This window comes from Athene noctua, chromosome 1, assembly GCF_965140245.1.
Source record: "Athene noctua chromosome 1, bAthNoc1.hap1.1, whole genome shotgun sequence".
Taxonomy (NCBI): Eukaryota; Metazoa; Chordata; class Aves; order Strigiformes; family Strigidae; genus Athene; species Athene noctua.
Window position 1 is genome coordinate 159,305,189 of NC_134037.1, and position 143,561 is coordinate 159,448,749.

Sequence of the window (143,561 nt, forward strand, 5' to 3'; positions counted from 1 at the left end):
TTTTCTGTTTTCCTTGGGTTTCTCTTTTTTTTTCTTTTCTTTTTTTTTTTCTTTTTTTTTTTTTTTAAGCTCTGTTCTAAGAAAAGGAAGGCAGGGGATTTACTAAAGGCAAGGCAAGTCGGTTAGTTATGAGTCACCTTCATGACTTATAAAGGGTCTCCAGTTGTTTGGAGCAGGCTTTCTTCACCTAACTTGTGCTGCAGGGATATCAGGCAATCAGCCAGACCAACAGACCTCTGTGGCAACTGCTTCTGCCTCAGTTGCTTTTTTCATTTTTTGTTTGCCTTATTTCTCTCTCTCTCTCTCTCTCTTACTCTCCCTCTCTCTATTTAGAAGAAAAAAAAAAAAAACACAGCCCAAGCTCAGTGATCATGGTTAACCGTGAGATGGAACAAAGGAAGTCTGTGGCCTTCTTGCTGCATTGGTTTTGCTTGCATCTCTGTGTAAAGAAACTGCCTCATAGCAGGTAGGTTTTTCAGTTTGGTTCTTTGGCTTTTTTGTTTATTTTTGCGTGTGCTCTATTTTTTTAAATGAGAAGCTTGTATGTTACAGGAGATGGGATCAGGCCAAGGGAAGGGGCCGTAGGGCAGGTTTTAGAAGCCTCAAGAGTCAGAGAGGCTAAACTTCAAACATTTGCACATGCAGAAATACTCAGGTAGGCATCCCTGTGGAAATATGCTTTCAGCCATCCAGAATCACACACGGACTATCAGTCTCAAGTGAATACAAACCCAGTCCCCTTGCTGCCTCTGCACTGACTTCAGTAGGTGACCTCATATAACTGATGGGACAGCACACATGAGAAATTTGTCTGTAGACAACTAAGAGGACATAGGGGATGCATGCTGCTTTTTAGCTCCTGCATCCCTCCTTTTTTTCATTTGAGATTAATAGTTTAGAAGATCATGCAGTATGGAATATAATTTCTACAGTGTTTCAGTTATCTATCTGAAAAAGGTTTAAATCTGCAGTTCTCCTCTTGCTTACAGCTTGCCAGAGACATTTTGAGGTGGAGAAAAGTAACAGCACAGACTAGTCTGACTTACTTAATTTTGGCCATACAAGTAGTTTTGGGACAAGTTCTAGTCCTCATTTCATTAATAAGCAACAGAGAAATGCCTTCTTTAAAGTATACCCATTAGACTTGCATCATTTAGTTATGGTTTCTTTTAATTCATTTTAAAATGAAGATGCTTAAAATGCCCATGTGAAAACTTCACATAACTTCCTTGAAATGCATACCCTCACTGACAAAACAGGAGCTCCATGCTCAATATTAATACCTGTCTGGTGAAAACTCTAAGGTTTCGTTTGCTCTGAACTCAAATTTTGCAGCCAATATCTAAGATTAATAATTTATTTTATTAGCTTTTTTAATTTACAAAGAAATAAGCAAAATAGCTGGAATATAGTATTCAAGAAAAAAATCCAGCTACTTGATCCACGAAGTGAAATATAGGCACATTTTATTTTAGAGGGAAGATTTCAGCAGAGAAAAGCCTCTTTTATCCTCATACACATCTTTGGAGCTCTTCTAGTATCTTAAGTAAGAGACTTGAATTCAATATTTTTGTAAGTGTTTTAAAAAGAATAGTTTTGCTTTCTGAGAAATTAGAGGACAATAGAAGACTTAAAATCCTCCTGAAAAATGTGAACAGGGTACCTGAAAATGGATGTCTGGTGTACTGTTTATGTGTAACGACCTTTTGTAGATGATTAAAAGCATTATAGAATGTGCTAACTGTATTAACCCTAATTCCTTTTCAGTCAAAATTAGATTTCTGCTATTCAAGGGTAAAAACATCTCTGGAACTGGTACATTTCATTTTGGTCTTATTTTTTAGAAAAAGGATTTTTTCATGACTGCAAAAGACAGATTGAAAAGCTACTCTCATATACTATACCAAATTTTAGTTTTGACAAATAAAAGGAAACAGGCATCTCCAGAGGGTAATTTGCAACATTCTGGGAAAGGTATAAAATAGGTGAAGCATGTTACTCTTTGGCCAGTGCCCACTTCTCTGTCTCTCTGGTGAATCTTAAGGGAGTATATGCAGATAGACAGCATAAACTAAAGACCTAACATTTCTATAGATGCAGCTGGGTGATGTGAGTCCCAGCTCATGTCCCCTGCAAAGCTATTCACACAACTGGCTTGTTGGCACATCTCTTTCAAGACCCCAAAGCCCTTTGAATTTTTTCCCCCCCAGAATCAGGTAATGTGATGTTAGGCTTGTGAGCTTTGTCTTGATTGTATGCAGGTAAATGGAAATAAAAGATTGGGGCTCAGTAAGTTTGTTTCAAAGCCTGTTGCGGTCAGTGTGGGTCTCTAACTTCAAAGCATCAGTCTTTGGGTCCATCACAGTCCAATTCTTCCAACATGATTGTGAGTGTACATACTCATGTGCCTAAGCACTGCAGATTTCTGGCCTTGGTGAACAGCCTTTTCTCCCTTGCACCCTCCTACTGAAAAGGGGTTTTGTAACAGAGGTGATTGTACAGCCTTAAGCACCTTCAGATGAGGTTCCCCAAATGGCAAAGTTCTACTTTTTTTTTTTTTTTTTTTTTTTTTTTTTCTGTTTGGAGAACACCTTTTATCTTTTCTAAATTGTTTACCAAATTTTTGCAGAGTCAGAAATACTTTCCTAACATGCATGTGGTTTTCATAAAAATATTATACTGGGAAGTATATCGAAGCTGGCATGTCCTCTTGTTACCAATCCAAAGACAAAAGGTTGAGTTTTACTCCAAATTTATAACAAAGGATCCCCTCTAGTTGACCAATAGGTAAATAAGAATTTGGTCAGTTGGACTGGAGAGGCAAAACTGGCTAATAATCACATAACTAGACGAACATGCTGGACACTTCTAGTCCATCAGTGGAGCAGCGTAAGTCCAGTCAGACCTCTGAGGTACCATACAATGATGTACAAATGCACAGGTGGGGAAATGAGCACTTGCCACATTTAAACAAAATAGTCTGAACCGTACTTGAGGTACTCCTTCCGAAGGAAACTGAATATAGACTATGATATGGATGAGGTGATTAACCATTGATATTTAATTGACCAAAGTAAATCCTAGGTTAGGGAACAATGAGCTACCTACACTAAAGCAGACTTTTTAAGTGTATCAATCACTCATAGATTATTTTTTTTAAATATATGAAATACAAAAATAGCTATGAGTATGATGCCCATTCTCACACATTTTGGAAGACAGATTGCAAAATAAAATTACTGTTGTCTGTAAAATTACTAGTCAATATTTCTTTTTCCATAATGCTGTAGGTCTCAATAAGGTCTCAATCAGTTGCATTAATATTGCAACAGAAATTAAGATAATCATTTTCACAACATACTGAGGTAATTACAAAGAGATTAAACATATGTGCATATGCGTATACAAGAGCAGAGAAAATCTTGTCCATGTTTACTAATTTTACTTGGTTTTATTGTTTATAGTTCAAACTAGGTCATCCAGCCTCTCACTTTATTCCAACTGCCTCATAGGCTCTTTAGAAAGCACTAGTAGATTTCTTGAAGCTGTCACAACAGAAGTTAACCTTTAGGAGGTATCTGAAACAGGAGAAAGGAACTGTGGAGAAAAAATGTTTGTCTGAAGGAAGGTGGTCTGTAAAACTGTATGAGGAGAAGTAGAATAGAATACTTCAGTTGGAAGGGAGCAAAAATGATCATGTAGTCCAACTGCCTGACGAATTCAGGGCTGACCAAAAGTTACAGGATGTTATTAAGGGCATTGTCCAAATGCCTCTTAAACACTGACAGGCTTGGGGCATTGAACACCTCTCCAGGAAGCCTGTTCCAAGTAGATGAAGTACTGTAAAAAACACGGTTGGTGGAATAGATCACTTCTGTATAATTATGACAGAAAAGACAATGGTAAGAATTGAATGTGAATAGAGAATAACTGAAGCAGAGATGACACTGGAGCAAAAAATATTTGTTGCAGTTTGTATGTCTTAAGTTAAATGTTGCTACTAAGAAATCCAGAAGGACATCTCAGAGGAATAGGTAAAGTCTATATGATTAAATGAAGGCTGAAAATATGGAGACAGGTCTGTGGCCACAGAGGCAGGAGAACAGAGAAAGAATGGTCACAAAAAGGCAAGGTGAGACAACGTTTTCATGTATGTTTGACTGTCAAACAGAGATAAAATGATCAAAGAGTAGAACATCTAGCCTTAAGAGATCAATTCTGATATGGACAGCTTCTGTGAAAGCAATAGTAATGAAAGCAGATATGAAGTTTGAAAACTGAATTAAACACACACCTGTCTGAGGTCACTACAGCAGATAAATGAAGAGAAAAGCAGATGAGTGAATGGGACCTGATGACCAGAGATCAACAGATAAGACAGGAAGAATAAATGTGTTATTCTGACATTAGTGACTGAAGGAAGAGAGTGCTGGAAAGAGGAAGAAGGAAACCACACCAGATCTTATGAGCTTTCTCTTTTTTAACATTGCAAGGGAAATAATAGGGGATTTTATTTTATTATATGTAAGCATGAGTAGATGGTCATAATTTCCACTGATGGCAAGGCCACATTTTTAGAGCTGTGTTTGAAGACAGGCAGCAATATATGGTTTTGTTCATGTAATGGAAATCTGACAGCTGTACAAAAGGCTGTTACAAAGGTTCAGCAAGAGGAAACACATGTCATTTCTCATCACTTCCTGATAAAGCATGATTCTTTTTTTTTTGCCTTTAGCACATAGAAGCAAACCAGTTTGCAGCACTGGAGATACTATGTAGCTTTTAAATCCAAAATGAAAATGCTAGGGTGCCAGCCTAGGCAAAACTATTCCATTACATAAATTCAAGATCATGAGAGTAGAAGAGCACCAGACAAAGGCTTGTCTGTGGTTATAGCTACCAGCTTACCCACTTCAGCTTAGAAGGGCTGGTTCTGGAGTAAAGCTGCGAGAGAAAATGCTGCCTCAAGTCTCTTGTTCCCCTCACTGCTCAACAGTAATGCTGGAAGTACACATGGGAAAGCACAGCACTCATTCATCTTCTTTAGAGAAACAATTATTAGATCTATTCAAGTGATCAGTTTCAAAAACATCCCTTCTCCAAGAATGAATGCAGGAGAAGGCAGACTGGAGAGGAAGGTGCCATCAACCACAAACGACTGCTGCAAACCACAGATAAAAATATTCTCTATTTCAGCAAAAATCATAGGAATCTCTGGCAAACCCTAAAAATATGTGAAAGAATTACAGTTTGGAAAGCACGGTGTAAATAACAGCAACCTGGAATACATCTAAGAGAATGGAAATTTACAAACATGTTCTACAAACACTCTTGGGGCAACAGACTTGGAGGTGACAGAAGCTTCTTGTAGCAAGTATCTTGTTCTACAGCCTTGTATGATCCTTATCCAAAGCTTAATGAGCCAAATTTAGTGTTTCCATAAAAGGAACAGATGTTTTGCATCATAAAGATGTATGCCCACTGGGTGACAGCAAGTGAATAAGGAGTCAGAGACTTAGAGACATTAGAAGTACAATAATTGAATCAGAGAATAATTTAGGTTGGAAGGGATCTCTGAAGGTCATCAAATCCAAATCTCTGCTCAAAGCAGGTTCAATCCACAATAAATTCAGATAAGACAATAGTCTTTTATTGACAGAATTAATTGGTTTGCTTTCTTCCTTAAAAAAAAAAAAAAATACCTTTACTTGCATCTCTCATCCTCCTCCCCTGACCTGCACCCCTCACCCTCCACACACATACCACATATGCATGCACAACAATTAGTACTGATGTATAGGTTTAGAAACTGTTCACTTCATTGCCCACAAATGCAAATGTTACACCACAGGTCTCAATGTCTGGCTTCAGTAGGAGTTTAACCTGAACACTCAACAGAGCTCTGAATCATCACTTTAAATTGAGGTTTGGAAATTTCTAAACCACTTTTTTTCTGCCTACCAAAATTTTATATTCATCCTGGAATTTTTGTTTGCCACTTACATATCACAACCATATACATGACTGGTTTCATTTAGAGTGGCACAAAGTGAAAGGTAATTTCCCTAAAATCTCTAAATTAGATCACAGTCTTACTATGACATTTCAACTTCCTCTTAAAACATGTGTTAGTAAGAGTAGGGAAGTTATAAAAGTACATAAGTTTCTTTAAATTTACATACAAAAAAAGATCTCCAAAATCACGTCTTATATATAATGTCTCATTTCCCATACTGTTTTTCTTGATACTTTTTTTCTTAAACAACAGTAAATGGGTTTTTTGAAAGTGGTTACTGGGAGACCAAACAGAAAGCAAACAAGATTCAGCCATTTCAGAACTCTGTCCAGGAGCCAATACTTTATTTTAGAAGAATGGAGAAAGGAAAATGTATTTCAATCAAGACATAGTTAGCAGAGAACTAACTGGGAATTACTTAGGCCTTTTTACACCTCCTTGGAATGACTGTCTCAACTATTCCATCTTTATTGCTGATGTAAGTAACTGAAAATTGTAAAAAAACTTAGATAATTGGATATATAATGAAGATTCTCTAACCTTTCTTCTACTGAGTGCATTTCTGCTTCATTATGCAATTTCTTTGCAGATTTTTGAAATATATTGTAGAATTACTGATTTCTAAAACTGTGTTTTTCATGTTAGTTTTCAGGAGAGAGGTCATAACAGGCTGAAAGGAGTAAAAAAAAAAAAAAAAAGAAAAATGTTCAACTTTGCTCAAAAAAATTCAGCACTTACTAATTTTATGGTCAAATAAATGACTGGTTAGTATTAAGAAGCGATTAACAAACAATGTACTGTTCAACACAAACAATTATAATCATTAATCTCATTCTAGCCTACTGGAACAAGGGTGTAGGAGCCCTGCAGACCAGCAACTAAATCTGTCCAACAGGTTTTCTCTCTGCTAAGCGCTCAGTTATTCCAGAATCCAAAGGAATATTTGTTGCTTAATCACAAGCACCACATACTGATGAAACTGATTATTTCTTAGCTCTGTTTCTTACATGCTGTTAAATAGTCAGCTCTCCTGATAGGCATTTTGTCCTATTTAAGTAAAATAAACACAAGTCATTTTTGCTTTTGTTTACAAATGTTTGGGTTCTTAACATTTTGAGGAACTTGACTGATATTACAAGTCTTCATTAACTGATACCTAAAGGGATACAAAATTAAGCAAGATCATGCTACAATCTATATTCCTTCTGCTCAATGCAAGTAAAGCAGCACAAAAAAAAATGCAATAAGCAGAATGATGGAAGTCCTTCAGACATGAAGAATAGTGAATGTATGCTTTCTCTTATGAAAGTATCTAAAACAACTGCAGGTTTGACTGTTTTTAAATGTACAGCAGATGGTTCTTGTGTATTTAACTAACTACAATCCTTTTTCTTCTGATGTCTGTCTTTTCTCTGACATAATTTTTTATATACTTTTTTTTTTTTTTTTTTTAGGTATATCAAGGGGAAAACCCAGTGGTTTCAGTTCTTTATGTCTCATACTCCAGTCTCTGGAGTTCTTCTGTAGGCTGTATGTTGTTAATGCTAATCGTGATAGGGGTTTTTACCTCTGACTGACTCCTACATATTAGCATTAACACTGTATCATGCCTCTTACCAGAATTCACATGGAACAAGCTACTGCTGTGGGAGGAGAACAGAACAGAAATTGTGAAACAGTGATGTGCTGGGAAAATCTCCGTTCTATGTGTAAAAAGACTAGTTGTTCTGCATACAGGCACACTTGCTAGAATGTTTGCTAGGTTTAGAGTCACTGGAAAAATCAAGAAAAAAAACAGCTTTGTGTATCAGTAAGTCCTTACTAGGATGTAGAACATGTAATATTTTGAGCGCAACAACTTTTTTTTTTTTTTAATTATTATTGTTTTTCAGCTCTTCTGGCTTTACTTCCCACACAAATATTTCATTTCTTCATTTTATTTAGGAAAGAAAAATGATGAATTAAACTTTTGGCATGTGCGACTGTGCATTTTATTCATTTCTATATAATTTTATGTAAGAGAAAAACTGACAGAAAATGTTTCTCTGAAATTTTGTTGTCAGCTCATTAAGACAAATGGGTCAATGTGTCATTAGGAGAAAATAAAAATATATTTATTTTACTTAAGATTACCAGTGCATTCAAAACTTTTCAGATAAGTCTCAGAAAATTCCAGAGAAATAGGGAAGTATTGTCAGATTCATTTTATGGAAGGTCAAAATAGATATTGAATACTCACAGTCACAAAACTGAGTGACAAATCCAGACTTTAAAACTCTCTATCTTATGCTCTAATTAAATCTGCTTAATGAATAGTTTAGTTATGAAACATTAATTTGATGGGGGAGCAGAAGAGGAAACAGAAAACCTCAATGTACTCACCATTAATTGGAGAAATAAGGTTCATATTTGTACTATATAAATATGTATACCCTTTTCTGTTCGCAGTGTTTTGACTGTGAACTCCCACCCAGCATGAAGTATGATTACATAGCACCTCAAGACCGCAGACACTTATGAATCAATGGTCTCACATATAAAACAGTCTCACGTATGAACAGTCTCACTGAATGTAATTTTCCCACTCAGATAGAACTGCTGCAGGGTGTGTATGTTTTACAAATTAGGCTGTAAGTTCAGTGGCTCCCCTGGGAGATGCATACAGCCAGGGGCCACTACCACCAAGAAGCGAAAGCCAGCTTCATCCCTTCCAAAGTCAGAGCTATAGCTCTGAGAGGAGATTCTCAATGTGGTAAAGCACATTTCGTTCAAGAAAAGCTTATTCCTATTCATTTTGCAGGAAAAATAGCTTTGAAAGTGGGTAGGAAACTGTGGTGAAAGAGAGGAGGAAAGTCAATAGAAATTCTCATTTCTTGTAACTAGGGTGAAACAGTGACTTCCTTGCTTCAACCCACCTTTCCACTCCCCATCCTGGACTTCCCTTTTCTATCCTATGTAGACACATGCTAATAGAAGGTATATTAAGGGAGAAACAGGTTTTGCTATTCACCATTCTGATTCATAGTAATGCTTTAAAAATCAAATGTATGTTCCCTTTCATTTTCTCTCTTTAAAAAAATGCAAGTTGATTAACCTGAAAACTTAAGAAATAGAAAGCAAATATAAATATGGCCATTAGACCATTTATGTGTATTTTTTCTGCATAGCTGATTCCCCAGGAAAGCAGGCGTACTAGGTTGCAGATATGATATTAGCAGATATTTTTAAAATAGGTTTTATTTTTACTCTGAAAAAATGTTAATGCTGTCCATGACTGGGGTTAAATCTCGTGAAAGACCACAGCATGATAGCATTACCATTTTCAGATGGTTGATGTTCTTCAAGAAATATCCACTGCCAACTCTTCATATCAAAGGCCTCTGTGATACTGAGTTCCTGCGTCTGGATTCCCTAAAAAACTAATAAAATAAATGTAGCTGCACTAGCAAGTTCACTGGCTTCAAATATAACAAAGTATTGAGATAAGCGGAGTGGTATAGCATTAGATTAAGTTACCAAACAGCAATAAGAGATTACTTCTTGCCAGAGGTTAAAGTAGAAAGGGAAGTTCATTGTGGCTGCTGTCATAAAAGGACTTGATGTCTAACTGATGATCGAGCGTTTTCATCACTTGCATGTGTTCAATTTCCCAGGGAAGAGTTTCACTTCCTTGGTAAAAAAACCCAACTCTCTCTTGACATTTAATTCCTCCTGTTATGAAAGAAGTCAAACTACATCATAACTGACTTTCTATCTCCAAAATCCATGATAACATGAATTACAGAATATTACTCTGGAAAAAAATATCTGTTGGTCAGATAACATGTACACAAAACTGGAACTGACTCAGCTCAACCTTCCTACTGCCACCTCTTAGGATCAAGAAACCATGTAGCTTTAACCTTAGTACACAGTTTCCTTTTGGACAAAATCAATAAACAAACAAGGGCAGGCTCAAGAGTCTTAAACTCAGAGCAAAAATTCTGCAATTTGGAAAAGTTTCAACTCTCTTTCAAACAAGAGGTAGAAGGAGGAACAACTTGAATGTGAGAAGCCATGGAGCTACTACTGAGATGTGCAACAAGGAAGAAGGCTTCAGCTCCTGCCTTTTCCCCTGTCATCATAGAATGGTTTGGTCGAACAGGGCCTTAAAGCTCATCTCGTTCCAACCCTCATGCCATAAGCAGGGACACCTTCCACTAGACCAGGCTGCTCAAAGCCCCATCCAACCTGGCCGTGAACACTGCCAGAGTTGGGGTATTCACAACTTCTCTGAACAACCTGCTCCAGTGTCTCACCACCTTCATCATAAAAAAAAAAAAAAAAAAAAAAAAAACCACCCCAAATCACCTTGCCCTTCCCTTCCTCCATCATCTATACCTTGCAGTACAGCATCTTCCTAGATTCTTATCTTTAGCTGTCTCTGCATTTCTTTCATTGAATGGATACAGTAAAAACTGCTTCTTTACACTGAAGAGCAATTTAATAAAGAGGATAAATGGTCAAGGAGGGGACTTGGTTTAATTCTGCAGTCTCTTTTGTCCACCTGCCCTCCCCTAATCCCTGTAGTTTCTGGGATCTCTAGCATTCAGTATGGAGAAATAATTCTACTTTCTTCTGTCTTTTTGAAGTGACCTACAGTGGTCTCTTTTGGCTTCCGATGAAGAAGATCGGGCCAGGCCCCACGGTAGGCAGGACAGTGCACACACATCTAGAATCACACCCAGACAAAGCTTTGCCATACCCATGGCTTTAAGTTTGGTATACAGCTATAGTTCCAGGTGTATGTCAGAGCACAGCTCCAAATAGACAGCCAAGCTAGTACCACCCTGCAGTTCAGCAATCCTTCAGCCAAAAAGAGAAAGGAAGCATTACTCTAGCTAGCTGCTGTAACATTCTTCTAGGTAGACAATTTCAGCATTTTATATGCCAACAACTAATGATAAAATACAGAAATGACCCTGAGCTCAGGGACCTGATCTTCCTGTTGCTGTGGCTGCTGTAAGCATTGTTTCCATTTGTTCTCATGCTCATCCAGGAAATCTTCAGGACTTTTTTCTAGTAGTGGCATCACTTCATACAGATTGGGTGGGAAATACTCAAAGTACCTTATGATCCATCCCTCCCAAAAAATCCCACAGATGTCTCTCCCTGCAAGCGTAACTCTGAATCCCTCTCTGGCAGAACAGGGAATTGAATCTACAAATCCTATTTCAAAAAGTGCTGTAACCACCATATCGGTGGTAAGAAGTGGACTCTGTGTTCTATAACCCAGCTCTCTCTTAACTGCTACTGTCCTCTGCAAGAATCCTGTTGCTTTTCAACAACATCCCCCAGCCCCATCACTCCCAAAGGAAGACCTGACTTCTGGAGCCCACGTAAACCAAGATGTGAGCTAGAACCAAGTGCTGCAGAAGTTTGAACTTCCATCTTTTTACACAAAGACCTCTGCAGATGCGAAGGGAAGTTGAATCTCATGTAAACTTCAGCTGGCAGCCCTCAACAGCATTTTGAATAACATAGTTCTGCACCTGCACGAGTCCCTTCCATGGGGATTCACCCGTGTCCCCACAGCTCCTGTCCCAGCAGTAAGGCAGCACATCTCCTCTTGTGGCCGCTGCTCCCACCTACTCGCGGCAGCTCTGGGAGCTCCCCAGGCCCTGTGGCAAACTCCCCTGCCCATCCCACACCTGCTTGGCTTAGACCCAGTAAAGGTCAGGAAAGGGAAATTCCCTCTCCAGACTTTTTAGCCCAGCTATACACCTTTCAGTTTCTCACACTGTAAAACACAGGTTCCCTCCCCCTCAGAAAAAAACCCAGAAAAGCTCTGAAACATGGAAGTCCAGCTAAGGTTAAAAAATTTCCTAAGGGGAAGCAGCATTCTCACCTTCCTCTGCAGGTAGGGGAATCTGGGAGGAATTCTCAACTGGATTCCCAAAATACAGAGCAGACATCAAGAGACTCTGTGGGTGGGTGATGTAACTGGCTTAAGATTCAAAACACACCACCTAAATCAAACCCCACTGGCATAATTTCACTATGGTCTTGAGTTAATCAGAGACAGCAGGCACCTCCAAAAAAGAACACAAACAAAAACCCCAGCAAATTTTGTGTTCCTCAAGACAGGAACCAACGCCTGCTCCTTCAGTAGCACCAGAGCAACAGATTCAAAGCCAAAGTATACACTGGAAGGTTAGGTTTAAAAGAAACACAAATATTTGAAGTTCAGTGCAAAGATCATTTATAGTCTTAAGAAAACATAGAATGTGTGTGTACTCTTAAGATAAACCTTGAACCGAGAATCTTATTTAAAACAATAAGCATCTGATACCATTATTAAAAGTCCTCTGCAACATTAATCATGAGGAAAAAAACCCAGTTTTTAAAGTACTCTGAGAAGGCATGGACTATAAAGATGTGTTGTATTAGACAGGAAACTAAATTAGAGGTCATAGACTGTCAGCATACTGACAGACTTCGAACATCACTGTATGCCAGTAAATCTCAATAGCTAAAGATTGCACCAAGCACAGAAATGCGTAGGAACAAACATATTTTAACACATACCTTAAGTAGATTTCTGCAGTTTCACCAAAACCTACTTTTACCATTTGCATGTCATCTTCTGTGCTCCAAAATATTCATCATTTATTTATTGTTTACTTGGATTAAGTTAGGTAAGAATTCCTTACCTAAATGTACTTTACTGATTTGCTACCCTGCTCTTACAAAACCATAGTAGCAGTTATTAGAAAGCAAGTGACACAGTGAATGGTAAAAAACAGTAACTGGGATAAAATTCAGATAAAATATATGCACTTCAAATATTAATGAAAATCTCTTCTGGCATAATGAGAACAGCTCCAATAAACTAGGAATGAAAATACAAAACATCAGAAAAAATCATCTAACAAAACCCCTTGTGAAATTTAATCGAATTCACCATATTTAAGTATCAAAGCATGAAAATGCTTAATAAATCTTATTACACTGGGGATGAAAGTAATAGACTACACTCCTGGTACTATTCTGGAAAACAATCTTTAACTGCACTTGTACAGCAGAAGATACTTAAACTGAAAGAACTTCTCTGCTTTTACATTCTGCTACTTTTGTATTAGTAAAGCAATGGCGATTACACAGTTGTATACTGAATGCAGTCTTTTGAACCAGAAACACACAGAGTATCCAATTTCAATTCTGACAGGAAATCAAAATTAGTAAAATAATATTTTTTAATCTTTTAAGGACTTCTGAAAGGGCATCTTTTTCCTTTTTTCTTTTTTTTTCCAGGTACTATTTGTCTCAACTTTCTATTGCAGTAGGCAAAGCACTCAGTGGAATTTTATCAGGAAGTTCCAGCAAGAAACACACACATCGGGTCAGAAATTAGAAGGGAGTAATTCCTTCACAAAAGACCAAACAAGGGGTCTTGAAATTATATCACGATAAAGAGGATGGCCTTTTCAGCTGCCAGTTCAACTACAGTCTGTATGCCATGCTGCATTTAATCACAGAGGACAACACAGGGACACATACAATTGCTGTCAAGATAAGGACAACTTGCAAGATGAGTTAGCGCAAATAAAACAAAGGGGAGAAAGTAATGTTTTAAGTGAAATTTTTTAAGTGGACTGAAATGACTGATAATGGCTTGAAATCTATCTGTGATTTAAGTCCACAGAATTCAAATTAATTACCAAAGACATTTCTAGATGAAGCAAAGTCATGTAAAAATACACATTTTATTATGTACATTTAGAGGTTAAAGTTAAATTGATACAGTTTTTCCTTCTTCAGTTCCATCTTTTGCCTCATGACATTCTGCTGCTGCTTCCAAGTATTTTTCTTCAGTGACCTGCAGAAATGTATCCATTTTGTTATGTTTTTTAAAATTATTTCATTCTCCTTGACCCTGGAAATCCTCCTCTCATACTGTCACTGCAACAAGAAAGGATAGCCTACAAAGACAATTATTGTCTCCAAAATGAAACAACCTGAATGACAAGCATCTTCTAACTGTTTTTAGAGAAAAGTATCATGGGCTCTGAGCACATCCTTGGCTAACAAGTTTCAGTAGACATACAGCACGCTTTCTCTCTCTTGCCACACAAATAGTAAAGTATTTGATCCAAAGGCTCCAAAACATTTGTTTTTTAATTCTTACAAATATTTCTTATGTTAAAGCATGTCTTGATAGCGAGTCTCTGGTTATATACAGCTTACATTATTTTATAGTTCCATCTATCTTAAAAACTTGCCTTTTGCATTTACTCAGTCATTGTAAAGCTTGTCTTGGATAAAAAAGTACATTTCAACTTTGAAACACTAGTTGTTGAACAGAAAAATGTTTGCAAGAAACTTATTGTCCATGTAGGTTTTAAACAGGCAAAAAATACACAAACTACTGCATTTATGCAGTTTTGTGACATAGCATCACTTTTACCTCCAGTAACTTTCACCTAGGTTCACTCAGTGGTATTAGATTTTATCACTGCATTTACTTATAGAAATATGTTTGCATGTGTTCTCTCAAACCTGTGGCAGAAAACCTATTACCTAAAATCTAAGTAAGTGTAAATACATTATTCCAATTTTACTTTTCTTATTTCACGTTCATGATTAAAACAGGAAAAAAAAATTTAAATTTTACATGCATGTGATACCAATATTAATTCTAGAGATTAATTTGAAAAATACCAATATATTTTAAAGATAAAATTAACAACAGCTTAGAGAGATTACTACAAAAAGCATGTGGGATTCTCAGAAGCAGACAGCTTCAGAGCCACAGATAGGAAGTCTGATATAATTTGCTCCAGGGTTGTTTTTTTTAATAGCACAAATTCTATCAGTTGAATAGTGGGGGGGGGGGGGGGTTTTAAACTGTACAGTGCATTTTAATAACTAGACTTCAGAAACAGTACTAGCATACCCTCTGCTACACAGCAGTTAGATTTCCTGTGCATCCAATTTTTAACCTGTGAACATTTCCATTCCTAAAGATAAGTTCCTGAATACATTACCTATATCATTCAAATTCTACTCGATCACAGCATATCTTTATATTTGGTAAGCTCTACTTCGCCACTGAAACTTACCAGCCTTTTTGATCTTTCCAGCAGTTTTTGCCACACGATGTGGTAAGCCTGCATTAAATATCATTAAATTATGTTAGTGGAGGTAAAAAAAGAAAATCTTATCATAGAAGAGAATCTGACAAATGTATAGAAATGGTGGCACAAAACCATAACAATCCCTAATTTAGATGTTACAGTTTATAATTTCAGTGTCCAATTAGCCCATATGTGGGACTTGAATAAATGCTAATCACACCCATCCAATGTGTGGAATCATTGAGGGGGTAATGAGTAAAAACAGGAATTAAAATCTTATGAGGAGGAAGGGAACACAGAGATGAAGTGAGGAACCCAGTGCTCACTTGTCTCTTGAAAACTTCCCCAACTGAGAGAACAGCACACGTGCTAAACCACAGATTAAAATCATGTAAGTCAACAGGAATGGGAAGAAAGACTCCTGCCTCTACCTATAGTCGTGCAAAGCCTTTGTTTAATAAAAAAAAAAAAAAAGTCCTAGCACTAACGAGTCTTAAGTTTTACTTTGGTGTCCTAAAAGACTTCAAAATGGCATCCTTTATCTTGAGAATAAATTCAAAGTTCTGCTCTTTCCTGAATCTGAATAAACACTGTCATCAGCCTCTATTTCAGAAGATTAGGATGCACAACTAAGGCAAGCTGAATGAAATATCCATGCAGAAATTGAATAACTGAAACAACACTTTCAGTACTGAAAAATAACATTAAGCGCCCTCTGATGCAAACTCTTCTAGATGACTTCACATCCACAATAGTTCCAGTAAAACCCCAAACATCCAACATAGTCATCACCATGGGCCTTCCCCTTCTGCTACTGTTCCAACCTCTGAATTACATTTGGCTACTAGCACAGCATATAATAAAGGTCTGAAAGTAAGACAGATGTCCTAACTTAAAGAAGGAAAACCTGTACATGATGGATTAGTTACCTTCAGATGCACTGGCAGGGACACACCTTGGAACCTCCTTATCAATTCAGATTGGTTAGTCTGAAGATTATGGGCTGCCGTTATCTCATACTGGAAACAGAAACTTGTTCTTGGAATATGAGGGCCTTCACTAACATCTACAAAGTCACCAAACCTGATGGGAGAAAAAAACCCCTATGTCAAATATATTTAGAGAGAATTCCAAGCCTATTTGTTTTTATTTTTGATTAGCAAATTCCTATCCCCAGAACAGATGGAAGAAAATCCACACAAATCCCAAACCAAATCTAAACAAATCCCCAGTTCAACATTTCTAGGTCTCCTGAAGCAAAAGTATAAGTCACACAATTTCCTAAAATTAACCTATGAAATTTAAACCTTAAGTCTAGACAGAGGATCCTAGATTTAACAAATCTTTGAAGACATCTTGGCTTTAAAAGTGGGATAACTGTCGTTCACCAGATTTCTCTCCAAGAGCATGTATTTTCCACAGTACAGTGTTTACAACCTGCACAGGTAATTCCCTTTCAGGTCTGGGAAAACTGCAAATCAATTAAGAAAAGTGAGAGAAAAAAAAAATAAATGTACAGCAAAAGAATACTTGGAACAAATGTCTCCCAGAAATCAATAGGTAAGTCCATTTTCCCTCTTACTGAGCAAATTGGAGAGTGGGAGGAAGGAGAGAACAGACACAGCATTGTTTTAAAATTCCAAGAACCATCACTGGCAAAGCCATCTGTTCCTTTAGAGAGATGTGGATTCCAAAAATCAAATGCAGCAAAATTTAGACATCTAGAAAACTGAATATCCTACACCAGCCTAAGCTAGTCTGAAATTCTTCTCTATGACTGAGATACAGCACAAGCTTCCTGCTTCCAGCCTAAGAACTTTTATATCTTGCACCGTATCCCAGGAGCCATTCTCATCTCCACCACTACAAGGCAGCAGCTTGCCAGTTAGGAAGATCTTGACAACTCTGGAAAAAAAAAAAATCACTATGCAATGCTAACTCCTGTTTTCAGACAAGTATTTGGTTTGTATTTTGTTTAACCTGTCAAACTCTAGAGAATTATTTAGATTTTATGTAAAAGCATTTAAAGCAGTAAGCCTTCTCTGGCACTTACCACCTTTAACATAGCAAGAAATAGAAATGTAGTGAGATCCACCAAGTGCTAAGTATCACAAAACAATGGTTGTATTAAAAAAAAAAAAACCCAAACACAAAAACAAAACCAACATCTTAAGACAGACTACATACAGCAATGAATACAAGTGATTTTTAAATTGAAAACTATCACAAGTAACTTACTCCACACCTATGGAAAGTACTTGCAATATAATCAAATCTTTCAGTGAATCATTACAGAATGAGAGTTCAATTTTGCTCACCTATGTAATGTTACAATTCCTTCTGCATTCTGAGAAGCTTTTCGTTCTATCATCTCCATTTTGTACCTGAACAAGACAAAAAAAGGTTAAAAAAATCCTCACCTTTAACACCTAGTTCTTGTAAGAATACTTAAGAGATAGATTTAAGGAGCATTCTTAAAAATCATGATCATATTTATGTGAGCTTTGAAACAGGTTTGAATTCTTAATTTTATATGACATGTTTCATAAAGCTTGTCATACAGACCTGTTAGTCTAACGACAGTTCCCAGAAAAATTATGGAGAAGATTATACTGAATACTATAGAAATGCATTCAAAAAACAATGCAATCATCGGGCACAGTCAACACGTGTTTGCAAAGGGAAAGACCTGCTTAACTAATTCCATATTTTTCTAAAAGGTCACCTGCCCAGCTGATGAAGGGAAGGAGGTGAATGTAGTTTTTTGGGACTTTAGTAAGGCTTTTGATACTGTCCCTCATGGCACCTTTCTGGACAAGTTGTCCAGTTGTGGGATAAGTAGGTTTGTGGTGCACTGGGTGAAGAACTGGCAGAAGGACAGAGCAAAAAAACTTGTAGTGAATGGGGCTACATCTGGCTGGCAGCCAGTCACCAGTGGTGTTCCTCAGGGCCCAATTCTAGGGCCAGTTCTGTTCAATACATTTATCCGTGATCTGGATGCAGGAGTTGAATGTACAATTAGCAAGTTTGCTGATGATACCAAACTGGGAAGTGTTGTTGACTTGTAGGACAAGAGGCCTTGCAGAGGAACCTAGACAGATTGGAGCACTGAACAATCATCAACAGCATGAAATTTAACAAGTTCAAATGCCAATTCTGCACCTGTGAGGGATTAACGCTGGGCACACGTATAAACTGGGAGAGGAGTGGCTGGATAACAGCCCTGCAGAAAGGGATCTGGGAGGGCTGGTCAACAGCAGGGCTCAGGACAAGTTAGTAGCATGTGCCCTGACAGCCCAAAGGGCAAACCAATCCTGGGGTCCATCAAACACTGTAAAACTATCCAGTCAGGAGAGGTGATTATCCCACTGTATTCAGCACTGGTGCAGCCTTGCTTTGAGTGCTGTGTGCAGTTCTGGGCTCCACACTTTAAGAAGGATGTGAAGGTCCTTGAATGTGTCCAGAGGAGGGCAGCAAAGCTGGTGAAAGGGCTGGAAGCCATGTCCTGCGAGGAGCAGCTGAGGACTTTGGGCTTGTCTACTGTGGAGAAAAGGAAGCTGAGGAGTGACCTCCTTGCTCTCTCCAGCTTCCTGAGGAGGGGAAGGGGACAGGGAGGTGCTGAGCTCTCCTCCCTGGGATCCAGTGACAGGATGTGTGGGAATGGTTCAAAGCTGCACCAGGGGAAGTTCAGACTGACATTGTGAAGCATTCCTTTACAAAGAGGGTGGTCAAACACTGAAACAGGCTTCCTGGAGAGGTGGTTGATGCCCCAAGCCTGTCAGTGTTTAAGAGGCATTTAGACAATGCCCTTAATAACACGCCTTAATTTTTGGTCAGCCCTGTTGTATTAGATGATCATTGTAGTTCCTTTGCTACTAAAATAGTCTGTTCTATTCTACGTATATGTTATAGGAGGGCCGTGCTCCCTCAACAGAAAAATAAAATTAACCTACTACTTCAAATAAAGAGTTTTTCAAGTCACATGTAAGACTATAAGATGCTATCAGACCACCTAAACTGATTTTATGCCATCTGTGGCCCTCAACAGCTGGCCATCTGCAAGACAGCCAAGTGTTCTCTGCTCTTTCTACACACACACACACTCACACACAAATATACACATACAATGTCTAAAGCTAATATCAAAAGTCAGCTCCCACCTACTGTCAGTGCTTGCCAGCCAACATAGCAAAGAGATGTCTGTCTGTATGTCACATTAATATCATCATTATTAAGCTAAAAAACTAACTATTTTTGCAACTTTAGTTTTAACATAATTTCATTTTGGTTCACAAAATGATAAATGATTTATCATTTTCCCCCACCTCTCTCCAACTACTAAAAAGCTATGGATCAGAGAACTTTTTTCCCAAAACATTAAGTGTTTTTTCACTGAAGAAGGCTGGAGTGTTTTGAACAAGTTCTTTCATAGCAAAGCCACAGTATTTTATCCATTTTCCCTCTGCAGAGCTAAAAACCTGTGTATCATCAAATCTTCCTTTGAAGATACCATGATACGAAAAATCTACATTCCTTTGAACACCACAGCTTTTCAGCAAAGGCTGAGAGTAACTAGCACTCCAAATCTAACCACCAGAACTTCAATTTAAAAGCAGTGAAATCTTAGAGCTCACTAATAAACAAAGAAGTCTACAGTCTTTCATTTGCCACAAAACTACATCCTGTAAAGTGTTAGCCTCTGGAGAGAACATTAAAAATAAATTAAGGTAGTGTGACAAAGAGAATGGAGGCAGACTCATTCAAAGTAGCAGGAGAACTATCTTCTTACCTCATCTGTCACATCTTATTTTAGATTTACAAAACCAATCAGAGATTTAAATAAATTCCTAATTGCCTTTCTATAAGAAAGGCAAATTTAGGCACTTACCTGTTATGCTGAAACATTTCATGTGCTACTTTTGCTTCAACATGCAGTGTTTCAAATGGCAGGTCTTTATGAATTAGCTTTGTGGCATCCCTTGTAAGGGAACGGAAGCTGTCCTAAAAAACAGTTGATACATACAAAACTGTCACCACTGCTTCACAGCTGTAGTGAATAGACAAAGCATAGGAAACACTAAATATTAGCTAAAACAACAAGGATTATCTACTATAAACCTGAAATATAAGAATATTCCTGTAGGACTGTAACTCTTGCTATGTATCAGCAAGAGATTGCTACAGATCATCGCTGTTTAAATGGACTGATGCACTGCCCAGTCAAATCAACAGGCATTTTTCCCACCAGAAACAATACATTACTTGGAGTTAAACTTCTCAGATTTTCCCTACATGATATACATACATAGTAGCAAGATTGTGTATCTTGTTTCCCAAAATCATGACTCCACTTACACATGGCCTCTATTGTGACGGAATCAAAGGGCAAAAAAGTACTGAATAATTAATAAATAGAAATTGATCACCTTGGTCCAGAAACCAAAGCTCTGTATACTCAGATTTACTGATAAGTAAGAAATTTTTATTAATAAAAACTTATAATGTCACATAGAAAATATTTCCTACTAAGTTACTTCAACCACAAGATCATATGGAAGAAAAAACCTGCATTGTACCAATACCGCTTTGTTAGCTGTACACACCTCTGCTGATATTTGGGCATGAGAACAAGAATAGGTACCAGATGATTAAAACAATTGTAATCAGACCAGCTACGAAATGAGGTTTTAGGTTATTAGATTTACTGAAGAGAATGAAATACAAGCAAGCTATTAAGGAGAGCTTCAGCTCAATGTGCCCACAGTTCTTTTGCCACAATAAACTGATTATGCTATAAACCACGAGGTGAAAATCTGCGTATTACACACATTTTTATTTTCAGAGGGCTCTACTTACACAAAAACTGTGGTTTCATCCACATTACCAGGCAAGAGCAGGTGAGCAGGAGCAGATCTGTATAGTAACAAAGACGGTACCAAGGTGCCAATGGCCACGTCAACTGTCTTTAATTGTATTTCAGACTAGAACTTACTCTAGTCCCACAGACCTAAAACGTGTAAGCATCTGGAGGACAGCTCAAGGTTTAATTGCATCTGAAAGGAAACCAGTCTGTGTGCTCTGAGAGCACTCTGCAGTGATAGCCAGTATGTGGCAAATGCAGAGATTAGTTTCCAAAGACATCTCCTAACCTAAACAAACACTACTGTAGATATACCCAACAAAAAGAAAAAAAAACACACCGCCCCCTCTCCCCCATTAAGAAAGAACCACTGGACAAGGATACAAGCTCTACAACTTTCCAGGCAAGAAGTTATTGTGCTTACGTTTGTTGGTTTCCAGTCATTCAGTCTATTGTCCAAAATTACATCATAACAAAAAGCTCCAGAGATCACTGCAATTCCAATTCCAAAGAGAAGAATATTGACGTTTGTAACAAAATATGTATTTCATTGTCATACTATGTTCTTATATAAAAATGAATGAGAAAAATTATCTCAAGAAATCCATAATATAAATTTTCAGCTGTGATTATACAAATGACAGATCTAACCCGAATCATTTTCATTTAATATCAATGAATAAGAAAGTAATTTGAAATGAGTTTTAGTGTCAGTATAATACAACCCCATTAAGGAGAAAAAAAAAGTAGTGCTTCTGAACACTGCATCTAACATTGAAAGAAAAACACTCTGAAAACATTTCACATTTTTCCTGTGTATGCACAGTACACTAAAAGTAAACTTGCACTATTAAGCTGTAAAGAGGAATTTATTGCATAGAGAAATCAGACAATCTTAGAGCTGAGGTAGAATGTTTATCCATGACACAAGCATGGCACAAATTCATTATAAAGACAACACAAATTTCTGTGATAGTCATCAGAACACTCTGTGTGTATATTTATTCAGTTATTGTCATCTTAGAAAACAAGCTTATGAACCCAGTAAGCTCACACTATTTCTATACATACAGTATAATGATATAGCTCAATATATGCAAGAATACTCCAAATCCTGGTGAAACTGAAATATCCACTCTACACTTACCAATCGAGACAAATGCTGGAACTGCTAAAAAGTGAATCAACTGTAGGAGGATTCCACATGACTGGCAATCAACTTTCTTGTATATCAAATGCATAATCACGGATGCTTTGTTATTTAAATAACCTCCCCTCATGCATTTTCTCACTTTTGGAAATCTTTGATCAGGTCACAGCTGAGCAAAAGTTGTTACTAACCCTGTTTGTACTTCAATAATCTTCCACCTTAATGCATACATCATGATTTTTAGTAACTCAAGTGCTCACAAGGTTATACAGTTACTACAGGAATTTCACAGAAACACATCACGTCTTCTAAATACCTTCACTCATGTAACTTCACAATAAAAAGGTTATGTCCAGGAATTACTAACTTAACCTATGAAATCCTAAGTGGTCTGAAAAGCAGTTGCCACACAGACCAATCTTCTGTGCTTTGATAACAAAATTGTTTTCAGTGTGATTACTATAAATTAAAGACTACAACAACAGCACATAATACACATATCAATGCTAAGCACCTTCATTCACTGGAAAAGGAGCCTCTGGTTTTTTGGTAACACTAGTAGACACTCACTTAAGAAGCAGGAAAAGACAAGACAATCAATATAAAACACTTATATCACCTGGCACTTCTGGAGATTTAATCAGATTGACTGAGTACTCATCTTTGAATGCCCGCTTTAACACACACGCCATGATCATGGCACAGGAACGCCAATAGGCCTGTAAAGAGAATTTCAAAACATAAATGTATTACCCATAGCAGATGAACATCAGCGATTTATTCCAAGAGAATACCAACATCCAACTGAGTGACGCACAAACCTAGCTGTCAACCCAAGCATTACTTTCTTTAGTATTTAATCTTCTATTTGGAGATGTTTCTCCATATAAAATCAATTTTTAAAAAAAATCAAAACTGCACTTGAAATGCAAGCCAAATGTTTCCCTGGAGATATTTAAATCTTAAATCATAGAATAATATAACAATATCAGTTGAAAGGGATGCCCACACATCACCTAGCCCACACCCTGATCCAGCTAATGATAATCATGGTGTGCCAACCAACTATTAAAAATATCTGAACTTTCACGACCACAAAGTTCAAGAAAGCAGATGGACACAGAACTGCAAAGGGCAAACATAATCAAGTGGTCATAATCAGGGTCACCTACAATAGGACAAGATACAGATTTACCTTGTTTACTTCCTCTGGATCTTCATCTTTGAAAGTAAGGAACTGAATTTCACATGATTTGGTCAAGGGTTTGTACATATCCCAGACTTCACCATCCACAAGAGCTAGAACAGATTTCTTGCAATGCCACTCACTTAAGTCTAAAGAAAGTAAAACAAGTAGTACACAGTTATTAACCATATTCCTCAGAGTCAGCAGTTTAGACCCCTACATTTGTAACAGCAAACTGCAAGTTTCACTTTTGTAAATGACTTGGAAGGATGAGCTATTAACAGACTCCAATCAGCTCAGTTTCTGCTGATGTATTTTAGTACAAATGTATTTTAAACTTACTAAACGCAAATATTCTGAATGCACATCTGTGGCATTGGTCACTAAAATGTCAATAACACTAACATTTCAAATTGAGATAACAACTACTTCAACTGGCAGCACGATTTTCATTATTGGTGGCACAACGTTAGTTTAAGAGTCCATTCACTTACGCATGGCACAATTGTACGGAGTAGACAAGGCTTTGTTCATTATAAACACGGTGCCGGGGTGAGATTTCCCAGTGTATTTTACTTCAATTTTCTCAATTCGTGGATAAAGAGACAACTGCCTCTCTTTCTCTCTGTTGAAGAGTTCATTACGCATCAGAATCAGTTCATCTGATGTCAGCCGAGAAACTGTTGGTGTGGAGAAGAACCCTGGTAAAAGGAAAGATCTAAAATAAGCAATAAGTTTTCAAAGCCTCTTTATAAGAGGTTGGTTTCTAAAGAAAATGAGACATGCCACTGCACTGCTAATCCCTGTGCCCGCCTCAATACGCTTACGGTGAGCGAGCACTTCAGCGGCTCTTACAGCCCGTCCGTTCTTGGTCCCTGCAACGCCTGCAGGGAGTCACAACCGAGAACTCCGCACCAGCGGAAGCTTAGGGACGTGCTCTGCTGCAGAGGCCCTTCCCTCAGACAGGCCAACCGCCCCCGACACACCGCGGCCCGGCCCGGCCCGGCCCGGCCCTGCGCGGGGTACGGGGTCGACAGGGCCTCCCGCCCACGGCAGCCGCGCCCACAGCGGCCTCCTCAGCCCGGCGGGCCGGGCACCCGGGCCGAGCCGGGCCAGGCCGGGCCGCCCCGCACGGCACGGCACGGCACGGCACGGCACGGCACGGCACGGCTGCCCCAGGCCGGGCCCCTCGGAGCACCGGCGCAAGACGAGCCCGAAGCCGTCCCGGCGCACACCCAGCGCCCCGCCACGCCCGCGCCCGGCCCGCCGCCACTCACGGCGCCCCTCCCGCGGGCAGCGGGCAGCCCAGCGCGCCGCCATGCTCCGGCCGAGTCCCTCCTTCCCCCGGCTCCGCCGGAAACAGCGGCGGCGGCAGCGCGGTTCCGCCCGGCGCTCGGCCCGCGGCCGCCGGGCCGCGCCGGGGCGGGTCAGGACCGGGGCCGGGGCTCGAGGCGGATCGGGGGGTCGGTCCCTGTTCCCACCCCGCGGCCGTTCGCGCTCTCTCCCGAGGCCCCGTGAGTTCTGTATTAGTTCCCGAACGCTGAGGGCGGGGTGCGTGGCCCCCTCCCTCCCTTTGCCGCTGCAGTGCTACCCTGGGCGGTAGTGTCATCCCCGACACCGGCGTCTTCTGGGTGGCCCTACGGTGTATGTGCAGCCGCCTGGCAGAGAAGATCACAAACACGCAGTACGGGGGCTACAGCATTCACATTAACGGCCGGGAGGCTGTTGGAGAAGCGTCTGTGGTGCCCGGCTCCCTGCTATGGGCCGCAGCACGCACAGGCTGCCAAGTCTCCCGGGAACTCCAGCTCCACACCGCCTGCTCCCCTTCGCCATCCCTGCCCCGCTCCACTGGGCTTGCACGGCGAGGTTTTGGTAGTGAGGGAGTGTCGCTGTAGAGACGGACAAAGCGACACACAACACACTCACATGGGTGAACAAGCGGCTGGGTTTTTTTATTACTAAAAGCGTGCAGTTTTATATCTTTCAAGTGTCAGAGTGTTACAGTATAATTGGTCAAAAAGTTGGTTTTAACATTCTCATTGGATAACCTGCTTGCTTCATCCTGCTGTGTACTTATCAGCCCCTTGAAAGTTACTTGCTTTAAGCAAAGCTTCCCTATCTCAAGGGTACACTGCAACCTTGTCCAGGTCAAACTCTTCTTCAGTCAGGTTATCAGCAGACCAGCTGCCTTCCCCGACAATTCCCACTTTTTTTATTTGTGCTAAAAATATTGCATGAACAGTTTTTTGCAGGGCCCTTTGCAAGAAACTGACAAAGCAAGGCAACATCAATAACACAACCACAGCTATCAAAATAATTAGTCCCACAGTCTTGACCAAAGATATTAACCATCCACAGAGTCTGCAGCCTTTGAACATTGTTGTTAACCAAATCTAGATTATCATGCACCCATAAATGTTCTACTCCTTCTTTTAGCTGCTGTATGCTTTTATGGATTGACTTGGAGTGATCCGATAAATGCATACAACACATTCCTTCAAAATCTTTGCACCCATGTCCTTGTGCTAAAAGCAAAAAAAAATTATGGCAGCTCTATTCTACAAAGTAGCATGTCTAACACTATCTACATCATGTCTAACACTATCTACCCACTAAGTGCCAGTGATGTAGCCCTGTCCTGTCTACTCAGCCAACACCCCAAATCAGACAATTTCTTTAGCGCAGCTGAGCAGCGACTCCTGGTGCAAAAAAGGAGGATGCGATAATTTGACCTGGATTCCAAAATGTTACTTTGTCATCACAGTTCTCAGCAAATTGATGTGTATTCCTTATATGTCACAATTTTTTGTGTATCATTGTAATACTAGGTGTTAGCAAAGTAAGATGACCAAGGCTACATGGGCCGCCATTAAGCGTTGATGGCAGTCCTCCCCCGGCTCTATCCCCACATATCAAGAATATTCCAGGGGGTAGAGCAATGGGAACACCAAATGACTGAGATACGTTCGGATTGGTATAGGCACACCAAGCCGTTGCATTGCGATGAATCGGTAAAGTGGCATTTACATTCTGTCCTTTACGTTTTGTACTACTTTTTGGTACTACTATAATTAAAAAACAGGCAGGCATCCATGATTACTGATCCTAGTAGTTCCAGTTCTTGTGTTTCCTGTACCACTTGAGGGAAGTGAGCATACACCAAATCCCAATTGTCCATACAGCTTTTTGGAGAGCTGCAGAGATCCACGTTGCACAGTGGGTTCTGCATTGTGTCTACTGGCAATCCCACCAAGCACGTGGAGAATGGGTTTTCAGGGCTCACAGTAGAGAGACACAAAGTTTCCTGATGTGTCATGTTTGCCAGAGTTACCCAAACATTCTGCTTGGGTTGTGGAATTACCCATTCTTCACCCAGATGTAGGTTCCAGCACAGGCCGAACACACTGAGCAGGAACCCAGCGAGGGCCGGCATCTGCAGAGACACAAGCATAACCCCTGACCCAGGTTAATAATTCACACGGTCCACTCCATTGGCCAGTAACCAATGTACTTTGACACCCTTTTGCAAATCCTGTTTGGAAAAAAGAGAGGAAAAAATGTTGAAAAAGAGGAGGTAGAGAAGAATTATCCCCATAATGGAGAAAGTTAAGAACATAAACTGTTTTATCTAAACGAGCCTGGGGTGGTTCCCCAATCATTCCCCCTTTTTGTTTTTAAAGCTGTCACTTCAATGTGCCATGCACACGTTCAACAATTGCTTGCCCTGTTGGGGAATGGGGAATACCCGTAATATGAGCAACACCCCACAAATTGAAAGATGTTATAACTTTCTTCGAAACATATGATGGGCCATTGTCTGTTTTGATATGGTGCGGCACCCCAAGCATAGAAAAGGCCTTCTGCAAACGTCGAACTACATCTTTTCTTGTTACCCCATTATATGCTGTTGCTACCAAGGCATGAGAATAAGTATCAATAGAAACATGAACATATTTCTGTCAGTGAAATTCATCTATATGAGGAGCATCAGTTGGCCAAATTTGTAGAGCCTGCATACCTCTAGAGTTGGTACCGAAATACACCGGAGTGTGAGTTCCTTGACAATCAGGACAGTCAGCTACTATAGGGCAAGCTTCAGTATGATACAGACCAAACTGCTGTCGTAAAGCTTGAAAGCCTTGATGAAAAAATTGATGCGATAATACGGCTTGTTGCTTCATGTTAGGAATAGGACCCAGAGCCATAGCGGAAACAAGAGCATCTGCTCTAGCATTGCCTTCCATGTAAAACCCTGGTAAAGTAGTATGACTATGGACATGTGTGACAAAATAAGGTTATTCCAGAGTTCCAAAAGCACATCAAATAATAATTGATTGTCTGACTGAGTCAGGACTACTTTATCCTATCAAGTAACCAAGTTGGCTACATATGCTGAATCAGTTACAATATTCACAGGAGAAGTAAAAATAGAGGAGGCAACAGCCATGGCACATAGCTCCACTACCTGTGGGGAACCTTTTTGATGTACTACCTTGTTTTTCCAATCATGGTTTTCATACCTTACTACTGCTGCCTTACCTGGTTTTCCAGAGCCATCTGTAAAAACAGTGAGGCCTGTCACAGGTTCTGGTTGGCTTACATTTTTCTGACCAAATGGTACTTCCTGAGCAAATTTCAGTAGTGGGTGTGATGGCAGGTGATATGATATCTGTTCTTGAAAACCTGCCATGGCTGCCTGCATTGTAATTATTTGCCAGGGACCATTCAAAATACCAGTTTTGCACAGGTAAAACAACCGTAGCCAGATCACACCCTGTTAGTTCTAAACATCACTTTCTCGCTTCTATGATTATGTCAGAAATAAGCTCAAACAGTCCAGGAGCAGTTTTTTGTGGCTGGAATGACAGAAACATCCATTCTAGAATAGGTAATGGGTCATCCCATTCAGGGTTCCATTGTACTAGAGCACCAACTGGTACAGTTTTGTCGATTAGTACAAAGAACTGTACTACCTGAGACAGATCTATTTGAGAGACAAATTTCTCAGGTACAGATTGTTCTACCATATGAATTACACTTAATGCTTCCTTGTTTAGTATTCAGGATTCTGCTGGATCATTAGAATGTTTTAGTAACTGCAGTAATGGTTGCAACTGAGCCAATACTCTGTCCAAGATAGGGCCTTATCCAAATTAAGGATCCCATCGGTTCCTGTACATCATTGAGAGTTTTAATTTCAAGGTTGAATTTCACAGGTTGGGGCATAACCTGCTCGCTTGTAACTGTCATTCCCAGATATTTCCATAGTTACACCTTTTTTACCTTTTCAGGAGCAACAACCAATCCACATTGTTGTAACAACTGTCTGGCTAAATGCTCCATGCTGTTCAACTGCTCCTTGCTGTCTGCTGCTAACAGGATGTCATCCATATAATGGTACCAATAGCTAGCAGGGAACTTTTCTCTCACAGGTGACAAAGCCTGCGCTACAAACCATCGACAAATTGTTGGCGAATTTTTCATGCCTTGTGGCAAAACTTTCCAATGGTACCTTTTCAAAGGCTCTGCATGATTTAGAGAAGGCACAGAGAATGCAAATTAGTCTTTATCTTGGGATGTCAATGGGATAGTAAAGAAGCAGTCCTTCAAATCCATCACAATGATTTCCCAATCCATAGGAATCATGGCAGGTGAGGGTAGGCCCAGTTGTAGGGTTCCCATTGTGGTCATAACAGCATTTATTTCCATAGGTCATGCAAAAAACACCATTTTCCTAATTTCTTTTTCATTACAAACACTGGAGTATTCCATGGGCTGTGAGAAGGCTCGGTATGTCGAGCAGCTAGCTGTTCCATCACCAACTCCTGCAGGGCCTTTAATTTCTCTGTAGGCAAGGGCCACTGATCTACCCACACAGGGTCACTTGTTAGCCAGGTTAATGCAAGTGTGGGTTGCTCTATGACCTGCAGCACAGTGGCCCCTGTCAAAAATCCACAGTAATCTTCACTCCCCATTGTGACAAACAGTCCCTCCCCCATAGGTTTAGGGGGGCTGTCGTCACATCGGGCTTGACGGTCGCCTGTTGACCCTCAGGACTGGTGATCAGAACAGGCGTAGCTGCTACCCCTCCTTGTGTTGACCCTCCCAGTCCTACCACTCCCATTCCCGTGTTTGCAATTGGCCAGGTGGGTGGCCACGAGTACTGAGATATAATAGTGAACGTCAGCTCCCGTGTCCAAAGACCCGTAAGTTTTACTGCTGTCGGCGAGTGCCCTCTGCTGGATAGTGTACAGGCCATCTGCGGTCTTGGTGATGAGACAGTCTGTGACCAGGAGACCTGCGGGGGTCCTGTGGAGCCAAATCCTCCGTCATGTCGCTCCTGACGTTCTGTTTTGGGAACACAGCTCAAAAATGGTATAAGTTGAGCAATTCGAGTTCCTTTGGGAATGGTTACAGGTGGATAGGGAGTAGAAATCATAGCACAAATTTGCCCGGTATAATCAGCATCGATAATTCCCACGTGCACAATCAATCCATTTAAAGTACTGCTAGACCTCCCGATCAATAAGGCACTCAACCCTCGCCCTATAGGTCCTTTTGCATCTAACGGTATTTTAACGATGTCTGTCGTTGAAATGGTTACTGTGTCGGCAGTGGATACAGCCATGCCTGCTGATCCAGTGGCAGAAGGGTAGGTGACCTGGGTAGCTCTCAGGAAGGGGGTGCTGGAGGGAATTTGTGCCTTCGTGCGCCCTCTCGCGCTCTTCTTGCCGTTTCCCTGAAGAGATTGTCCGCTGACATGAAATTTGGACCGACAGTGTTTGGCAAAGTGCCCTGGTTTTCCACAGCAGCTGGAGGTTACTCCTGCGGAATTGCTGGCAGTGTTTCTTGGATTTTTTTTGTTTGGCAGGGCAATTTGCTTTAACCTGTCCCTCCTGCTCACATCCAAAGCCCTTGGGAGAAGATTTAGCCTTCATGGCCTTAGCTAGTACAGCCACTTTATGCTCCACAGTGCCAACTTTAGAGCAGGCAGCAACCATATCAGGTACAGAGGGATCTCCAGGCATAGCTTCAATAATTTTTTGGCAGTCTTCATTAGCATTATCTTTTGCCAATTGCTTACACAATATCTGCCGCAGTCCATCATCGTCTACTTGTTTTTCTAAAGTGGCAGAAATTTTTTCAACAAACTGCAAAAACGGTTCTCTGGGTCCCTGCTGGATAGCAACATATTTCTGCTTTGGGGCCGCTAACTCCATGGTTCTTTTTAAGGCATTAATTCCTATTTGTTGGGATTGTTCTAAAATAAGGGGGTGCCATGTCACCTGTAATAGAGGATTACTAAACAGTCCCTCTCCTAGTAAAGCATCTTCACCAATGCCAAGCCGTGGATGGCTCTGTGGCAGTCCCCTGTTATTATTTGCAGTGACTCGAGCCATTTGCCTCCAGGTAGACTGAAAGACCACAAGCTGTATAGGCTGAAATAACACTTGTGCAAGATGAGTAATATCATAAGGACATAACAAGTTGGTACTGATGATTCTAATTAACTGCATAACTTCAGGGGGGTTAATACCAAACTTTGCTGATTTTGTTTGTAAATCTTGCACCAACTTCCACAAGATGGGGCTGTGTTCGTCCTGTTCGTTAGTGCCAGCCACTGCCTTATAAACAGGAACTGCTCCTGGGGCACTGGTACCATTGTAAGTTTGCAGACGACATGGGGCGAGTTTTTCAACTAGATCCCAGTTTCCTACTTCGGCCGCTTGCTTTCTAACCTGCGCCCAGAACCGACTGGGATGACGAGGCTTAACAGTCACAGTAGCAGGGGGCAAAGTCCACGGGAGGGTGGATTTGCTGACACAGTCAGGGTCTCCGATCTGTAACGTTCTAATTGCATTTTTTACTGAGCCCGCTCCTCCCTCCTCCTCTTCATCCTCATCACTACTGTCCCCCAGGGAAGGCAAAGGGATCTGAGAGGGATTCACTGCTGATTCTATTTCTGTCTCTTCCTCTGTGAGGGGTGCAGTAAGTTCTATAAGGTTAGAGCTTTGTTTCATCGTCTGTAACTGCTGACTAGGCGTTTGATGTTGACTAGGTGGAGGTGGAGGAGGTGCTCGTGAATGACATTTCACAGACCCTGTAGAGGGTTTTTTGCACACTACAGAGGACAGAGCTGAACAGTCTTTAACTTGAGCAGACTGCCTCGAGCTTTCGTCCTTATCATTTGCCAAAGGAACATGCATATGAGTGACGGAAGAGGAGTGAGGTAACTGGAACTCCTCTTTTCCCACAGAGGGGGCACTGGGTACAGTAGGTTTGCCTTTATTAGCAAATTCTTCTAGCTGCTGAGCAGGGGTTTTATAATCGAACCGATAGGAATAGTCTTTTGGTGACTTCCAGGTGTTCACAACTTTAATCTGATCAGCAGGTGATGGGTAACTAGAGGATTTGTTTAGTTTCTTATTTAGATCTTTAGATGAAGTATTAGACAAATTAGACTCCGCAGGGAGCTGTAACGCTCCCATTTTCTCTGTTACAGTTTCCATGTCATGGTGTTTATCAGAGCATTTTTTCTTTGTCTCAGCAGTTGCTGCCTCTAGTTCCCTTTCCTTACTGTCCGGCTCTGCTTTCCATTCTTTTAAAGTCTCACTCAGCAGCGACCAAGTAGTAGCCAATTCTGATGCATCTTTTGACCCTTTAGAAATTGCATCCCATAATTTTTGCCCTACTTCTTGCCACGCTGTTACACTAAACGCTGTGGCAGCTGTTACTTCAAATCCTTGCATTTTACTCCAAATGAGCATTTGCCTTAGCCGGTATTCACTAGTCTTAACACCTTTACAGCTAAGTAATGCTTTCCATATGGACAGTATTGTTTCCTCTTCTTTCGTTAAATGCTGTCCCATGGCTATGGTCGCGATCCCGGTGGCTCACCTTAATAGGTGTCAAAGTTCAGGTCCAGACCAAGCAGATTTCCACTGCTCTCAGCTTCACGGGGCTCCGTCCCGCTGCAGCCGTCCTGCAGCCCACCTTTGCTAAATCGCAAATCCCGAATCACACCCTTGTCAAATCGCCATCTCGTCCTTGTTCCATGTCGTTGTTGCTCGTCAGGGTCACCAGATGTCGCTGTAGAGACGGACAAAGCGACACACACACCCCCACATGGGTGAACAAGCGGCTGGGTTTTTTATTGCTAAAAGCGTGCAGTTTTATATATTTCAGGTGCCAGAGTGTCACAATATAATTGGTCAAAAAGTTGTTTTTAACATTCTCATTGGATAACCTTTATCAGTTTCCTCCCTGCTTTCTTCATCCTGCTTTGTAGTCAGCAGCTCCTTGAAAGTTATTTGCTTTAAGCATAGCTTCCTTATCTCAAGGGTACACCAGAATCTCGTCAAGGTCAAACTCTTCTTCAATCAGGTTGTTGGCAGACAAGCTGCCTTCCCCGACAAATCCTTTTTGATGCTGCATACTTTATTATCTCTTTCTGTTCTAAATTGCTACTTTCTAATCTCTAAATCTTCTTTTGTATGAGTATTTGAAACTTTTTATTCAGCTTAATCATCAGAAAAATTGTGGTAGAATATCTGGTCCCTCCTTCCACTTGTTTAGTGTCGGTATGGAAGGACAATGCAGATAAAAAGTCACCTGGGACTTGTAACACACTGAAGACTACAGGAGGAGCATGGTTGTAGCCCTCTGTTTTTTGGTAATCCTCACAGAGTGACAGTGCAAAGATTTACCCCCTTACTGGAAATCAAGAGATATGCAAAGCTGCTGGAAATTTCACTCAGTGTTCAGATGACATCGCTACAGCCCCTGGACAAAAGCAGGAAAGAGAAACAACATTCGCATAGATTTGGGTTTAATTTAAAAATTCAGACTTCAAGCTTACTTTTGATTCATGGTGGCGCAACTGTCTCACAACTGCTGTATAATTTCTCTGTTTACTACAGTATATTTACTTGAGGCTTCTGTGAGAGAGTAAAAACCCCTGGGTCCACTCAAACCCCATGAACTGAGCCAAGTGCCAGCTGGGGGTTACTCTCAGCTGCCAAACACGGCCCAGTCAGCAGCCTGGGGGGAACGTACAGGCCTGCTGCAATCCCCCAGCTATAGATCTCTCAGTGCCGAAAGACTTCCAGCTGAGAAGAACTCTGAGAAAGGTTTGGCTGAAATCCAGTGGCTTAAAAGCAGCATGTCACAACACCAAGCATGTCTGTGGTACGGAGAAGAGATGGGTAACAAAACTTTACAAAAATAATTACAACGTATCAGTCTTCATAAAGCCCTTTGACTTTCAGGAAAACTGTGGATGTTATTTTATCATGGGTAGAAAATGAGAGGTTGTTCCATGAGGCAACAGGAAACCCATAATTGCTTCTACACCATAATATGTGACTCAACAGTAATGCATAAGTGACAACCCATGACAGTTCATCACCCTCATGGTCCCAAAGCCAGCTCTGAGCTCACTTACAGATTGCTTCAAAAGCAAAACTAGCACAAAAATTCCTGGTCCTCCCTTTTCCATTCTTGGTTGTTTCTCACCACTTACCCTCTAGGTTCACAACTGTAGCAGCACTGTACTAGGTGCTGAGCACAAAATCACTGAAGTGATACAAATTGCAGGATCAGTATTGCTGAAAGATTATGTTTTATTCACATTATTTCAGTGAGTTGGCTTATAGTACAGCTTTGTATACTTGTTTCTGTGCACAAGTGAAGTGGTAGCAGCAATCCATGGCCAGAGGCAGCAGTTGCCTTGGAAGACAACACAGTGTGTAACTACATCCTAAGAGCCGTATTCTTCATCTCTTTAGCCACAGCCATGCAAAAGAGCAGGACCAGGAGGCTCTGGCTATTCTGACATGAATCATCAGTGAATACTAATGAATACAGATTTCAAAAAAAAAAAAAATAAAATTAAGCTGCTTACCACTGTGTTGGAATGGCAATGTCTCTCAACACATACTGTGAGAAAGAGTTTTGCACTCTCTGGTATTGGATGATGATTTCCAATGGACAACCTGTGCAATGCTGAAGGTTAAATACCATCTGGATTAAGTCTTTCCTCTCTGAGGCATGCCTTGGAGCAACTAACAAGTCAGCAACTCAGCCCATCTGCAGATCATTAGTGGTACTGTGACAAAGGAAACACGTGAGCAAGGAAGCAGGGTAGTGTGCAGAGTTCACAGGCAGGTGTAGATGTCTAGGGAACAAGTTGAGTTCTGGAGCGCACCTGAAAAGCCTCAGACCACCAACGTTTTTAGCAAGGCTTGGCTATGAACCTTCTGTGCAGTTCTCTGATAACCTAAGGGTCAGGTGCAGCAACAGAGGAGAGACGCTGAACTTTCATGAAGAATGCAAAAAAATTGATTAATCCTTCTGTTTTGAAACGGTATATGTTGTGGTTTGAATCACTACACTCCCTGATAAAGAGTCCCTCCCTATCTTTCCTGTAGCCCCCTTTAAGTACTGGAAGTTCATTTTTGGGCCCCTCACTACAAAAAGGACATTAAATTACTTGAGCATGTCCAAAGAAGGGCAACATAGCTGGTGCAGTGTCTGGAGGGCAGGTCTTGCGGGGAGCGGCTTGAGGGAACTGGGGTGTTTATTCTGGAGAAGAGGAGGCTGAGGGGAGACCTCATCGCCCTCTACAGCTACCTGAAAGGAGGTTGCAGAGAGATGGAGATGAGTCTCTCTAACAAAGTATCAAGTGATAGGACAAGAGGTAATGGCCTCCAGTTGCGCCAGAGAAGGTTTAGACTACATATTAGGAAGCATTTCCTTACAGAATGGGTTGTGAGGGATTGGAATGGGCTGCCCCAAGGAAGTGGTGGAGTCCCCATCCCTGGAGGTGTTGAAGGGTAGAGTAGACATAGCGCTGAGGGATATGGTGTAGTTGGGAACTGTCAGTGTTAGGTTAATGGTTGAATTAGATGATCTTTGAGGTCTTTTCCAACCTTGATGATTCTGTGATTCATGCCACCATGGAGTAGCAAAGCATTTTAAACACTGTGGTAAAATAATTCTGACTCTACCACCACCAGCATTGTGGCTAATGCATTGCTGACTGTTACTTAGGTTGAATCAGGAAGCATCCTACAATGCCATCCAATTTGGTGATATTTTTAGAAATGTACTTTTGATTCTACTGAGCTGTCTACTCAGTGGCAGTAATCTCACAAATTCAGTTGAAAATAAAATTGCATTAATACTGTACTTTGCAAGTCAAAGATAAAATTATACAAGACATCACAGAAAATTGAGCTGGGGGATTCACAGAAAAAAGCCACTGAGAACAAGTAATTTCTATTACTGTTATCTTGTTCTACTCTCACATTTTGTAACTTTCCTGGTTCAAATGTGGCTGACACGTTAGATATGAGATACTTTAACAGTCTAATAGAGATATAGTGTTCTATCACAGCACTCCAGCCCCTTTCATTATAGAAAGGCAACTAATCTATGGCATATTCTGTCTTTAAACAGCCATCAACAACAAGTTGGTGAAAAAAAAAAAAAAAAAGAATATCTGAATTTAATTTTTTTGCTTCTTTTCTCAAAACTATACTTGCTCACAGTTTTCAGATTCAAAGTACTAAACAAACAGATAACTTACCAGCTAAATCAGATTTATTTCCCCGGACAGGAGTTAAAACAATTACCATGAAGCAACAAAACAAAACAACAAGAGGCCACAAAAGCAGAAAGGAGACAAGGCCTACTGTAACTAGGGACTGGATAGCCATTAAAGCAATACTCCAGAACATTACAAAAACTAGGTGTCATGCTATTAAAAATTGCAAAAGAAAAAAATTATCCTTTAAATTGTAGATATCAGCCTCTCCACACACTTACACATGGTGATAACTCTTCATGCAAAGAGCAAGGTGACAGATTCAATGTACTCCAGGCTGGCAGTATGGACACAATAAAAAATACATAGCACATCAATCAATGAGTTTCAGAAAAAAGATTTGCAACACAGAACATGAAATATGTATTCTGGGGATTAAACTAGTTAATTAAATGGAATCTGGTTTAGCAGTTTTACAAAACAGATTTCTATCCATTTCTCCCATTGTCATGCCCAGAATCACACCAGAACAGTAACTCTACAGCTTTGTGCTCCCATCTTCAGCACTTACTAGGATATACATATGTGACAACAATTCAGTGCGCTTGGAAAAAACATGTGTACAGAGATTTAACCCACAGGCTATGGCACCAAGTCCCAAATGGCATCTCTGACCATCTCAAACATAACATTTCTCTTTTTAGAAATATGAAGAAATATGTTTCTTCTTCTTTAAATACGGAAAAATATTCAAAGATGCCTTCTTGATCAAAACCTAAAAAATGTAAATTCCAATAACAATCAGCCCTCCAACTCTCCACATAAATAAATATATGGGCATACTTACGCACAGGAGTGCTTTTTTCCTATGTCTTCTACTTTCTCCCTCGGATGCTTCAGATTCTAAATCCTCTCCCCTGCTCCTCTCAACTAGGCAGTTATCAGCAACCTTGCTGGGTTACCTGCTGTTGTAGGTCAGCTAAGAGACACTAATAAGTTTAACAAAAAATTAACTTAGGAAAGCACAGCAAGAAAAGGGAAAAGTAGTGCAGAACTGTAATCTTTGATGCTTTCACTGACATTTCACTCTGCAAACGGGACGAGCTACTCACAGATCATCACACATCCATACTACCTGCTTATCAACAGAATAAAAAAAATGTACTTTCTTACATCAAACTAGGGTTACACTACTTGATCTACTTAAATTCAACAAGTAAACTTGAGATATATCAGTTCTATGCCTGAATGGGATATACTAGGGAAGCATTGCCTTTCATTAAACTTTTTTTTTTTTTAATAGTGGTGCAAGAATGAACATTCATTAGCTCTCCCATGACTGTCTTCTAATTTGGTATGTGTAAGCCATGACAGATGAGTGAATTAACGTCTTACTCTTCTATGTGCTAATTAAACAGCCAGTTCTCTTCTTGTAGCGCACTGCTTTTCCCACTATCCTACACATGATTTTGAGAAGAGGACTCGTAATTATCTTCCTCTCTTACCTATCTGTAATTTATGTCGCAACACCTTTGTAACCAAATTTAGCAGTTCCAATTTGATTTTTTTATTATTATTATTATACCTCAAAGTTATTATAGGAATCAGCATGAAAGGGACAGAAAAAGAAATCTGGGGCGATTTGGTTTTGTTCCCCCTGCAAAATAAAACCTAATTGGAGTGGAGAAATTACCAAAATGAATATTTTCTTAATATAGGTTAATTTATCTGTATTCATTTTTATCATCCTATAGCTAAGAAAAATGAAACATTCCCAAACTGAAGAGCCAGAGTTTCAGCTTATAGTGTTTCACAGAATTTTAGAAAATCCTTTTTCAAAACTGTTTTTTCACAGAGCTCTTTAACAGAGTGATGGTACCATAATAAAGAAGTAAACTTGTATTGTTAGAACAGATTATCATCAGCACTCCACATTTGCAATAAAAAGTTTCATTAAAAGGAGAAAGAATTCCACTGCAATTTAAGAATGTATATTTATCTAAAAGATCATCTCATTAAATGGTGGTAATCTTTGGTTTATGAATTACTGAGATCATTAAGAAGCATCCAAGTCTTGAAATCGTGTTGCATTCCACACAGTTCTTAAAGGCCTTCCTATTCCAAGAACTTGACTAGAATAGTTACTACAAGACAGCTATTCTTGACCAGCATTCTGTGTGCAGATGTTAATTATAGACTATTTTTATTATTCTAAAAAGGAGTCTCTATAGAAAGCTCTCCAAGAATAACTGTTAAACTGAGCATCTCAAACAAATTCTTCCCCGTTGGGCTCTGTGTGCTCTTTAATGAAAATATTTTTACTACATTTAACTTAAAAAGATTAAAAATAAGGATAGCAGTCTTGTGCACTTCTAACGAAGTACTTAACAGTATTTTTAAGAACACCATTGTTCAGCAAAGTACATACAGAATAAGTATATGTATTAAATGAACTATATGCATTACAATCACTTTTCCAGTAATTCTGTAAATGCATTCAGAATGCCCACATTTAATTGCTGTTTTCTGGAGTTGTATAAAGCAAGCAGAGAAACTGTGATCTAGTTGTTGCTGAAATAAAAGAGGGGAATAAAAGAAACTGTGAAAACACCATGAAACCATACCAGAAAAAGTCAGAGAAATGTTGGGGAGGCAACCCTGTACACTGGATATTTGCTCCACTCACAAAAGAAGCAAAACAGTGAACAGGAAAAAAAAAGGAACTTTATTCTGACCTCATGCTTATCTAAACCCTATGCATTTAAGTGGATTTGCTGTGGTGTAAGAGTCATGTTAATGAAATCCAAATTAAACCCTATATGTAAGTCTATGTATTGGGGCAATTAGAACCAAATGTTTACTGTACTGGAAAGGCTCTGTACAAGCCCATCTCATCGACTAATGGGATACCTTTGCCTTGCAATTAAGTTCTTCATTCCCCTCATTGATTCATTGTCATTACATCAGCTTTAGTAGTCACCCCACGAGCTAACCCTTAATTTAATTCCATAGTGCTGTTTCTTAACGTTCTCCACCTCTGTACCTTTTCCACCAGGCTCCTCCTATATATTTAAATTTTATATCAACACAGTGTTTCTGTCACCATGTGGCTTTAAATAGTAAAGCAGTCCTACTGAAATCAGTGAAACTTTGTGTATGCTTAAAGTTATGATGTGCTGGGCCACATGAAATAAAGAACTTCCCTGTTGCCTAGGCAGTAGCTTTGATTTTATTAAAAGCATCTGTCACCATTATACTGTAAGATATACTGGACATATATATATGTGTATATATTTTGCAGAAATATTTCTTGCATTCTATATACATTTTTGCATGTGAAAAATAAGCTAGGAAGATTCTGATATGAAGAGCATCATGGCATCCTACTTCTTTGGTCTCCATTAAAACAGCTGCTAGAGATTTTATTTATAAATAATCTTTCCTCATTTTGCTCCAGTCTAACACAGTATTGCCAACATTGCTGTTCCGATTATCAAAGAAATGCTTATGATACTTTTTCTTGTTATAGAACCGTATTACATCTGCGGCAATGTATTTTTAAGATGTCATTAGAAACTACTCAGGCGCACTATTAACTGTCACGATGAGTAATTTTCCTCGATTCAAAAATTTAAAGGGCCATTACACCTCCTGTATATTTCATCAAGAATGTCCCAGGCTGCTGTAAACTTCTAATAAGAAAGGCCCCGAAGGTGACGGCGCGGTCCATCCTCGGCGGGTTAACGTGCCCGACGGCGGGTGGCATTGGCCCAGCCCGGCCGCACAGGCACAGGGGTCACGGGGACTTTGTCCAAAGCCTGAAGCTTAAAAAAAACCCCTCGCCCCATCGGCACATCGCGCTCCCTTCATCCGGAACAGCTCAACTGGTGTTTCGTGATTTCACCCTGTTACGCCAGCTCCCACCCCGGCCTGACTTCGGGAAAGGCACCAGCAGGGACCCTCCGGTCTTCTCTGAGAAGCTGGAGCCTCTTGCCTTGACAAGTTTATTCCGTTGCGACAAACGTCCTTGAGCTGACGAAAATCTCGGAGTTTCAAAACGAGTAAATGCATGGGAGGGAAGAGCCGCTGGCTACGACACGGTGCAGCCCCGGGTTGCGCGGGGGCATCGCGCTGGCGGGGCCGGCGGCGAGCGGCGCCGCTGCCCGCCCCGGGCCGCCCCCGAGCAGCCCCCGGCAGGGCGGGCGGCGGGCCAGGGCGCAGCCCCGCAGCCGGCCGCAGCTCCCAGAGCCAGCGCGGGGCGGGGCGGCGCCTCCTCGGACGCGTTAGAAGTTCTGGGGCGGCTCCGCCGGCGCGGAGGCAGAGCCCAGCGGGCGCGGGTGTTGCGCCCCGGCCGCCGCCGCACCTGCCCCCAGCTGCCTCCCGGGGCGCCCCGGCCCGCCAGGCCCCGCCCCGCTCCCCCGGGCCGGCCGAGGCGAGGCTGGGCCGGGCCGCCCCTCACGCCCCGCCGGCGTCGCCCGGCGGTTATTAACCGCTGCCGCCGGTGGGGAGCGGCCGTTGCCGCGAAGATGGCGAGCCGCAGCCTCCGCCTGCTGCTCCTCGGTTCCTTGGGGGTCCTGAGCTGTAAGTGGCCGCGTCCCTTCCCCGCGGAGCCGGCGTGGGGGCCGTCGCGTCCCGCTGCCTCCGGCGGCGCCCCCGGGGGCACGGTCCCCCCGAAGCCCGCGTGTGCTGGGGAGGGCGGGGGGCTCGGGCCCTGCCCCGCCGAGGGCCGCCCCGCGGCGGCGCTGCCCGCCCCGTCCCGGGGAGCCTGCGGGCAGGGCGAGGGTGAGGGCGTTGGCGGCGGGGTGGTGCCCGCCCGCCCTCAGTCCCTCGGCCCCGGGGCCGGAGGAGCCGAGTCCCGGAGGCAGCAGCGGAGGAAAAGCGGGGGCTCCCTCCGCGGGCGGCGGGGGGTGCGCGCTCCCTGTGCCCGCGCGTCTCTCGCTGCCACGCAGATGTAACCTGTCTGAGCCGGGCCCCTTTCAGCGCAAGGCGGTGGCTCTCTGCAGTGATGCAAACTTTAGGATGCGGGCTCTGTAGTTCGCTGTTCCTGCGGGCCTTTGCGAGAGGAATGAGCGAGTGACGGGAGCGTGTTTTCTGTTGCCAGCACTTGGATGCTGCAGCTCCACAACCGACTCTGTTTCTAATATCTTTGTGGCCCGATTGTCTAACTCCTTCAAAGCAAAAGGGGGGATGTTAAAATGCGTTGGCAAAACCTGCCCCACCCAGAAAGCACATAGAAATAAGAAAAAGATTGTGGGGCCATATACCTGTGAAGAAGCAGTGAATTTAATATACAGTGTTAACAGTGCCAGTCGTGTGATAAGGCTGTCGCTTTCTGATCGTGTCTTGCTGTGCTCCTGCTGTATGCTTCTTGTGTCTCGCTGGTATTTTAGGGAAAGAGGCCGTATGTGTTTTGAAGAGAATTATGTAGCACAGTCTTGCAAGGAAGTGCCCACCTGGGACCTGCCTGAGATGGGGTCTCAGTCCCTTGTGGATGTGGTACATGCATGGTGCTGATGTGGGTATGTTTTGTACTTTACTTCTCATTCCTCCTCACCTGACTGAAACTTGTCTGTGTGGAAACTCCTTTTTTGTAGAGGAGAGACTTGGGAGTGATGCATGTCTGTTAGGTCTTTGGTTTGGTGGCAGTTTTCTTTTCCTCTCTGTTTCTATCAGACCTTATGGAAATTTTGCATTGTTGGATGAGCAGCTAGTGCAGGCTTTCCTTTTCATACAGGAAATAATCATAAAAATTATTTTCTTTAATATTTTTTTCTTGATTTGCTGTTATTGGCATGGGTATATCTGAGCAGATGAGGCTGCTGTGGTTTTCTTGGTGACAGGTTTCAGTGTGTTCAGGCTGCTCAGCCTTCTGGTTTAGTTGTGTCTGTTGGCAGTGCTGGCTTTGAACAGTGAGGAAATGATAGAGGGTGGTTTGGAAGCAGTACAGTGGATCAAAGTCTGGTGTATACGTTGTTGTCAGACTTGTGTTTTGGGGTTTTTTTTCCTCTTCCTGTCCCAGTTACCAAGAAATGCCAGGTGGGGAGAAAGTTTACTAGCATGCTGCTGATAAATTGTGGCATGAAGAAGGTGAGTGTCGGTGGGCGTGCAAATGCTGATTGTTTGTGTGGGCCAGAGGAAATCCAGGCAGAAATCCAGGCAATCAGGAGTCTGCTGCTGTTCCTGTGGCTGGAGTATGCTCACATGAACAATGAGGCTGAGTAATACTGGCATCCATGTCAGGCGTACGGGCTGAGCGGTCTCTTATGTGGGACCCATATGCTCTGGAGACAGTGGGGAATGGGCAGAAACTACTGAGGAAAAGAAGTAGTGGTTGATAACTGAAGTGCTTGAGCATTATATTGTGGGACAGGTATAGAGAACTTGCTTGGTAGCTCAGCTGCAGAAATTAAAAGCTGTATAAGTTTGTCACAGGATGTCAGTATAGCCAAGAGCAGTGCTGAGGTAGATGAGATTTGGATTGCTTTTCAGTGAGAACCTACTAAGAAATATTAATGACCTGTAGAAGTAGTGATTAGTCTGAGTTAAATCTTCTTTTGCCTTAAAGGAGTAAGGGAGTTGGAGGTCTTCAGTCATATCCCCTGTCAGCATGAGCTTCTGAAACTGGTGTTCTCTGGAAAGTTTTAAGAGGTAGATGATGTACAGAGATGATTCTTATTAATCGTAATGGCTACTCTGGATGAGATAGTACATTCTGCTGAACTGGCTTTTTTTGTGAAACTTATAGATGTAGTTTTTTCTTTCATTAATGTGCATTTGAAATCAAACTTAAGCTGGTGATGCTGGAAGCAAATCCAGTACGTGTCTGTGTGAGGACAATTCAGAGGCAATAAATAATAGTAGTCTTATATAAACATTTGATGGAGTTTAATGGGGTAGCTTGAGCAATAAATAAGGTGAGGGCTTGTTTGTCTGTTTGTTTTTGGCTTTAAAACAAATAGTCCTTAGTGCTCAGGAATCTTTCATCTAGATAGAGAGGTTCTAGACAAAAAAACCCTTTTGTCTTCCTCCCCAACCCCAACAAGAAACCATAAAGCATGACTGCATTGACTGTAGGAATCAACAGTGGAAGTCTTTAAACTATGCTTTCCTGATTACATGTGATGTACAACTGGTGTACTCAAAGTTCAGAATATTGTCAACCTGCAGTCTTCTGTTGAGCTCTGTTTGCATTAACTTGGTAAGGGCTTTCTCTGATTTCTAAATCAGAGTCAGTTGAGATGGGATTTCTTAAATTTGTAGGACTGCATACTTTTCTAGTACTGTCTGTACAACATAACACTATAAACCAGACTACCTATTTTTTGGAGAGGGGTGGGGGAAAGAGACAGCAAAGTAAGGTTCCTTCTCTTGCTGTTGAGAAGTATTTCTTTGCTGTAGACTGCTAGTGATCTACAAATCTGCACTGACCCTTAGACACCATAACATAGGCTGTGAGATGAGAGTAAGCTTCTTAATTTTCATTTGCTTGTTTTATTTAACTACAGAAGAGCAATGCTTGTTTCTAATGGTCTGTCGAACTTTTTTCATTTATGACTGTGGTGACACTGTGCAAGATACCTGAATGCTTCTAAAATGGATAAAATTTGAGGATTTGGTTGGAAAACCTTTCTGTCTTTAAAAGGGAGACATGCTTCCCTCTAGCTTATGTTAGAACCTTTGCAACTTCACCCTCTTGGCTGGATCCTCAGGGTGCAGAAGAAACTTTGTCTCTGAGTTACTGGCATGTCTCTCAGAAATCATGGTCTTTGCTGCATTTGAGCAAGTCATGCTATTTCCCTTAAACCTTGCCATGCCCCTTGGAAGGGGTGCTCTGAGGCCTCTGCCAGAAGCAGTGCTGTTCTGTGGTAAGGGCTTTGTCTCTTTCCTCTCTCTCCCCAGCAGAGAGAGAGCTGGTCCTTGGCTGGCCCTGCAGTATCCTTAGTTAAAGTTACTGGCCCCACAGCCTGCTGTTGGATGTGCAAAAGAAAAAATGAGGGTGACTGCCTTGCCTCATTGCATACAAGAGGCAGGAAATGTACCTGGAAATGTCACCTCAAGACAATCTCAATTCCTCTTGTTTTCTCGTGTTTAAGGTAGGTGTATGCAAGTGAAAGACTTGGGTTTGCTGTTGCTTGGCCTTTGAGGTTCTGTTTTCTTAACTTTAATATTGCAACAATTCTTTGTTAATGTTGTAGGACATGTATTTCTGGTAATTGTGAATACTGTAGGGCATCTGGCATTAATAATGAGAGCTAAAATTACCACTGTGATTAGCAGATCTAATTGAGCTTGGATGAGGTCTTCTCATTGGCTATTTAACTGAATTACACGAAGATATTTTTGTGATTGTTTCCTGTATTATCCCTATATTTCCTGCTTCCAAAACAGTCTGCTGTAACACAGTAGCTGCCAGGTTCTGCTGCAGAAGCTGGCTGATGACATCATAAATGATTAGGTAAGAACTTGCAAGTAGTTGAACTTTAACTTCACCTTTTCTCTTCAGGTGACTGACTTAACAAAACGTGTGGGATCATCTTTCGTGACCTTGTCTGCATCCACTGACTAACCCCGAATGTTATTGGGGGTGTGTGCTGACTTGTTTTTTAAGAAATGAGCTAAAAATGCTAGAGAAGGCTTTTACCCTTCCTCAAAAAATGCCCCAAGTGCTTTAGCTTCTTAAGTGCTGGTGGTCATGAGAGAAGTCCTCTTAACTATGAGAGAATCTTCTTGTACAACTGGTTATAAAAAAAGAATATCCATTTTTCTCATAATTTCACATCAGTAAATAATAGTGATATTTCTTCACTGAAGATGGACATTGACATGCGTGTGAATCTTCTGCAGTAGCAGTAAGCAAGCTTCCCTTGGTGTGTGTGGGGTGCGTGTGTAGGTTTGGGTGTCAGTGCTTTTGGAGGGGCAGGAACAACTATTAATTTAGATCTGAAATTCTGATTTAAAAGGTCACATATGGTGTGATCTACTTAGAGTCCATCAACACTCAAAATGTCATCTTTCTGCTGGAGCACTTCTGAAGACGGTCTGTCATTAGTTCCCCGCAGCTGGCAATCCCTTTTAGGAATACTTTCTTCAAAATAAGGTGTAGTGTCATACTTTTTCTTAGCAATGCTAGAGGTGACTCCAGTGTAAATGCTTATGTAAAGCAAGATTACTAAGAGATGTTCACACAGTCAGAAATGTCCACATTGCAATATAAATATCTTGTATATCAAAACAATTGAAGCACAAGGTAGACGTTTGTATTTGTCATTGAAGACTATTTGCCAGGGCCATATGGAATGGCTAAATTAAGGTTCCCTTGAAGTTATGCAAGGGTATTAAACAACAAAAAAAATTGCTTAAAATTGTGTCCCTGTGAATGTATACAATAAACTATCTTACTACTGTTTTATTCTTGTTTGGCTGTTTTATTTTTTTCCCTCCACTGTGGAACTTTGTGGCACTGTTGCATATATGTGGAAAATAGGTGGTTTATAAGTTCTTACTTTCTAGTTTAGTGGCTAATTTACAATGGGGTAATCATTTTAATGGAAATGTTATGTGGAAGCTGAAAGGCGATTCATTTACCAGTAATTAATTCTAGTCTGGTTAGCTCACCTTCGTGCCCCTCCGAATTTTGTAAAGCTAGCTTTGTTACAGTTTTACTTTCTGGCATGTCTTTTCCCATCCTGAGTACTTTTCAAAGAACTACCAGTTTTAACAAAACATTTCTGCAGAAAAGCCTGTCACATCTCCCACAAAGCGTTGTACGTGATTATGCTGTAATTCTGCTGCAGGAAGCTTAAAGCAAATATTATGGTGTCTTGTAGTCAAGACAAATTATTTGTTTTCTTCATCTAAACACCTTTTTTTTGGGGAAAATGAAAATGTATTTCAAAGAATGAGACAGCAAACAAGGCTGGAGGAGCATGTGGATGATTGCCAGTGCTTGTGCTCACCTGTATTTCCAAAGCCACTTTTTTTCTGGAAGGCTCTGAGTTGTCACCTCTATGCTCACAGTATATCATTGAGCACTCAAGCGCTTATATAAAATTTCTTAAATGAGACAGAAGGTGAACTTGGCAAGCTGAACATCTGGTCCTGTTCAGTTGTCGGTTTCTAACATATGCTGGGAGGTGAAGGAGCTTTTGGAGAACAAAGAAGGGGAAAATAGCAGTTTCTGAACAACAGCAAGTAATACAACAGCAGTAGTTGTTGAAGCACTAGTAAGTCTGTAACCCCTCTGGTTAGTAGGACCTAAAGCAGGCATCCACTTTCTCCTCAAAGATTATTTGTAGGGGATGATAGAAAAAATCTAGTAATAAGCCTTTTTGAATGCTTGCTTTTAACAATTCAAAACTTAGCAGTTTTCAGTAAGAGATGGGAAGATCAAACCTACATTGAAATAATTACAGTTTGATTCTGGATGTTTAAAATAGTAAGAAATGGTCAGACTTGAACTGGAAAGAACAGACCCTATAGGTAGCAGTTTCAATGGGTATATTTACATTGCTTTTGTTTGGATTACCTTCTTAAGGGTTGACCATGCTCTCCAGCCTGTCCAAACCACTGGATCAGACTCAAAGGGAAACAAAACATTGTCTGGATGAAAGGTGATGTATTATAGGGTTATTTTGGTACCAGATAATGTTAACAATAGGGACTATATTTGCTGTTCACAATCTGTTAGCATAGTACTTGGACATAATATTGGAACATGCATTCTTGAGAAGTTACTTTTGCTCAAATTAATAAAGAAACCAAAATGGTTATATATTGTATGTCATACTGCAGAAAGTGCCCGGTATGAATTGGGAGAAATTCTTGGGGGTGGTATGCTAAGGACTTGTGACTAGAGCTGGGTTAGAGTTGAAGTGTTTGTACTTGCCATACTTGTAAACATATGAGGAAACAATATGCAGACAACCAGACTTAGATAGCAGTTTACTTCTTGAATGTATAGACAGTACTTATCTCCAGGAGGCCCTGGTTCATAACTGAAGCCTTCTAGCAGCTGTAGTAGCAAAAAAAAGGAGTAAAAGTGTATCATCTGGAATATCTGTAGAATTCATAGGTGTCTTTAGGTGCATGTTATGGCTAGCTTTTTGTGCTCCAGTAATAAATATTTCTGTTTCTATAAAATGGTCTTAAAAAGTAAATATCGGTTCTTTGCCCTTTGACTATTGGGCCACCTGAACTGATTTTCTACCCCTTCTCCAGTCTTTAAGCTAGTCATCCACAAAGATGAGAAATTCTCTCTTAAACTCCTGGCTTGTTGTTTGTAGCCCTTGTTTTATGTATCCTTGTGCCAGAAGGACTGGGATTTCAAAGAGCGTGACATGACTTTGATGCAGCTTTGACACTGTTCAGACTGGTGGTGGTGATCACTTTGGACAAGGGCATTCAAGCAAGCTGTCCCATGTATTTAATAACAAAGGGCTATACCTCTGTGTTTGGGGAGGCTGCTTCCCTGGCTAAGTACAGAAAAACCTGAGGGCACAGGAACTGGGGATGAGGAGTGTGGGCTTTGGTGTACCAAGACCTGTGGAGAGCTGCTGGCTGGCAGCCCCTGCAACTCTGTCTTGAAGTGTGGCTCTGTGGTATTGGCTGGGGTGATCTGAGCTACAGAGCTCTGCTGGGTCCAATTGGCTGTTGTTAAGGTGTTGAGCTGGCTTGAGAGCCTGAACAATTTTAAAATGCAAATTGGGAGAAAGTTGGGCCCAGCTGAGTTTAGCTGACCCATGCTATATGAAAGGTGTGTGCATTAACTCTTAAGTTGTGCAAGTTAATTCTAAACAGAAATACATGCTTTCTATAATAAATGTAAGGTGCATGAAGATGCTTTAAATGTTGCTGCTGCATTAAACAAATTTTAACGTGATGTCTTGCTAATTAAGATGTATGTCAAGATTTGGAAAAGTGTAAATTTTAGTAACTTCTAACAGATTATATATTAATATATAACAGTATATATTTAATTGCTTGAAACTGGGAAGATTATAACTAATCAGTAACTTATACTGTACATAAACAACTCAAGCTTGTTTCAGATGTTTGCAACTCCTAACTGTAGGAATAATTAAATAGGGGATTATTACTGAAGTGGTGTCTGCCTTTGATGTTCTACTACTGGTATTTGCTTAGCAGTGTTCATAAACAAAAATACATGATAAATGTTGCTGCGTTGGGTTTTTTTGTTGTGTGGGGTTGGTTTGTTGGGGTTTTTTGTGACTCTGTCCATTCCCCCCTGCTTTTCTTTAAAGAACAGGTTTCTGGTTTCTCCTTGGAAAGAGGGAAAGGGATTTTTTTTTTTCCTCCTCTACTGTCCACATAAAGTCCAATTTAAAGATCATTGACAGCAACATTTAGATGTTGGAATAGTTTGTACAGAAATGGTCTTTATCCTCTGAGAAGACTTAGTAGCTTTCCATTTAAATGTCAGTAAATATTTTAATGTGGAAGGTAAGTGTTTTATTCTTGTCAGTATTTGAGTCTTCTTTGTATCTTGCAATGAATGAGGCTGTTCCCTTCTGTTCTCCAACATAATGGTCCTCCCTGGTGTAATGTGATACACTGACACACAAGAATGTAATAATCATTTGAGAGGCTCCTGAAAGGAAAATCAATATTTCAACATTGGAATAGAGAAGTACAGCATCTGAAAATGTAGAAGAGGAAGGGTTGGGACAGCTAGGCAGCAGTAAGAGCTTATAAGATTTTTAAGATGATGCTGTTGTAGTATTGGAGTGACTAGTAAAGCAAACAATTTCAGACACTCCAAATTTACTGGTAACATCAAGGTTGGTGCCTGGGAGAGGAGGTGGAGAGAAGGAAGCAGATGCATCCATAGTGGAAGTATGCTTAGACATCAAGAAGCGACCCTTTGGGATGCATTCTTGCCATACAGTCCAAGAGGCTTTCACATAATTCCATTTGTAAGTTAATTGCTTTATTTTTTTTTCCTTTTTTAAATAAAACCTATGTCCTGGACATCAACTAGTGCTGTATCGTTAACCAAGTGATACAGAAGTCTTCAGAAATGTTTTAGACATGAAAAGTAAATGTGATTCTTCTTTCTACATGTTCAGTTTAAGTGTTGTTTAAATGATGGCTATGGGGTACTTTCAGAAGTTAATGTACTTACAGCACTTGTCTGAGCCTTTCAATAATATTCTAGGGGATAAAAGTTGTCCAGGGAAGCTGTTTATCAACAGGAAATCAGCACCATATGTAGAGAGACTTAACTAAAAAATTCAGCTCTGCTTTCCCCCTGTCACTGCATACTCTATTTCTTATTTCATTTATCTTCCAGTTGTATATCTAGCTAAGTCCTCAAGACTGTAACAATCCACACAGAGTTGCTCTTCACTTTCTAGCTGCGTTCCAATTCTTAGCCACCTCTTTTACAGAGAAGGGAGGGAAAACAGTGCTACCAGTTACCAAAGAGTGTGATGCCTTTTCTAACATAAATAGCTGTTGGGAGAATGCACTGATTTTTGAGAGAAGGAAGTGATGTCTCTCTAAGTATTTAAACTTATTTGAAGTTTATTCAAAGCTTTTGAAAGCTATGTAAACAGAAGTGGCCATCCCCCTCCTCTTTCTCTTATATGTACTGACTTTCAGGTGCAGAACATCTTTCCTGAGTTAAAGCAAACTTAATGTCTTCTACAGAATGTCAAAGCTGTGCAGAAGTTTTTTCTCTTCCCTTTTTACGATAGTCTTCAGCCTAACAAAGTTACAGGAAACACATTTTCTTATGAAAATCATAGAATAATCTAGGTTGGAAAAAACCTTGAAGATCATTAGTCCAACCATTAACCTAACACTGTTCTCAAAAATGCCATAGAACTTTAAGGCAGATATTTGTCTTCTAGTAAAATAATAGAACTGAAAAGAATAGAATATCTGTATGACAAAATCTACTAAACACAAAAGATTGTTTTACACTTCACTTGGGAAAGCTGAGAATAAGTCAGTATTTAGGATCAGCCTAGCATTTGATAAACTTTGAACACAACTGGCTTTAACTTCATCTGATTGGGGGCAGGGGGGGGGGGCAGGGCAGGGCGGCAAAGTTGTACTTGTATCTTATTGGCATCTTTAACAATTGATTGTATACATCAGTGTATGTTCCCCCTGCCCCCAAAGCAAAAGCGCAGCTTTGGAGTTAGAACAGGGTGGGCAAGGAACAGAGCTGCTGTGTATTACTGAAGCAATGCTGTACCTGTGGGCTCCAGCAGAAGTTAGATGTTACAAGCAGTTAACAAAATATTGGGATGAAGTAAGGAGGAATTTGCCCTTCTTTCGAAGGTGAATTAGCTCACATTGCATGAATACAAAGAGAAGGAGAAGGACAAATTATAACTAGAGAGAAAATCAGTTGAACTAAGAGTGTAGCTTGTGTGTCCAATATGTACATAAAGAAGTTGACTGGAGTAATAGTATCCTTATTTACAGGCATACTATTTAAAATATATGTCCAATATATCTATAAGTCCAATATAGATATGTTAGTAGCTTAAACACTTTCAGTTTTGGGGTGGGACTAATCACATGAAAACTAGAGAAATTTACTGCATCATGTTGCTGTTAAGGCTGCAGTCCTGCACCTATATGCTGCATTTGAACCCCTTATAACTTTATGGACCCATGCTGAAATCTTGTACTGAAAATACAGTATGAAATCTGATTATTTTAGATTGTTAGCTGTGGTGACTAAAGGGTAGACAGTCCATTTTCTTCAGCTGCCTCTGCCTTTGGATGGCAATAGTGTGCTTGGTGGACAGATGGCATCCAAGGAAGCTCCTGTGGCTAGATGTGGCAAAGGCCTTACTTAAGAAATTAGACTGTTTAAATAGAAGATATGTGTAGACTTGGCTATGAAGAGTTGTGCATCTCTAAGGTCTGAAGTGGATAATCTTTCACAGGAAAGAGTAATTAATTTTTTTCTCATAAGGAACCTGTTCCTTATCTGCCCTAAAACAATACCTTGCACTCATAAACATAAACAATAAAAATTTATGGGTTTATTTTACAAATGTGCTTTCAGCAGAACTGTTGAACTTTTACTTAGTTGGTGATAAGTTCCTCTTCTAGAAGAGAAAATCTGGTAGCAATTTACAATTCAACAAGCCGTATTGTTGTCTTTCTTGATTTCTTAACCACTCGTAGCTCTGCTGATGCCTGCTCTGTACCATCCAGGCTCATTACAGGCAGGTCAGCCCTGCAACAACAGGGGATGCCTGTTCTTTGGTCACCTTTCTCAAAAAGAGATCCTTAAACTGAAATTAGTTGACCTGAGTTAAAGGAGCACTAGCACCTTCAAAGTGGTATTTAGTCTTATTTCTAAAAGAAACTTCAGTTTAAGCCATAATAGTGTCACACAAGTTTCTAGAGTATCAGTATCTCATGAGCAGTTGGTTACAGACAGAATACTGGCAGAAGTAGGCAAAGGAGATGGCAGAACAGTAGTTTAAAGCAGTGTATATGCCTATCTGGGAGTCGTGGTTTCATGAAATGTGTTGATCTAGCTACTCTAACAAGTATTCTAGAAATTTAACATGTTTGGTTTGATGATACTGTATCTTGTGTGCTGCGGAGTATTCCAGATATAGACATGCTAACCACCAGACTTTTAACCACAAAGTTGTCCTTGAGACGGTAGTGTGACCCAGGGGGCCAAATCCTTAATCAGATATCGTTTATTCTAAACAAAACAAAAAATATTAAAAATCTAATGTCTTTTAAAAAAAAAAATTCCCAGCTATACATGTTCCTGGTACTATTTCTGACTCTGAACTGTGACTAGTTTGGCTATTTAATTCTGACAAGATTATTTGTCTTCCATACAAATCACTTTCTCCTGGATTTTTTTTTTCGTTGCAGTTTTACAGCATTATAGAATTGTTGATGTAATTTTTCTTTCATTTTTGTAGGTGTGGAACAGCTGGTCCTTTCTTAGTTTAAGTATCTGCAGACGAGATCAGCAAATCGTATTACATGAAACAGCAAAGCAGTTCAGTTGTGAATGTTAGCTCACATACTGAGCTATCCCATCTGAGGCAAAGCAGCAGTTTCATTAGTGAACTTCACTGAAATATTCTGAGGGTGTGGCTCCTAACACATCTCTTCTGTTGCAAAGCTGTAATGAGCACCAAGTTAACATTTATTCTTGATTTAAAAATAAATACAGAAAGCACAGATTTACTCTATTATGTTTATTCCTGTGTAACTTTCCAGTGTTGTTCCTCTGGCTTCTAATCTGAATACCCATATCTTGTTTTTCTTGTGTAGCTTTTAATGTGCTGAAGACTGTTGTGGTTTTGTTTTGCTTTTTTTACCCTCTTCATCCCTTTTAAGGAAAACTTGGCAGCTATTATACTGTGACCTATTGTTCCTAGCTCTACCTTCCGGAGGATTTCTTCTAGTCACCCTTCTCCTTTAAGGGTGCAAAATATCTTCTGTTTTTTCTAGCTCTTCTCCTTACATATCAGCCTTAATTGAATTGAAGGAGTGGCTTCAGTCTTCTTAAAATGTGGTGGAAGATACTACTTCTAAAATTTGATATTTAAAGAACTAAATTATCTATTAAAGGCCTGTAGAACTAAGGCTAAAGATATGCATTTGTACTGTAAACTACAATATTGATTGAATGTAATAGTCATCAAACATGACCATTGGAAGCTCTGGCAGGAGGAGACTATTGAGCAAACTTGGCAGTGTAAGAAATCATGTGTGAGTGGAAATAGATGTGCTAATTTGGCAATTGCATTTGGATTATTAGGAAGGGTCCACCATATTCTTTTGGCCAGGAGAGAAGTGGTCATGTTCCCAGCTCATATTAACAAAGAATCTGGTCTGTAGTCTGGAGAAACAAAGTTTAAAAGCTAAGTTCAGTGCTGTTTATCACTAATAGGATGCAGTCCTAAAATCCATGGCTCGAGTAAAATTTGCTGAAGTGAAAACACCACTATCCCCAGCTGTTGGAAACATCTCCTCAGAAAGGCCAAATTCAAAAAGCATTGCACAAGGCTCTTGCTGAGTATTTGTATTTGAAGAACATCCTAGGGTTTTTGGAAAGACTCTGACTCAGGTTTTTTTAATAATGTGCTAGCTAGAATGAAGTCATGGTATGTTCCGAAGTCATGAAAAATTGAATGAGAGAAGGCATCTGTAAAACCCTCTTTAAAATCTCACCACAAGGTGTTATTCTTGCATCTGTTGCATTTTGGTATAGAAGTATATTCTAGGTCACTAGCTGCTTCAGGGAGAGCAACTTTTTTTTTTAATGAATGTTTTTCAGATGTATCATCCCCTTCGGCGGGGGACATAAGGTGACAATGCTGACTTGGCTTTGATTATTACACATTGCTTAAAATGAGACATTTGGGCATAGTCGGTGAAATTAGCTATCCTTCGGATCTGTTTGCATTGCACCATTATGGTTAGTTAGCTAACCTTTAGAAGCCAGAGCTTAATATGTACTCATTGTACTTGTCCTCTGCAGTGAAAGCACTATGTAGAAATGCTTAGAAGACCTACTGGGAGAAAAACCTCTATAAACTTGAGAAAGGACTGAGGATGCACAGGAAATTTGATTCCAGTTTACATGAGTAAGACTGACTATGGGAAGAGATGTTTCTTCACTATAACAATGTATTTACTTACAGCAATTTAAAATTGTAGTGTCTTGATGTTCTTCCTAGCATCTGGAAACATGATCCTGCAGAGAGGGAGCTTGTATGACTTCACTGGTTCTGAATGAGCAGGGACTCCTGTCTCATGTAATGTCTACTGGAATTGTAACTAATGGTGGTTGGCACAGTTGGAAAGTAAACTAAGTTTGTGTTCAGGAGTTTTTAGATAAGTAATGTCTGTATTTGTAGGTGTATAAATGATGCAACTTCCTGAAAATATTTATCCTTTTCAAATGGCTTGGCGATTCTGGCAGAAGTCACTTAAAAGTTGTAGATTTCAGAGATCTTTTTCTCGAGATTTTATCTCAAATTATGGCTGAGAATGGTTGTGTGGGTCTTGGAGAGGGGTTGTTTATTTCTTCCAGTTTCCCAACTTTGCTGTGTTTCAGGGCAGATTTTACAGTTGATGTAGATTAGTCTAGTACTATTGACTTCAGAGGAACATGACAGTTTACCCTGGGTACCTAGCCTTGTTTTGTAAATTTAATAATAATTCTGCAACAGTTTCTCCAGGTATTTGCACAAGCAAGTGTTTTGCTGGTAATCCGACTGGAGATGTGTTTCTTCACATCACTGCAGTAGTGTGTGATATGAGGTGGGTGGGACAGCAGTGGCAGGGGGTTTCTACTCCTGTGGGCTGTTCTCATGGTCTTTTCAAGGACGATGGTACTAGACACAAGTCATCAGCATCTTGACGCATCGTAAGCAAAAGATGAAGCAGCTATAGGCTTGTTCTGCAGTTACAAGCTGTCTTTGAGCCGCTGCTGAGTTGCCATGGAAACCAGTGTTGAGCAGGACTGGGAGAGGGCTGGAAAATAGGCTTTTTTGTGAGAGCCCGACTAGTTTAAAACCCCATCCCCCGTTTTCAGAAGCTCCCTCTGAATTGCCATGGAGACAAAAATAGTAGTGGAGTTTTGAATCTTGTAAAAGTGCGAGCTATAAATATTTATTTGGTTAATAGCATATGCTTTCTGGATTGTCATTCTGTTGGAATAAACTCTATGCTAGATTGAACCTTTGCAAGCTGTGAATTCAAATCGTTCCTCTCTTCTGTGTGAGCAGAAAAAGAGGTTAAAAAAAAACTTCGAAGGGAATTGAATGTTACATTTTTATTAGTAATTATATAAAAATTAATTGGAAATTTTTTTCCTGGAATTTCTCACACCATCTCATGCAGTGATCTTTCAGTGTTGTGACTGCTGAAAGCACTTAGAAGGCTGTTCAGTTTATCCAGAGTTGTTGTGCATTGGTGTTCAGTTTCTTCAGAAAGGCTGACCTAAATAATCTCTTCCTTTCTTGTCCCGTGCCACTTAATTTTTATTTCCTACTTTCTCCTCTACAAGCACTCCAGTTTTGTGTTTCCAAAGCCAACTGTCCTTGGGGCTCTGCTCTGAAATGAATCATCAACAAGATCTTAAACTCTTACGACTGTTACTGATAACTTTAGATAACTTGCTCTGAAACTTCAGTCTCTTACTACTTCCAGGATTTTTTTTTTGCTTAACTTGAAAGTTGACAGTAAAAGCACCATCAGCTGGTGTGCTAGCCTTCCAGATTGAACTAAACAGCGCACACAGAGTGGAGGCTTAACTCATTCTTAGGTTGTCATTGTAAATGAAGTCCTCTTTGCTAATCTGCTCTGTAGTTGAGGCATTTAACATAACAATTTATTTCCCCTGTGAGACTAAGAGCTCCTCAGATCATCCAATACCAGCTTTTAGTACAGGTAGAAATCCTACTATTAGTCACTTTCTGGCAAAGCTTCTCTTCCCCTGTTTAAATAACTCCTGGCTGGATGAAAATGCAGTTCTGAATTCTGTTCCTCATATGATTTCCTTTACAAAGGCAGAGTTACTGAAGCCGCTTAAAACCTACTTTCTGTAACAGATGAGTGTGAAGGATTGTTTTCATTTTTATGCTACAGCTAAATAAAAGCACTTTTTGTATTAGGTTCTAGACCTCTGGATATGTAATAAGTAGTAAATCCATACAACGTTGCTGTTTGCTTTCCAACTGTTTTCAAATTCCTAGCCACCTTTTCTTAGGGGGGGGGGAAGGGAGGGAGAATGGTGCTACAGAGGTTTTGCCCAGTTGCCAAAGGGTGCAGTGGCTTCGAAACTGACCTACTATCTGGATGCTGGCCTTGTTATCAGCTTCAAATGTATAGTTCTGCTCAGGAGAGCAAATGGAGCGGGGGATTGCTCCATTGTGCATGGCTCTGTGCCTGGGCTGGAAGAAGGGGAAAAATGCCTTTGGGTTTTGGGGAAATTCTTTTGGTTCTGCTGAGGGTGGGGGGAAGGTCAGTTTTTGTGTGTTACTCAGCTGTAGAGATGGAATTCTAATTTTGTAATAGCTGCTCTTCCAAAAGAGAAGCCAAACCAAATACTGGATTTAGCTGTTTTCTTCCCCCTGCCCCCGCTGCTGCCCCTTCTGTTCCCTTGTTTCAAAAACCTAGTCCATTTTTCCGTGAATAAAAAATTTGTCAGGAGAGAGCTTGTATAAAACACGGAGAGGGAAAGCTAGCTGATATCTATGCGCACAAATTGCGGTTCATTACAAAGCTTTTAATGAGATTTTTATTAAATCCCTTATGGAAAAGGCACAGCTTACAACATAGAAATTAAGGTCTGTTACTCTGCCAGTGAGCTTTTTTTCCCCTGCATCCCTCAACTCTTTGAACCTGATGAGTATCTAAAAGCCTGCTGCTTATGCTGTATCTCTGTCATTCCCAAGAGTCAGGACCAAGATACTGCAGCTCTTGTACTGTCTAAGGATTGCAAATAACTAGCTGTATCTTTGTCCTGATGCTTGAAATACTACCAGCACAGATACACTAGGACAATTTTTTTGTAGTGTAAGGAAACCAGAACTGCATCTGCTTGTATCAAGGAATAGTTTTCCTTATAGTTGTAAGGACTGAAGACTTAACTTCTTTGTTAAAAGCTGTTTCTTCAAGCTGCTAGAAAAACTTTTCTCATCTGCCACTGATGCAGAGATAGCACATGTGTATATAGTGTAGAATCCCTACATTTTTTCCTTGATGAAAAACATCTGCAAGGTCTGTGTCCTAATTAACCAGTAAGTGTTGAAAACCTTGCCATGTATTTCACAGCATGTTAAACTACTCTCAAGAGCTGTATGCCTTACCACCAGGTCTCAGAGTTGTAGCAGCTCTGGGGTCTGAATGACTAAAACTTGCTGTGTTTAAGTCTAGCAGTTCCCAAAACACAACAGAAGCACTGCTGACAGCTATCACATAAGTGAAGGGGTGGCTGAGAAGCTCTTTAAAATCCTTTTGTGTTTTAGACCCCTTTAGCTGGTCTGCCAGAAAATGTGCCTTCTCTCTTAGATTACCATCCTTTATGCAGTCACACCATGCCTATTAAAAGACAAACTTGCTCTCCACATATGGGCTTATTATTCCCACCCTGCAGGCCCCCTGTTCAGACTACTCCCTTATTTGTTTTCTGTGGCTGAAGATATGCAGGCTTGGTTTTTTGTGATTCAGATAAACTCTGCCCAAAGTAAATCCTGTTCTATTATTATTCTTTAAGACTCAGGATAACTGAAGTTGAGCTTCTTTCTCCTTTTTTCTTTTCCCCATGACGTAGGATAATTTCTTTTAGCACTTGTTCAAAGTTTGAGGTGTTAATGCCATGTTTATGTTATGTTTATTTAAGCTGGGTTTACTCCAGTTATTTCAGGCTACTTTTTGGTACCTAAACTTCAGAGTTCAGTTAAGAACTCTGACCAACACAGGAGACTCCTGCAGAGGCTAGAAATACTCCCAATCTCTCTCCAGCAAGTTTGATAGAGGTTAGCATTCACCAAGAACTGGTGGAAGACAAAGGTTGTTTAAACACTGACTGACTGAGCAATGTGGCTGGGACGAGTGATGGGTCTGAGCACTGGCTGGTGGCTGTTAATTGACAGAGTTAACGTAGTGGCCTGCCAGTGCCACCATGAGCAGGGTTGATAGCCTTTTGGTTGTAGCAACTGTCTCTTAGACTGCAAAGAAGAATGGGAGTTAGGCGTTTGGGGTTTTTTTTTCAGGTAATTCACAACTAATTCTGTCCAAAGGTGGATAGCTTCTCCTCCCCCTCCCCCATTTATGGACTATGTAATCTATGGACTACTTAAGAAAAAATGGCAACAGTAGAACCAAACCAGACATGAGTGTTTAAATGATGTGACAGTGGCAAAATTCTAGGTATCGTTTGAGTACATCATGGTAGGTAGCTACATAGCTGAGAAGTCTGCATCAGCATCTAAGCATGTCGCTGATGGTTTATCCTAAGGTGGTCACGTGTCTGAAGGATGCTAACACCAAACAGATGTCTGGTTTCCTATTCAGGGATTTCAGTAAGACAGTTGGCTTCATTATTGCTTTATTCTTGGGACACTGGGCTTCCTAAACTTACTGTATCCTCTCACATCCTTTGTTAAGCTTTGCTCTAGACCACCTGCTATTTAGAACTTGGCAAAACAAATACCACAAGACTGCTTTTTCTCTTGTACTTATAACTTTGTTTTGATTGTGTTCTCATGTAGCTTCCTCCAGGCACACTGTTTCCTTTGATTTGGTTTGACTAATATGCTCTTCCTTAATGATTCCTCCAGCTAGTAGTATCAGTTTACAGCTGCATGACTGATTATCAAATGGAAAGTATGTATTTTTGGGCTTTACTTCTAAACAAGTCAGCTTACTGACACATACAAGTTTTGTTTCAGTCTGTATAAAATTGTTTGATGAACAAGAAGTTTACTGGTACAGTAATGTCATCTTTTTCACTATTGCTTTTTATATGGTGAATTAAAATCCAAAGATTAAATCTTGGATTCTAAATAATTGGTGGAGGCATTTCTATAAGGACATTTAAAGGAATAGATGCTTTACCTCTAAAGAGCTCTCCTGTTTTTCTGCTTGTTCGGAATATATAATGGTTTTAATTCGGTTACCTATCTCTGTTACCACATTAAGTTACCATTCGGTCTGCACTGCTTTTTGAAGAGGGTCATGTATACGTGTGGTTTGTGTGTGTGAGGAGAAGGGCTGTGTTTATGTTGAACTTATTTTTTTCTGACGTATTTTGTACTTAACGCATAATAGGATCTTCATGTATTCTATAAATCCCTTGATACAAGGACAAATATGGAGACTTTGTGCAATTGCAAGCTCCCAATAAAACATAAGTAATTTCCTGATAACTTCCATAATAAGAAGTACGTACCATGATCCTGCCTCAGAAGTCATATGATAAGAAAATAAGATACAATAAGGAAACCTGTTTTCTTATTCTGACTTCTAGCTTATGAATACCTAGACCGTGACAGTGAGCTGTGACATCTGTGTTAAAGAGAAGGAGAGATCCATGGCTCTATGAAACAGTGTAATGTAATAAAGTGGCGAACTGCATGTATTTGAGCTGGTTTGTGTCCAGACAGAGAAGGTTGATGTGCCAATAACTTATAAATGGCTTTACCCACACACCAGAGACCTAGAAATGCTTCCTAAGTGTTAGCAAGTATTAGTTGCTGTCAGAACCTCAACAAAATGTTCCTCCCCGTCCTGAACACATGAAGATGTTATTTCAATAAGAAAGATTTTTAAATGGCATATAGGATGCGTGTCAGGGTGTTTATTGTTCTAGAAACAACATTGTTTCATGAAAGTCAAAAGCTGATTTTTCTCTCCACAAATCTAAGTAGGGCTTAATGGGTTAAAAGGAAAATTACTTAATGATTTCAGGCTTTATTCTAAATGAAGCTTGGACAAAAACAAGGAGATGGACTCTGTGGACATGCAAGAACAGTTACTCTGGGAGGTGCTGGAGAAGCAGTTGCCTCCTCTGGTTTCAGCAGGGGGTGTGGGGGGTCATTTGGGGGGTTTTATTTCTTTTTTTAAAGTCCAACAGGAAAGTTTCCTTGCTTGATGAGGTGGAAAAAATTTCCAAGCACTATTTGTAATGCAAATATTTTTTGCTATTTCAGTATTCTAAGGTCTACATAAATGGCATTGCTGGAATTGTTGTCATCTTATTTTTGTATTAAAAACTTCTACTTGTAACTATTTTGGGGTAACACAAAGGTGATGATAAAATTAAAACATATTAAGGACAGGATAGTTAAACACAAATTTGGATCTTTTAGTGATGTGCACATATTAAAATACACTATGTTGCCAAGTGTGAAGCTGTATTCTCTTAGTATGTCCAACACTTCTTATTTCTATCTCCTTCCCCCTTTCCAAATTTGAGAGATCTAGAAACCAGCAGCTCTGAAGAGTAATACAGGGGTACGGGGTGCAGGTTCCGGGGTCTGCCGCGGGGCGGGTGTGCGGGGAGGCCGGGGCTGCCCCGTGCCGGACACAGCCGGTTCCAGCCGGCTCCGACCGACCCACCGCAGGGCGCAGCTGAGCCCCGCACACACGATGGCGGCGCCTCGGGGAAAGCCTGGGCAAGGAACCGCAAAACGCTGCCCGACGGTGAGGGGTGAGGCGAGAAGGGTGAGAAACAGCCCTGAGAGCACCGAGGGCAGAGGAGGAGCAGCCCCTGGAGAAACCACAATGGAGCAGGTATTGCCCTGCAGCCCGTGGAGGACCATGCTGGAGCAGATACCCACGCTGCAGCCTGTGGAGAATCCCACAGCAGAGCAAGGGGATATGCTTTGAAGGAAGCTGAAGTGCGTGGAGGATCCGTGCTGGAGGAGGCTCCTGGCAGAAACTGCAGTCCACGGAGAGGAGCCCACGCAGGAACAGGGGAAAAGTGTGTGGAGGAAGGAGCGGCAGAGAGGAGTTGTTATGGGCTGACCACAGCCATCATTCCCCAAAACCTTACTCTGTTTTAAATTTGCAGTAAATTAATTTTGTCCAAGTTGAGTCTCTTTTGCCTGTGATGGTAATTGCTACGTGATCTCCCTGTCTTCCTCTTGACCCGTGGGCTTTTTAATTTTATTTTCTCCCCTATCATGTCGAAGCAGGAAAGTGAGAGAGTGGCTGGGTGGGTGTCTGGCAGCTGGCCCAGGGCAACCCGCCACAACAGGATACAGTGAATGAGTAACAGCTTTTGCTACAGTGCTGGGACTCAAATATCTACTCTGTTGCATCATGACTCGGAGGCAATGATTATAGATACCGCTAGAACCTCAATCAGTACTTTTAAAGGATGCTGAGGGAAAGGGCTGTAGGAACACTTTGGGTGGAGAATTCCCTCTGTGTCAGACTTGAACAATAAGAAATTATCTTTAATTGAGAAAACCATGATAGTGTATGGGACCAGCACTCTTAATATCTTCATTAATGGACATAGTGAGATTGAGTGCACCCTCAGAAAGTTTGCAGATGACACCAAGCTGTCATGCCCAGGGGATGGGATGCCATCCAGAGGGACCTGGACAAGCTCTAGAAGTGGGCCTATAGGAACTTCATGAGGTTCAACAAGGGCAAGTGCAAGGTCTTGCACCTAGGCTGGAGCAGCCTCCAGTGTCAATACAGGCTGGGGGATGAAGGGCTTGAGAGCAGCCCTGCAGAGAAGGACTTGGCAGTACTGGCGGATGAAAAGCTGGGCATGGGTCAACAGTGTGCTCTTGCAGCCCAGAAAGACAACTGTGTCCTAGGCTGCATCAAAAGCAATGTGGCCAGCAGGTTGAGAGAGGTGATTTTTTTTTTTTTTTTTTTTTTTTTTTTTTTTCCCCCCCCCCTCTATTCTGCTCTTGTGAGACTCCACCTGGAGCACTGTGTGGAACTCTGGACTCCTTAGCACAGGAAAGACATGGACCTGTTGAGGAGGGTCCAGAGGAAGGCCACAAAGATGGTCTGAGAGATGGAACACCTTTCTTATGAGAAAAGGCTGAGAGCTGGGGTTGTTCAGCCTGGAGAAGAGAGGGCTCTGGGGAGACCTTACTGCAGCCCTTCAGTGCTTAAAGGGGGCTTATAAGAAAGACAGGAACAAACTTTTTAGTAGGGCTTGTTGTGATAGGATAGGGGGTAATGCTTGTAAACTAAGAGACTGGAACAAGTTGCCCAGAGAGGTGGTGGATGCCCCATCCCTGGAAACATTCAAGGTCAGGCTGGATGGGGCTCTGAGCAACCTGATCTAGTTGAAGATGTGTGTGCTTATTGCAGGGAGGAGTGGAATATATGACCTTTAAATGACCCTTCCAACTCACCATTCTATGATTCAGTGATGGTACCTTCATACAAAGAAAACAACATGCTCACTGAGAGCTGCGAGAACCCATAGCTGAAAGACCAAATGGACTCACTCAAGTGAGAAACGAGGCACATGCTTCAGGAGAAGTAATCAACTGTCAAAACAGTAACAGGCAAAAGATTATTGATCTGTTCTGTTTTGATTAAGACTGGATACCCATTTGCCAGGTTGTATGCAACTGTTTCCCTGGGCAGGGGAAATGGAAATTAATTATTTGGGGATGAACAAAGGAGGTGTGTGTTCATGAGAGGTAAATAGCAAGATTAGACTAAAAGGAGTAAAGCAAGACTAGTTTCTATCAGTCAGAACATTATGCTCTTAAACAAGCCATGTTTCTCAAGAATGTTGATGGGGACAAGGGCTCAATTCTTATTCATACCCTCTGTAGCAATTGTTCAGTTGTCTGATGCGGGTGGAGGAAATGGACTGTGCTGCATTAGGAATGTCCATGCTCTCTTCAAAACTGGTCCAAAACCCAAGGGAACTTGAGATGCTTTTGGAAAAAAATGTTAATGTAAACCTGTGTACAGAACTGTATTTAGCTGTTCTTAAGTACTTGGTAGACTTGTAGTCTGCCATGGAGTATATGAAGAATAACTGTGACTGACTCTTGGGCCTTGCAGGAATGCTTCTGAATCGTGAGGGAGCAAGGTGGAGTCCTTTCTTGGGAGGAGGGCAGTTCTTAAGGGAGGATGTGTAGTAAGGTGCAGTGAGGGAGGAGGTTGCTGGGTAGGGGTTTATGTAGGAGTAGTAGTTATTTCACTTGTTCTCTCTGGCATTTTTATATTCCTGATACAAGAGATATACAAGAATATATGGGTTTTTTTCCCCCTGATATAAAACTATAGAAATGTTGACTAATGTTTTCCATACCATTTCAACAAGAATTTGAGGTAACTCTTCATTACCGCACACATATTTTTATGCAGTAGAAACTGTATATGTATATATATAACTATATATATATTCTTCAGTAAACATGCCTGCCTTGTAACAGGAATACAATGAAAAATACACTTACGGATTAATACAAGTCTCCCCAGTTAGAAATAGACTGAGACATTACCCCAGTATAAAACAATGTCTACTGTTTATATAGAACTTCTCACATGTAAATATTATCATGCTACTGTAGAAGAGAAATATCACTGTTTTTTACAGGTGCCAGGGCCTGGAGAGGAAAAGATTAATTGTTCAAGGCCACCTACATGGCCAGCCCTGATCTAGGTCTTAGTCCTGTGCTGTGTCTAGTAGACAATATCTAATCTGTCCAGTGTAAGGAGGTCTCAAAAATACTGCTTGTAGCTGTTGAAGCACATATGAAATTGTCAGTGTTTATTGCTGAATTGTCTTTTTTTTTTTTTTTTTTCTGTTCCCTTGCAGATCCTAACGTGTCTGGAATTTCCATTGAAACGGATAACAAAAATGTAAAAGCAGAGGAGTTTAAGGGTACAGTATGGGCACTGCTGTGATTATTTTCAATATATACACAATGCATGAAAGCTATGTATACAGAAGTTGTGCAGCTGCTAAGATTGTCTTCCTCTTTCCTGAGGGGTCCTGATGCTACTTTTTCCATTGACTCTTTGTGTAATCTTGGTTTTGTCCCCATTTTCTCTTAGTTGATGTGGGATTGGACTAGATGCTCTGCAGATGTCCTTTTCAGCCTCATCTATTCTGTGATTGTCTGACTTGTTTGTCAGTACTGGTAGCTCGCTGTCTAACTTCTGCCTGGTTTCCTTCCACCAAAAATGATGATAACTGATAGAAAGGAGAAGCATTAACTATCTGACAAGACAGACAAGTGAGGAACTAGAGAGAGAACAACTGTAAGTCAGCTAATTGTCAGTAACTATAATTTAATGGCTTTTTTTTTAATTGTCAGCAACTATAATGGCTATTTATGTATTTATATATGTATGTTGTATGTAAAATGACAATTGGCTTCCAGTAATGTGCTAGAGAAGTTAAGGAGGCAGGGGGGAAACCCTGATGTTTGCTGGATAGATGAGAAAAGGATCCTAGTAGTGTGCATGTGAGGTTTGTGGGTTATGTGAGGTATTTTTTGTTTGGTTTTTGCATTTGGTTGGAATGGAGACAGATGGGAATTTAGGAAGTGAAAGAATAACTTGAGCTTTAGGCTTTATTCATCTGTTTGAGGTAATACTAAAATATTTTAGAGGTTTCTAAAACTGCTGGCTGGGCTCCTGTCAAGTATTCTTGTCACTTTTGGGGAAGAAAAACTTAATACATTTAGAGCTCAGGACAGGAAAGAAGAGAGATAAACTATTCAGGTAATATTAAAGCTTGATTAGGTTCTATCTTTTTATGATATGTGGCTTGCATTTTGTTCTTTTGTTATTTGTATGATAGAGATCAGTTTAGCATGGTTCAGATGCTCAGTTCTTTTTGTGTAGCAACACCAAGGGAGCAGCAGAGGCTGATATATGTAGCTATTCAACTGAATGCAGCTGTCTGAAATACTTTTTTCTTTTCTCCTCCAACTCTTGTTACTGTAGAGGAAGGTGGTTAGTCACTGGAACAGGCTCCCCAGGAATGTGGTCACGGCACCAAGCCTGTCGGAGTTCAGGGAGTGTCTGGATGATGCTCTTAGTCATATGGTTTAGGTTTAGATAGTCCTGCAAGGAGCAGAGTTGGATTTGATGATACTTATGGGTCCCTTCCAACTTCAGATATTCTATGATTCATTCTATAACCAAATAATAGCCTCCAGACCAGATGAAAGAAATCCAAATTAAACATTGTCAAGACCTCTCCAAGATCCCGGAAGGTTCTTTCAGGACTGGCAGAGCCTGTGTTGATGCACAGCATCCTGTGGGCCTACCTTAATGCAAGTCAAGTAGACCTGTTCTGGAAAATATCTCTCGCTGACTCCATTAGTATGAGAAGAAGTGTGAGGGGGACTATAACTAAGGAGGGGTTTATTATGTTTTCTCTGTTCTGCATGTGCTCCCTTTCTCTGGATAATATTAGTGGGAGGGCATCAATGCTAGCTTTTCCTGAAATGAAAAAAAGTAGCATGCAAGAAAGAGGCAGCTCATTCAAGATGGAGGTGACTTATTCAGCTGAGAACGCTTCAGCTGAGCCGTCCCTGTGAACTAGTAGAGACCAGCTCATGAGACCAGCCAACTGTCACAAGGTCAGTAGCAAAAGCAAGCTGAGCTTGAATGATGGTTTTTCTTTGTTAGAAGGATACAAAAACAAAATGGAAAGGAAACTTAAGCAAATCTTAAGATTCAGGAAGCCTCCACCCATACACTCAACCTGAAGTCAGGAACCTCAGGCTTCCTGAGTGTACAGCATGTTTTTTGAAGCAGCCAGTGTGTGTGTAACATGTTTCTGGCAAAGAATGCCCTCCTGCTGCAATTTTTCTATCAAGTCTGGACATTTTTATTCCCTGTGAGAGATCACCAAGGCTACAAGTCTGGCTCCTTGGAAACTTTCGGTTTCTCTACAGAACAGACCTGGGAAGTCAGACTCCAAAGTATGAGGGAGTAGATCTGTCAGTAGCTCTTAATTGCCCTCCAGCCTTGTTTGCTGAGATTGGAAACGAGAGTGCCACTTAATGCAGATGGACTCTATGTTTGAGCAGTGGATGTTTGTCTGCTGAAAGCTAGAGTCATTGCCAAAACTATAAAGACTTTTGATCCTTGATACTCTAGTTTATATTGCAAAACAAGGAGTCTAAAGGTGGCAAGACCAATATTGTATTTGTTTCTTTTACAGAAGTTTCTGGGAGATACTAAATTTTACTTTATTAATAGATTTGGAGCCAGTCAGATGTGTGGTTTGATTCTTGCCTCTGATGTTGTTTCCCAACAATTCTTATTATTACCTTGATTTAAGAGTTATTTACCAGGGAGAAAAATACATATATTTCAGCATGCTGTTCCACAGAAAATGGAAGTGCAGAGACACTGAGTTTGTGTCAGTAGTTCATCTATACAGTTTGTCATGTCTTCTCTCCCTCTTTAGTTCCCCCATAATAACTATAGGCTTGACATAGACCAGAATTACTATGATGCAACTACATGGTAGTGATGACATATGCTGATGCCCAGCTGTGAGGGAAGAAAAAAATAACAGTTGAGCTGTTCCTCATTAGGAGCACTAATTTTGATTTGTTTCCTACCCAGTTATGGGTATATATATAGCAATAATAAGTAACTTGAAAACTCAGCCTCTCTGTGAAATTTGGTTGGTGATGCCTACTATACATAAGTCAGGGAAACTTGAGTGGACAGACAAAAAGATGAACAACTGTATGAACCTTCTTTTCTTGAACTCAAGAAAAATAAGATGTAACTGCCAAGGGATGTTGGGAACAGCCTCTGCCCCCAGCAGCTCTGGGGGTTCCTCCCAATACATCTGGAGGCCTTGGGGGTCTTTGTCCCAGGCCACTGGACACAGCTGCTGCTTTTCCATTTGCAGGTTCAACCAGTAGCGAGGTTGCGTGTGTGTCTTAGGGATGCATGCGTGTGTGCACGCACCCACACATACACACACTTGTGACACTGGCACTGCCAGCTACACAGACCGCCACAGACAAGGCACTGCCTTCAACAGCCCCCACACAGACCACTGCCTGGGTGAAGTGCTAAGGCTTGGACAACAGGCCCAGGCCAGACCTATAGATGAATCCTGTATATTTTATAACTGAAAACCATTGTGCTAGTAGGTATTGTACTAAGTTATAACAACCCACTTATGCTGATGTAAAAAGTGCTAAAGCATTGAAATACCGAAGCCTGAACAACAGGCCCCAAGCCGAAGCTGCGAACTTAGTGTGTAATCATTAACAAAGTGTGTAAGCTCGCTAGTGAAAGATGCAGCCTAGAATATAATCAGTAGTGAGGGTGAAATGCTGAGAGAATGTGTCCAGCTTCCCTTGTTTAGCCTCGTTCAAGGCTGAGAACCCAGGTATTTGGCCTTGTTAGAAACTCCCTTGGTCTCACCCCCCAAGCCCTGGCCAGGCTTTGGGTGGAATCCAACAGGAGAATGAAACCAGAAATTTTCCACTCAAAACAAAGGTGCCAGCTATTCTGGCTTGCCAATCTCTGGTATATAAGGCTGGACCCACTCACAGCGACTTTGGAAGCCTCACATATGGGTGGATGCACTTGCCAGGACAGGCTCTGCAAACCCTCGCTGTAACCGGGGCTCCCCAGCCACTGCGGGTCTGGGTGATGGTAACATATGAAAGTGGTGATGGATCTTTCCTAATCACTTTTCTCTCTCTCTCATGTAGTAATGATTTGATGCATTACCCTGTATTTTCCTGTTTGTTGCTTTAGGTGCACTATTCTGCCTTTTCGTACTGCATATCTTCTGTATTACTCTGTTACATTATTTGGTTATCACCAGTAAAATACACCTACTCTTTTCACTGTGGTGTCTGAGTTTAATCGGTATCCTTAATCAGAAAAACACTGGGCTCATATAAAGCATTATAAGTACAGACAGCTGAGCCTCCTTCCTCCTCTCTGGCTGGTGGAGATTGAAGTTCAGTGGTGAAAGCCCTCACAGAACACTCTCTAGATTCGCAAACACATACATGTTCTTGCATCCCCTATGTACCAGCACAGTCCCTCTGTCCATCTGCTACCCCTGCCCTACTCATCAGCTTGCCCAGCTTGAGGTTTGCTTGTAAATTACACACTGACCTCTAGGCACACCAGGTCCAGAGAAGACACTGTGCACACGCCACACACACTCTCTGCCACAAGCCCAGGGGTGTCAACACCCCCAGTATGAACCCAGTTGCTGGCCCTAAATTTACTCAAGCCACTGCTCTCTGCCCTGGTAGCTTGCATTCCAGGCACGTGTGCTTTGAGACTCACCAACACACACTCCCAACATCTGTGGCCCCTCCAGCTACTGATGCAGAGACCCTCACTTGCTCCAGTTGCCCCCACCACAGTCCCATCAGTTTGTTTGGAGATTGACAGTCTTCGTCACCATTTCTGTTAGTCCCTGTTTGTCATGCTTGTGTCTGTTTCTGTTTGTTGCTGCCCCCTTTACTTGTTATCACTTTTGCATTGAAAAGGTCCTTGATTGGGAAACCTTAATGAAGCAGACTCACTTTCCATACCCTTACAATAACCAATGTGAAATTGTAACTAAATACATGTTACTTACGAGAATGTTTAACCACCCTACTGGTATGTTTTCCATCTGCATTGTTATAAATTTAAACAGTTAAACTACTGATACTGAATTCAAAATGGTAACTCACAAAATACTGTTGATAACAGGGTCAGAGTCTTTTTTTAATGGTGGTATGCTCACTGACGAAAATATTTAAACCTAAAATGAGGGTAGTAATACAGAATCTCTGCCCACCCAACATTGAAAGATCTAGTCCCCAACATCTGAAGTTTGATCCGAAGACCACTGAAGCATGGGAAAATTACTAGTTTCTGTTTCCCCATTGTGTTTGAGTAAATCTGGAGAAGGTCTGATGGCATCACACTGAGAAGTAGATCTGGCCCTTGCTGACTGCTCAAGTTCTTTTGCAGGGGGAACATTAATTTCATGGAGCCTGGATGCGCACCAAACATAATGCTAATGTCTCTAATTTTCCCTTTTGTGGTTTTTTTTTTTTTTTTTCAACCCTTCTAGAGGCTATTCTTAGTTGCAAGCACAAATTTTCAAAAGCGATGAGCTTAAGAATAGAATGGAAGAAAATCCAGTCTCAAGGAGTCTCATTTGTCTACTACAATGGTGACTTTACAGGTACAGTACTACAGACTTGCACTGATAGTTTAACATGTCATTCTCTAGCAGAGGTATCGACTCTTTCTTGTGAAATAACATTAGGAAAATGACTGAAGGACAATGCTTTTGACTCTGCATACTGAACAGCTGTCCTTTTGAGGAAAAGAATTCTTCCCCATGAGGAAGAAAAAAGTATTAATAAAATAATCAATAATTAGCTATATTTTTAATTAAGTATAATATAATAAAACTCAAGACTAAGAAAATGGCACTGCACATTCCTTGACATTTTTCAAAAATGAATTTACATGCAGATATAAACTCCCCAAAACGACTTCAAGCTCTGCCCTTCTATCCTACAAAGAGGTTTCTGAATCTTCCTGTAGAGCTGGAGGCTTAGATATGAATAATGCAGCAATTTTTGTATGCATAAAATATAAACTCAGCTGTATATTTTAAATTATTCGTATTCTTTTCAGAAGTGGAATATCTCTTTGTTTGTTCTGAAAAGGACTTACTTTAGCTTTATGTGTATGGGTCTTTGGTTTTTATTTACACAATAAATGAAGGTTCAGGAGTCAAATAAAAGTGCAGCAATTTTTTTAGTTTGTAGAGCTTGCAAGTTGTGCTTGTGTTGTTGATGAACTTGGTTTTATTTGCATATATTTAATTTAGAGAAACACTGGAACTCATGGTTCTGTGTGTGCATGTAGCTTTAATTTCATAACAAGCTGTAGAATAAAAACCCCCTCATTGTAAGAAGTCTGATGGCCATACCTTTGCTAAATGCATCAAGTTTTTCTTGCCAAGTTAAAATGTCAAATACTTTGCTGTGGTCTTGCTCACAATTCTTTCTGTAAGGTGATTAAGTTATTGATTGACATCCCTCTAGTGGAAAATTATGTCTTTTTTGTCACCTGACTACTGCTATACATGTTTTTTGAAATATCTGAAGAAAAAAAGCATTCCATTTTCCAGCTAGAAATGTATGACAGATGTAGGTTTTTCAAACTGAGTTTTTTTAAAACTAAATGGACAAGTTGTGGAAGGTTCTTACTGTCTTGGGAGGAGGTTACATTTTGCTCCTTGGTGGTAGATAACTAATGCTGAACAAATGAGCAGTACTTCATACATTGTACGTGATTTCAGAACAAGCCAATGAGATGTAAACATTAGCTGTAAGCAAATAGCAGAAACCTCTCTGTCTGTTCTTCCTTAAAGGTGATCTTCGAGGCCGAGCAGAGATGCTGAATACAGGAATCCGTATTAGAAATGTGACCAGAAAGGATTCTGGGACCTACCGCTGTGAAATCAGTGCAAAGAGTGAAGAAGGGCAACGCCTCGGAGAGGCTACTATTACTCTCACAGTACTGGGTACAAACTTTATTACTTGGACTTCTGTAAAGAAACTGAATGGTGGCAAGGGGTGTTGAAAGTAGGGTTGTCCATATGGTGTGTGACTGATGGGTTTTGGGGTCTTCTTTGGGGTAGGTTTATAAACATATGTGCACATATACTTTCTACAACATAATTTACAACAGAGCTTCTCAAAATGCACACGTATTAGAAAGGTTTTGTTGATATAAATGTGGATTTCAGTTCTCAAAACTTATCAAATACACTGATTTATGTAACGGTGAAACTTCCATTTCTACTAAAAATGAAGTCACTCAGTGTCCAAGAATCTGGATAAGCTGATCATGGTGTTTGGCACTGGAAAGTCAGCATCTGTCAACACTCATCAAATATTCCTAAGCAGCAGTTCATTCCAATATGTTACAGTCTCCTCCTGATTTGTTTGTTGGTTGTTTTTTTTTTTTTTAAGGAGAAACTGCTGCAGTGTCTGTGCAGTGCCAGCCAGCAAGCTAGCAATCTGTGCACTTTATTTACATGAGAGGGTGTTGGCTTGGGGGGTGCTTGGTCTTTGTGGGGTTTTGTTTGTTTTCTTTCCCAACTGGGGAGAGGAGGGAAAAGTGAATACTGAGTACATTCTCCTTACATTGTTCTTTCCTAGTCAATAAATAGTAGAGGCTGGTAGTTTTCTTCTTTTTTCCATATAGGAATAAAATACTTGCTTTTGTAGTTTCTAGATTGTTTTTTTCTATACAAAAATAATCTTTTAAAAATAGAAATAAAGGCTCAAAGTTCTTCATAAAGGATGCTAAATTCATGAACTTCTGATTAGCTCAAACAGTGAGATAACCTCATTTTTTACTTTTCTTCTACTCCCTCAACAGCTTTCCTCTTTTAAATGTGGCTTCTTAATTTGAAATCTTAGACCCCAACGGAGAATGTGTGTGTTGCTTACAAACCTTTTTGAAAACTAATGTGAATTAGTTAGTATTTCACTTGGTTTTCTTTATTTTTGCATTTTATTTTAAAATCAGCCAAGAAAAAGCTATGAATACTTGTTAAGGTGTCACTTGTGCTTTTAATGTTCCATGCATGCCTCTTCATCCTTCACTTTCATCTACATATCTTTGAGTTACCAAAAAAAAAAGTTTCTTTTCTGTTCACATAATAAAAATAAAGGAGATGTTCATCTTCATGGCAGACAGAACAATCAGTTCTCCTGGAAATGTTTTAGTTTAAACTGAAATTTAGTAGCCAATTGGTTTTGGTCTTCAACCTGGGATTTACACAATGGCTGTGATGATGTCCGGTCTTGGTAATTCTTTCTGACAATCATTTTTCAAAAACCAGTTGACAAATTTTAATAGAAAAAATATTTTTCCTCTTTCTCACTTCTGTTTTTAAATACTGGGGCAAGGAAGTGGGGAATTCTGGGACTACAGATTCCCTGAATTATCCCTCCTCTGACCATGAGCAAGAGTCCCCAAACAAGAAATGAGGTGAAATAAACTCTCAGGAGTTGGATGAGAGTGTATAGATTGGAGACAGGATGACACAGCATGTTGTGGAGGAGGCTGGGAGCAAACCTCTCCTGCATTTTTAGCAACTCATAAATTTTACTGTCCAGTAGCAGGACTCTCTCTGCCTTCAACTTCTTATCCAACACCTCATTTCATTAACGTGGTAGTTTCTAAGCATGTACACAAGTGCTCACCCCCTCACCAGTGACTGTCAAACTGTTGTCACATAGACAATACTGATAAGACTGTGTAACAAGTGCAATTTCATTGTCCAGTTGCTCCGACTACTCCAGTATGTGAGGTACCCAGCTCTGCAATGACGGGAACAGTAGTGGAACTGAGCTGTAAGGAGAGTGAGGGGTCTCCTCCGTCTGAGTACCAGTGGTACAAGAATGGTGTTGCCTTACTGGAAAAGACAGGAACAGGCAGTGCTAGAGCAGCAAACATAACTTACACCATGAATAAAAAATCTGGCACTCTGGTAAGTGTAATAACCAACTCTGTCATAACCAGCTATCAAGAAGACCCAATTTACTGTCTCATACAACGATGCACAGGGGTCTTAATCCAAAAATGCACAAGGTCTTTGTGAGAGATCAATGTCATGCTGAAATAAGTGCTAACAAATGTAAAAGGTGATTTCCACCTCACTCCACATCTCTGGCTTGTCATTAGTCTGAGACAGACAAATTGGGTGAGTTGCAAGGCTGCATTAATGATAAATGAGCAGAATCTAGAAAATATGTGACAAATTTCATCTTGTCAGCTAACTAGTGCCAGGTGAGAATGATCTCTCAGTATGTCAACAGACTTATATTTCATAGCACCTTAAAATCTGAAAAAGCAACTTCACACACTTCAGGAGAAGTGCAGCACTAAGGGCAGTCCAGGATCTGTGCAATCCTGTGGCATTTAAAAATTTTCAGTCCAGTACTTGTGAAGTCAGTGGGAATGAGCTGGGCCTGTAAGTAAGTTTAGTGGTTTTTTGGTTTAGTTTGGAGTCTTTTTTTTTTTTTTTTTTTTTGGGGGGGGGAGGGTGTGGAGTGGTATTCCTCTCAGAAAGGAGACTGGCTGTCTCTTTCCTATCCCTCCCTCATTAGCTGATCTTTCTAAAAAAATTGATACATAATACTTAAAATGCATTGTCAGCTGAGACTTTTCAGAGGAGTTGTTCTAGGAACATGCTACTCTTGTGCATGGTCAAACGTGGAAATTGAAATGTGACTGAGTCTTCAGAGGTGCTGTGGACATTTCAGCACACTGGAAATGGGTGAACTACTCAAAACTACTAATCACTTCTGAAAATGTATTTTTTAAAGTATGGAGTATATTAAAGGGAAAAAAGTTAACAAGTCTAATGATTTAAAAAATAAATACAGAGAAACACAGGAATTGACATGAGGTCAGTCTCTGTCCATCTACTGCTTCCTCATTTTAATTTTTACAGTAATAGTATTTGATAAGTAGTGCAGTTTAGCATTTCTCCATTGGAAGAAGAGAGAGAGTACCATTTCGGGACGGGGGGGAACAACCCGCAAGTTTTCTGTGGGAAACATTTTTTTGTAGTACATGATTTTTTAGTTTGTTGTTGGTTTTTGGTAAAATGAACAAAAATATTCTGATTTCAGGGATTCTGAAATTAGAGCATGTCTAAGAAAATGCACTTTTTTTTTTTTTTTTGGAAAGTACTGATCCACTGAAAAAAAAAAAAGTCCTTGTAGATACATTCCATCTAGCTAAAATGTAAGCCTAAAAGACCATCTTAGACAAGAAGCTGAAGTTAAGGACCAGGGAATGTGACTAGGGAATTGAATTGTAAACTGTAGTAGAATTTCTCAGTTCCTTTCAGGTTTTTTTTGTTTCAAAAACAACCAAATGAAAAAACCCTGTTGACATGTCAAAATTTCTATCCCACAGGAAATTTTGAATTTTTTTCCATTCTGATAATGGTTTTGGACTCTGTCTTAACAGCTATTTAACACGGTTACAAAGAATGACACTGGAGAGTATTTCTGTGAAGCCTCCAATGGGATTGGATTATCTCAGAAATGCTCAGTGAAGCGAATGCAAGTAGGTATGTGTCAAAGAAAAAAAAGGGTGGGAAACAATCTTGCCATAGGGATTATTTTATTGCATGATGCAACTGAAAAGCTAAGACCAGATGAATTATATCATTTTGTTTGATTATAGCATTTTAAGGGAGTAATAATAATAATAATAGTACATAAGTTCCTTATACATAGTTGCTGTGGCTACTTAAAGGATTCCTTTGTTACAGCACAACCATATCTTACTACATTTCACAGAAAAACAGCTAGTTTAGTACCTTAAAATTATTGCAGTAGCCAGCCTTCTAAGCTGCTGAACGCTGAACTTCACCAAATAGCAGTATCCGTGTGAAAGCCTAAATATTTCAGAATGCTTTTGTGGAAGGTGTACAGGATAATGTGCCCGTCCACTGGGTTATTTTCTGTATGAAAAGCCTCCCTTTTGAGATGCATTCATGTGAGATCTGAATGTAACAGATCAGAAGTTTGACTGAATGAGTCATTCATACCTGCCAGAGGAACACTGTATCTTAAAAAAAAAAAAAAAAAAAATCCTGCTGCCTGTTTTTTCTACTTGCACAGTGTAAGTGAAGTGTAACGTTGGTTAGCTAGTAAAGAATTTAGCAAAGGCTGAAAGGAAGATTCTGTAATAACCCAAAATGTATGAATGTTTTTGAAAAATACAAAACTAGATCAACTAGATCTTGCAGATGTGATAGGAAAGCAGATGGTAACAAATTCTAACACTGCGCAGAAATTATTATCCAAGTATTCTGTAAAGCAGTTGTCTGGTGCTTTCTTAGAACTTAACTGAAAATCACTGTATCATGGCTTTTTATGCATTCCTGGTTGATTATGAGCAAGTGTTCCACAAGCTACCAAGATAGAGCCCCGCTGTTGTGGAAATATTCACTGAAGTCCTAAATTGCTGTCAACTAATGCACAGAAACTGATAGGTCTGGGGGTAAAGTTCTCGACGATGTATTTATGTATGCTTAAAGTCAGGATCCAGATAAGTAATTGGATGGATAACAGAAATCTATGAAAATGTTTCTGCTGTTGATGCTTTTGTTTTTTCTAATATAGATGATTGTGTGAAGCTCTTAGTCATTATGTCAGGAAATGGGCATGGGTTCAAATAAACTAAAATAAAAATTAAAAAACCTTCAAAATAAAAATGTCTAGATGTTTCAGTAGCCCAGTGTAGAGTTTAAGTTAAGGCATTGGGGCTACAATATTTGTTGGCCTTTGTTTTGTGTTGAATTTTAAAATCATTGCTGTTTAAAAATAAAAAAGCACTGAATTTTAAATAATTTGCCTGAAGTTATTCAAGATTGTGTTTTCAACACTTCTTCAAGATTGGGACCTGATGTTGCCATCAGATGTTTCAGTTATTTTAGGCAAACTAGATGAAAACACTTGCTTTAAGACTTTTAAAGATTTCAAGATATTTTCCCTTGGAGACTTGAATAGTAATATTTACTGGGGATAGGTATAATGAGGAGTGTGTATCCCTTGACCTCTCTTATTCTTTCCCTCCTTTTGACCCAAAGTAAGCAGTTCAGGTGTATTAGGCACTCTTGTTACTGTGGCTGTGATATGGTAGTGCTTTTGGACTTCTGATCTACATCTGAGTGTTGCTAATTAACTTACGCAGCTTGTACCAAAGACCACTTATAGATACAAAAGGTGCCTGTAGTAATTAGGGGAAAAAAATCCAACCAATGGAAATTTTTACAACTTCCAACATTGGACTTATGTTTTATGATTACAGATGACCTTAATGTAAGTGGTATCATCGCTGCTGTAGTATTTGTGGCTCTGGTAATGGCATTGTGTGGCCTTGGAGTATTTTATGCCCAAAAAAAGGGCTACTTTACAAGTAAGTGAAATAAAATCACTCCTTCCTTGTATCAAAAAAAATATGTACTTCTGCTGGCTGTAACATGTCCTCCTTTTCAGGGGGCCTCTAACTCCATGATACTAAAGCTAAAGAGCTTTACAACAGCAACTTTTTTGGTGTAGACATTTTTATTCTGCTGACTTCTACTGCAAACAATACTTAAAAAACTGACATGGAGACGTTTGCAGTTGCCTAAGGCTACTAAACAACAACCTAGGGAAAGCAACGAGTGGAACCCTGGTTCCTAGAACCTCTCTGCTCTAGTTTTGAGCATGAATGGTAAAGAAAAGCAACAAAAAGCAATCCGTGCCTGTTTACTTTTAGTCTAAAAGGTCTGAGCGGCTGAGTTCTGATGAAGGGGAAACAAACTGGCTCCCTCTTCTGGGTCGTGGAGAAAGTTTGCTTTTAGGGATTGCTGCAAAAAGCTCGACACCCTCTCCGTAGTCTTTCCATTAGTGCCGGTAGAGTTCAGCAGAACTCGAAGAGATGCCAGATGTCGGGGTCTGGGAAGGTCTGCTGCCTGAAAGTAACAGGCTAACGGAGCTGCAGTTAGAGTTCATGTTCACTTCGAAGTTCATTTACCTTTGAAAGCAACATAATCTTTTTCTGTTTAAACTCACTATACCAAAAAGAGACATTTGATACAGAAACTCCTCCTAGAAACTAAAGAGCTGAATAAGCTATGAATAACTATTTCAAAGAACTTTAAATCAGCTAAGGAAACTACTCTTGTGCTAATTCTTTTTTTTTTTTTCTTTTTTCCCCAGAGGAAAACTCTTCCCAGTAAGTATCTTGATGCAAGCAGAACACAAATCACTGCAAACTTCATTTACATTTCTGATGATTTAATAACTGTGATGATTGATTAAGGCCTTTCTTACATGATTCTTTTACAGTGACTTATTTGAACACTGAAATAAACCTGATCCTACACACCAGCTGGTTCCCTTATTAGAACCAGTGTGCTGGTCAGAAAATGAATTTGTTTCCTCTTCAGATTAGACAAAACATGATCAGAACCAAATTGAACTGTCCTCATATCCATGTCTACAGATTATTTCAGGAAACATTTTGTAAAAATATAACTGGTGGAAACTTCAAGGGTGTCTGGTCTGCTCCTTTGATATGGATGTATTTCTTGCACTTAAATGTCTTAGTAGCAAGTGAGAATTCCTCAAGCTATTTTAGTGCTCCCACACAAGGCTAAAATTGTATGCTTCATTGGAGGCTGGCCTCCCTTTTTTTTTTTCTTTTCAAAATTTATTATTGCACTTCTAGGTAATAGCAGGTTAAAAAAAATAGTAATGTACTAAAGAGAAATACAAATATTACTTTAAAATACTGTGTGATTTATACTGGCCATGAACTAGACAAAAAGCATAACTGTAAGACTTGAAAAAACAAGGTAGGAAAGGTAGTTTGACAGTGGCTCGTGAGATAATGACAGCTATCTAAAAGCATTCAATGAATGTGTTATTGTAACTTTTTTCTAAGAGGGGGAAAAAACTTTAAGGAGTGCTGGAAATCTGGAAAAATGCATTCATAAATAATGTTCTCAAAGGGTTAATGCTAACACCAGAAGTGACTTATTTAACCTATGTTCCTTTCCTGCTCTGTTAACAGAAAGAAGACTAACTATCAATCTACAAGTGAAAAGGCAAGTATTTTGCATTCAGTATTGTGTTTTTAGAGGTCTTCAAAATTCCTTAGATATTTGATGGTTTTGCACATATACACCCGCCCAACCAACCCATCCATGCCACCAATACCTGGAGATACCTTCTGTGCTTTTATAGCTTCCTATTACTCAGTTGCAAGTGCCATACAACTTCAGCACCTTGTTCCATACTTTACTTTTTACCACACTAATCAGATTTTTACCCAGTTGTCTTTTACCTACCTCTTCCTACCTTTCCCTGTTCTGTTAGCTTCTTTATTTTTTTTTCTTCCCCATTTTCATGATTACTTTCCCTCTGTCAGAAAGAGGCAGCACCCTTACACTGTTGGGCAGTATCATCTCTATACTGTCCACTTAATAATGCCATTTCTTGTGAAGACTTCCACTCTGCCTTGCTTATATGTATTAGTTAACCAAGGAAACTGACACAGTCCAGCAAGCAGTGAGAGAAAGACTGGGCCTTAGTTAACTCTCAGAGAGTAATGAGTCAAAAGGCTTGACTAAATATGAAAGCTAAACTTGATAGTTTTTTCCCCCTTCCTCCCTGGGAGGGCTCAGGGGCTTTAACTGCACATACATTGTTCAGATTGGTGCAAAAAGAATGGAGTGCCAGCTAAAGCTTCAACTAGAAGCAACATAATTTCACGATCTGTAGTGCTACATTAGTAGCCTGAAAAGCTCACTGAATGCGGCTCATTTCTTTAATCAAAATAATGTACTAAATAGCATAAGCTTATTCCTTCACCTAGTATGTATATAAGAAATGTACAGAAGCCAACTGATTGCTCTGAGTTGGAAGGAACAAATTTTGAAGAGCTGTGGTTTCCATTTATCAGTTAACCAGATGTTCAGAGCTGTTTGCTTGTAAACATTAACCGACAGTGCTCCAGGCATGCTTCTTTTCAGTCTTGGTGCCTTAGCTTCTTCTGAAATGTACACTAAAGGTTAATCTGGTTAAAATCTTTGAACTGATATTTATGTAACCTCATCTGCTTCATTTAGGATTTCAAGCATACCAAGTCCTTTGTTATTTAGAAGATTTCTGCCTCTGTGAGGGACATCAAATGACTACTTGTTATACAAAAGTATCAAAGGGATCTTTTGACCTCTACTTTGTAAATATTGTTTCCATGTACTACATGCTGAAAATAGAAACTGCCAATGTTTCAATCTAGTCCACCTAACTGTGATTTCTTCTTAAAAAAAACTTCACTTAAAGATAGAACTAAATTGAATGTACAAGTCAATTTGTGTGAAGCCTTCTCATTTTGTTCATGTATACATGCAGTAATACAGGATTCACTCTTACAGCTTGGAACAATCTATTCAAGTAACTTTCATAGATGACCTTGCTATCACTATTTGTACTACTTACACTGTCATCAAGGGTTCAAACTCCCCTGCAATTCTGACTTAACAGTACCTTGACATTGTTTGCCAAAGCCATCTATAAGTGCGTAAGTAGTCATGCAGACTTAAACTCACTATCCTGACAGAATAAAGCTTCCTGTAATTGAGGGTCAAGCAGTGTTTTATTGTCTAATATAATATGCCTCCAGCTTCTCTTCCACAAGGAAGTGTGTCTCTCTGTAGACTGCATATATAATTTAATTCTGAAGAAAAATGCCAGTACAACTCAAGCTGTAGTATCTGGACCCTAACTGTTGAAGTGTCACAAATAAATAGTACCTCAGAACCTGAAGTGTTTGTGTCAGTAGTTCAGTTACTGAAATTTAAATCTCACAACCTCATTAACAGGTTCCAGTTGCTTCTATAACAGTAACGCTTCCATCACTTGTGTGTTTACTGATCAAGTGTAAAATTAGTATCTTTGTGCCTATGCTTTTGGCTGTACAGGTCTATTACTACCCTAGAGCTTTGATACAGATTTAGGATGCATGGGGGTTTTTTTCCGCAGAAGCTTTTGGGATGTAACAAACTCAAAACCACATAGTTCCTTGGTGTATCATTATTGGTGTCACAACTTCTCAGCACTAAGATGTAGCTTGGCAAAGGAGTTTTGCAGTTGACATTGAGAAATACTGATCAGATGCCTCAGTCACTTAAAAGAGTTGATGATCATTAGCTAACTCTGCTCTCCATACAGTTAAGAAATTATTCACACTTCTGAAGTCAAACTGAAATGGTACTTTTATTAAGTTACAACTGGTGCCATGTTCAGCAACTCCACTGGTGTACACTGCTGTTGGGTGTACAACCTGCAGGTATCACTTTGGAGTCTCCTCAAAGTTGGGCTCTAGAGGAAGAAAGGGAGAGAGAGAAAAGCTCCATTAATCATCTTTTATTCCAGCCTCGAACACCATAATTCATCTGCTATTCAAAGGAAACTAAACATCAAGTTGGCAAGCTAAAGCAAGCTCTTGTATGTTACAGTTGGTATCACTGCTTACTTTGTTTGGACCAGGTTATGACTGGATGTAGGCAGCACTAAAGAATAAACTACACCAAAGACAGGTCTCTTTCACCTTGGAGGAGTTGTGCATGAGGTTTAGACAGACACGCACTTTAGTAACATTCTGCCAAAACAGCTTTTAGCAACACATGGCATAGGGAAGAAGGCAACAGAGAAACTGAAGAAGTCAACCAGAATGTTACTGGATGTGACACTAGTATTTCCAACGTAGCTCTGATATAAGAACAAGTGCCCAGGCTACTCTTTCCTCTTGATTAGCATCTTCTAGCTGATGAACAGAACAGATTGCACAATTTCAGCTCTACTCCGCAGAAGATACTCTCCACATACAAACACTAAGGAAGGAGTTCTAGGTGTCAAAGGTACAAACTCAGAAGAGTTAGGGCTTTTGACAGGTGGGCTATTAATGCCCATTCTTGAAACAAAGCGTCTGAGAAGGCTCAGCTTATAGTAGTCTGCACTAACACAAAAAAAGTAAGTTTCTACCCATCTAGCCACTTAGTTTTGAAAACTTACTGAAATTAGATTAAGTACAGGCAACAGTGGTACAAGAACATGGTCTCCCCCCTGCTTTGTTCTTTCCTATGGTCATGTAAATTAAATTTAATATGTATGGTTTCACATATTACATAGAAATAAAACCGAATATAAAGAAACCACATCCCTAAAATGGGGAGGGGGGGCAAGAAACACCATAGATCCTACTTTACAGATGCTCTGTTTTATTTGCACCAGTAATAATCTGACACCAAAATCCTTCTTAATCCATCTGAAATACCACCCAAACATTTTTAGGTGTGTTCCTAGTCTAAATTAGAATTTCTAGTTAGTCTGATCAGAATTATAAGTCACAGACTACAGTGGCTTGACCTTGACTGGCTGCCAGATGGGCACCCAGCCTCGAGCTCTCTCACTGTTTCGCTCCCTCCCTCCACAGAAGGGTTGAGAATAGACACAGTGTTTCTTACCCTTTGTAAAATACATTGTCACAGAGGCACCACCAGCATTGCTGACTGGTTCAGTTGTGTCCTGCAGTGGGTCCATTTTGGAGCTGGACGGAACTGGCTCCCTCTGATGTATGGACATGCCTGGCCTCTCCTGATAAGAGGCCACCCCTGCAGCCCCCCACTACCAAAACCTCACCACGTAAACCAAATACACCAGCACATTCAAAAGACTGCTGAATACCAGCTACCAGCTGCTTACAGATTAAGAAAGACAGCCTGCAAAACCTGACTTTAGTAAACCTGCTCATGAGCAATGAAGACTTAAGAGCTGTACTTTGATAAGCAAGCAAAAGAAACTAAGAAGTATAGAAATGAGCCTGTCTAAGAAAATTAAGTTGCCTTTACGTCCTAAGGCAGACAGAGTCTGTGCAGTTTCTTTGCATTCCTGACAAACCAGTCCTCACAAGCACTCTTGTCATAATCAATCTGGGTAATATGAAAACATCCTAACACAAACTTAGAGCAGTTAAACAGAAGTTATATCCAAATAACTGAAGAAAAAGGTTTAATATAATTTAGTCACAAAGTTACCATAAGTAACAAAGTTAAGTTCCATGTTTGTTTTCTGAAATCACTGATTTTCTACATAGGCTTACAAAATTTACAAATTGCAGTTTGGATGACATTGATAACTGGTTTTCAAATTATAGTCTGCTGACCCCTTTGGAACGATGAGGAAAAAAAAATAGGACTGGGTTACTCCTTTTATATTTGGGCTATTTCTTCAGGGTCTGTGAAGGGTAATCAAAATAGCCTGATCTGACTGCAAGTTTTGTTAAGCATCAAGGTAAGTCCACATCTCTGCTGGAAAAGGCAAATAATCAAAAAAGGAGTTAGGTGAATTCAGATGTGAACTGTGCGAAAACAAGGAGATTCACTGATGGCATCTTACATGAAATTAATGGTCCAAATGAAAACTAAACGAGAATTAAGAAAACCAATCAGTGAACATGTCCTTACTTTCAATTAGAAATTCAGTAAGATTGTTAACTCACCCTCAAATTTAAATTCTGGAAACTTGGTTAGATCTCCTTCACCATATGCCCGTTGAAGTCTAGCAAGGGATTCATTCAGGTCTTTCTGAAATTCAGCACCGGCATCAACAGGTCCTCCAGTTTGCCTAAAAACCATGAAAAGTTCTGATTAACAGTTCAGTGCTGAAATTTCATGTGGAGGTTCTACATTCGCATAGCTATTTATCAATTAAAAATCTTTTTGACAACCAGCTAAAGGAAACCATTTAAAATATTTTCAAAGTTGAGATATGACACACCTCAGGGCCTACTTACACATAAACAAGGTTCTCAGGGTGAAGTACAAGCCTTCTACTATCAGTGATGAAAATCCAAGCTACAGAGGTAGCCTTTTGAAACATAAAACTATGCTGGCTATCCAGGCTTTCAGGGCTCTTTAGTTTCACTTGTTCTAGGTGCGATTTTCTAACAAAATTAGGATTTGTACCTCTGCTATTTCTGAATTAGTGACCTTGGTTAGTAAAGCTGAACTGTTCTTGCAAAAAGATGTTTTGAATACTAAACGAGAAAAAAAAAAAAAAAAAAAGAGACAAGGCACCTTACGTTCATGTAGATTCAGACAGGAATTTCTCGGGATACAAATAGAAAATAATTAAACCAGCTACCTCTTCAGATTACCAGTGTTCATTTGTACCAACACAGGTATCACTTATGATTGGTGAAGTCACCAAAAATATGCCTCCCTACACAGGCTAGCTTATAGGTGTGGAAACACACATCATCTTCCTCCACTAGAGCTACAAAGTTCTTGCTTCCCAGAAATAATTCCCAAGAATAAATTATGCAGAATTACTATAGTTTTAGTTTCCTATTAAGTAATTAATTCAAACATTACAAGAATCTAAGATTTCATTTGAATTTCAATCAGCCTCACAGTTCCATTAATTCTCAATTGCTTTTGGAGACTATTTCCATTCAGCTTCTGGAAACAAGACTGAAGAATAACCATTCTCCTCAGACAAAAAAAAAAAAAAAAAAAAGGTGTTGTTTTGTTTTTCTATTTACAAAGCACACGGATAAAAATTTACATACTGGTATGTTCACAGTGTGCAAAAAAACTTAATTGAGTGCCTAACTCCCCAAGAATAATGACATCAGCCTTATTTTTTTTAAGGGGCAAAAATAGACATTTTTCTATCAGCTATGCAAGAACAAACCTTCTCACTTGTGATGCTACCAGTAAGTGTTGCAGGAAAGCATACCATAAATGCTTAGAGACCAACCCACAAAGCTAGCATATTTTAGCATTTGTCAAAATCTGTATTTTTCCCTCTTTTGCCATCAGCGTTAAGATAATTTCCTTTACTTACTTGCTCTTTGTGTTGTATTCTCTGATCTTGTCCAAGAAGAGCTTCTGAACTGGATCGAGCTCTTTTGCCTTATTAAAGGCAATAGCAGAAAGCCCTATGTTTCTGCGCAAGTGAACAGAAACAGCAGAGCGGAAAATGGAAGAAAGTCGCAGAATCTGATGCAAAATCATGATGACACTAACGTTTTAGCTAAAAAAAAAAAAAAAAAAAAAAAAGCCAAATCGGAAACGCAGAATTAGGTAGCTCTTTCAGCAATATAAATGCGTAGAGAAGCAAAAAGTTTAGTTCAGGGATGAACATTAAACCAGAAAAAACACTTAAAACGAGCATGCAATCCGGGGAGAGAACTCGAGCTCCACGCACGCTGCTGCTGTCCCGTTCAATCGCGCAGCGCGACCGAGACAAAGAGGGAAATTCAGGTTTTGCGTTGTTTACAAAAAGAAGTAACAATTTTAACCCAGCCAAAGCCAGCAGCAGCAGCACAGCACCGGCCGCCGGCCCTACTGCTCCCCCCGACTCTCAGTCTCCACCTCACCCGCCCCGGGAAGCCCCCGCAGGCGGCGGGGCCAGGAGGCGCCGTGAGCCCCGCATGCTCCAAACAACATACACCGGCGGAGGAGGAGGAGCCGCCCCCGGCACCCACCGGCACCGCAGGAGGAAGGTTACAGGGGTTTCCCGGGACCACCCCGGTCACCTTGGGAGCCGCCACCACCACTCCGCCGCCGCCGCCGCTCCGGGTCCTCCCGGCCCCGCCCCTCACGCAATGCACGCCGGGAAAGCCGCCTCGTCCGCGCGGCCCGGTGCCGCCACAGCGCTAAACCCCGAGGCTGCGCACACGGGACCCCGCGAGGGGCTGAGGGAAGAGGGGTGGCGGCGGCACCCGCCCCGCCGCACGGCCCCACTCAGCTGCCCACCGCGGGGAGAGGGAGCCCGGCAGAGCCCGGCGCCGCCGGAAGCAGGCGATACGCTTCCGGGTGTGCGTGCGGCGGGGGAAAGGGCTCGGAGTGACAGGCGTCCCCAGCGCCGCCCCCCGCCCGCCGATTGGCGGCGCGCGGGGGCCGCCGGGAGCTGTAGTTCCCGCCCCTGCGCGGGGGGTGGCGGTGTTGGCGCACCCTCCCCGCGCGAGCCCGCGCTGCCCAATCCCGAGCGCGCGACGGCCCCTCAGGGCGGCGGCGGCGGGACCCGCTGGAGCTGCCAGGGCCGCGGCCGGCGGGAGGCGTCGTGCGGCCGCTCCCCTCGGGGCCGGCGCGGCGGGCGGTAGTGGCGGCGGCGGCAGCATAGGCAGCATAGGGTGAGTGCGGCGTGGCCTGGCGGCCCGGCCCGTGTTTTGTTTCCGTTTCTCCCCGGCGCCGCGAGTCTCATTTCCGTTTCGGGTTCAAACAACGACGAGGCGCCGCGGGGAGGAGGAGGGGGGGAAGCGGGCGGGGTGGCGGGGGGAGAACCGGGGCCTGCGGGGAGGAGCGGCCTCGCTCAGCCGCGGATCTGCGCCGGCCTGGCTGCGGCGCCGCCCGCCCGCGGGAGGGCCGCCGGAGGAGCGGGCTGGGGCCCTGCGTCCCCAAGGGCCTCGGCGCCGCCGGGTCAGGCCGCGGGCGGGAAATGGAGCCGGTGGCGGGGCGCGGGGAAGGGCCCCCGGGCAGCGCGGCGGAGCGGGCGGGTGAAGTCTTCCCGCCGCAGGTCCTGTGGCCCCGAGCGCGGTCCGCGAGTCCTCTCCGGGGCGTGAGAACTTCCCTCCACTTGTAAAAACTTATCTTGGGTGAAAACGCAAGAGGGTGGGTATTTGGCACCTTACTGCGTTTGCTTCCTGGTGTTCCGCCAGGTACGTGCTGCACGTCCACTTCTCCCAGTTCGGATTTATTTTCTAACATCTGACTGTTGATAAGGAAGAAAACCACTTGAAATCTGGCGTGACTCCACCCCGTTTGGTGGTCCGCTCTCTTTGTCTTAAATCCGAACTGGCTGGTAACTTGTAAAAGCTGATCTGGAAGGGATAGGTTGTCTGCTTTGTTACCTAGTTTGTGCTGGTATTTACAATTCGAATAATAATAATAATAATAGGGATGGATAGTACCGAATGCTCCACGAACACCGGAGCTTCTTGGGAGCACAAGTATCTCTAGCGATTGGGTTTCAGTATCAGTTGATAATGCATGTGGGGCTCCAGCAGTTGTCCCCATTTCACAATTACCTGGTAGGATAACAAACGCTAATTCTACTAGTGGAGTTTGTGCCCATATCATGATGGGCTTGTTGCTTAATTCCTTGTGTTCTAGCGAAGAGAAAAAAACGATTTTAATAGAACAATGGGACTTCTCCCCTGACTGCAAAAGTGAAACTGTAAAAGATACTGGAGTAGCACTGGGCTGTTGTGCAGGGGAAAAACAGGCTCTGTTGAAGTGTCTTCTCTTGCTTAAGTTAGTGGAGGTCTGTGTCAGGCATTACGGTCAGATTCCTTCTTGGATAAGAGGTAAGTCTTAGGACTTTTTAGGTTGAAGGGAAATTAAAAGCTAAAAGAGTTTGGTTGGCCTTCCACAATCAAGCTGGTACCTTCCACAAATCAAGCATAGTTTTATATGTTCCTCCAAACAAATGCATCATCCTGTAGCAACAAATTTCTCTAGACTTTGTGTGAAGTGTTTATATCATCAGGGATCTCTATTCCAGCGTAGGAAAGACGGAATAATTTTCCCCATTAGGTTTCTCTGAACTGTTAATGACTTTACAAGTTTTCATAATGTTATTTTTTCTCTTTCCACCCATCATCTCCCTTTCTTGCCATCATTTTTCTTCATTTTGTGCCTGTACTCCCCCCTCCTACCTCCCCAGGGTAACCAGAAATGTAGAGCCTGGAAGAGGCAACCACAAACCACCTTTGAAGAGTGAGTGAACAGTTACTAGTCCAGCTGCCAATTTGGAGTCTAATCCATAGGGACTTCAAAATGTCTTACCTACTTCTACACAGCAACTATGCTGTTATAATATTTATTCACTGTGCATCACTTTGTATTTACCAATATTGAATGTTTTCTGCCAGAAATAATTCAAAATGGTGAGTCCCTGGTCTACGCAGTTTTCTCAATGAATAACTTATGAGTACGTCAAGGAACAGAAATCTCACAGAACTCCTTTCCTTGCAGAAAAAATGATGACTTACTCTTGTTGGTTTGGGTGTTTAATCTGATTGCTAATACAGGAAAGAATTTCCCCCTTTTTCATTATACCAGTTAGCTTCTTTGGGAGTATTCAGTAAGGGACTTTGCTCAAACCTTAGTTTCGAAAAATCTTCTAACAGTCAACCGGATCACCTGTAACCATGCAGGTGTCAGTTCTTTCAGATACTTAATTAAGCTTCTCTGCATTCTTCAGAAGTGGTGGTTCATTCTTCCCCATTTATCATGAAGATGATATACGAGAGTAAGCGATACAGGAATTGGACTCCCAGGGCCCTGTTCAGTGGGCACTACCACTGCAGTTCAGTGGACCCTACTCTGGCAGTTTGGGGATTTTCACAGAGCCAGGTCTGTGGGCAAAAAAGATAGATCCTGGTTTTTCTTCTAGTTGTGAGATACTTAATGAGGTGCCATTTGCTTCCTGTCTAGCCCTAGTAGCTTCTTACAGGTGGATGTCACGTGCAGGACTTGATTTCTTCAAAATTAATTTTACATAATAGTTTTTGAAGGAGATAATAAGATGAGAATTTCTTTAAACATTTTCTGTAACTGTACAACTCAGTTGGCTACTATTCCTTTTGAGAATTTTTAAACTAATGAGTTCCCTTATTAACTTGTCTTTAATAAATTGTTGGGTTTGCAGTAGAGTAGTCCCCGTGAAGGAATGATTCCAGGATGGAAACCTTTCTAATCTCTTATATTGTGGATATTTAAATAGTAGCATGTTTGCTTGTTCTACTGTGACTTTTTTTCCTCTGTACTCCTACTTCCTACTCCTTTACCTGTGAATTGGTTGTGTTATTTATTGTAAACTGTTAATATAATTTGGCCCAGTTCTTTATCGTGTGTATTTCATACTTAGGATATATGGGATGGTTAGTGAAGCATGATAATATTATGTCTTTACAGACCAAATGCTGCAATTCTTTCTTACCCCTTACGTTCCAACAGACTCCAGTATTCTACAGGGTGTGAAAATCTGCAGTGTGAATGAGAATATAATCACAGGATAGCTTTCCTTTTTAATTGCTAACATACTGCATTAGTTTGAGATTTAACAAGATGTGCTCATTATGCACATATCAAGTGATGACCCTTGAGAGGGATGCATGGAAAGATGGGACTGTCAATAAATGCTTTATTGTTGAGTTTATTTCCTTATGAGGAAATCATGAATCTTCTGTCTATCTTTCTGTTGCAGCATTTTATGTAAAATGCTGCTTAAATTCATAAGCAGCCTCTTTCAGCCTTGCTAGGAAAGTAATATGTAGCTGAATCTGGATGGCAAAAATACACGTAACTTTCAAAGAATTTTCAGAAGTTCTCTGTAACCAGTGAAAGCTGTAGCTGGCCCATAACAAAGACATTCAGTAAATTTGGATACCTCCAAGAAAATCAGGCTTCGGACTCAGTGCTAATGTCCATTTATAGTACTGGATTTGACCCTGGAACATTTGTTTGAGAAACAGATATTGTCATTTTGTTAAATCTGTAGTAGATTTTGGCTTTATTTTTTAGCTGAATTCTTGTCTTTAAAAAGCTATCTTGGTATTTGGTTTAGAAAATGTTTGTTAGGACACAGCCCATCATCTAGTTTTGTTCTGTGACTTACAAACAAAAAATTCTTTTCTGTTCATAGCTCTGTTCTTAAGACATTTTAGCCATGACTAAGAGGGAGGCAGAAGAGCTGATAGAAATAGAAATTGATGGAACTGAAAAACAGGAATGCACTGAAGAAAGGTATGTACTGTCTTTTGCTTTTTGGGGTCCTTAGGCTGCAATTCATTTGTTTATTTGTTTTCTTTAATTGGTTTCAGATTTGTAGCTGCACACACTAAGTTTGGTTATTCAGATTCATTATTGGCTATTGTGTAATGCTTCAAAGATGGCCATTGATGGTTAGGAAATAAGTGTTTTCTAGCTAGGCAAAAGAAGTAACTTTAAACTGGCAGATGTAACTGGCTCAATATGATCTCTGTAATCCTGCTGTTGATTGTTTCCACAGTTTTTCAGCTTTCTTGCTGAATACAAAATTCGTAGTTTTGCTTGTGCTCTCTTCAGTTTTTCTTATCTAAAGAAATGGTGGCTTTCTTCAAGTGGAGCTGTAGCTACTATAGGAAAACCAGTATAGTGCTATCACGTTCTTCAGTCTTAATTCCCAAACCATTTTGTTTCTCTTGCTACATTCTTAATAGTCCTCTTCCCCTGCCTTCATGTCTGTGGGAATATGTCTACACGTACATGCTGCAAACCTTTCAGCTTCAATGTATCCTTCTGTACTTGAGATGAACCTTTCAGTTTCTTCAGTCCATTGCTTTACTGTTACACAGGATCATTTGTTTTTAACGGGACAGAAATTATGTTCTGTATCTATTGGCTATATTGTTGTTAGGGCCATTGAAACCATAGATACTGAAGTCTGATACCTCAGCCTGTTTTTTTTTTCTTCCTGATGCTTCCCTCCTAAATTTTACAACTGTTTTTGAAAGTACAGAGAGGCAGTTAATGTTTTGGATAGAAATAGCTGAGGCCACTGGGTGACCTGCTCTTTAAGAACCTGTTTTGGAGAACTGATTCAAAACCACTTACTAGTTTCTTCTTATTCTGAGCTCCTTGTATATTTTACTACTTACAAACTATGTCTGTATACTTTATGATTTCCTTCTGTCAAAATGTAGAGAGACCAACTGTCTGAGGTCTTGTTAAGACAGGTGTCCCGTCACATTGATGTTTCTGAATGCCTACACTGATACTGTCATCATTTTAGTGCAGGACAGCCCTGACACATGACTACTGTTTCCTTCAAGGGTCCATGTTGCTGTAGTTACTTCTGATTGTTTTTTGTATGCATTAAGTCCTTGTGCTGTCTGGTGTAAAGATATGAACAATTAATTACTCTGAGAGTGAACATTTTTTCCTTCTTTTTTCCCTGTTAAGTTTCTGTGTGTGTTTTTAACTTGAATATCCTTTAAATACAGTCTAGGCAAGATAAATAGGATTAGTTTATTCTACATGCTAATAAAGTATAACATACTAATCATGACTTAATCTCTTGAAAACGGTGATCTGAAAATAATCTTGGTATTTGGCTTAGCTTTTTAATGGCAACAGGGTGAAAGAAGAGTTGCACAACTGTAACATCAATAGGACAAATTTAGTAATTCACTATACTCAAGCTAAGGGGTTTTCTGCATGGCATTAAGATTTCAGAGTCTATTACCTCTTATGTAGTTTACTTCTCTTTTTTCCTATGCCTACGTATGAACATGTAGGTAATGATTTGTTGTTTTAATTTGGTATTTAAGCATTGTTGAGCAAACCTACACCACAGCAGAATTTGTGAGTCAAGCTATAGACATCAATGAACCAATTGGAAATCTTAAGAAGTTGCTGGAACCCAGACTGCAGTGTTCCTTGGATGCACATGAAATTTGCCTGCAAGATATCCAGGTAAATTGAAAGGCTATGAAAGAGTTAACCTCTTAATGGAGAAGCATTTTACATACTTCATCACTTTCTTCCATTGTTCATGGAATTCATGCTTCATTTGGTATATTAATTACAATTAAGATTTTCATTTTATGTCTGTTCATTATCGTCAGGCCATTTAATATGTACATACTATTTCACTGTGAATAAAATCAAAATACTTTTCAGGTTCCTCAGATGAGGGTAAGAAAGCAAAAAATTGCCACCTTGCAAGTGAAAGAAGAATGAGGGCAATGACAGTGCTATCTTCTCTTGAGGTAGCCCACATAATTTGTTGCTGCCTGAACTTCCATGAGTCTAATCTTGTTTTGAATCTGAATAAAGCAAGAGGGGTTTTATACTATTCAGTTGCATAGGTAGTAAAACATTACTCAAAAATAGCATGCGTGTGGGTTTCTTACAGGCATCGCCGCACGTTAGACAATGTAACTGTTTCGCATGTGTTCAGCTGCATGTTTTACTTATAGTTGTAATCAGACATCTGCAGCTTCTCCAGAAACAACAGGGACAATACTGCTTTGAACACAGGAATTTTTATGAATGTGTTAAAAACTGAGGAAAGGAACTGTAGATACTTTTCACAAAGTGAAGGTACTTCCAGGTATTGCATTGCATTTTTTTAGGTTAAAAAAATGTCCCTGTAAGTGAAAGTACCTTAAACAGAGCAGAGTGGCGAGTTTCAAATTCCAGTTGAATTCTTTGTCTTGTACTATGTCTGCATAGTATTAAAAATATTTACATGCTTCTTCAGAAAATTTGCTGCAGACGCTAAGTGTTTCTAAAGTGTAAAGGAGCAATACATTTCCTGTAACCATGACTAATACATATTTTTAATCTTTTTTTGCTTTTATCAAGCTGGACCCTGATCGAAGCCTTTTTGATCAAGGAGTAAAAACAGATGGAACAGTACAACTCAGTGTGCAAGTAATATCTAGGCAAGGTAAGTAGTTATGTTCATCTGTTGTACAGACAAATTAATATTGTAGAAGTGCTTGTGAGCAAATCTAATCCCCTACTATTTCTAGCTGTAAAATTGAGAAAATCACTCAGTGGTCACATAGCATCAGAATGTCTCTTTCATTGTGTACTGTGGTTATAAGTAGTATATGTAGTAGTAGTAGTTAAAATAAATGTCATGGGCTGATGCTATTTGAAATGCTTGTCTATAGTAACTTCATATCAATTTTTGAGATAAAAAACAAACAAAAAATCCCAGACAAACTTGTGTCAAATAATGACACTTATAGCATGAGACTTTTGTTAAGGGTGAGTAGTTGCTCATACCAGGCCAAGTATCTAAGCAGGTGAAAGATTTTTGTCTAGGTAGGTGACAATTTCATCTTTGTGAGGTGAGTGAACTTGTGTGCTTCATTAATGATTTGATTGTGAGAATATATGTAGCTAATCGAAAATTGTTATGAAAGGCTAGGATCACTGTTTATTGTCTGTTTTCTTTGGATGAGGAGTCAGAGTAAACTGTTGTGACAGAGGAGCATTAACCAGGTGGGTAGGGATTTGTTGATGCATAGTTTTTATTTGTATTACCAGGTATGACAGGATTTTCCTGTGTTGAATCCTCAGGAATTAGTAGCTTCATTGTTTTGCTTTTTGTCCTATTTTTCTCCTTTGCCCCCTCCATATGTCTTCAGTGAGTGGTGGCAGTCCTTTCACTCAAGACAGTGTTCATGTTGGGCTCTGGGAACAGCTACAGATGTTTGTTGCCATGTTTTCAAACAAACAGTGACAACAAGTTGCTACTGGAGTATGGTATCTTTGATTATCTGTTTTGAGTTATGTCAGCAAAGCAGATCGGCAAAATTTGGGGAGCATGTTTTGTTTTCTTGTGGCTTGAGTGTATATTAGACAGAAGAAAGCCTTTCTTTTTTTTATTAACAGACTGACAATTTGCAGTTGATGCTGAATATCCAGTGACTAGTGCTAGGTTGAATTCTGTTCCCTGTATGTAATGTGGATTGAGCTCCCTTTCTGGTTTTAAAACCAGTAGAAATATCCTTCAGGGAGCTAGAATAACTGCTCTTAATTCATGCCCAGTAACTTGTAGTATACAATGCTCAGACTTTCATTTTCAAAAGGATGCAGGTGATAAATATCTTCACTATTATCTTCCATCTTCTTTCTTTAGGTTTTTTTTTTCTTTAATGTAAAACTGAGATGCATGAGTATATAGCACAAGGACCTTTTTTTTTTTTTTTTTTTTTTTCCCCCTGCTCGCTCTGTTTCTCTCTCCTTAAAAGAAACACCTGAGTATTAAGCATTTTTTTATAACTTCAGCACGATCCTCAGTGTTGTTTTTTGGGCCATGATACTTGACACTTAACTGTCTGAAGGCAAGTAAAATATGGCAGGACAGAATATCAGAAAACAAACAGCATGGATATAAATAATAAAAGGAAGATATTTGGATCACTAACAGGGAAATGGACTTGTTACTCTGACTGCAGTGTCCATTTGAGACGGGGGCGGGGGGAACAGGTTCTTATGCTATTCGCATATTTTTCTTGTATGGATGAGGTATTGAAAGATTCTCGATGTACTTATTTTTATTTTTCCTCAACTTGTATAATATATAGAATTCGGTTAGCAGTAATAAGTGATGCTAATCCTTGTGATGGATTTAACTTTCTTAAGAGAAAAGCTGTTATGTCAGTTCAGGTGTTCTGTCAAATTTTGATTAGCCATCTGTAAATTCAGAGCAATAAACACCGGCTGAAATATAGTCCGTTGTAGTTCTTTTATAGCAGTTCATGTAAAGATATCTTAATATGAGCTACAGCAGATAAAATATCGGTCTTGTTTATTCTTTTCACTAGAAAGACTATTCTGTCACTCTACTTTGCATTAACTCTTTTCTTCTGTTTTGAAGAATGGAGATGTATATGGCTTTCCTGTCATTGTGAGAACAGCAATTTTGAGTGCAGCCCTGTTCTGTATTGCTCTGACTCTTGCAAGTTTGTGGAGATCTGAGTAACTGTGTTGCATTGTATGTCAAAAAAACTTGAAAAAAGTTTTAATTTATAAGACCTTCCAAATATTTTGTTCTCTGTTATTATCTTTAATCCAGACCCAAGTTACATCTGATCAAGGCTTTTTCCTGCCTGTCTGACTGTAGATAATACCAGATTAACATTTTTCCATCCTTAAACTCTTAGGGTTGATAGGTGGTTTTTTGCTTGAGATATGATAAAATGGATTCTGACCCTGGTTTTAGTTGTTAACTTTCTTATTTGGTTGTTTCTTGGGGGGGTGCTGTTTTGTTGTTGTTTTTTTTCAAGAAAAGAAACAGTTAGTGGGGAGGGAAGATAAACTTTTCAGGTTGTAAATTCCAGTGCTAGGTGTATGGCTTAGACAAACATTTTTGGGGAAAACTTCAGAGGTGGAAGATCTGGCTGGCAGCCTGTCACCTGAAGGAATCTTTTCGTGCTTTTTTCTACTTCCTTAATCAACAGAGTAGAGGCAAGCTTGACTGGAGGTACTTGCCACACTTTTTTCAGATGAACTGTGGGAGACAGAGATACTAGATTGAAAGGGCTAGAATGAGAATGGTGATCTCTGACAGACATTGGTTTGATCAGTAGTAGGAGAAAGGCCTATATTATGGAGGCAGAAAATGTAGTTTTGCTTATATTTTTTGTTGTTTGCAAAGTATACGGAATTTATGGAGTCCAGTTAACTTGCCATTGAGGTCATTGACATACCACGTACACAAATCAGTCAAAGCTGTGTTTGTGAAAGACAGTGTAGCTGCTGTCAGTGGTGAGCTCAGTTTTCTCTGTTAATGCACACCCAGAGCACACCTGCAAGATTAACATTTTTCCAAATAGATGCTGTTCCACCTACTTTTTAAATCCTTGGCTGACATAAGAAGTTAATGTTTAACTGTTTTGAGAATTTCTGAGCATGTGTATGTAGCGGTACTATAGATACTTACACAGATTGTGAGACTAAGTGGTGGTTAAGCACAAAAGGTTTTTTTGGATTTAGGTAGCTGAAGTTTTAAGCGTGTAACTCCTCATTTGACTGTGGTTTCTAAACTGTTTTTTACAATAACTAGGCTTTTATTATTTTAGTATGTAAATGAATGATTCATAAATGTAAGGAAACATAATAATTTAGATTAAAAGTGCAGTTTGACTAATGTCCTATCTCTGGCTGTGGTTAATACTAGACATTTCAAGGGGGGGGGGACACACACGACACACAAACAAAACAGGTGGCCTGTTAGGTCAGTCTAAACCCTAGTATATTCTCTAGCTTCAGACAGTTAGTAGTGAAGGGGCTTGTACTGGCAGCATCTGGACACATCCTTGAATTTTTGTACTTTTGTACCAGTTATTACTGCTGTGGTGTGTGAGACTGGTAACTGTGTTCCACAACTTATGTGCTGTCCAAGGAAGACAGAAGATCTGTTTTCTTGTGCACTAGGTAAAGGGAGAGATGTGAGAAGAGATGCAGACAAACCCTGTAAATTAACATTGAACTAACGTTGTAGTATGTTAGGTAGAAGACTGTTACTTCACAGTATTTCTACTTATAAGCCGATTCTTCTACAGAGACTCGTGACTTGGCTCTCCCGGTTTGCATTATGGATAACACAGTAGACTCACAGTTCTTTTGACATATAGTTATTTGATAGACAGTGAATTATTTTGGTGAGCAATAATGAACTGTTGTCTCTAGGAGCTTTTTTCTTTTTTTTTTTTTGAAGATCATAACCAGAATCTTAACCCTTAGTATTTTCCCTTACCCATTTCTATCTGACTTTAAAACAAGCCTGTTTGAGATTATCTTAGATAGCCTAGTTAAAGCACTTACTCTCCTCAGTAAGGTATTTGTTTGCTTTTTCTTCATGTTTGCTTCTTCATCTAATCAACCACTTACTGATTGTCTACATCTATTTAATTTTCTTTATTTTGTATTGCTGCACGTTGCACTTATGGTCTTTGTAGTGTTCCTTTTCTCATATTTTCCTCAAGCTGAATTTCTTTTAAAGTTCAGAGGAATATTTTTCTGAAAAAAAAACTTGGTTTGTTCTTACTTGTACTACAGGTAAGTATTCCTTGGTTTTCCCTTATAAACTGTGAATGTTTTACCGTTTAAGACAGTCACCTACAGAACCTACCATCTCACATTGAGATTTAATATAGATTAGACAGGAGGGTCGCAAAGTAATACCTTATGGCACAAGATACTGAAGTTATTCTGGCCATGTGATGTCCTGTGAATCCTACTTTCAACTGCCTAACCCTAGTCAAGGTTTTCCAAGTTGTAATAAAATGGAAATTTTTATGTGCAGTTATGTTTGATAAAAATCTCTTAAAGAAATATGGTTGTTAGTTATTATTATAATGGAAATTATAGGTTACAAAAATTGAAAGAGTTTTTTCTGTTTAGCTATTATAATGACAAGGAAAATCTTCTATACAATGTCAGAAATTTGGTGAGGCACCAGTTGGACAAAATACCTTCTCAGAAGTTGACAGAAGGTGGTGATACAAAGCATTAGTAGCATTAGTGAATGTGGTCTTTATTGCCGCAGAACAAGTACAGATGGTCCAGCTCCATGATCTAGTATCTTAAATGACAGACATAAACCAAAACATGAATAGCTGATGAAGCTTAAAATATTAAGAATTTTCTAGTTTCCTTTAACTTGCTGTTGAACACATTGCCTCTTGCAGAGTACTGAAAGAAAATGTTGAATTCCTCTGTGTAGAACCCAGAAATATCTGGGCAACCCTGTAAAGGCTGGAAGAAGTGCCTCTTGATTGGGGAAAAGAGGTGGATGCTTTTTCTGGTTTTGGGGGGTTGCTTTTTTTTTTTTTTTCTTCGATTCAATATATTTCTTACAGACAAAAATACTTGTTCTTTGTGCCCACATGCTGAACATTCTGTTCAAGATATGTGAAATTGATCATCTGAATAGAACGGGAAGCTGTAATACTGAGGGGGGGAAGGAGGGACAGCTTTGTATTCGCCTTACTGAAGTATGTTCTGTATAATAGAATATGTCACTCTAATTTAGGACACTTGCAGAAATTTGATGATGCTGTTGTGTCATGCTTCTTTCCTAAGCATGCTAACACCTAGTAATCAGAATGCTTTAAAACAATGTTTTTGTTGTATTTGCATTGCTGTCTTTATGTTTTCTGTTTGTTCTTTCTCTACCTAGGGATAGAGCCCAAATTAAACATCCTTGAAATTGTGAAGCCTGTGGAGACTGTAGAAGTAGTGATTGATCCAGATGCTCATCATGCAGAGGCTGAAGCTCACCTTGTTGAGGAAGCTCAAGTGATAACCTTGGATGGAACAAAACATATTACAACAATTTCAGACGAAACCTCTGAACAAGTGACACGATGGGCTGCAGCGCTGGAAGGCTACCGAAAGGAGCAGGAGCGCCTTGGAATACCCTATGGTAATAATACTCTGTGTGTGTGTGCGTTTATGTATGTGTTCAGGTAAGGGCTGGGTTCTTCTGTTTGGAGGATCGGTGTATTTTCATAAATTATAAATAATTTTGGTTATATGATTAAAGTGCTCCAATACATCAGAGAAGGCTTCTTATGGTATGGGTAAGTACAGTGCAAATATCTGCATAAGAGAAACCTAAAGAGAAGTAGAATCAAAGCTTGTAATAGTTTTATTAAAATAGTGCTTTTTGCTCCATGACCTTCTTGTTACTGCAGTTTTTAGAAAGCAGTTTTCTTCCTCCTCCCCTCCTTAATAACGTGTATGTTAGTGATAAAGCTCTTCATGTGTGTCTGAATATGAACTAGACTCAGTACTTGGTGGGGGTTGCCTCTAAAGATACTGAAACAAATTGTTCACAGATTGTAGGATGCTGAGTATAGTATTAAATCAGATTTTGCATGGAAAGCCATACTTCAGCATACTGGAAAAAGATGATTCAGAACTGAGTATATGTATTCTTGTTGATCATCATCTCTTTTGAATTAATGTTGTTACTCAGCAGACTGCTAATTTAATGTTAGCTTAGAAAAAGCATCTTTGAATGCCTGTTTAGGATTGAACTGAAACTGTGGGTTGTAAACCTACATTACATTCAGAAAATTATCCGAGTTGCTTGTGACTTGCAGATACGTACTGTGAAGGCATATTCAGCACATGAAGCTGTAGTATCTAAGCAGACCTACAAAACTGGAATATATTTGGCAAGTGGGAATTTAGAAGTGTTTAAGAGTTCCATTTGGAAGTGTTTGAGTTCCAGTGAAATCACATATCTTTGCAGCTTGCCAGTATTTTGGACGTATTTTTGATAACTAAAGCGGTGACTTTTTCATGCCTTTTTGTTGTCCTCATTGCCAAACACCTCCAAAATAGTTTTCATCATGCTATGTCTGTTGATTATCAGAGATTCGATGCAAAATGTTTGAAAAAAAATTAATCTTGAGATGTTATCAGGAGCAGACTGATATTTTTCAGCCTGCTCTCCCATTAATATAAAAAGAAAATTACTTAAAACTAATTGTTGTTGTTGTGTTGAATAATGTTAATAAAGCATCAACCTTCTTAAAGTTTTAAGAAAATCTTATAACCTGCAACTGTGACTTTTCAAAAAGTTTAATGTCTTTTGTGTCATGGGAGTGTGCATTTTCCAGGAAAATCATACTAGTTCGTTATGGCAGAGATCTCTGTATTAAAAATAATAGTGTTTCTTGATATCAGAAAAATGTGCTAAACTGCCTTCCTAGAAAGAATAAAACTTTAAATGTTATCTGAGTTGATGTTGAAAGGACTTGGTTTGAAATAAGACACCACTAAGTTCTATGTTATGATGCAGTCAGGAGTTTCTGAGAATAAAGGATGTTCTTAAGGTTCTTACGCAGTCCCCCAAAAAGTTGACTGTCTGTCCCCCCATTTATAAATATACATCTTAAAAGATAAAAAGGTGAGTTTCCTTCAGAGTTGTGAGTCTTGGTTCTGTGAAATTATTCATTAAATCTTTTCAAAAGACAGGATATGTTGGTATTAAAAGTCAAGTCCAGTCAGTAAATAATCATCCAGAATGGTAGAGGTTCTGTATCTTCATCCTTACAGGTTTCTCTGTTTTGCTGCAGATGGAAAATCAGCTTTTAGCAGGTCTTTAAAATGTTGTGGCTTTCTCTTTGTTTTATGTTTTGGTGGCTTTTACTAGATATTACAAATTCTTAGCTGTTAAAGGTATTTCCTCTAATAGAATAAAAAAAATTGGTACCATGGCAAAGAAGCAAAGAAGGAAAACTTTAATTGTTATGAGAAATAAGAAGAAGGGAGCAGCAGAAAGCTTGGAAACCATGGACTGACTGGTTAGAGAAAGTAATGATTCATGTTACTTTGCAGATTGTGTTCTGTCATGAGAGCAAATTAGCAGCTTTTTAATAAAAATTAACTGCTGATAACGTTTTGAAGACCAAAACCCTTTTGGTGTGGCTTTTCCCAAAGGATTACATTCCATAATTTTAGGTAGCTTCACTGAAAAATAATGCAGTGTTACTGTTCTTTATTAAGCAAAGTGGAATTTGTGACTCCTAGGTGAAGTTTATAGATTTAGAAAGCTTTGTTTTCTTTTTAATTCTTAAAATAAAAACTTCTCAAGGAGACATCTGTTTGGGGTATTGTAATTTAAAAATACGTAATCGTTCTGCCCTTGGTTTTTGCCCTTGAGATAGTGAAAGTAAATGTCCCTTCTTTAGTTTCCATTTCCAGTTCATACTTGCTGGCATGTTTTATTATATTGCATATATTAAGCTTTGAAGTTTTTATATTGAAGTTTTGAACATGATGCTTAGATTGACCCATCCTCTTTCTAGCTTATTCACACTGTTTGAAACAACAGACTTTTTAGGTTAAAATGTCTCAAGTCAGCAAAGCATGTATTGCACATATCTTGAGTTGATTATTTATTACCATTTCTATGTGTTCCTCCACTGTATGAATTGTCTGTACTTCTCTGTGTTTGGCACTGGCATTTAAATAATGTGTGTGTTGTGTTCTGGTGAAGTGTCAGACAGGCATCCCAACACTTGATGCTGTGGCTTGTTTGATTCAAATACAGGCATGCATTGGGTCCTGCTGTACCAAATGTTCGTTTAATGGTTTATTTAATATGATCTTTCTAAATCTGGTGTATTACACTTACTGTTTTATATTTTTATATATATTGTGCATGTTTATTAGCCCACCCATGTGATGGGTTGACCCCAGCTGGCAGGTGAGCCTCCATTCAGTCACTTGCTCTCTTCCCCTCCATAGGCATGAGGAAAAGGATCAAAAGGGACAAGCCAGTTTAAAAAAAAAAAAAAAATCATGGGTCAATATAAAAACAATTTATTAAGCTGTCCTGGCTCTGTCCCCTCCCAGTTCCTTGTGCATCCCCAGTCTACTCACTGGGGTGGCCAAGTGAGAAACAGAAGAGGGCTTGTTGGAATCCAGTACTCTCTGACCAGTCTCTTTTAGATACTCCATGCATGGAGGGTGTAATGTTTAATATCAAATTTACTTGAAGATGGTTGATGTTACATGGGATTTCTGATTTAGCAGAGTAATACAAATTATACTAAAAACACAGTACAGAGGTAAGTTACACTTAGAAAAAATACAGCAGTTGCAGTACACTGTTCAGTCACAATACCAATGTGACTCCCACAACCAGTCTCTATATAATATGCTCACCATCACGACGTTGGGTGTCCCCAGTTGCCAGGAAGGAATACGTGGGTTGAAACCAGCCCAAGCCTGTCTCTCTCTTCGATATTCCTTTGCTAGGCATTTGGTTTGTGTATTCTGTGTTGGGCTAAGCAGCATATTCACTCCCCCCATGCTGGTCTGGCTGACCCAGGGGGAGACATCTACACCACCAGTTGATCCAACTTAGCTGTTGATAGGTCTTTGTCTAAAACCAAGACGCCCCTCCACCTCCTTTTTGTTGAGCTAAAGTCAGCTGCTTTGCATTATTCTGAGCTGCGTGGGCACTTCACCCTTGCCCATCTCCTCTTAACCTTCTTCCATTGTCATGTTCCACCTCTCGGGCTTTAGTCAGTCACACCTTGACTCTGTGCAAGCACAGCTTCAGCAGTAATTAAAACGTGTGCTACCAACACTGTTTTGGTCACCAACCTAAAACACAGGACCACATGGGCTGCTATAAAGAAAATTAACTCCATCTCAGCCAAACCCAGTATGATGATGATTTTAAATAGTTTAGAAACTGGGATAATGTGAATGTATTTAGAATGTAGTATTTAGTCGTAATCACATGCTGATCAACATATTTGAGGAAAAGCATCCTGGTGTGAGACTACTCTTTTTTTGAAACTACAGACGTATGGAAAAAGAAAAGTAATTATTTTCAGTGTTTGAGAAATGTCAGGTGTAGTTCTGATGTAAAAAGTTTTGCTAAAGAAAATCCCTCTTTTGCCCTTTCCATCTCCCCACCAAGCAACACCACTGCATCAGCATTTTAAGAGAGGACAACTTTCCATCCAGTCAGATTTGGTCATGGTAACTACACTTCTCAATGCTCTGTATTTTCTTTCATGGAAGTTATTGTATAGTTGAAAACATACTATCATTGGACTTTAACTAAATAGCAGCACTCACTGGCCTGAAAGGCTGTTTTTAAAAAATAAATAGATAAGAAGACCCCCCCCTAAATAAAGTTTCTTAAAAGGCCTTCAGAAACAGTCATACAAAAAAGTGAGCTCTGGGTTACACTCGTTTGAAAGCTGTGGATCAGAAGCCACTTGTATTTAATTCTTGTTATCAATTACAATAAAGGCTAGCTCTGTATCTTCAGCGAGGAGCAGCCTTGCAGTATAAAATGGGATGATTTGCAGTTTTGTCTCTCTTTTCCCAGACCCGGTGCAGTGGTCGACAGACCAGGTGCTCCACTGGGTGGTGTGGGTGATGAAGGAGTTCAGCATGACTGACATTGACCTCAATGCCCTCAGTATTTCCGGGCGGGAGCTCTGCAACCTCAGTCAAGAAGACTTCTTCCAGCGTGTCCTGAGAGGAGAAATCCTCTGGAGCCATTTGGAGCTTCTTCGAAAGTGTATGGGAGATTTTACTTTTGCTTATTCCCTGTCCCCACTTCTTTCTTTTCTTTTTTTTTTTTTTTTAAGATGAAACCAATTGTGAACAGTTGGTTTTCCTCTATTTAATATTGGCAGTAAAAATGAGGGCATCGATACAAGATAACAGGAGATATTAGTGAGAATGTCTGCCATTATGAAACATGTCTGCATACTAAACATTGCCCGTCTTTCATCAAACTTGATAACTAATAGGGAGGCATTAATGACTGATGATTCCTCCTTTGTTTTAATAAAGATTTTTAGTTTGTGCATCTCCTGATTTTGACAGTTTTATAATTAAATATCGATTGTAAGTTATTTAATGTAACATCTCCCTCATATAGAAGTGAAGATTATTAAGCACAGGCAATTAAATCGTTAGATTGTACACAACAAAACCGATAAGTGATGTGTTTTATGTGTGTAATACAATAATGTATATTTGCATTTCAGATTTACCATGCTTAGATGTAACTGGACAGACTAAAAACTCTTTCCATCTTCATTTACATGATATAGCTAAAGGTGTTAGGGGATGGAGAATGCATGAGATACCTTGAAATTCACCACGTACATCTTTGTTTCTAAAAATTTAGTGACAGATTGACGCGCGGAAACAAACTCCACAACTCAGAGTTATAAAGCAGGCATGTTTATTCCGGCCGGGGTGCAAGGGGATTTCTCCACAAAGCTTGCACACCGTCTCTGGCAAGCAGCCAAATATTTATTACACCAGAACATACATATTCATTAGGAAGGGCTGGGTTATTACAATTAGTTCAGGGAATAGGTGTGATTATTATAATTATTCAAGGGGAGAAGTACATGGTCTTCTTCACAGTGTCCGCTCTCTCCAGGGCAGTGCTGTTAAGCAAAGTCCAGGTGTCTACTTCCTAAATCGGCAAGATCATCCTCTCTAGACAGCATCTCTGAGTCCTTTTGTTCAAGTTTGTTTGCCTAAGTGCCCATTCAGGGCTTTGCTTCTGCTGTCTGTGAGTTGTCCTTTTAATTCATACCCCCGGGCTACCTGCTACTTTCTTATCATAGCCAATCCCCAAGCTATTTGGTAAGCTACACTGAATCCACAGAACAAGTCTGGACAAGCAGGATTCTTAGACAACGTTCAGAAATCATCATATGTTGCTATAAGTAAATAATTTGCAAGAAAAGTGGTTATTTCTCTGTATCAGTTCCCCCCTTTTCTTTTACCTATGCAAATTCTTTTGCTATATCATGCCATTCCCTTTAAGGGTTTTGGCAAAGTATGCACCACTCTCCACCTTTTGGCATAGCTGATGTCTTTTCCGGTCTTCATAATGGTTGCTGGTAATTGCATATCCACATAAAACACTGTAACATGCAACATATCAATATTCCTATAATAATTATTAAAACACAGGCTATAAAGAGCTGCTTTAACCATGTTAGGTCTGGTAGCCAAGATGTGAGTTTCTCCCATAGGTTTGTAAATCCTAATGATGTATTGTCCTGAGTTTTTTGGTGTAGTATTTTTGACTGCTGCCATATTTGGGTCATATCTGTTTCCATTCTTTTACCTTGGTTGATGTATGAGCAGCAGCTTTGATTTATTATCAAACATACTCCTTCCTCTTTAGCTGTTATTAAACCTAAACCCATATGATTTTGTAAGACTACTAAGTGAGGAAATTTCTACTTGTAGCCCTGGACGTCATCTACAGTGGAATTTACTATTTTTTCCATTGTAGCCAAAATATTTACTATGGCTTTTTCTAATTCACTGACTCCTAATTGAGGAAAGAGCCATCTTACAGAACTGTGATAAGCTGTTGGTCTTTTTATAAGAGGGTTTTCTAGATCCCTACGCATCTTCTGCCAAGGGGTCCATATAAGTCCAGATGGGGGATGTGAGTGGTTATATATTTTGTCCTGGGGAATCACATATCCCAGGGTGCAATCCTCATCCCAATATTTAGGCAGAGATTTCCTTGCCCTTACATCCCCACACAACCACCAGTGACCATCAGGGATACAGTCATAAGAACAGCTGAACCACAGTCCTTTCAGTATAGCTGGTAGACAAGTGCTATTAAGGGTGTCATGGAGTGTTTCTCTTATTTGAAATTTGGTTATTTTTTTTAAAGGAAATCTTCAGGGCAGTCTTATTATTTTGTGTACTGATGATTTGCTTTTCTAATATTTGCAAATCAAATTTAAGTGGATAGCCATTTTTGTTCCCACAAGAGTAATTGGGGACTGATTCCTCAGGAAGCAGTGGGCTCTGGGAACCCCAACATATGGTTTCCCCTGAGGGTAATTGGCTCTCCTGTTGGCCAGGGCCACAACTAGTACCCATATTCCAGATTATGTTATCCCCTGTGGGCAAAGTGGAGTTATTTAAGATATTGTGGGGCCAACTCCATTTGTTATAAGACACTGGAATTCTAAAGAGTGGAGTCTCTAAATTTCCTCTGGGGAGAGCAGTGCATACACAACAATCAGAGAGGTTAAAACTTTCTGCAATTGTTTGAGTCATTTTCAGATAAGAGTTTTGATCCCATTCATCTATGGTCCCTACCCATAGTCCAACCGTGTTGATAATCAGTGTCCATCCTTTTGTTGGATTCGGAGTCTTAGGGGTCCAGTTGATTTTGATTCCCATTGCTGTTTTGGGACTCCTTTGACTTGAGTGGATGTATCCATGATAATTGTTCTTTAATCTTGATTGCTGTATGGGATGTCAACACCACCTGAAATGGACCCTCCCACTTTGGTTCCAGAGGTGAATCTGAAAAAGATCTAATATATATATATATATATATCACCTGGTTTAATGTTGTGTACAGGCCTGTCCAGACCTCGAGCTCTGGTCCCTAGGACCAATTTCTCTATTTCCCACAGCTGTTTTTGTAGGCTTATAACATAATCAGTTAATATTTCATTCCCAATCTAAGTTGATGTCCCTGCCTGTATCATATATGGTCTCCCATATACTATTTCAAAATAACTTATCCCTCCTCAGTTCTGGGTTTGGTTCTGAGTCTCAAAAGTACTAAAGACAATGATTGGGGCCAAGGCAATCCGACCTCCTGACCTAGTTTTACTATTTGTGATTTAATTAAATGATTCATCTTCCCTACTTGACCACTTGCTTGTGGGCTGTATGGAGTATGTAATTGCCAGTCTATTCCTATGATCGATGCAAGTAATTGTTTTAACCATTTGAAGTTTGGTAACCATGAAGTAAGCTTGTTCCATATTTCTTCAAAGATTAAAGAAGCATCGTCCTTTCATATCTCCTGCAAAATACTTAATTATTGCAATATTATTCCTAAATCTACATTTATTTTTCCGGTTTCATCTATATGTGTACAACAACTACAATTCATAACTGTGCTCAGTCCCCCCATGTGAGGTCAACATCATGTCTCACTGTCAGCACTTCAGATTGAGAAATTATTTCATTCAATAACACTTACTAGTTCTGCATGGGAATGCATTTGGCCAACCTGAGAAGGTATCTGTTAATACCAATAAGTACTGACACCCCTTTTTCTTGGGAGTTCAGAAAAACCTGTTTGCCAGTGTTGTCCCGGACTATTACCTTTCCCTATAACTCCATTTTGAATCTTACTTGATGTGTTTGGCTTGTGGTTTTTGTTTTGTTTGGGGTTTTTTGTGTAAACAGCATAGTCTTTTTTTTTTTTAATTTAACTTCTTGTATAGAGCATCTGCTCCCCAGTGTTTTCTTATGTTCACCTAAATCTAACTTCTGTTGTATCTTAGAAGGCACTATTATTTGCCCATCTGGAATATAAAACCATTCATCTTTTTCTTTATTACCTTTTAGATCATTAATCAATTTTTGATCCTCCTTTGAATATTTAGGTTTCAAATCTGAGTTTAGGATTGAAAGTTTTACTGTCTGGGACCAAAGCTAATGCTATGGTTGTCATTTTTGCAGCCTGTCTGGCCTTTCAAGCTGCCAACTTATTTCCAATTTCCTGTTTAGTGTTACTGTTTTGATGCCCTCAACAGTGCATGATGGGTACTTTTTCGGGGAGTTTTATGGCTTCTAGCAGCCTTAAAATTTCCTCCGCATGTTTTATTTGTTTTCTTTGTGCTGTGAGTAATGCTCGTTCTTTCAATACGGCACCATGAGCATGTACTACTCCAAAAGCATATTTTGAATCTGTCCATATATTAATCTTTTTCCCTTTTGCCAGTTTTAAAGCTCTGGTCAAGGCAATTATTTCAGCCTTCTGAGCAGAAGTCGCTACTGGCAATGGTTTAGCTTCTATTACTTCAGAAGTGGTGGTCACAGTGTATCCTGCCTTGCGGTTTTCCCTGTTTTATGAAGCTGCTTCCATCCGTGAACCAGGTGCCTTCAGCATTCTCAAGTGGTTCTTCTTTTAAGTCAGGTCTACTGGAGAAAATGGCTTCCATGATCTCCAGACAGTCACAGGTTACAGGCTCTGATGTGGTCCCTCTGAGAAAAGAGGCTGGATTCACAACGTTAGTGATCCACAGTCGGCACCAACCTGTCATCCCAAGGAAAGTTCGGAGTTCTTTTACTGTTCTGGGCTCATTTGTGCGACAGGTGGCCTCTTTCCGTTCTCAGCTCTGTTGTTCTCCTGGAATCCCGAATCCTAAGTAGGTCACTTGCTGCTGGACCAGTTGAGCTGTCTGTTGAGAGACTCGATATCCACTAAGTCCCAGAAAGTTAAGCAAACTGACAGTCCATTGTAAACAATCTTCCTTCATCCTTGTGGCTATGAAAAGGTCACCTATAGATTGTAGTAAAATTCCTCCTGGTGAGGGCGGGCTCCAGGTTTCAAATTCCCAGGCCAATGATACCCAGAGATAGTGGGGCTGTTTTTAAAACCTTGTGGTAACACTGTCCAGGTTAACCAGGGTTATTGGGGGGGGGAGGGGGTTCTCCCTGTATCAGGGTTTCCTCATTCAAAAGCAAATAGCTTCTGGCTTTCTTTTGCTAAGGCCAGGCAGGAAAAGGCATCTTTTAGATCCAATACAGTAAATCATATTTGAACTCCTTTTAATTTAGTTAACAAAATATAAAGATTTACCACTATAGGATATAGGTCTTACACAATTTTGTTTATTGCCCTTAAATCCTGAACTAATCTATAACACTTGCCATCACATTTCTTTACAAGTAAGATATGGGTACTATACCCTGGTTTGCAATTCTGAGAAACGCTCAGTTACCAATTATCAATGGCTCAGACAGGATGCGGTGTGAAGCACTCTTTATTACGTTCTTGCAAGACCGGGCACCCCAACCAGGTGGACGCGCCTAACAGCCATCGTGCAATGGTTTATATCCCTTTCTCCCGACTGTGAGTTCCCTCCCCTGATTCCTCACTGGCTGAGTACTGCAGGGTGTACAGACTTCCCGAACCACCTACATGTATGTGTTATTACATCGCATGTTCATGGAAATGAACCTTTGCTTTCTCCAGGGTGGAGAAGTTAATATGCATGAGCTCATCATCTGCATCTATCTAAAGCCAGTTCTAAGTACTGGTCATCACAGTTGACAAAAGAACTACCTGTCTTCTCACCCCAGGCCAGAAATTTCAATGGTTGTGAATTGCTCTCGTTAATTGCTTTGGTGAATTGCTCTTGCCATTCCCATCAGGCTGAATATGGGAAAACAACGTTCTTTCCCTTACACATTCAATTAACAGTCCGAATTTCAAAAATTTAGCAATAATTGGTTTTATCCCTATCTGATCTTCTGCACAGAAAGGATATTGTTTAATCCTCACCGGAGCAGCTCCTGGTTTTAATTTGATTTCTATTAATTTAACATTCTTAGCCTTACCTGGTATTCCAGAAGCCCACACTCCTGGATATACCTGGTCCAAAATTTCTGTTGGTATTGTGCTCTCCTTTTCAGTCTGTAAAAAAAACAAACTTAAAAGTTTGATTAATTGATCTTCCTTTATTTTAGACTCAGTTTCTTTGGCACTAAAACCAATCTTTGTTCCTAGTTGTTCTAACAGTTCTCTCCCTAGTAATGGTTTAGGGAATCAAGGCAAATAAAGAAACTTATGTATACCTCTTTGTTTTCCTAATTTATACTTTATAGGCTGCATAAAGAAAGCCTTTTCAGTCTGGCCAGTTGCTCCAACCAGTTATAAAATCTTTGTCCATAGGTGTTAAATGTTGCTTCAAAACATAATAAGAGGCTAGCTGTTTTCAAAACTGATTGTTTCTCTGTTTCTGTCATAGCATCTAGCATTAAGTCTGTATCTTTCTAATCAGGATCCTAGTTCAAATCTTTTTGTGTCCCCTTGTGGGTCATCCCGGTAGTTTGTCACTACCTCCTTCCAAGCATCTAACTCATTCATACGAAAGGAGACTTTAATTTGGGTTATTCCTCCCGGTCCCATCTGGGGTGCCAAAATTGATGCACGGAAACAAACTACAACTCAAGAGAGAGTTATAAAGCAGGCATGTTTATTCCGGCCGGGGTGCAAGGGGATTTCTCCACAAAGCTTGCACACCGTCTCTGGCAAGCAGCCAGATATTTATTACACCAGAACACACATATTCATTAGGAAGGGCTGGGTTATTACAATTAGTTCAGGGAATAGGTGTGATTATTATAATTATTCAAGGGGAGAAGTACATGGTCTTCTTCACAGTGTCCGCTCTCTCCAGGGCATGTGCTGTTAAGCAAAGTCCAGGTGTCTACTTTCTAAATCGGCAAGATCATCCTCTCTAGACAGCATCTCTGAGTCCTTTTGTTCAAGTTTGTTTGCCTAAGTGCCCATTCAGGGCTTTGCTTTTAATTCATACCCCCGGGCTACCTGCTACTTTCTTATCATAGCCAATCCCCAAGCTATTTGGTAAGCTACACTGAATCCACAGAACAAGTCTGGACAAGCAGGATTCTTAGACAACGTTCAGAAATCATCATATGTTGCTATAAGTAAATAATTTGCAAGAAAAGTGGTTATTTCTCTGTATCAGATATTAAGTGTCTCTATTCATAAGACCATGAGCTATGCATGTCTCTTGAAAACTGATACTAGATTTTCACTTTTTTCCTCTATGAAACATGAGAAGTTTTGATCTTTGGGTGACTTGAAATTTGTGGGTTAAATAAAAACTTGCTTATTATTTCTTCCTAATTTGCAGATGTGTTGGCTAGCCAAGAACACTCTGGAGAAATAGCAACTGTTACTATTGATCAGCGTAAGTACTTCTGTCAGCAATTAATTCACACAATTAACTGTTTGCAGGCTTAGCACTGTACTTTGGTTCAGTGCTATAATAGTACAACATTTAGAAATTCACTTGAGAGAGAGCAGTGTTCCTTGATGAGGGGAAGAGGGCATAGTTTAAACTTAAAAGCAAAATGATCGATTTCTTGATATTTTGTTACTGGCTAAAAGGTGGTGTATGATCTGAACTTTGAAAGTTTCTAACTCTCACTTTGGATGATAAATTTTCCACTGTCTTGAAATAAGCTGCCTAGGATACATATTTGAGGTCTTGAGTTGTTCTGGTTTTTTAGGTTATATATTGCATTAATGAATAGATACATTAAAATGTTATGATTTCAAGAGTGTTTCCAGAAGCTGAACAGGAGCGTGGAAGGCAGGATTTCCTTAGAAACCAGTACTAGGAAAAATACATTGAAATAACTTTCCACTTATTTGAAACTCATTCTTCCAGCTGAAGCGGTGTCATCAATTATTAAAATAAATCAATTTTCAGAAGACTTATAAGCAGCTTATATGTTAAATAGATAGACTATGCATTGCATCCTCTTATACCATTGCAATAGAAGGGTATTTAATTGCTGTTTGAATAGCAGCTGTGGTGGATCGTACAGTGACTATAGAGAAAAGTGCATTAGGGCAGACCATATGGGAACAGCATAAAGATGACAACGAAGGCATGAGGGTTTTTTTTTTTAATAGAAACATGAATAGACATGATGATAGTAAACTAAAGCTGATGTTTCATGTGTAATGTGGCATCTCTACTACAAGTCTAAAACCACAGTGTCTGCTGTAAGAAGTCTTTGCATTATTCTTAGCATTGTGATTTATACAGTGTGTCTTTTTAGCAAAGGAAAAAAAAATAGCTCCTAGATGTTATGATAATACAGGTAATAAATAATATATGCCTATTTCTGTGCCAGCAATTTATAATTGATGTTCTGCAATGTTCTCTGCTTTACAGCTGTGCAGATTATTCCAGCATCTGTACAGCCTGCTACCCCAACCACCATTAAAGTAATAAACAGCAGCGCAAAGGCAGCTAAAGTACAGAGAGCTCCAAGGATCTCTGGGGAAGATAGAAGCTCCCCTGGGAACAGAACGGGTATTGTCTCCATTATTTTTAAATGCAAATGCAGTAAACAGTTACTCATTAATTTGAATTACAGTTTTGTAGAACATGTTTTTGTCACTCTAAACGTGAGGTTTTAGAAATCCATGTGGTATGCAGGGGACCATAGCTACAAAATACTTCACAAGCCCAGGCAGACCTGGCAGGTTGGTTAGTTCACAGAGGTACTGTGTTAATGTGGTGCTGCAGCTTTTCAGTCCTGCGGTAAATAAAATTAATAAAACCGTTCTCTTCCTGTGACTTAACAGTCTGCCCTCTCAAACCACTGCATAGCATTTATTAATGCTTTTAACTTCTTTCCACTTTTCATTTCCAGAAAGGGGAGAAAATAAACTGTGTGTTGTAGAATTCTAGCCTAGCTACTACTTTCTCGTCCTCTTCCTTTCCACTCCCCACCCTACCCCCCAGTTTCATGACTTCAGAATTTGGCAAGTTTCAGATTTCTTGTTTTGTTAAATGAATGCACCTTCTAGAAAACTGCACAGTAAATCTGCAGTTTATTTTTGCAACTACTGTTATTTGTACATACTCTTTGATTATTAATAATTCATCTTCATTTCTTTTTGTTGTTGCTGTCATTTTTTTGCTTTGGTTCTCCACTGTTGTGAATTTTTCTGTTAAATCCTTTCCTCTCCTTCCCCTTGAATTTTTGCTTGGTTAAACTCTCCATAAGAGTCTATTATAATGTCATTTGGGATTCTTAGGCCAAGATGTTACCAGCTGACATCAGTGGGGAATACTCTGTTTCTCTCTTCAGACATGAGGTCTGCTATCTGTATCTCATTGAAAATTTAGGAATTTAACTGCAGATACTCGAGTTAAAAAGAAATTGTGAGAAACGCTCAGTTGCCAGTTATTAACGGCTCAGACAGGATGCGGTCTGAAGCACTCTCTATTCTTGCAAGACCGGGCGCCCCAACCAGGCGGACGCGCCTAACAGCCATGTTTATATGCAGTGGTTTATATCCCTTTCTCCCGACCGCGAGTTCCGTCCCCTGACTCCTCATTGGCTGAGTACTACAGGGTGTACAGACTTTCTGAACCGCCTACCGATACGTCCCTTCATGTATGTGTTCATACGTCGCATGTTCATGGAAACGAACCTTGGCTTTGTCCAGGGCGGAGAAGTTAATATGCATGAGCTCATCACGCAAGCGTACTAAGACAGAAAAGTTCGAAATTCAGGTTCCCCATGTCTTTTGGTAACTGCATCCATCTAAAGCCGTTTCTAAGTACTGGGTCATCACAGTTGACAAAAAGACACACGTCTTCTAGCCCCAGGCCAGGGATTTCAATGGTTGTGAATTGCTCTCGTTAATTGCTCTGGTGAATTGCTCTTGCCATTCCCATCAGGCTTATTATGCGAAAACAACATTCTTTTCCTTACAAAATCTTAATAATTGGACATGAAAGATGTTAAATTGATGTAAGCTGAAGTTTGGTTTTTCTTTTATTTCTAATATTTCATGAAAATTGGAGACTAAGCTATTTTTTATAAAAACAGCTTCTGTTGCATATATGTGTGTGTGTGTGTGTGTTTATATGCCTGAAGAGGAATAAGCAGCTCTTGCTAAATCTGTTGTTCTACTGGATAGATGTGTGTCTAAATGACTGTGTGTAGCGTTATGTAATTTTTGTACGTTCTAGGGACAGATTTATGAGAAATGTTGTTTATTTTTTTCTGTATTCATCAGTTTCTTTTTTTAATAGATTAATACTGATGTATTTGCAAGAAAATGTTTTAAAAATAATAATTAGAAGAAATTAAGAGCAAGTTTTCCTTCCATCATATATTATATGTTGGTCTACTTTAATATGTTAGTTGGAAATTTTTAGCTGTGAGGGGAACATAAAAAGCACTAATTGAAATGTATCTTGCTATTCCTATGTCAACAGGAAACAATGGCCAGATCCAGTTGTGGCAGTTTTTATTAGAACTTCTCACTGACAAAGATGCTCGGGACTGTATTTCTTGGGTTGGTGATGAAGGAGAGTTTAAATTGAATCAGCCTGAACTGGTTGCGCAAAAATGGGGGCAGCGCAAAAACAAACCCACAATGAACTATGAGAAGCTTAGTCGGGCTTTGAGGTAAGACTAACTTTAGGAACTGATCAGGTATGAAGTAATTTGCTTCCACTTGGATACTTTAACATAACGCAAGACTTGCAGCTTTTTTTAGTAAAGGGATAAACAGATCTTCTGAAGCTATGCCTTCCCTTCAGATCATACTAGTTTTAGGAGCAAGGTATTTGTTGGGGTTTTTTTCTTTCTTTTTTTTTCCTTGTTTTTGTTTTTCTTGGTGTTTTTTTTTCTGGGTTGTTTTGTTTTTTTTTTTTTTTTTCCTTGTGTTTGTTTGTTTTTTTTCCTGGGTTTTTTCGTTTTTTTTTTTCTTGGGTTTTTTTTCATGTTTTTTTTTTAAAGAAGCCAATACAATAACTTCTTGAAAATATTTTTTTTTTAAGATTATTAAACACTGACATGATAGTTAATTTGGGTAGCACACTTTCAGAAATATTTCTTTGTGATGTATCTTCAGCATTTATGTTTTCAGTAGTATGCCAAACAATATTGATTATTGGTGAAAGATACAGAAATCTGTGAATACTCTCAATTATTGACTTATTTTTATATTTCACAGTTTATTTGTTCGTGTTCCTCTTGTTCTTGTTATGGTATTGTCACCGAAAACTGGGATAAAATAACTTATCGACACCAATTTGATGCAGATAAGCAGACACTTCTTTATTGACGGCCGGACGTGTAGGGGAGTGCTCTCACCAACAACACGTGCCAGGCACCAGAATCATACACCTTATATAGAACTTACTCATACATATTCATTAAGTATCTGTACATAAACGTACAATCTCCAATAAATCATTAACATATTCTCCTCCTATTTCTGAATCTGCGCAGTAAAGCTTAGAAATGTCTAGAAATGGTCTGGGGTGTAATGTGAGTAGGTGGCCCATGAGTCGGTGGTCGCAATCTCCCCCTGCCGGAATTACCTTTAGCTTAAGGACATAGTTTACTTGGCAGGTACCTGCAAGCTGTTACGGTTACTGCCCTCAGTTCCCATTAATCCTGGACCTTGACAACTACTTGCATTCTTCTAGTCTTATGTATGTATTATAAATCAGTTTACAAACCATCTTGTATTTTGTTACCTAGGTTCTAACTGTTCCTACTAAACAATTACAACCAATCCCTTCAGCCTTGGTACAGGGCTGTACAGGGAATTTTACAGTAGCAGTCGGTTGTTAGATTCAAAATACAATAATGTAAAATGATTTTTACTAAAATATCTCTTAATTCTATACTTATATTAAAATCAAACCAATTTAATTTCAGTTGATAATAAAATCAGTAACAGTATGAAGTGGATACGTTCCTGTAATTACATAATTGGTAGTAGTTTTCTGTATGTAACAATTTTTTCTGTATGTAAAAAAACTTTTTCTAAGTTCAGATGTTCATTGATATATTCCATTGTTCTTAAAGTAGGGATGTTAAATTGAAAAATACAGTTGACAGGTAAGTTTCAATAGTTGCTGAAATTCCAACACAATGAACTTTTATCATCTGAAGAAATGGAAACTTTTCAGGCTGTCTTTATTCCATCGTGATTTTGTAGTTTGACGTTGGTAAAAGGGACTTCTGTTATTGAATCACTGTAGGTGATGTGCTTGAAGAGAGGGAAGAATGCAAGTACCTGAATTTTAGACTTTTTTTCCCTGATTATTTTGGCCCCTGGAATAATTTGAAGATTTATCCAAGTTCTCTGAAATCATTAAGACTGAACTTCTTATTTCTTATTCTGATATGGTTAAATCTATTTCTCTTGACTAGTTTTCAAAAAAGGTATTTACTGCCTAATCCTTCAAATTATTGAAGCAGTTTTAGGAACTGTTTTTAGATGAAGATGCGTATTGGTTGAAGTCTGAGATCTAAGATTGACTTTTTAGCATTTCCACTTTTGGCTTTTTTTTTTAATGGAAGTAAACTCATCTAGCATTGTTTAAAAAAAACCCCATCAACTTATATTTAAAAATGCTATGAGAAATGATGGTAAAGTTGCCATATTCTGGCTTTCTTTAGTCTTTTAGGGAGGATTTAAATAACATCAATATGTGTAATGCTGAATTTTCACTTTCACTGGGGGAGATCAAGGTCTAAAAGACCAGGAATGGTGCAGAGTCAGTAAAGAATTACTACTCGTTTACATGAACAGGAGGAATCAGAAGAAACTGTCAGGCACCAGATAAACAGCTTAACTATTCCCTTTTGTTTATCTTGTAACTTCTTTAGGCACAGTATTGTGCATGCCAGAATTATTATATGAGCTTGAGAGGAAAGTGGACAAATTAATGAAAAAGAAATATTTTGAAGGATATTAGGTATGGAAAGACACAACTTCTGGAAGTTCCTGAGCCCCAGATCATTGGAAGCAAGGAGAAGAGCATTGATATATACTTACTGTACTTCCATGCTTTTCCTTAGGCATCCTTTTTTGGTCTGTTGGAGTCTATAACCTGTTCTGGACAGATTTTAGTCTGGTCTTGTTTGGCTGTTCTTGCATTATTTATATATTAAATTAGAATGTTACTTTTTTTGTAGGATCACAGAATCCCTTGGGCGGGAAGGGCCTCAGGAGGTCTCTGGTCCAACTTTTTGCCCGAAGCAGGGCCTTTCCAGTAGACCTGCTCCCCAGCCTGTATTGTTGCTATACCATTCCCATATTTCCAACCGGGTTCTGTGAATCTATATGTTTGTGTACTGAAGGTATATGTGAAAACTTTCTGGAACATAAAAATGATGTAAATGATGCTAATGTGGTTTGGGTTTTGTCAACAAACACCACAGAAGATCTCGAAGGCAGCTGAAGAACTTTAGAATAATGTTTTTATCACTGGGATATTAAACAGATGTCTGCACAGTAATTTGCATAAATCACTATTAGAGAAGTTTTGCATTTATATTTTATTCACAGAATTACAGAAATCACATTCCTCAAAATGTTGCCATTTTGGCAGCTGCATCAATATTGACATGTTTTCTAACACTTGAATGTCTGAAGGGATATTTAATTCTTCTTGCTACTCCCATGATAAACACTGTTGCTAAGCTAAAGTTTTATTAAATGGTGGTACATTTTGTTTACTAATGTGCTGAAATTACTGTGTCAATTGTTTGTTAATAAAGAAAATGATGTTGGTATTATTGAGAAATGTGCTAGCTCTTCTGTCCAGCTGTAGGAAAACCAAGCAGTATAGAAACGAGGGCAAGGTGAAAAAATAGAGCAGTGCTTTTTCTATATAGTCTAATCTCTCATCCTGTCTTTGCTTTGGTCCTGTTGCTTAGATCCTGACCCTCAAAAGTCAGAAATTAAAAGGGGTTTTTTTCAGAATTTGAGGTGTCTGAAGAAATTTGATTGGATTCTTAGTAATTGATTCCTTTTCCACTAGGGCTGGGAGGCAGAAGTTAGTCTTTTAATTGACTTGATTTTGCTCATGAAGGAGAATCATCTTTGCTTTATAAGCATGTCACTCAGAGGATTGAGTTGTAGACAGTCAAGAAATCTGGGCTCATTTGTACTACATTTGGGTGAGGATTTTGAGGAAATGAAATTGTGTGGGGTTTTTTGTTTGGTTGGTTAGTTGGTGTTTCTTTTTTTGTTGTTGGTTGGTTTAGATTTTTTCCAAATTTATCTCATGCTTGTTAGGCTCATCAAGTCCAAGTTATGTCCCAGCCACTTGGGTATTTTAATGAGAAATACGATGTGTTTTATTAATGCCTTCAGTGAGACAAGAACAGCAACAAAACCGTAAAATTCTAACTTCTGTTTTATTGGTATCACCTAAAGTTTTATAATGCCTCTGAAGTATAGTGGGTCGTATAGACTTTGTTATCTTTACTGCATTTCTGCCCAGTCTAATAATTTTTTTTGTGACACAATGTAAGAAGTATTCATAGTTTTTAGTTATAATATATAATAACATATTTATTATATGAGAGTCTTGATGAGAAAAAGACTAATATTTTGGCCTCCAAGTGACCTTAAATAAATAACCAATTCATACGGAAGTTGCAGATGCTGAAAATTTATATTGATTTTTTTTTTTTTATAGGTATTACTATGATGGAGACATGATCTGCAAAGTGCAAGGCAAGAGGTTTGTGTACAAATTTGTCTGCGACTTGAAAACTCTCATTGGATATAGCGCAGCAGAGTTGAATCGGTTGGTCACAGAATGTGAACAGAAGAAACTAGCCAAGATGCAGCTCCATGGCATTGCACAGCCAGTTACAGCAGTGGCACTAGCTACCGCATCCCTCCAAACAGAGAAAGATAATTAAGCACTAGGACCTGAAAGCGGAAGCATGAGGCCTTTCCTATGTAACCAGAGCAATTGCTGCTCTTAACCTTTAGCAGAATTGGAAACTTCTTTTGCTTCTTGACAGTACAACATAGAGCATGATTTTCTGTAAAGAACTGGGACTTGCATAAATTTGGATCTTTTAACAGCATATATTTCAATATAAGTTAAGGGATCACCACAACTTCTACAACTTCGAATCAGGGCCTCTGTGGTATGCAATCTGAAATTGGTGAGAAGGGTTGAACTGGTCAGCGCTCTGTCTCCACAGCTGTACAAAGTAATTTTTGCAGCGCTTTTAATAAAAATGAAGTACCTACTGCAAGCAGGCTGATCAGTTGTCTCAACTCAGTCCTGTCCAGTCTTTTGTTCTCTGCTGAACTACCAAATGGCATTTGATGCTTTCGAAGTTAAACGTGTTCATTATTCTCATTTAATCAAGCAGAGCTGAAAGGCACATTAAACGTGATAAAGCATCAGGTTCTTAAAATAGCTTCTGTGTTTTTTAGCGAAGAAAACTAAGACTAGACCGAACTGAAGATCAGTGCTGAAGAAGGAGATCCAGGTTTAGATCTGGCTTAGGTGAAAAGCCAATTATGAGTATTTCATTGTAATGTGTAGATAATATGCATATATGAGGGCAAGTACCTGTTTTGAAAGACATTGTTAATGCTAACCATTTAGCAAAAAGTGAAGACAAACTTCTTCCCCTGCTGCCACCCCTGTCAGGTGATTTGAAAACTTGAAAAAATAGGCCTCACCCAAAGAGTAGTTTGTTTTGGTGGGGAGTTTTAATGCGCTATTCTATAAGGTGCTTATGCCTACGTGGTAGTCAACCTTAGTAACTGAAGACTTCAGTTAATCACAGTCAGTAGTCCCTTTTTAGAATCAAAATGCAAGTTGAAAATAGTTTTACAGAGAACTGCAGTTTGATTTCCAAATTATTGTACAGTCTGTCATATATTAAAATAGAAAGATGTATTTTTTATTTAAAATTAATTCTTTCTGAACTTCAAGTGATGTTTTTGAAGTTTCACAAAAATCAAATGCACGCTCCAGAGGTGGGAGCAATTTGAAGTCTGGATGACGAACAGAAGTACTTGGAATGTATCCTGAATTCTGAGCTACAGAGAGTACTTTATGCAAACACATGTGCAGTAAAAAGTCAGCTGCAACTTTTGAGCTTCTGTAATGATACCTATTAGATTATTTCTTTTGATGGCTGATAATGGGTGTTATTTTGGGTTTGCTTTTGCCCCTTCATGTTCCTAACAGTATAAATACTATGTCACCATGCATATTTTCCAGCTTTTTATGAAAACCCCTTGGTAACACTTGAACTACTAAAATGCAGATTTATAAGGGAAAACCTTTCATTCTATGGAGGATTGAGCTACTCTTAAGTCTTAAATCAAAAGTGCTCGTACAGTGAGGTTCTAAACATAAAATGTGTTTATACTGAGTAGCGAGAGCACTGGGCTGTCGCTCTTGGTCTGAAGAGGAAGGGTCATACTTGCAGGCAGAGGGCAAAGAACACAGAAGACTCATGTATATTTTAAAGATGCTTTGAGGACAAAGCTTTTCATTTGTAGGTGGATGTTCATTGGCAGATAGTTTTTACTTAACTAGAAATGTTGCATGTAGTTCTAGCGTACTTTTTTTCACCATCGCTATTGTACTTTTTTTTTTTTTTGCCATATTCTTTCAGTAACTCTTGTTTTCATTCTTGAACTCTTAAAGCACTCCATCTACTGAGTGTGCTGGTTTGGTTTTTGGTTTTTTTGGGTTTTTTTTACATCTCAAGCCCTGAGTAAAACATGTAAATGCATCTGTCACGAGAGGTCAACCAACAATCCATTTATTACTGTTACAGTAGTCTGATCCCACAAGCTGGCAGGTGTTTCAGGTGACTTACGCAGATAGACGCAGGTTTGCTTACGAAGAATATGATGAAGCTGATAATTCGGTGGCAGCAACTATGTGTGTAACACTGCTCATTACCGAGCAGAAGTCCAATGCAAGTAGCTAGTTTTATTTAGCAGAGTTCATGAGAGGCCTTTTTAGTTAAAACACAGTATAAAAAGAAGAGAAGCTTAAAATAACAGCTTTCTAGATCAAACTGGACTGTGGGAGGATAAACTAACTGCAAAATTGAAATGTTCTATCAATACTTTATCCCCCTGCATGTTCTTGTTACATTATAGGCCCCCTAGGGGAAGTTTCTGATATCACACTTTCTTTGTAAATACATCTTATTATTATTTTGCAGCTTTTCAGTAGGTATGATAGTCCTTTGGGTTCTTTGTTGTGGGATCATCTGCTTTTCCACCATGTCCTAATTAGTAAAGATGGAATCTTTCAAACGGTATAAAATCACTGTCACATTCTCTGTAGTTAAGGGAAAAATCTGTGACTAACTTGATGTCTTCAATAAAATAAAAGATGTAGAATATATTGTCAAAGGTTGTTCTGTTGCTGCCAGAAGGAAAACATAGAATATTCCCATTTTTTTGTAAAATGGAAGGGTTTTTGCATACTTTTTACTCTTTAAATAAAGACACTTATACTCTGCTAATAACTATGTATTTCTTTTGTGTTTTGCATTTTTTTGGTAATTTTACATGAAACAATTATTTTCTATTTTTACTCTAAAATATTTGTGCATAAAATGTCAATATAGTAAAATAAAAATGTTATCCAGCTAATGCCTTTTGACTTCTTAATTTTTCAGAAAGTAATTTCTAATGTCATTCAGGTGCAGTTTAAAGATGAATACATGCACTTTATTCTCATTACTCTTAAGATCACAAGCTCATTACAGGAAGAAGGCAGACTTACCTTATTTTCTGAAAATGCATTTTTGACACAATACTTGGCTATGTGGTTCTACTTTTAAATGGAACGCTGTTCTTCATTACAGTGACAGCTTTCTTTAACATCTTAGTTGTAAATTTCAAAATGGGGCTTTGATAAAAATGATGGGAAATTAATAGTAGGACAAAATGGAGCCCTGTAAAATGGTTTTATGCTTTTAGCTGTGTTTAGATTGGAAAGGTTCCTGTTGATCTATAGACTTTGGACTTTGTTTCATTCTTGCAAATAGCCCCACTTTTAGTGGCCCACTGACAAAATGATTAGTACTGTCCTTTTTAAAAAGAAGATAAAATTCTGATTATACTGCTGTTACCTTATTTTTAAGTTGTGTCTCAATAGAAATATCCTCATTATACCTCTGACCTCCTGCATCTGGACTGGTAAATTAAAGACTGAAATATTTTGTCATCTTTAAACCTACCAGATCACTTGATTTCAAAATGTTTATGCTTAGCTCAGCAGCAACAGCACGTAATAGATTGAAAAGAATTTTTTTGACATTTCAATAGATTGTTGACCTTTTAAAGTACACTTAGAACTGTTCAGTATCATATTAATTGAGGACCTTTTGTTTGTGTTTATAGTTATTAGTATCCTCGTGCTAGTGAGAGTTTATTTTGCGATTCCCACTCTCGGACTGAAATTTTTGTACTGGGAATTAAAAACTAACAGCTTGCAACTGTCGACCTGCTGACATAAGGCTCCACTGACTGATAGTGAAAGGAGGATGATACAAGGTTTGCTGACATAGGTTTATGGATTTTTTTTTTAATTTTTTTTTTTTAAGCAGCATGATGTAAGATCCATGCTCACAGGTCTACGGGGAATATTTTTAGACTGGAGTGGGAGGGTTTGTTTTTCAAGATCACACATATTCTTAAAGGTGGTTTTGATATACCTGTATTGGGACTTGACAATTTATTTGGTTTGATAACTGTACAATTTTTTTTTCTTTTGGAAATGTAATTCTTGATGCTAAACAGAAGATTACTTAATAATTCAAGCAAAGGCATGATTGATTGGTTTTGAGAACTGTAATGCAGGACCTAACACATTAGACATGAATCAATTATATTTTTGCATCATTATTTCAGCTTTAGAGCTGACAGCATCTGATCAGACACCAAACTGAAATTTTATCATCTTGTAACTAGAGTATTGACATCTCAGCCATTAATAATTTGAAACTAATGTTAAAAAATGCTGAGGGGGAAGAAACAAATATTGAATGACTGTCTTTAATTCAAATTGTTCTTTACTCGAACTGGTTTTCTGGAAACCAAAATTAAATGGTGCTAATGGCAGTAGTATCAGAAGATGTATCTAACCCATGAAACAGTTCTCATTCACCTGGGAAAAGAGGAATTGGTTCATGCATTTGTGGTTTGTGACACACAACATCCAAGTAGGTTCTTTTTGTAGGTGATGTCACCGTAACTGTCTATGATGAGAAAGAAAGAAAGAATCCAAAGATAATTTTTTTTTATTGATTGAAGTTGTAAGCAACTCGCTTATGCAGTTACTTAACAAAAATAAAGGCAGTTTAGAAGAGGAGATAACTCTGTATCAGGAACAGCTGAAATCCTCATCTAAGTAGTTGTGTTAGCAGAAACAGCTGAAGCTACCTGCAGTGCATTAGTTTTTAATTGCCAACAGTTCTTGACTTACAAAACAACTGCTGGACAGCAGATAGTAATAAAATTTCTATTTATAGTAATTTTCAGGTTGCTGGCACCGAAATGATTGTTCAGAAACAGTAGGAAAAATGCTTGTTTAGTTCAGCACAGCTGAATGTGAAAACGTGTGGAAACATTTTGTCTATTGAATAGCTTCAGGTATTTGCTACTAATGATCTAAATGAGCTGGGAGTCTTTACTATTAAAAAAAAAAAAAAAAACATTGCTCATAATAGATCTGTTATGTTGAGACACAACTCTTTCTTACCTTTACAACTTGCCTTGTAACCCACATGGAAGAAATAAGCATTTAGGAGCTGCATTTCTAGTGCTATGTGGGCTACTTGTCAGAATTCACTACTAAAAGTGGAATAACAATCATCTCAGCAGACCAAAATAAAATGATATAAATTATATCTATTATAATTGATATGTAATATATATCAATTATTGATTGTAATTGAAGCAAGCATGGATGGCACCAAACAAACAGTTTCTTAGAAATTAGAAGATTATTTGTTTATTTGAAATTCCAGTTAGGGAAAGGTATTTTAGGATGAAAAAGCATTAGCTGTTTCCCCCTTCATCCCAGTAAGCTTAGGTTTTTCAGTGTTCTCATTTTCAAGGACTCTGCAGGAACTGCTTCATAGGAACTGAGTTTGCAAAAAGCTGCAGCTGTAGAAGACAATGAGAAACCAGTATGTTTTTAAAAAATCTTGTGAGAGTGAAAGCTGCAAGCAGTGTGCGTGGAAAAATTGAGTTTGAAAGAGTGAGAATGCAAGAGATGAGATTTAATGAGATTAACTGGGGGGAAAGGCACCTGCAGGGCACAGTTCTTCAAACTTCAGGTTTAGGATAGAAAAGGTTGTGGGGTCTTTTTCCCTGTAAAAGCAATGTTTTAGTCCAGAAACTCAAAGCAGCATTATTCCCAAAATGAAGCACAGTCCCTGCTTCCTAAGGTGTTCTGGGCTTCGCAGAAACTGCCCCATGCAGGAGAATACCCACCTTAGGACTTCAATTTCCCAGCTGAGCTCAACGAAGGGAAGTTAGAGACAGCCGCTGGGGATGCAAAACTCACTGTGTAACTGCAGCCTCTCCTGGCTCTTGTCCACTCCAAACAGCTGAGGGAGGCAGAACTGATGGGGAAGCAGTTTGGCTAATAACCATAAATTAATAAGATGACCTGAACTGTACCCAACACAGAGCTAGAAGCTGTAACAGGATCATGAACTTGTCCTCGGGAATAATTCACCAGGTCTAAAGTGAGCTCTATAAGAATGAAGAGGAAAAAAAAAAAAAAAAATCAGCTGAGGAACACTTCCAGTGTAGAGAGGAGAAGAGGTCTTTCCTGCTCTACCAACTTTTCAACCTGTTGGCTGGTTACATCTAAAGGGTTACAAACAATAAAAGTTCAGGAGTTCTGTGAAACTGAATAGCTGAGTAAGTGCGATCATGCTCCAACTGTTGTGCCCCAGCTGGAAAATAAAGCATGATTCAGCCTTTTTGCAATCAACAGCATGCTTTTGTGGACTGGCTGCTTGCTGAATTTTACCCAAATGGAGAAGTAGGAAAAACCAGAAGAGAGCTGCGATTCATGGACATGCAGGTGTTGGGATGGAAAGGCCTCTACTATTTTGGAAAACAAGTTTCAACATTTTTTTCACTGTTGCTTCTACAATATTTTGTCAGAAGAAGAATAGTTCTTCGAGGATGGCTGATAACCAGCTAGAGTGCAGTACCATACTAATAGCTGATTTATGACACTAAACGGAAAATAGCAGCATTAATTTCTGAAAACTGTTGTAAAAGCTTATAAGACCAGACAGGTGGCAATAGAGATGAGATTTTCCCTGGACCAGAAGGCAAGCTAGACGAGGCTGGCAGGTATAAAGGGGACAGACAGTCTTTGCCTGGATGCTCTGCTGGGGTAATCAAAGGGGCTTTGGACAGGGCTGGAAGAGAACTGGCTTGTGTTGAGGGACTGAACAGGTCCTGACAGATAAGTGCTGTGCAAGTTTATAAGTATATATGTATATACGGGGGGGGGTGGGGGGTGTCACCCTTAGTTTTGCTTGGTTGCATAGTGTTGTGCCCTTTGGACTTCACAAAGCTGAAATGAATGACTGCTTTTTGTTATTTTTTTATTTTTAAAAAAGACCTGACTGAAAAGAATAAATTGAGGGAAGAAATAAGACCTTCTTCCTTAGCTGTGTAAAGCTGCTCAGAAATGTCAACAGTGAGGCTGTGTGTGTTACTTCATAGACTGACTATGAATACAGGTAGAGCACTGATGTTGGCTGAAGGTACAGGCAAGCCAGAGGGGAGGGAAATGGAGTCATCGATGAAAAACAAAAATGCAGGGAAGCAAAGAAACTCCTGACTCAGCTGAAGCGGCTCTGAGGAAAACACAGTAGGAGCTGTAGCTGCTGCTTACTGCCTGGGAGCAGCTTGGTACTGTACGCCAAGGGACTGTCTCCTGTCGTCTCTGTATCTCAGGGAAGCTCTGTAACTAAACCAGAAGATGGTAGTTTTTGATGGTAGTTTTTGATTATATCTTCTGTAGCTGCTGACCAAAGCAGCCGCATTAATTATCCCCTTGGGCCAGGAAGAGTAAACAGCTAAACAGTTTTCCCTCTTTCATTTTCAACAGTGTACACCTAGAAACATTTCGTCTGTCATTATCTGGGTTTCAGTGAAGGGTTTGGAAAAATCTGGTCTAATTAAACTTTGGGCATCCTCTGCAGAATTATTTCCAATGTCAGATAACAGATCTGTCCAGTGAGGATCCCAGGGAGCAGACAGGCTTCCAACACACTGTTATATTACAGCGTTATTCAATGAAGCATTTTAAATGACCCATTTAAAGACTTTGATCCTGAAGCCTCTACATACCAGGAAACCTTGTGTTTCATTTTTTAAAACTGTATCTGGACTTGTGATTGTAGCGAAGCTCTTGCTGGAGAGAAGCGTGCTGTAATGCTCTACACTTTTCCTTCAGTTTTCCATTGCTTGAGGTACTGATCACGATTTTCTTTCAACCAGCAGCAAAATTAAAGTTAGGCCAGATGCTGTTCACTGCAGAGAAACTCACAAGCCTCATACCAACTTCATCTGATTTTCAAAAATAATTTGGGAATTACTGAAGCTATTTATTCCAGTAAACCCTTTGCTCCTTCCATTTCCCTATATAACCTTGTAAACTCTTCAATGAAATGGAAGAATAAAAGGCATAAATACTCCTTTTTTTCCAACAGTGGTCCCAGGAAGCGTGCTAGCTCAGCACCTGTCTTTTTACTAAAGGGCATCGGTGCCAAAACAAGCCCAGGAGTGTTCTCCCGGGAAGTTCAGCTTTTTCCCATCTCCCAAAAGACATGCTGTGTGTGGATGGTTTTCATGTGATATTTCCATCATCTTTTAATTTAGCTTGTGTCTAGAAAGTTGTGGTTTTTTCTGTGACCTTCAGGGCAATCAGTTTTCTATATGAAAAAGGGTCAATTTCCCTTTGCAAGGCTTACCTTAGCGAAAAATGCCTGTCACTTACTAGAACTACAAAACTTCAGTCACTAAACAAAATCCTAATCAGAAGCCCTTCTGTCACAGTTGTGGTGGTTCATCAAATCAATAATAGATTTGAGAGTAGCAATCATAGGTATCACTGAGTAAGAGCTCATACATCATCTTTTCCCAAAAGATGAGTTCAGCTGCACCTATGGAGATCTCTGGCTGAAAACGTTTCATAAACATTAGTCTTCTGCCCCAAGAAAAACCCTTTTCCAGTGCTGATCCAAGCCCCTGAGGATTTCTTTACCTATCTTCCTCTTTGAGTATTTCTCCAACCTTACGTATCACATATTCAGAATTAAAGTATGCATGCTTTCTTGCCAAAGGAAAAAGCTTGATATATTTCTGCTCATCTCCATATGCCAGAATTGTGCAAGGTACTTTACAGCAATTGCTGATATCTTTCTGGAAGAAATATAGTCCTGATTTATGGCTGGATCATACAAAACACAGTAGATTCTTGCGCAGTAATGTGTTGCCAGTCAGAAGGAGAAATTTTTACAAATATGTGTTGAATCCCTTAGTATTGTGTTGCAAATGCCATGCCTTCTAATGAGAAGCCTGTAGTCTTAATGTTAACACTAAAATACATTTACTACCACCAGAAGGACACACACACACACCCCCACCCCCCCAAATCATATCAGGCAGCCAGCCCATCAGTATGATAATTGTCACTTCCAGGCCCCATGAGAGCTGATACTGAAGCTTCATTCCTGTACGACTGAAAAAAAAAAAAACCCAAAACAAACAAAACACTGTGCCCAACTCTGTCCTTCAACAAGGCTGGCTGCACTGCCGTGCTCCAGTTTTCTCTTGCTCATTTCATGTATGAAGGATTTACAGTTAAAATTAATAATTAGAAAGTACAATTTCATTTAGTATTAATCTGGGTAACACTCTTGAAAAGAGAGGTCATTGTTTGCTTTCAGATTATGGAAAGTTATAATTTACCTGGGATTTGTGGATTTCAGAAGATCTGAGGTGTTCTGTGCAACGTGGGGAGAACTCGCTTTTGGAAAGAAACTTCTTTAAACTAAGTTCTGCTCCAGTACCAGCTTTTCCCAGCTGATGTCACTCTGACAATGAATTCAAGCACACCCGGTAGAAAAGCAGCACTCGCTATAAAATCTAATGATGCTCCTGAACAGGGAGGACACTCATCCTGGGGGCGTAGGAGGGAGGTGTGTTAACACTTATGGTGGAGCTGAAGGCTCAGCGTGGGCACCAGCGGTCAGCTGAGCCCCACAGTGTCGCTCGGCTGCTGTGGCCTAGCCAGCAGAAATGGCGTGGGGCACTTCCAGGGGTCCAGGGGACCACTGACCGTGGGTACCTGCCGCCCTCAGGGCTCTGCCCTCGCTGGGCCCCTGGCTCGCGGTGCCATGAGGCCTCTGCTGCGGCCTGGCCTCCACTGCGGCAGGGCTGGGCCTGGCGGAGGACGACACCCAGAAGCCTGGCAGCCCACATCCTTCCTGCGAGGAACGGCAGGGGCAGCGTGTGATTGCTGCAGGTATTTGGCAGCTCGGCAGGGGAAGTTTCCAGATCTCAGTAGAGTCATCATGTATTCGTATCCCAAGTACACTGTTGTCAGCCAAGAAACACATGAATAATGCTGTCAAGGGTGTGGGGAAAATTAAATCCAGAAAAGAGGTAATGATGAAGAATATTCTCCAAGGCTTTGCATGTGACTTGGTCATATTTCACATCAGAACAAAGCCCAGAAAAAGCTAAGAAGATAACATGCAAATGCACAAAGGAGCATAAAAAACCTGAAAAGCAAGCGAAAAGGATTTATAAAGTCAAAAGCAAGGATGTAATTATAAATGGGTAGGCTCAGCACATGAGGTAAGCATAACAGAAGAATGCCAAGTAATGACAAGTAGCAGGATGTTAAAAAAGTGGAAAACCCCCCTTCATCTTCCATAACTGTTTTCAAAACTCCCTCTTATGTTATCAAAATAAGACCATGTCACATGCCAAAGTTCTCTGTTGAAGACAGCCTCTTTTTCCTTCCTGCGAGAAAGCTGCTTGTCTTGGTTAATTGCTTAACTGGGTGTCTACAAAGTGGCAAGGAGGTGGGGCCCACTGTGACAAAGCACTCTCAGGGCCCCTGGTCTGAATTTGCAGGGGATCTGGCACAACTACGCTGAAAAGTTTGAACCACTCACTTGTCTTTACTGGATTTTTTTTCTAATGCTGCTTCACACCATTTCGTCACCAAGTCCAGCAGAGAGCTTCCCATTTGCTGCTGCACCTCAGCCCTCCTGAAGCTGCCTGGTAGGGTTGCAACTCTCTGGGGTGAATGCACATCCCTCCTGCTCCTCCTCCTTCTCCACACCACCTGCAGCTGCCGGCTGTGGGCACAGAGCTTTTGCCTTCCTCACTGCATGCAAAGTGTGTCTCCTGAGACAGCAGGTAGTGAATGCAATGAATCAGCTGAAAATGGTTATTTTCAACACAGGCTTTTTCCAAGTATATGAAAATCACTCCCGTCCTTTCTAAACAAACACTTTGGTTATCTGCTATGACACACCCTGGAGATGGTTTGTCATGCTTTCTGAGCTTTGAGCTGAATTACAGTGAGGATGGTTAGCAGAAGTAAGACTAAAATCCCAACCCTTCTTTCTTCCCTAGGGGGAAAGTATCAGGCAGTATCATTCGTACCAGCAAAACCACTGCAGACATGAGTGCTGTCCCTCTCGTCACATGCGATACAGTGGTGCATCAACAACACCCTCCTCTCGATTATATTGATTTGTTCTCTGGCATTTTCAGTGGTGTGCTTGAAACACTTCAACTGAAGTAATGGGGGGGGGGGGGGGGCGGAATCTGTATAGCTACAGGGTCTGCATGCCTCCTGTATTACAAAACTCTGCTCTGATGTATTTGCTGGAGAGGCACTCAGGTTTCCCTGTGACAGTGGGTGTTGCTGCAGTTTTCTCTAACCTTGGGTTGTTCTCTCAGTCTCTCTTGCTCGTAAAATCCTGGGTGTATGTGCCTGACAAGATGGATTGGGGGCATATGTTCTCTTAAGTTCATATACAAATTACAGATAAATTAACAGAAGATTGCATTATCAATAATTTGAATGAAAAAAATTAGAATGTCATCTTTAAAATTCCTACTCGCTTGTGGTTAATTCCAGCTTCCTAATGAGCTATTTCTAAAGATTTATGATCTTTTTACTTCTGGCTTCAAAAGCAGGGCCTTTTTTTATTAAAAAAAAAAAAATCCATTCCATTATGTTATTACACAGCTTGATGTTTTAGCACCGAGGCACGAGAAGCTGTGGGAGGAAGGAGGGCTACTCCGGGGCTGCAGCTCGCACAGCAGAAGAGGCACCCTGGGCTGGCTGCTCTGCGGGCTGCACCGTTTCTCCTGAGTGAGGTGAGGCCTTTGCAAAGCGCACGGGCACAGTCCTTCAACCTCCAGCAGCGTTTTTTGGCGGGGGGGGAAGGCAAAGAAGAAAGCGCTGCTGACTCCCTGCTCTGCCCTTCTGCAGCCAAGGAGGTGAGCAGAAGCACAGGCGCCTCTGGGTTTCGCTGGCAGCATTCCCATGCCTCATTTCTCCCCATCGCTAGGTTGTGGACAAGCCAGATGACAGAGGAGACCACTGGTTCAAGTGGGGAATCTTTTGGGTGGCCAGCATTGTCACCACCCAGATTTTATGCTCGCTGGGTTAGATAAATGATGTGTCCTGGCTACAGCCTGTGGGCTGTGTGCTCATGAGGTGACAACAGGATCCAACCTGGAGTCCCAGCTGGAAAGCAGTACCGAAGGCCAATCAGATCTAGCAACAGTCATGGCAGAGGTTTTGTGAAATATGATTTTGTTAAAAATGCAATGCTTTGCAGGAAGGTAAGCCAGACCAATGAACTCAACCAGGTTAAAAATGATGAGTTTTGATGTTTAGGCAGATAGGGTAAAAAATCATAAATTTACATGTATGAAAACATATATAGCAATTGTATATGACGTAATATGTGATTATATATACCTAATATTTGCATAGAATAGATAAATTATTTAAAATAACCCTTACAGTATGTTTTGTTAGGGTTATTTTTCAGTTGGATCAGTTCTGCAATCCTGCCAACGATGTGTCCCTGTGAGCTGTTGAATGGACTCAGTGGAGAGACTGCACGGGGATAGAAACATACACTTGCATATGACAAGGCCCAGGCCCTGCTCAGCTTGGGTTTCCCACTGGCAGCAATGTCCCTAGGACCAGTAGCCAAAAGATGGCACAGGGCTGATGCTGTGAAGCACTCTCAGGTCTTAGCCCGAGCCCTAAAACTTTCCTTTCCTTTGTCAGTTTACTGGAAGTGCGATTTGAAAAGAGAAATGAAGTATCAGCCAACACTGTCATTATGTGTCATTAGCATGCGTGATACACAACTGCCCATATCTCCTGAACTCCAGCAGCTGCTAAAAGTACACTTGGACTCCAATAACTGGCTTAGCAAAGTTGGTAGACAATTGAAGGGGATCCTTCTCACCTCTAGTTTCATGAGAAGTGGTAGGTGGCTTGTGTTGGTGTGTTGGCACCAAGTCCTGCTAATGTTCTCTTAGAGGGTACCATGCTGTCACATGTACAGCAACTGGAGGGAGAAAATGTCCTTCTCCCCTCAGATGCTTTTTCTGGTTTGGGGCTTTTTTCATTTTAAACCCAGGCTAATTTTTGTTGTTATGACATGTCACCGTGATGATGCCAGAGCCTATAATTCAGTAGCCAGTGGCAGCCACTTCTGGCATTCAGAGTCAGAGCAGGAGGTTGGGTTAGTGGATGCCTAGAGAGAAGTTAAAATGGGATAGCTATTTGCAGAGATTGATTCACTGAAGTGCCTCAGTAAGCAGTAATTTAGAGACACAGGAGTCTCACATTTTGCAACCATTATGGTTTAAGGAGATAGAAGGTCCTCCCCTTCCTTCAACCACCATATTAGTCTTCTGTTCTGTTAAAAGTATGATATTTTTCACTTTCAGTGGCTTCCTACTGGTGTCTGCAATCACGCTGAACCCCAAGACATAGATTTTCAAGAATCCTCTCTCTCAAGCAAGCAAGGCCAGCAAATTCAAACAGATGACTGCGTGCATTACTTACGCTGCTGATTTCTGTTCGGCTCGTGTCAGCAGGCTGCTCCAGGCTCCAATGTCAAGCAACATGAACAGACTGAGGCCATGCGTGAAGGCAGCACAGTGCAGAAAAACTGATACTCAGACAAGTTCTCACAGCATCTGTAGGTTTAATCTGCTTGTGTCAAGGTGAAGCTTATTTCCCCTCAGCTCTGACTGGGTAGAGGCAGCCCCTCAGCCAGCAGGGTGAAACACTGCCCTCCTGCTCACGGGGAGCTAATGGATCCTTGTGATACCTTCTGGGTTCAGGTGGTTTTTTGCATGTGGTAACGTTCAGGCATAAATCGCTGCCCTACTCAACCCTAAAATAGGAGGCAATATCCAGTCAGGGTTATTCTGTTTTCGTACAAGTCTGTTATTTCTGACAAATTTGATGCATGGATGAAAGTCAGCAAGCCCCCGAAAGCCTTTCTGAGCCTTCCAAGACCATTGTCTGCATATGCTAAAAAGGGAAACCCAAATATTTTGTCTTAGGAACCTGCTGCCATATGTCTGCGTAAGGGCTGCTCAGCAAAATCTTTGCTCCTGACACCTCTTAATGGACATTGAGATAGCCTGATCCCTTCATCTTTTGTCTTGAGAGTAGAAAGAAGCTAATATTCTACACATATGAGCTGTCCGTGTAATACTTACTATGCTGCGATACCTACTTTGAAATTTTTTTATATTATTGAAAAGAAAGATACAAATGATTTAGATACTGAAAACGTTGAAAAGACTTTGTAAATCGTGCAAAGTAGGACGATAAACACAGGTTGCCAGAGACATTACTTCTAAAAGCATTTCCTCTGACTGAAATAAGAGAGACCTGCAATGCTCTGAGGCAGCAGCCTGGAAATCTGTGGCTGGGGATCATTTCTGTAGACTGAAAACAGAGTAGGTTTTCAGGCAGTGCCAAGACAAATGGATGAAGTGACCCTCGGCCCAAGGAGGGACCCTGCAGCTGGGCAACACAGATGCCCTTGGGCTGCTTTTGTGTCTGTGAAAGCTGTGTCCTACCATAAAGAATTGTCCACACATATCTCCCAGCCTCCCTAGAAGGCACATGGACATATGGAAGATGTCAGGAGTGCTTTTTCATTTCTATATTTCATTATGAGCATCAAGGAGAATAAAGCAGTAGTTTTGTAAATAAAGGGTTACCATCAGGAATCTCTCGACCAAAGCAATTAACAGATGACACTTAGCTTGCACTGGCTATTTTTTTTCCTCTCTTTTCCTCACTCTGATGTGAAATGTGACAGCTACACTGGTGACCCTGATATAGTGCACAAATGAGCCTTAGCTTGAACTTTGAATTACCATTTAAATCCCTGCTGACACTATGAATGGGATTTGTCCAAAGATATTAGTGAGTTGTTAGTGAAAATAGCAGTCTCCAGTGGGTGTTTGTTTGATTAATAAAACTGCAATGCAGTTTGTTAGAATTGCTGGGTTTTTGTCAGAAGAGGCCCACTCAGGATTGGAAAATCAATGCTGTGACAGGTCAAGGACTACCATGTGCTGCTAGACCTTACAAAAGGGAATTAGTGCCTGATGCTAATACATCCACTTGTCTCCCCATGTTCATGACCTCCGAGGTCCCCTGCAGTTATTAAGATACAGTGCAATTTTTTCTTAAGTGTGTATTTTAAATTCAAGTGGGTATTATGGGCTTCCTGTGAAATGGATGGATTCCACATACACGCTTCTCTGTGGAAACATCTGAGCTTTCAAAGGTCTGTTAAATAAACCTCATTATACATCTGTCTGGTTGAATTTATTCAGGACTTTAGAGAGCAAAAGACATCCTATACCTCATTTTTCTGTGTTAGAGGATAAAAGGACATGACCAAAAAGGAAAGAAGAAACTTTTCCATGTCAACATCAATGTTGGTGGAGCTCTCTGTCAGATTTAGGTGTTCGCTAACAGAAATTTTAGTCTCTGAAGAGAATACATGTGTTTGGGCCTGTCTGTCTTTCCCACTGACAGGTCTGTAGGTCAGACTGTATTTTTGTTTTCCAAAAATGGAAATATTTTGTCTGAAAAGCCTTCATCCAGACTTCTCAATGGAGAAAAAGACATCTCTCACCCACGTGAGTCATTGCCATAGAGAGGAAGCTATCTTGGGCCCACCTCTCCTGTCCTTCAACACACACCGCAGCAGCCAGGGTGGAAAGGACATTGCTGATGCAAAACATAGAGGAAGTTCAAAGCCCTCACAGCATGGACAAAAAGGAATTTTGTTGTCCAGAGGACGAGAGGACAATCCTGTTCTTTGCAGTAGCACTGTACAGTGGGACCTGGGCTTCAGCTCTTCAGCTGCTCATGGTTTTGCCCATGCCAAAAGCTGTGCCCGCTGGGCTTGTATGTGGGATTTTCTAAGCATATTTGGTCTAAGCAGAAAGAGCAGGCAATACAGATACTGCAGCCATAGAGAGCCCATGCTGAAGCAGGAGAAGAGTGTGCAGAGAAAGGATCAGCAGTGGGGAGCCATTATAGACTGACCACAACCCCCATTCCCCATCCCCCTGCACTGCTTGGAGTGGGGAGCAGGGAGGCAGAGGAGTTGGGGATGGAGTGAAGTTGAGCCCGGGAAGAAAGGGGTAAGGGGAGGGTGTTTAATTTTTGTCTTCGTTTCTCACCATCCAACTGTATTTTAATTGGCCATAAACTGAATTAATGCTTGCCCATGACAGTAATTGGTAAGTGATCCCCTGTATTTATCTTGTCCCATGAGATCTTTAATCTTATTTTTTCCCCTGGCCTGTTGAGGAAGGAGAATGAGAGAGTAGCTGGGTGGGCATCTAGCAGCTAGCCAAGGCTAACCCACTACATTCCCCTCCTTTTTTTTTTTTTTTTTTTTTTTGGTGATGGTATCAGTTCTTTGGAGAGTCAAAAAGTTTGGCAGTGCTGCTGGCAGCAGCTTGCCAGGAAGGAGCACATGCAGGCCTTTAGGGGACAGGAGTGTTGCTGCTCCTTTTCACCCAGCCCATAAATTGCTATTCCCTGCCTGAGAGGGCACACAGTGTCTGATTGAAACAGCTGCCAGTGGCAGTCACAACTCGGTGTCTCTATTTTTTCACATGCGATCTCTGGAAGTATGTTGTCTCTCCTAAGCAGTTTACTGAAAAGTGCCCTTGCAGGTGCTCCGTGCTTGCCTAAGAGATTTATTAGTCCTCTGCAGGTCTGCCCTCATACCATCTCATAGTGAGTCATCCTGACACTGGCATCAGTGAAAGCCCACATGTTTTCCTTGACCTGCTGCCTGTCTTTAGTCAGAGAATTACCCACTGCTCCTGGGGCAATAGCCTGAGCTTACTGCTACTCGATTCTTTTTTTTTAAGAAGTAAACCCAAACCACGTTAAGGGGGTCAATTTTCTTGAGGATACTGCACTGTACCCCATACAGATGAGAAACACATGATGATAGGTTATATCACACGATGACAGGTTGTATTGGGTTTGCATGGCAATGTTTTGGTAGTGGGGGAACTACAGGGGTGGATTCTGTGAGAAGCTGCCAGAAGCTTCCCCCATGTCTGACAGAGCTAATGCCAGCCCGCTCTAAGATGGACCCACCTCTGGATAAGGCTGAGACCATCAGCAATGGCAATAACACCTCTGGGGGATAACATATTTAATAATGGAAAGACAACCTACTGCACTATAACAGCAGCAGAGAGAAGGAGCGAGACTATGTGAGAGTAGCAACTCTGAGGACACCAAGGTCAGTGAAGAAGGAGGGGGAGGAGGTGCTCCAGGTCCCAGAGCAGAGATTCCCCGGCAGCCCGCGGTGCAGCCCACGGTGAGGCAGCTGTGCCCTGCTCCCGTGGAGGGTAACGGTGGAGCAGATCTGCACCTGCAGCCTGTGGGGGACCCCACGCCAGAGCAGGCGGATGCCTGAAGGAAGCTGTGACCCCGTACGCTGGAGCAGGCTCCTGGCAGGACCTGTGGCTCTGTGGAAAGAGAGGAGCCCACACTGCAGCAGGTTTTCTGGCAGGACTTGGGACCGTGTCGGGGACCCACGCTGGAGCAGCCTGTTCCTGAAGGGCTGCACCCCGTGGCAGGGACCCACGCTGGAGCAGTTCTTGAAAAGCTGCAGCCTGTGGGAAGGACTCATGTGGGAGAAGTTCATGGAGGACTGGCTCTAGTGGGAGGGACCGCATGCTGGAGCAGGGGAAGAGTGTGAAGAGTCCTCCCCTGAGGAGGAAGGAGCAGCAGAAACAGCAGGTGATGAACTGACAGCAACTGCCATTCCTTGTCCTCCTGTGCTGCTGGTGGGGAGGAGGTGGAGGAATTGGGAGTGAAGTTGAGCCCAGGAAGAAAGGAGGGGTGAGGGGAAGGGATTTTAAGATTTTGTTTTGATTTTTCATTAACTTACTCTGAATTGGTTGGTAATAAATTAATTTTCCCCAAGTCTGTTTTGCCCATGATAGTAATTGCTGAGTGATCTCTCCCTGTCCTTATCTCAATCCACAAGCCTTTCATTGTATTTTCACTTCCCTGTCCAGCTGAGAAGGGGGAGTGATAGAGCAGCTTTGGTGGGCACCTGGTGTCCAGCCAGGATCAGCCTACCACACAGGCACACCATCAACCACCCTAGTCCTGCAGAGAAGACTCAAGAAAGGGAAACTACCCTTATCTTGTGGAAAGGAAATTTCCTTTGACATTTGTTTGTAGGCAGAAGTTCCTGTAGGCTCCCTGTTAAGGATAGCTCAGATGGCATGATGCTGCCCAGGTGTTGCTAGTGCATGTGGGTACCCAGCCTGCCAGCTGCAACACAGACATTAACGTTCACCTGACCCCCAGATCTCCCCTTAGTGCATGATTGATGAATACTAATCTACTGTGTCAGTACTTTCTGTTATGGGCAGCCTGGGGGGCAGCCTGGGGACTGCCCTCCGAACTGAGCATCCTGCCTTTTCTATTCTAAGCTGGCTGTCACGGTCTCAGGTGTAGCAAAGTTGTGACCACCAGAGCCCACAGGAGCCTGAAGACCCCAGCTGTCTGGGGATGTGAGTTCGGGTGAGCCATGCCCACAGAGGCTGCCATTACGGCAGCCATGGGGCTGCCAGAGGCAGAGCCTGCAAAGCTACAGACTGCTCTGGGGGATCTTCTTTCAAAAAAGCATAGTTGCTACCATGAGGTTTTTAACTAGTCATAGCAAACCGTGGTCCTTGCACGAGCAGTAATGGCAGAGCTGCACCTCTCCACACAGGACGTGACACTGTCACCCACCTTCTCTGTCCCTGCCCCAGATGTGGAGGGTTTTTAGAACACTAGTTACCAACTGCTGTTAGAGAAATCCATAGGGACTGTTTTGAAAGATGGTGAGAGAACAGGCATGCACAAATGTTGCCTGCTTCCCCTGTACGACCGTAGAAGGGGCTCTGGCTCCCGGTGAGCTGGAGCTGAACTGCACACGAAACCGCCTGCCCGCTGGAGAAGCTCACACCTCCAGGACCAGACAAAAGGAGTGGCTGCATCCCGGTCTGAAGTGGAGAGGCGCTATAGCACCAACACCCTGCTAAATTTCCTGATGTGTATCCTCAGAGCAAAGGCTCCTCCAGGCAAGGTAAGCAGGGGCACTGGGGTTCTCTGGAGACATGGTGTAAGACTAAAATAGCTTCTTTGTTTCTTTGCTTTCCCTTTTTTTTTGGCACATGCTTAATTGCTTCATTCCATCTTTACACAAATGATAGTTTTCACTCTTTTTCAGCATTTTATTTCAGCATCGTAAAAGCCACAAAGACAAATAAATTAAACCCAAGGGGAGGCCAGGCTCTCCCTGTAAGCAGGAGGAGTGCCCAGCAGGGAGGGAGGTGAGGAGAAAGTGCAGGACAAAGGAGAGGAGAGAACAGCCCATCTTAGCTTCATCCTCCCAGAAAAGCTCACAGGAAATTCACTGTTACTTCATAGGCTTTGGTTACAGAATTTTGAAGTGAGTTTCTCAGTAATGATCAAGTAATTTTTTTTTTTTTTTCCCCCCAGAGAGAGATTGAGGACTTCAGCTAGTCAAGTTAGTTTTGATGCCCACGTCTGACTAGCATGGTTGTGTCTGAGCCCACAGCTCCAGCATCCTTAACAATGGACCAGTTAATGTCTTCCTGTGGAGACAAGAAAGGGATAGCAATCTGAGAGACTAGTGAAGAATTTGTAATCTGCAGGTTTCTTGAGTGGGCTCCTCCTTCCCTGAGGCTTCCAGTCTCCCCATCTCCTCTCAGGGCCAGAAAGCCTCCCCTTACATATCTCCTGGATGTTGCCTGGTAACAGCAGGTGTAGCATCCTGCTGCCTTTAGCACCAGCAAAAAGACCCGTGGCTATCAAAAGAGGGAGTTATCGTCTTCATGTTCTTTTTGCAAAACTGCCTTAGTCCTGATGGCTACAAATCTTGTTAGAGCATGGGGGTCTATACAGTACCTTAATGATGGTATAAAAAAAGAAACCCCACTTTCAAAGGCCCTTTAGCATGAGAAGACACCTAGTATGTACGAAGAGAGCAAGTATACACACAAACATAGGTATGAATCATAAGTGAGAGTATAGGTGGCCACATCACACAGGTGGGTGTTCAACAGGAGGGATGCAAGCAGAGAAAGAACATCTGTTCTGGCACATCCCTAATCGCTACTTGAAGACAGGTTTGGTAATCTCTGGTCTAAACTGTAGCATCACAAAACCCATCTGCAATGGCTGAGTTCAGCAGCTGGTCCCTAATCTTCAGTGCTACTGAGTGGTGAAAGCGTGCTTGCACACTCCCAGGGATCTCCACCTTGCACCGTCCACCTCAGCGCTGACAGGGATCTGTCCTGCTTGATACTATGCAGAGGCCAGGTGAGCCAGGACACAGCAGCTCACTCCTCCTCCTCCCCAGCTCTGTATCACCAGCCCTGGTGATGCCTGTTTTGGCTGCTGCATGAGCAGACCAAGACAGTGCAGCAGGGGCCAGATCTGCATAGAGGGGGAAAGCAAACCAATGTCCAAGGCATTGCACCCCTGTGGCAGTGTGAGGTATGCTCCTCTACTTCCCACACTGCTTGCTTTAAATTTGATCAGTGAAGGGAACACCGACCATGCATTCCCCTAACCTCTCCCTGGTCAGAGTTTACTCCATGTCAGCACTGCGGGGTTATTCTTCTGTTTCAGTAGCCGCTCCTGCTCCAGAATTGCCATCATTGGAATGTTCATATTAATCTTCTAATGCACAGAGAGCAGCAAAATGACCGTGACAATGATCTCTGCTGTCAGTCCATCTGAAATATTACCCCCAGTGCTTCTCCAGTGCTAGTTGGCCACAGAGAGCCTCTGGGGGGAACGGGTTTAATGATGTAATTAAGCAGTTCCTGAGGTGGCCAGCACTGCCAAAGCTCCTGGGACTGTAAATGCTGTCTATGATTCTCTCATTTTCTGCAGTCACTTCGAAGGGCTTCCCACCCCACCCCATCCCTGAAGGTTATTTGTCACATGACAAATGCCCTACTGAATCAGATTAATGGGCCATTTCGGCCACCCAGCATCTTAACTCTGGACAGTGCCAGCGGGAGATGCCATTTAAGGTGAGCATGCGAGCCCAGCTACCAGTGGCAGCCCTTCCTCCTCACTCTCCCCACGTTTCCAGGCTCTTTATTTGGGCTGTTAGAGGGTACATCCTTGCCTAGTCCCTTTGGTATTTACTTAAGGACCTACTGTTGATGAACTTTTCTAGTCCCTTTTTGGGCCTGATGATCCTGTTGGGACTGATGGCAGGTGCCCTCAAACTCTAGCTGTGCACAAGGTGATGGATAACAGTTATGGATCCAGCATCACGGCTTCGTAAACCTTGGGTCACACCCCTCCCCCAGCCCAAGGCCTCTCCAAATGATGCTTACTTTGCTTTCTCCAAGCGGTTGATGAGCTCTTTATATTCTATATGATGGGGAGGTTTGTTGGCTTGTTAGTGTGAGGAAGAGATTATGTAGCTAATGTGTGGGATGTGTAAATGCATTTTTCAGGAGGTTAAAAATAGGATCCTGAAATGCTGATATCTTAAACTGTGCATATTACCACAGTTGGTTTTTTTGTCTGTCTCCTTACTGAGTTTTCCATAAGTTGTCACATGTGACTAATTCTGGTTTAGTTCCCTATTAATGTTGAGTATCAGTGCATTAATCTGAAACTCTTCCTCTAATGATCTGGGCAGCAGAATGTGGGTGTTTTAAACAGACTATTTTCCAGCTGTGTTTTGATCTGCTCAAATGAAACAACTTCTCCCCATCCCGCTCTCTCCCCCCACCGTGCATCACACTGTTGGGTGTAGGGTTTGCTTGTGGCTCATTCGAGGACAGGCACTAGCAGGCGAAATAATTTTGTAATACAAGGCAAAATTCTTGTGGATCGTCAGCTAGCTGGGATGACTTGAGAACTAGAAATCAATATCTCAGTGGTTTCTTCTCCACTTCTGTTCGTCCCTACAAATCAGGGTTTTCTGGAAAGGAAGAAGACCTGTCCTGGCACTTTCAGCAGTACACTGATAGTCAGCTTGAACCCTCAGTTTTTGTTCTGATTGACCCTTCCTCCTGCCATAACATTTTATACCTATACACCAATTCTCACCTGCAAAAAGCTGGTACTTCTCTTTCTGCATTTCTACAATGCAGCTTGTATTTAGTTACAACTGAGTTATTTCTAAGCGAGCCAGAGCCTGTGATGCACTGTGCCTGAAGATAGCTAGCACAGAGACTGTGCCTGCCTGGGAAAGTTTCAGATCTCATCTCTTCTGCAGCACTCAGCCCTGAATGGGGGGTGCCATTCGAGTCTGCCTTCCCTGACTCACCCTAGAAGCTCTGTCTCCTTGCCCACAGAGCAAGGGCAGGACAGCTGGCCTCCTCACTCACACTCCGAACCTTGTGTCCTACCATTTCTCCTCCGGTGTGATAAGGAGCATCCACACACCAGCTGTCTAAATAATCATTTGTAGGCACAGTGGTGAAGGTGGTGTCTTACAGTCAGAATGGAAAAGAGGAAAATGTTGCAGCTTTGCAACAAATGTTTATTGTGGAGTGAAGCTTTCTGAGGCAGCTGTCAAAAGCTTTAAAGATGTCCCCACCATCCAGGTATTTTAAGCAAAAGGCTTAAACTGGTGCCTGTAGGAATTCCAGCTTTTTTCTACCCTTGAACTGGGCTCCTCTATCAGTAAAATTACCTACTGGAGTTCCTTTTTGGCCAGCTGGTGAATGTATAATACATTTATCATTGTTTTACAAAGCCTCTGGTTTTGCTAGCTACTGTGCTCTACTTCAGTACACTTGCTCCCAATGTTGAACCAGGTTCCTTTTGTAGAGCTAGTGACCCCTTCAGTTAGCATCCTTAATTACTCCCTTTTGGCTTGCCTCATTTTAAATCTCTATCATGTATCTATGAGTAGCACATAGAGAGTGGGTCCCTAAGACCCACGATGGTCAGTGGAAAGGCCACTCAGGAGCAGATGCCTACACTGTAGACAGATAAAAGGAAGCAAGAGGAACCCAGAGTCTGGAGAGAGATGATTTTCTCCCATTTAGGCCAAGGTTATCGTTTCCAGCTGGGATTTTTACATCTGTACTGCTACGAGAGGTGTCTGTAACAACTACAGCGCGCGCACACACACACACCCCCCATGTTGGCTGCCTTGTCTCTCATTTCAGTCAATGGTGATCTAGTTTAGCATGCAAGTTCTGCAACCAAATGTATACATTTTGGGTTGAGATGACTCATTTGTTTGATTCCACTGACTGTAATACATAGTGCGAAAGCATAAAAGCATTGACAAACTGCGTGTCTTGGACTCATATGACCAGGATAGCAGGAAGAAAATGCAGCTCTTGCTTTTTGGTGGTGTGTCTAGTGAATTCAGAGGTTGACTCTGTACACTTGCTAGAGGGGAAAAGTAGTTATCATGAGCAAATCCAGGGCAGTCCAAAGTGTAAAAACAAGTCTGTAATTGTTTGTAATCACAGAGGGCTGGATAAGGTGTAACTCAAGTAACCCTGCTTACCCCATGCTTGTAGATTGATTGTTACTCAGGAGTGAGTGAGTGGAGTAGGCAAATCTTAGAAGAAGATGTAGGAATAAACCTTCTCTGAGGAAAGAGAGTGGAGAAAATTGACAGAAACATTGAGAGTCTCTTTGTATTGCCATTACATTCACTGACATTTAATGACAAAAGCATCAGTGATTAAGCATGGTCCCCACCCTGCCGTGCAATCCACTCCTGGTGACCACTGTGTTTGTGGCCCTCATCAATGGCAGCCATTATCTCCATGTCCTGAATGCCATGGGAGGACTGTCAGCCACACAGGGCTCTTCTGTCAAGCAACAGCCATTGACTTCCATGCAAGTGGTGAGGGCTTGAAAAGAAAGGTACCAGCAAAGCTGTTGAATCCAAGGCTGGAAGCAAATGCCATGGGTGACATGAGTCCTTCTGCAGAGATGTCCATAACTATATTGTGAGGGTCCACGAAGGCCCCTATATGACTAGGCAGCCTTGGTGGCCAGAGCAGTCACGCCTCCCTGAGCTAAGCTCAGGACAGGAAGGTGAGCACAGCCATCAGCTCCCGTGGTGGTCTCCCGTGGGGAGCAATGGCCAGGCAGGTTGCATTATTTTGGCAGCTTCTCCCACTTGCACTGCTCAGAAGCAGCAAGCATGGAGGATTGGCTCACAAATGCCAAGCACCACCTTACCCTGGAAGTCTTGCCCACCCCAAACTGGGTAGTGTTTCACTGGCAGGACTTGCATGATGAGAGAGCAGGGCAGTATCTCCACTTTTGATCCCAGGGATAAGCTCCCAAAAGGTGACATGGAGCACTGGAGTACACTTGCAGATGATGGTCTTGACTGTGGCCACTCACATCCAGAAACTGGATGTCTGGAAGCACCCCAAGGGTGATGCAGCCCCACGTGTCCCCAAGGGCCTGGTCACAATCAGGCAGAGGAGTCCAAGCATGGTGGCCACTCAAGAGGAAACCCTTCCATCCTCACCCTTTGGGAAAAAAAATTTTGGGACAGCGGGAGAGCTGAGCACGCACACAACCAATGTGATCAAGCAATGCCTGTTTATTACAACTAAGAAAGCCCCTTTACAATGTTCTCCCGCACACGTGAGTAACATGCAGTACAAGTCCTCAAGATTGGGCAGTTAACTTAGCCCGTGCTTTAAACCTTCTTATGATTGGATAAACAGTGCCACATCAGCCTGGCCAGGCTTCCTGCCTTGGGGAACTTCCTCTTCCGTCCCAACCCCTTCCGGGGGTTGTTTGTCTCGTCAAGTTTCTCCCCCCTCATTCAGGGTCACATCCTTATCGCATTCTTTCTTGGCTGAGGCTCTTATCAGTCTTGTTCTCACACAGGATTGCTCACATGGCCGTTCTCTCACAGAAAGCCCTCTAGAATCACAACATGGGACAACAGATGTCAGATGTCCTCCCAGTACTGCTTCAGGATTAGGCTCCCACCCTCAGCCCTTGGCCCACTTGCAGATCACACTGTCCAGACACGAGCAGGGAGGTATATTGGAGAAGCCAGCTTTGTGGTGCCACTCAGGACCAGCACCAGGAAAGACAGAAATGGAGATTTTTTTTGGCATTAAGCCTTAAAAGGGAGATGATGTGTGTATGAACTGACGTGGGGAGTGACGCTTTAATGGAAGACAGATGAAAGGATAGTGCGGTACTTTGTAGGAGGGATGGCAAGTGAGTGAGACAGGGTTTGGTGGGGTCACTCAGCTCCTGAAAGTGCCAAACCATACGTGCAGTCGGATTGTTTAGCCCTAGAGGCTGGATTATAGATACTCTGAAATGAATACCTTGAATTTCGGTTGTAATGGGGACGCGAGATGCCTCAGGACCAAATGCTTTGATCAGCAGATCCGCACTTATTACACTGCATTAATTGCTAAGGTAGGCTCAGCCAGATGTCACACTGGCTTTCTCTTCATCAAAAGCAGCAGCAGCATGAAGTTTTCTATGCATCTCAGCACTCATTTCCTGTAGAACAGCTTTTGTATTTCATGGTTCCCCTGCTGTCTTTTCCAGTTGCTTGAACAGCTCTGTCTCATTCAACCCTGGAAAAACTTGCATTTCTTTTGCAGTATTGAGACCTATGCACTACCCTTTTTCATAAAGTCCTGAGCTGAAGGCTCCCAAGCTGGAAGTGACACAAGATGAAAAATGTTAAATGTTTACAGAGACAATACTTTGCCTGCTTTTAAACTAATTAATACCTTTGTTCACAGATAGGAAAAGGCTGACAGTGCTTATTAAGCTCTAATTATTTATTATTGACGAAGTATCAATTGTGGACCAGAGTGTCCTTCAGCTAAGTGCCATCAAAGCAGATTAAAAAAAGACATTTTCAAAGAGTTTACAGTTTATGTAGTCTGCAACCAGGTGGGAGGAAAAGAATCTGAACAGAATTATAAACAAATCCATGGGTTTGTGTTAACGGAGCTAGAGTTTGTTCTTGGGTTGTGTAATAGTCTGCAGCACTATAAAAAACCGAAGGAACCATTATGCAGTAGCAAAACGTTGAGGACTTTATTGTGTACATTTACGAAGTAGTTTAGTCAAAAGCATATGGAGCCGTTTAAAATGCCATTCAGCTAACACTGACTTGCCTACACTGTGCATATATTTGGTGTTTATTGTAATTATAGGTTCACAGAGATGGATCTACAAGTGTGTATTCTTAATGTAGTTGACTGCGTGATAGAGGCCTATTTTTATTATGGCCTTTGACTTACAAATTTTCCTAAGTTGTCTATTTAAATGTGAACTTTTAAATATAAAAGTCTATGTTAATGAGAATCTTGTGTATTTTATAAATCCACAGAGCTGCGGACCTCAAACAGCTCCCAATTATGTCAAAATAGAAATAATAGTAGTATTTTCTGTCTTTCTTCCCAGCCAGCAAGAGACATGGTTTGATTAGGTGTTAGTTGTGCTTGTGTTTCTGCATACTAGTGGGCTAAGAGAGTTTACTGGGGAAAAAGTGAATCTTCATGCTCACTTCTGATTCTTGGTGTCTTGCCTGCATACAGACATTGCATTTTGAACAGGTATGTATTTTAGGTATGCTAACTTGCTAGGATTTCTGACATAAAATTGCTTGGTTTTGCCAGCGTGATATAGAAGTGTTGTGGTGGTATTTTGGTTTTTTTGTTGGGTGTGTTCTTTTTTTTTTAAGGTCAATTTTATAATCACAAAATATGATCTTTTACTCTGCGTCAGTCTCAGCAGCATTAGGGATTTCATGTGGGCTGATGATGGACTGGACTAATCTCACAAGTATCTCGCCTTGTGCTTTGACCACCGCATCACAAGCAGGCTGCAGCCCGTGTGAGTGCAGCCAAGCGCTTGGAAGTGAGCTGTGAGTATGTCTTCAAGGCCCTGAGAGCAGGAGGGAGATAGATAAGAATGCATAATATATTGAAGTCTCAGGATCTTGCATTGCTCAAGCACATGTTTTGAATGCATAGGACTGCTAATGCTGCAGAATGCTCCTTCTTTCAACTAAATGTGTTACAGCACTCACATATGGCTACCAAAGCCATATGCCAGGGCTTATGATTTTAGGCAGATCGATAGAAGGCTGATGCACATAAAAGCTGTGGTGTTGTTTTTTATTTCAACATGCTTGGTTCCCAAGCCTCAGATCATGCCTTACAGTCAGGATAATTATTAGAAAGTCCTCTAGAGCAAACCAGTAAGAAAAACTGAGGATGTGGGTGTTTATTTCATATCCTCAGGGCTTCAGAGTTCTGTCTCTGCTTCCTCTTAAAGTAGGGCAATAAACCCTCCCCAGAAAGTAGGTTTGTATGTCTCCTCCTTCCAGAAACTGTGCAAGGTTTAATCTTCTGCTCATAAAAGCCACTTGAGGTTTTTGCCCCTTGTTTATTTTGTATTGAACTGATTTTTAACACAGAACTCCACAACTTCCCCTATCTGGATAAAAAAAAAACCCACAACCAAACCCTCATGACTACCTTACCAGAGCCTTCTTAGGCCCCTTTTCCCTTTCAGGTTCAGTTAACTTCACGCTATATATAAGGTGGCACAAGCTGGGCAGGAGAGCCTCCTCCCAGTGCTGAACTCCGTGAATCCCACTGTGTAGGCAGGCTACTCTTCTGGGATTAATGGGAAAAGCATGTTTGAAACCTCTGCAGCTGAGGACTTGAGCCATCTTGTGTCCCATATGCTGAGGAAGGCTCCTGTCAGTGGGCTTAATACCAGAAAATAGAAACTGTGATGAGACGAATTAACTCTTTCTACTCTGAAGTGATCAAGAGCTATATCTCTTCATTATGGCACATTGATTGGATGCAAGTTTGAGGTGGCCATGGGGCTGAGCCTGCGCTTCAGGAAAGACAGGAAGGAAAACCCTGGCTTCCTTGGCACATCCACCTGCAGCATGGTGGTGAGGGGTGGGCAATGCCTGGTCTCACTGCTGCCTTGTGCCTCTTCTGTCCCAGGAGCAGTGATGTGAAAGCACAAGCATCTTCCCAGAGGAGGATTCAGCCCTTTCCCTTACCTGGTATCTGAGGCTCGTTTGCTGTTACTCTTACAGTCAGACATCCAATAGATTTCTAATTGCACATACTTTTTAAATGTGGCATTACAAAGAGAAGTCGAAAATGCCATTTACTTGCCTGCCACAAAACTGAGACTACCTTTTCATCTGGAGTTGAGATTTGAAAGCTGAAGCCACCTTCAGTGTGAATTTATACTGTTTAGCTTTAGCCATGAGCTCAGTAGCAACTTCAACTAAAATCATACCAAATTCCAATTCCTTAATATTGCCAGAAGGCTAGAGAAGGTGGGAGTTCTGAGGAATCTGCAAAATTATAATTCTGATTTGCATTATCTCATTTAACCATTATGTTTAAGCATTATATTATTTGATCAAAGTCATGTCCAGAATGATGATTCAGTCCTCTGGTGGGACTGGTATATGTTCACCAAAATTAAAGAGAGTTTATTCTCTGACATGTTGCTCGCTTAGAAGTGCTGGGTTTTATTC

General features: G+C 40.6%; 5 protein-coding genes across 17 annotated transcripts; 2 read left to right on the top strand and 3 right to left on the bottom strand.

Annotated features, from left to right (window-relative positions):
• Positions 1-12,233: 12,233 nt before the first annotated feature.
• Positions 12,234-24,783, bottom strand: MRPL39 (mitochondrial ribosomal protein L39). 5 transcript variants are annotated; one of them, XM_074902200.1, is made up of 10 exons: positions 24,606-24,774; positions 23,823-24,029; positions 23,338-23,477; positions 22,762-22,861; positions 21,417-21,484; positions 20,021-20,133; positions 17,451-17,516; positions 16,062-16,215; positions 15,118-15,165; positions 12,234-13,874 (listed from the first exon to the last, which is right to left on the bottom strand). In XM_074902200.1, exons 1-10 carry the CDS (start codon positions 24,646-24,648, stop codon positions 13,788-13,790), a joined length of 1,026 nt encoding a protein of 341 aa, XP_074758301.1. In that variant the 5' UTR covers positions 24,649-24,774; the 3' UTR covers positions 12,234-13,787. The 5 variants fall into 5 exon arrangements, with proteins under 5 accessions (XP_074758301.1, XP_074758292.1, XP_074758310.1 ...); XM_074902191.1 differs by having other exon boundaries at positions 24,579-24,663; XM_074902209.1 differs by having other exon boundaries at positions 13,743-13,977; positions 24,606-24,777.
• A 15,411-nt stretch (positions 24,784-40,194) lies between these two features.
• Positions 40,195-78,750, top strand: JAM2 (junctional adhesion molecule 2). Of its 2 annotated transcripts, XM_074928807.1 has the most exons (10): positions 40,200-40,456; positions 63,162-63,227; positions 68,421-68,534; positions 69,738-69,890; positions 71,665-71,870; positions 73,361-73,463; positions 75,212-75,319; positions 76,108-76,123; positions 76,964-76,997; positions 78,021-78,747. In XM_074928807.1, exons 1-10 carry the CDS (start codon positions 40,402-40,404, stop codon positions 78,051-78,053), a joined length of 888 nt encoding a protein of 295 aa, XP_074784908.1. In that variant the 5' UTR covers positions 40,200-40,401; the 3' UTR covers positions 78,054-78,747. The 2 variants fall into 2 exon arrangements, with proteins under 2 accessions (XP_074784918.1, XP_074784908.1); XM_074928817.1 differs by lacking the exon at positions 75,212-75,319 and having other exon boundaries at positions 40,195-40,456; positions 78,021-78,750.
• A 401-nt stretch (positions 78,751-79,151) lies between these two features.
• ATP5PF (ATP synthase peripheral stalk subunit F6) lies at positions 79,152-83,760 on the bottom strand. Of its 2 annotated transcripts, none has more exons than XM_074902329.1 (4): positions 83,498-83,760; positions 82,804-82,992; positions 81,455-81,579; positions 79,152-79,275 (listed from the first exon to the last, which is right to left on the bottom strand). In XM_074902329.1, the coding sequence occupies exons 2-4, from the start codon at positions 82,971-82,973 to the stop codon at positions 79,247-79,249; spliced, it is 324 nt and encodes a 107-aa protein (XP_074758430.1). In that variant the 5' UTR covers positions 82,974-82,992; positions 83,498-83,760; the 3' UTR covers positions 79,152-79,246. The 2 variants fall into 2 exon arrangements, with proteins under 2 accessions (XP_074758430.1, XP_074758420.1); XM_074902319.1 differs by having other exon boundaries at positions 83,447-83,758.
• Positions 83,761-83,848: 88 nt separating this feature from the next.
• GABPA (GA binding protein transcription factor subunit alpha) lies at positions 83,849-117,996 on the top strand. 7 transcript variants are annotated; one of them, XM_074902263.1, is made up of 11 exons: positions 83,849-84,094; positions 85,627-85,849; positions 87,610-87,710; positions 89,276-89,420; positions 90,315-90,399; positions 95,650-95,895; positions 100,336-100,530; positions 107,702-107,758; positions 108,755-108,895; positions 110,819-111,011; positions 115,052-117,996. In XM_074902263.1, exons 3-11 carry the CDS (start codon positions 87,634-87,636, stop codon positions 115,278-115,280), a joined length of 1,368 nt encoding a protein of 455 aa, XP_074758364.1. In that variant the 5' UTR covers positions 83,849-84,094; positions 85,627-85,849; positions 87,610-87,633; the 3' UTR covers positions 115,281-117,996. The 7 variants fall into 7 exon arrangements, with proteins under 7 accessions (XP_074758364.1, XP_074758344.1, XP_074758373.1 ...); XM_074902272.1 differs by lacking the exon at positions 83,849-84,094 and adding an exon at positions 84,244-84,572; XM_074902283.1 differs by lacking the exon at positions 83,849-84,094 and adding an exon at positions 84,244-84,572 and having other exon boundaries at positions 85,627-85,679.
• On the bottom strand, positions 101,864-106,908 carry LOC141971251 (endogenous retroviral envelope protein HEMO-like). The gene is given in 3 exon segments (XM_074928466.1): positions 101,864-102,603; positions 106,380-106,455; positions 106,882-106,908. Coding segments are annotated over 3 exon segments (843 nt in total).
• Positions 117,997-143,561: the final 25,565 nt, after the last annotated feature.

Excerpts from the sequence above, each read along its gene's own strand:
- MRPL39 (XM_074902191.1), bottom strand. The coding sequence starts at position 24,648 with ATGGCGGCGCGCTGGGCTGCCCGCTGCCCGCGGGAGGGGCGCCGTGAG. Across the intron at positions 23,478-23,822 it reads TCCGTACAATTGTGCCATGC|ACTTAAGTGAGTGGCATTGC; the intron begins GTAAGTGAATGG and ends TACTTTCTTTAG. Across the intron at positions 21,485-22,761 it reads TAAATCTCCAGAAGTGCCAG|TGATCTCTGGAGCTTTTTGT; the intron begins GTGATATAAGTG and ends TTGGAATTGCAG.
- JAM2 (XM_074928807.1), top strand. The coding sequence starts at position 40,402 with ATGGCGAGCCGCAGCCTCCGCCTGCTGCTCCTCGGTTCCTTGGGGGTC. Across the intron at positions 69,891-71,664 it reads TATTACTCTCACAGTACTGG|TTGCTCCGACTACTCCAGTA; the intron begins GTACAAACTTTA and ends TTCATTGTCCAG. Across the intron at positions 71,871-73,360 it reads ATAAAAAATCTGGCACTCTG|CTATTTAACACGGTTACAAA; the intron begins GTAAGTGTAATA and ends CTGTCTTAACAG.
- ATP5PF (XM_074902329.1), bottom strand. The coding sequence starts at position 82,973 with ATGATTTTGCATCAGATTCTGCGACTTTCTTCCATTTTCCGCTCTGCT. Across the intron at positions 81,580-82,803 it reads GAATACAACACAAAGAGCAA|GCAAACTGGAGGACCTGTTG; the intron begins GTAAGTAAAGGA and ends CATGGTTTTTAG. Across the intron at positions 79,276-81,454 it reads TCCAGAATTTAAATTTGAGG|AGCCCAACTTTGAGGAGACT; the intron begins GTGAGTTAACAA and ends TTCTTCCTCTAG.
- GABPA (XM_074902263.1), top strand. The coding sequence starts at position 87,634 with ATGACTAAGAGGGAGGCAGAAGAGCTGATAGAAATAGAAATTGATGGA. Across the intron at positions 90,400-95,649 it reads GCAAGTAATATCTAGGCAAG|GGATAGAGCCCAAATTAAAC; the intron begins GTAAGTAGTTAT and ends TTCTCTACCTAG. Across the intron at positions 107,759-108,754 it reads AACTGTTACTATTGATCAGC|CTGTGCAGATTATTCCAGCA; the intron begins GTAAGTACTTCT and ends TCTGCTTTACAG.